At 47.0% G+C, this 142,338-nt stretch overlaps 4 protein-coding genes across 6 annotated transcripts in view; 1 reads left to right on the top strand and 3 right to left on the bottom strand.

The window, feature by feature from the left end:
- DNAJC6 (DnaJ heat shock protein family (Hsp40) member C6) overlaps positions 1-22,723 on the bottom strand; it is a 39,433-nt gene extending 16,710 nt beyond the window's left edge. Inside the window, exons 1-4 of one of the 2 annotated variants that reach the window (XM_042819977.1) lie at positions 22,660-22,723; positions 3,558-3,708; positions 2,670-2,719; positions 2,414-2,562 (exon numbers count right to left, since the gene is read on the bottom strand). In XM_042819977.1, coding sequence (XP_042675911.1) covers positions 2,414-2,562; positions 2,670-2,719; positions 3,558-3,708; positions 22,660-22,684 — 375 coding nt within the window. In that variant the 5' untranslated portion in view covers positions 22,685-22,723. Of the gene's footprint in view, positions 1-2,413; positions 2,563-2,669; positions 2,720-3,557; positions 3,709-14,741; positions 14,926-22,659 lie in introns of those variants that run through there. The other variant, XM_042819976.1, reaches the window with a different exon arrangement.
- Positions 22,724-24,021: 1,298 nt separating this feature from the next.
- On the bottom strand, positions 24,022-34,744 carry AK4 (adenylate kinase 4). Its single transcript, XM_042820030.1, has 5 exons — positions 34,585-34,744; positions 29,370-29,489; positions 27,647-27,819; positions 26,704-26,822; positions 24,022-26,091 (listed from the first exon to the last, which is right to left on the bottom strand). Exons 1-5 carry the CDS (start codon positions 34,727-34,729, stop codon positions 25,977-25,979), a joined length of 672 nt encoding a protein of 223 aa, XP_042675964.1. The 5' UTR covers positions 34,730-34,744; the 3' UTR covers positions 24,022-25,976.
- Positions 34,745-47,110: 12,366 nt separating this feature from the next.
- Positions 47,111-102,835, top strand: JAK1 (Janus kinase 1). 2 transcript variants are annotated; one of them, XM_042819575.1, is made up of 25 exons: positions 47,111-47,206; positions 75,473-75,548; positions 76,599-76,797; positions 79,001-79,124; positions 83,784-83,937; positions 85,441-85,604; positions 85,842-86,184; positions 86,300-86,473; positions 87,464-87,621; positions 88,338-88,461; positions 89,277-89,463; positions 91,332-91,438; positions 92,469-92,615; positions 93,286-93,373; positions 93,914-94,041; positions 94,527-94,662; positions 95,110-95,261; positions 96,339-96,489; positions 97,338-97,432; positions 98,134-98,326; positions 98,935-99,059; positions 99,735-99,907; positions 100,353-100,470; positions 100,713-100,823; positions 101,069-102,835. In XM_042819575.1, exons 2-25 carry the CDS (start codon positions 75,543-75,545, stop codon positions 101,168-101,170), a joined length of 3,459 nt encoding a protein of 1,152 aa, XP_042675509.1. In that variant the 5' UTR covers positions 47,111-47,206; positions 75,473-75,542; the 3' UTR covers positions 101,171-102,835. The 2 variants fall into 2 exon arrangements, with proteins under 2 accessions (XP_042675509.1, XP_042675510.1); XM_042819576.1 differs by having other exon boundaries at positions 47,125-47,206; positions 75,469-75,548.
- Positions 102,836-103,109: 274 nt separating this feature from the next.
- On the bottom strand, positions 103,110-133,228 carry RAVER2 (ribonucleoprotein, PTB binding 2). The gene is given in 15 exon segments (XM_042819577.1): positions 103,110-105,060; positions 109,224-109,369; positions 109,733-109,844; positions 111,972-112,210; positions 113,335-113,446; positions 113,635-113,739; positions 117,205-117,290; positions 118,160-118,286; positions 119,661-119,852; positions 123,016-123,485; positions 126,397-126,463; positions 132,763-132,995; positions 132,998-133,107; positions 133,109-133,153; positions 133,155-133,228. Coding segments are annotated over 15 exon segments (2,265 nt in total). The 3' UTR covers positions 103,110-104,913.
- Positions 133,229-142,338: the final 9,110 nt, after the last annotated feature.

The following is a 142,338-nucleotide window of genomic DNA, read 5'->3' as shown; positions in this document are numbered from 1 at the left end:
CACTGACAGTTCTCTGAACAGGCCTCACTGTCAGGCATCTGGAAAAGCCATTATGGCTTATCAAGTAAATAATACACATTTCCCAACAGTCCACAATTATTTATTTACTCTGCCTATAATTACACATCTGTCTGCTGGTTGGCAATTAGGAAATTAAAGGCACGTTATGCAGCATTTCATTTATTTCAAATATAACCTCAGCAATTCTTGTGAAAGGCAACCGTGCAGGAAGTACCAGGAGCTCAACTGGAGCTCCGGAAGTATGCAGCTAGTGCTTGTTTTATTCCAGCAGCGGGGCTGGAACAGCCAGGAACGTGACCCTGCAGGGACTCCGAAGCGTGGCTTTGTTTAATGCTAGATTTGAGTTACATGTTCTCAAACTGTTCACGTTTTCTCCAGCAGATGTGAGCTCTCCTGCTGGGCAGCGAGCAGAGCACAACCAGATTAGAGCTCTGACTGCTTGCATTCCCTCTCCTCTGCACTGCGCTGGGCACTCAGGGCTTTGTGCCCCCACCTCGAGGCAGACAAAGGCCCCACAGGGCCTTCACTGTCATCTCCCTCCTGCACCATGGCACATCGTGACCCTCTTTGGTCTTAGAGCACAGGAGTTCTGAAGGAGATAGAAATTAAGAAGCCATTCCCTTCAAAGAACAAGTGTCTCTCTCAAAACTTGAGCTCATCCAAAACAGAAGATACTCTCCAGGTGATTTCACTTTCTTGGTGGCCTGTTAGTATCTTATTCCCCACTAGAGATGAGGTTCAAATTCATATTTACAATTCTTTTGTGTTTCATCTCGTCTCACACATTTTGTTGTGCACATTTCATCTTCCTGAGAGATACTTGGAGGCTGTATTTCCTAGCTTGTCACCTGAAAGTAGAATGTTTTATTGAAAGATCCATCATTTCCTTTGTGTGTGTGAAAGCAATACGAAGCTCTTGGTCAGATTCAGGAGTGACATACGAAGTAGCTGGCAAGTCTCATAGGAAAGTAGGAGATGAAGTACAGGGGATGGAGGAGTAATGGCCAGGTCAACTAATATACCAAGGGGTGTTTGTTTAAAGCTGGGCTGTCAAAAGTAGATTTGTCTCCTCTCACTGACACTGATGCACCAAACCCAAGCAAGACAGAAGATTTACAGCCCTTTTTAATTAGCTTTTCTTGTTCATTTACTTCACGACCTCGTATTTGAAGCCATGACTGCTTACTGATTGCTGGGAAATCTGCTTCCAGTGAGTGGCTATCTGTGATCAGAGCAATTGCTGAGGATAGACTCGGCTACACCTCAAGCTAACAGGAGGCATGGGGCTCACCCCAACAGGGGTGTCAGTCCAGCAGCTGATGCTGCCTTTTCAGTTGGAGTTAATGAAAGATAGAAAAAAGAAAATCATCACTCCCTTGTGGGAGAGGGAATAAACAGGAAGCTTTCTGAAAGATGAGATTTAATCTTGCATTTCAGCAGCATTATTTTGTAGAGATATCCTCTAAAAGCCATTGATGAACCAGCGCCCTGAACTGTTCCCATATGACATCCTGGTTTTAGAGAAGGAAAGTGGGACAGAGACTGGAGGTGTATTCTTTAATTGTAACATGCTATAGAAAAAGCCAAAAATCCACCTTAGATGCAGTTCCCAGCCCCATGCTTTGCATGCTAAGTCCTCCTGCTTGACTAAACACAACTGGAGGACTCTTCAACATGAAAACAAAGTACCTTCTTTTATTGATCACTTATTTCAAAGCACTTTTGTTAGAAACCTTGCAAGGCCATCTTCAAATTCCTATAATGCCCTCATCCCCCATCAGATGATCTCACATGGTAATCTGCTCCAGGAACTGCCAGCACTTGGCTATTTATTAGGAGTCTCAGTAGCAACCCACTGGGGCTCAGACACCCCACATCATACATTTGAGTCTGTGTATTAAATAAGGTGAGCTTCAGAAGGAGTAAGTGCATGAGAAACTAAAGGTTATTTCTTTGCTGCAGCTTCTGACAGCAATCATAGAATCGTTTTGTGTGGGAAGGTTCCTTTGAAGACCATCTGGTCCGAGATCCTTGCAATGAACTGGGACATCCACAACTCCAGGTGCTCAGAGCCCCATCTCCTGATCTTCGATGTCTGCAGGGATGGGGATCTACCAGTGTAGGAGCCAAGAGCACACAGGCTCACCTCAGTGCAATGCCGCTCTCACAGACTCCTAACACATCTCATTACTTCCTGAACTTTCCACCTCTTTAGTCCCTGTAGCCCTGGGTATCAGCTAAAATCCAAAAACGACCACAGCAGCTTTAAAACACCTATAATTCCTTTTCCACCTTATTACATTCTGCCACACACAGGAGAGACAGGAGCAGGTTCTTTTGCCACCTTTCAGTTTCCCTCCACTGCTCTCAATCCCTTGGAAGATATACTCACCCTGTTGTGAAACTTGGCACTGCGATAGTACTTGGGTGACAAATTGAAGACTGTGTAGTGGTCAGGGTGTCTGGAATCCAGAAATGTCCGGACATCTTCAATGTGGTTCCTGAATCCCAGCTCAACGCCTTCAGCCGGAAAAGACATCACTGGAAATGTTAAGAACAAGCTAAACTGAGCCTGTACCATTTCATGCTTATGAACCTCTGAACCCTGAGACACTGCAAGCTCTATATATCTGGTAAGCAGCACTTACCTATGATTCTCGAGGTAATGTATGAAATATCTAGCTCTCCCTTGGTGTAACTAAAAGGAGACAAAGAAGGAGACAGATGTTACACACGTATTTACAGAAGACAGTGCTTTACAGGAACCACTTTCAATGCAAGGAAGAAAATGATCTTAGAACTGATGACTTGTACTTCATCTTTGTGTTTTAAGCAGAAGCTATAGATAGCTTACTGTAGACGGTGACCCAGCCTTCCTTTTAAGCGGACCCCCAGTAAAGTCCCTTTTCCCTTTTGTCATTAATTTTCAGTGCCAGTTTTCAGAAGAAATCTCCAGCAATTAAGCACTTCGTCTATCAAGGTCTCTGAGGAGTTGCATACATTACATGTCTTTAATTTACTGTAGCCCCACATTCCTCAGAGGACGATGGAGCGCAAAGCGCAGGGACCACTGCCAGCAGAGCTGACCAAAGCAAAGTCACCTCAGCCCTTTCTTCAGCTCAAGAAGTGGCTTTAGCAAATGGAACAGTTACATCAGTGTGAGGAGTCCCATACAACACGAGCCAACTTTCAGTAACAAATGACTCAAGCAGAGGCTGAGCAGAAGGACCTGAGCAGAAGGACCCCACGGGTGTTAATGAAGGAATCAGAGATCAAATGCCCCACTGCCATTGGGAAGGCCTTTTCCAGATTTCTGGATGTTGATCCTCATTCATTATGAAGCTTAGATATTGACTTTGGTCTCCTGCTTCCTTGGGGCCAAATACCCAACTGAGGGACAGAATTACAGAAGTAATTTGTGATTTTCCCCTCCACCTTCATTAGGTCAGCTGTTGTGCCAGCTAAGATGGCAGCTCAGACTCGCACCCTGCAGCTAATGATATTACCTGCATTTGCCTGCCTCAACTGTACCATACCTGGCAACAGATTGCATGACCTTCGAAGACGTATCTTTCAGAGTATCCTTTAGGTTATCCTTCAGATTGCTGAACAGCCTCCCTGCTCCTCCTTTCACCATATCCAGCAAGCCTCCCCCATAGCTGGACTCCATGTCCGGTGATGAGGCACCTTCAAATACAACAGAACCAAATCCAACATCACTTGTTTGAAACAAACTCACAGAGCCAACAAACCCATTGCTCTACTCAGACCGAATGTATTCATGTGCCCTGTCACATATTGAGCAGGGCAAAAGAAGTTTTGCTTATTAAAGTCATGATTGTCCAGAGATTCGAATCACACAATATCCCAAACTGGAAGTAACCACCAGGGTTACTGAGTATAATTACAGAGGGCACGTTCTTGCTGGCTAGGCACAGAATCCATCAGCAACTCAGCACTGTGCGTAGGTTCACTGGTGCTGGTACAGGATGGACAACCACCAGTCGAGCTTCCTCACCTCTCAACACGACCCAAAGCTCTTCAGCACATAGCCAAGGCCAAACCAACAACTGCTTCCACAGGGACAAGAAAGGGACATTTGTATAGGCCACAGCTCTTTTGTGTAACTCACAGCTTCCAGGGGCTGGATGACTGAAGGTTGTCTTATGACCACATGCACAGAGGACACCCATGACTATGCACAGAGCAGAAACCATCAGAGCAATCTCAAGTCACTTAAGAGACCAGTCTGATTTGTTTGAGTGGAAGATGGCAGACAGAAAAGAAGAAAGCGCAGGAATTAAACTCTCTTGCTGACAAATAGAACATTTTTGGATATTCCTAATGCAGCATTAACACAGGAATCAGCAAACTGATGGGGAGAAAGCAGAGCAGAGCTCATCTCTTCTTTTCAAGCTTTTTCCTCACAGCTTGAAACATCATGAAGTTGCAAAGTCAGTAGGAGACTAACATAGAACAAGAGCCATTTAAATCATGATTTTGATGGACTGTGACGTGGCATCCCTCCTCACAAGGCTGCATTTTGCAGTTATATCAGAATTACTGTTCCAATCTCTTAACCAAGACCCGACTCATTGCAGCTACTCCTACTATATCACTGCTGTGTTAACAGCATATATTGTTCTTAGAAAAGTAAAGTATAATAAGTTGAAGGTAGACTTGAGTAGACATGGCTTTGCTTTATTGTAGAACCGAGTTATTGGAAACAAACCAATAAAATTATATTTTTAACTGCTTATTATCTATAAACAAAGCTCTTGGCTACCTAAATTACAAGGACTCAACTGTCTGATCTTAGCTAGCTTTGACTACATTACTTTAATTATACATTTGTTACCTCATTATTATGTCAGATCAGTCAGAAAGTTAACTGCTGCAACAAGCAACCTATGGAAATGTGTGCCACAGTCTCAAGTAGTTTTAATGAGCATCCACTAAGAGCTGCCTTTCACAGAGCACCCGGGAAGTCTGAAAACATTTGTCCTGCTTCAGAGCCATGGGACAAAATGTAACAGAGCATCCTATCCATTATTAATTACTCCAGCACTCAGAAAAGCAGGAGATTTGTCAAGGTTAGGGCAGGTTGGTGGCACCGACTGTGCTTATCATATGTTTTGCTGAGAGACCTTACAGCTCTAACTCCTTTGGTTCTGTGGAATGCCTGCTATTGAAGTACCACACTACAAGAAGAAATATTCTAGGGGCATTAAGACTATGAAGGAACATGAAAAATACTATCTCTATAATCAGTTTACTGGGTAGAGTACCAAACCCATTTAAATGCCATCCACTCTTTCAAATATGGAGGGAGATATCAATAAATATGGAATCTATTGGTAAACAGGAGACTCCATGGGTAAAGCGATGTTACTTATTTTGCTGTGCACAAAGGGTGCTTAATGCACGGCGATGTGGTTGTGATCCACATGATGCACGTGCAAACTGGGAATGTTGAAGGCAATATCTTTTCCTCTTTATTGCACACATGAAAAGATTGAGAGCACCATGCCCAGTTCGGAGCAGAGGATGCCCTCTCACGGCACAGGAACATTTCTTTTCCAAACCAATCCTAAATATCAATTTTGAGTGCGATTAAAGAATTAAAATAAAAAAACAATTAGCTCCTTGGCTTCCAAGTGGGGAATCGGTGTTTGATCTCTCTTCAAACACTCTGCTTTCACATTACTGTGTTAGGAGACTCGAGGGAGGAGGGAAGAAGTGACGTTCAGAAGGTGCTCTCAGTTCTGCAGGTCCATTTTTAAAAGAAAGGAAGGGAGAAAGATGGGAACTTGGAATGAGGAAAGCAGGGGCAAAGAGATCTGAGGACCAGTGAGTGCTGGGCAAACTGCATTCTTGGCAACTCTCTAACAGAGTAGCAGAAAGGCTTTGAGAATATGGAAAACGTAGAATCTTCAGGAAAGGAGAATTGCAGCACAGCAGCACTCGGCATGGCACCCCATGCAGTGATTTGCTTGGGCATCTTTCTGTCACTGTGTCAGAGCAGAACCTCAGTGCTGCCTGTCTGTTAGCACTATGACACGCAGAGGAGCAAAACAAATGGGTCCAAGGTCCCTCCCCATGGGCAGCATTTCCTGCAAAGCACAAAGATGTGCATGACGGGTCCCAGCAGCAGAGCAGAAAGCGTTAATGCATTAGCACACAGATCTGACAGCGTATGCAGAAACCCACAAGAACAGCCAAAAAATCTGATTAAAAAGAAAAAAAAGAAAACAAAACGGCCTGCTCCCGCAGATTTTGCTGAATAGAACATTTCTGTGCTAAGTCCCTCTTGAGAATGGGGACCTTCAGAGCTCCTGTAGGCCCTTCTGAAGGACACCAGGAGTTTAACAGGCAGGAGCTGTGGGACAGGGGCACCTGGACAGGCAGAGCCCTGGATTTCAGTGCTGCAAATGAGGCAGCAGTCATCCTTGTCTGCCCCCAACCCCAAGCCAGGCCACAAGGACACTTGTTGGGCCCAAAGGGAAGAGCTGGCCATCCCTGGTAGCCCAGACAGACCCAGAGATCAGCACCATTTGGGCAAGCCTTGACTTAGTGGCAGCTTTTTCTACCTTTCAGCTTGTTAGCACACAGCAGCTCCGTTAACTCCAGCAGTGTGCTAGTAGCTGTCTAGAAGTCTTGTTATGGAGAATTACTTTTGATGCATGAGATGCATCTTGCTCCTTATGCAGCAAGAACTCTCTATTAACCCAGTTAGAGGACATTCCCCAGCAGGCTCCAGAGACACGCCTCTGAACTGTATTCATGGCACAGGTTTCACAGGGATCACTTGCTAACTGCAGCCTTTTCATTTCCCTATGAAGGAATGGTTCACATTGGGCTTTCACTGCAGCACAACACACCTGAGCTGCGGTGCGCAGGTCAGCTCTCACTGGTTGATGGTAGGGATCATCTCTGCATGATGTGCTTTGGGTCAGTGGAGCATTATGGAAGCAAGACAACTTCCACAGAACCACAGAACCACAAAATGAGTTGGGCTGGAAGGGTCCTCTCAGTCCCAACCCCAGCCATGGGTAGGGACACCATCCACAGTCCCAAAGCCCCATCCATGGCCTCGGGCACCTCCAGGGATGGGGCACCCACACTGCTCCAGGCAGCAGTGCCAGGGCCTTACCACCCTCGTGGGGAAGAATTTCCTCCTAATATCTGACCCGAATCTCCCCTTTTTAATTTTAAACCATTCCCTCCTTGTCCACCTGGCTTCTCCCATTTGGCTGATAAGCTGGAGTTTGGCTTTGTTGAAAAGGAGCTGAAGCTCCTTGCTCTGAGCTAATGCCTCCCCCAGGAAGGGACTGTTTGGAGTTCAGGATAAACCTCCAGCAGCCACCACCAAAGCACCATCCTGCTGCACCTCCCTGCAGAGCTCAAGCACGTTGTACAGGAGTGTTCTGCAACAGTCCCCTCTCATCAGCAGCCACTGGGTGGAATTCCACACATCTGGACAGACTGCAGGTGAAGGAGCCTCTGCACAGCACCAGCCTCATGCAGTATGGATGGGAGTTGGAGAGCACTGATATTTTATTAAAGCACTTCAGATCTCTCCTTGTTCTCCAGCTAATTTCAGAGCATCAGGAAAAGGATGTGCAGCGCAGGAGAACTCCAAGCACAAACAGCCAAAACACCACAGCAACTGCTGCATCAGGAGAGACTGAATCCCACCAAGAGACCCTCTGCAGTCTGCTCGCCTTCAGCACAGCAAAACCAGCAACAGGAGCCTATTAACCACGCTACAGAACTAACCTGCATGCAGACAGAAGCTGACGGATGGCACTGCTTTGCTCACTTGCCTGTTATGGAAGATTTTCCTGCATATCAGAAATGTTTGGTGGGTTTCCAAGCACCAGACCCCCCCAGCAACCCACATTGCTAAGAGCCACAGGCTGTGACTTCCAGCCCTGCTGGGAATCAAGCCGACATTTAAGAGGCATTTAAGACTGTCAGTCAGTGCTGATGAAGCAATACTTGGCTTGGGAGCGGGAGGTGAAAGCAAGACGTCTGCAAATGGAGGATCAGGCAGCTAAGTGCTGTATGTCATAGGTTACTTAGCAAGAGTAAACAAACTCTTTTTTCATGCCAAGGGCAGACAAAATGCAGACATGAAACCACAGGAGAGAAAGCAAGTTCACCTCAGCCTGTCCATGCTATGCAACACGATCTCCAAGGTCACACTTCTTTTGCTCAGGGAGCTACTGTCTGTGCTTCCTTCAGAACCACAGAACCATTCAGGTTGGAAAAACCCTCCAGGATCCACAAGACTGCCCCAGCCCAGCCCCCCACGTCCACTGCCCATGTCCCTCAGTGCCACATCCCCACAGCTCTAAGACAGTGAGTCCCCAGCCCTGGACAGCCTGTGCCAGTGCTGACCACGCTTTGAGAGAAGATATGTCTCCCAGCATCCAACCTGACCCTCCCTTGGCACAATCCAAACCAGGGACCAAGGTACTCCCTACCATTCCATAATTCCATTATTTCATCTCTCCTTTAATCCAAAGCAATGGGGGCAGCTTTGGGAACATCAGATGCTCTTCCGCGTTCTGCTTCCACAGCGCCACAAGAGCCTGACCCTGCACTGAGATGAAGCTTGTAGTTGCCTCACACACAGCACCCTCCCAGTGTTCTGGAAGCACTGCGCCCTCCCCCAGGGTTGGGGCTGCCTGTCGCCCTCCACAGATGGAGTGGGGCACAGTGGGGAGCCAGAGACACAGCACAGGCACCCTGAGCTGGGCAGAAAGGGCCCTTGTAAAGACTCCCATCTGAGAGAGGCTGAGATGCTGTTGTTGTGGCTTCACAACAATGCTTCAGTTGTTATGGCTTTTTTTTTTTTAAGGAGCACCCAGCAAAACACGATGCTGTTTTGCTCACGTTCTTCCCTCAGCAAAACCTGCCTAGGGCAGGGCGTTTTACACCAGCATTAGGAGACACCATCCCAGGCTCTATACCAGGTTTAGGAGCTCCACCACAGCATGACTCTGCCCCCTCCCCACACTCATGGGGACTGCAATCAATGCACAGACATTACTGGAAGAGTTCACGCTTCCATTTCAAGGCGGAAGCATCAAGTCTCTACCTGAGGATGATAGCCAGGCAGGTGGCTCCTCTGCATCCAGTGACAATCAATAGCATTCAGGACTGAGTGCTTCACTTGCCAGCTGTGTTTTTGAAGAGCACAGCCCCAGAGCCCTGAGCCACCTCCCCCACTCCTCCCAGCACGTAAGCACTGAAGAACAGACTCCAAAGCATCCCTGCTCTCACACACACCCCAATCACAGAGAGCCAGGGCTGCCCCACATTTACCAAAGGAACTGCATGGGTTGCCAGGGGGCTAGAAAGGGCTGGGAGAGAGCAGCAGGGCACAGGCACCCAACAGCACCAGGAAAGAGGGCACTGCTGCCTGCACAACCCTCTGGAAAGCTCCTCGGAATCTCAGAGGCCGCACCGACTGATGCTTCTGCTAATATTTGGCTACCTGCCTCTTCCACCCCCTCCTCGCAGCTGCCCCAGATTCCTGCTTGTGTTAGATTCCCTCCCACGGTGAGCACAGGTATCTCAAAACTCAAGTGGTTGTCTGCAAAACTAACAGCAACACCCCCACCACGAGTGCACGAGCACAGCTGCCAAAGCTGGGAGAGGATGGGCTGTGGGACTGAGGCATCTTGATAATTGATTCGAGTGAGGGAACAGTTGTTTGTGGTGGCTGTTTTCGTTCCTTGTTTCTTCACTTACTGCAGCCTTCCTGAAGTCCTCTGGCACTGAACCCATGTGGATCTTCAGGGAGGGGATGATGGGAGGTGTCCCCACAGCAGGGATGGGTCTGGATGGGCTCCAAGGGCCTTTCCAACCCAACCATGCTGTCAGCCTACGAACCACGAGGCTCCTAAAGGAGATGCTTTGTACAGTCCCAGGTTTGGGCTTCGTTACAAGGGATTGCTGGCATGGGAACATTGCAGTGCATTTCTGCTGACATTGGGCAAAACATCCACTGGTGCCTCCCTCTCAGGGTTGCAAAGAAAAGCTGCATTCCTCCTCCCACAAGCACTTCATCCCTCTCTGTGCTCAGTTTGCTGTGCGTGGGCCAGGACAGGGCCATGAGCCATAGTGGTAAAGCTCTCAGAGCCCTGGGCTGCTTGGAGCAGGGAGGGAGCCCAGGAGCCCCTTCTGGCTACAGTTCTGGAGGTAATGGAACAGGAGCACAAAGCTTGCTGATTTAAGGTTCGTTGGAGACTGCCTAAATGTAAACTTCACAGAGATTTTAAGAATTAAGTTATTTCTGCTGTTGCTTGAGAAATTAACTAACAAATACTGCTCGTACTGTTAACAAATCAATACATAAGATGAAGAGAGGACGCTTTGTTTTGTCAGTTAAAAGAGAAATAACATTGGGAGGGGAAAGAATATCTCCTTCTCAGGATTTTTTTTCCCCATTTGTTATATGGTTTCCTTTATTTATGAAAGTTACACTAAAGTGACCAAATGCATTTGAGGCTGGAACGCGGAAATTTCAGCACAATTGTGAAATTGCTCCTCAAAGCCAATTGACATTCACCCTGTGCCAAAAACAAAAAGAAAAAAAAGAGAGAGAGAGAGAAAAGAAAGAATAAAGAAAAAAGGATTAAAAAAAAAAAAGCTACTGCCAACACCAAACCATTCAAGTGTCCCAAACACACAACCAAACAAAGGAGCCATTAAGCTGAGCCTCCTTGTTGGAAAACGCGGGGAGAAAAGAGCACAAGACAACATTGTCAGCCCCGGCCTTTGTCCCCATGCCAGTGACATGGAGATGTCTCTCTCCTGACTCAGTGAAAAGCAATCACCAATGTGCAAGAGGTCAGGTCTGCAGGTGTGAAGCAGCGGAAGAAACCTCGACTGGTACACTTGCAATTGATGTAAACCATTTTCTTTTGCAGTTACACTGCCCGAGGCAGTTTGAGCGTGAGTTGGGCTATCCTGTGAGTGTCCCAAAGCCATTTCATAGATCAGGGAGTTTGTAAACATCCCAAAGGGACGCAGAAAGGCTTGGCTCCTTTTGTAACACCTTTCATCTCCCTGTGTTTCCTAAAGCTCCCTCCTCCTCTTCCAGCATGCAGCATGCTGCTAAGCAAGCATGATTGAATGCCACAGCAAAAGCCAAAATCGATTGAATCTTCACTGCTGGATTCTTCTGAGCACTTTCAGAAATTAACAGGTTAAAATGACAAAGGGAGAACCACACAGATGCTCTTCTTGGGATTCTGGTTTTGGACTTGCAATGTTCTGTGTCCTGCCAGCTCCAGCACAACTCTCCCTTCTCCCTTCACCTCTTCTCCATCCCTGAACCCTGCAGCTTTTGGAAAGAGCGAGCTGCAGTGCATGGGCCCATCAGAGTGTGGACCTAGGCACCATGACCCTGCTACTACAAGGCATCCAGCACACGTGGCAGGGCTGTGAGAAGGACTGCATCAGGTGTTGAGAGCTCAGCAGCTACAGGAACACATTGAAGTTGCACACAGTGTTCGTGCCTCACAGAACTTAAATGTGAGATGCCTGGAGCATCTCCCACACGAGGAAAGGCTGAGTAACCTGGGTCTGTTCAGCCTGGGGAGGAGAAGGCTGAGAAGGGATCTGATAAATGTTTATAAATTTCTAAAGGAAAATGGGAAGCAAATGGACGAGGCCAGGCTCTTCTCAGTGGTGCACAGCGATAGGACAAGGAGTAATGGCCTAAAACCTGAACATAGGATTTTCTATACTAACATGTGGAAGATCTTTACAGTAAGGGTGACTGCACTGGAACAGGTTGCCTAGAGAGGTGGTGGAGTCTTCTACTGTGGAGATATTCAAGACCTTTCTGTACACCCACCTGTGCAATCTGCTGTAGGGAACTGCTCTAGCACAGGGTTGGACTCAATGATCTCGAGGTCCCTACCAGTCCCTTCTTTGATTGTGGTTGGGGCCCTGGCCAGCTTGTCCTGGTGGGGGGCAGCTCCTGATTCCATTGAGCTGAACCCAACCCAACAGTGAGGGACAGATATGGGCAGGAATTTCCACTTACACTGCCCAAGCACACCAGTACCCCCACCAAAAACAACAACAACAACGACACAAACCAACATTGGGCCGTTTTTTCAGCTCACATGAGTTTGTGTCATTGCAGCACCAACAGGAGTAGCCGCACAAATTAAAGCAACCCATAATTTGCCCGACAGCCATCAGCACTTTGCCTTCAGCACCATTCCTCACCAGTCAGACTTTCATAGCACCCAAGGCATCTCCCAGTCATTGTGATAACAGAGGCAGCAGCTGCTCTGCCACACGCAAAACCATCATCTACAACCAGAGGAAAAAATAACGCAACAGAACTCCTGGAAAGTACAGAAAGCAGGGTGGGAGGGATGCACAGAAAGAGCTCTGACTGGGCCAGGATGCCCCAAAGACATCACTGTTGGGTGCAGAGGCTCCAATGCCCTGCCACCCCCATCACACATCACTGCCACTGCCATCACACCTCAAGCTCTCCTCCCCCCAGGGTCCCAGATCTCTGCTCCTGGCTGGAAAACTCTCTGCTGCTTCCTATCAGGTGAAGTTAGACCTTGTCACCGCCAGTGGAAGACTCTCAAATATTTCCTTTGAATATATTCTCTAATTTTTTAAGGGAAAATGTTGTGGGTTTTTTTTTCCCCTTGCTCTAGTAAGCCAAAACCGCAGCCACCTTATTGCCCTGTCTTTCCCTTATTGTACTACCTAACCTCTCCCCAGAATGACACATCTCCACACAGCATTAGAGATAAATTGCCCCACAGTTCAATTACCAAATGGCCAGAAGCCAAAAGCACACCTGAGGGGTGGATACAGCTCTTGAAGCTTTTACAATTTCATCCCCAGCAAAGAAAAACATCTTTTCTGTGGGCTGATAATTTGTCACTTCTCAGCAGCCAGTGTTTAAATGAACCAGGCAGATACAAGCTGGGAATTCACATGTAAAACAGAGCTTCACATTAGGTTCTTGAACTTCACCTGAAGATTTAGACACCCTCCAAAAAATGTATTTGTATGCACAACATACAAATTTACTACAATTACCAAAAAACGCTCTCTAAACTCAACTCAAAGGCCACACAATCAGGCCTGAGGCTCCCTGCTGCCCAGAGCGTGGCTGTAAGATTTGGGCAGACTGAGAGCCACTGCCATGGATGTCAAGAACACCAAGTGCACAGAGCAGAGCCCTTAACCACGGCCTTCCCAGCCCCACGTATTTGAGGGCAGAGCATCCCAGAAGCAGACTGAGGGAGTCAGTACAATTAGCACTCTGCGATGTCTTTGTATTTGCAGCTAAACTGTTGGAATGGGTGAATATTGCACGGAAGCCCTAAATAAAGGTATTGTCTGGCTATCCACAAACACCTCTTTTTGGCTCAGCAGGGAGCGGCATGGCTTGAAGAAACAGAACAGAGCGACTGCAGCAGCAACACTGAAATAACACTGCGAGCTGACACCAGACAAAAGCTGTGACTTGACGTGAGCCCACGCCTGGCTGGGGGTAAGTGGTTCTGAAAGTTCTAGGAAACTCATTCAGATAATTGCCTTAATGATAGAGGTTAAACAGACAGCAGTATCTAACCAATGCAGCGGATATGCCAGTGTATGGATCCAAACAACTGTAACCAGGCAGCCTGCTGTGAGTAAGAATCTACTGACATACACTAGTATTGCGAGCTACTATAGCAAAGATATCATAGCAGCAAATTAAAATCAGTTCTAAAGTCCAGCAGTGAGAAGAAAAAAAAAAAAGCAAAACAAACAAAAGAAACAAAAAAATAAAGCCTCAAGAAGAACTCTGGAAAGCAGATTTACGTGGCAATGAGGAAGAGGAAAACATTATTCCCATTATACCAGAGAAAACGTGAAATGAATACAAGGTATGGCTCCTCACCCACATCCAGACATGGGTCAAGAAGATTTATTTCCCTCTGGAGAAGGTTACCACGTTAAAACAAAGGCAGTGAATGGAATGCTTCTGAGTGCCCCAGGCCCACGCCTTTCTTTCATGGAGCAGTGCAGGTATCACTGCGACATCGCTCCCTCATGATGGATAGACACAGGGTTGGCCCCCCATGACTGGACAAGGCATATCCTGCCCAGGTTTGGCCTCGGAAGCCCCCTGCACGAGCTGCAGGTGTTGGTGGGGATGGGCACCACTAAGCAACCAGACACAGAGCAGCTCCTTCCAGCGGCTCACTGAGAAGCTATTGGATGAGTATTCCCGAAGGCTGGTGACCCAGGCAAATTTGGACCTGTGATACAGAGCTGAAGAGCTCTCTATCCCATTACCAATCCCGAAGACCATCTGGTCCCCCACTCCCTGATTAAATAAAAACGCTGCATGCACCACATTCTCCAGCACAATCAACGCACCTTGGTTGGATGATGCTTTTTGGGCGAGGGAAGGAAAACCAATAATTCTGGGAAACAGGTCGGTCGGTCGCACTCGGGGAAAAGACCCCAGCACCCTCGATCCGTTTTACCTTCCAAATAACCATTTCCTCCAAAGAAGGTGAAACCAAGAGGACACCACGAGCCGATTTCACAGAGCACCCCGAGCTGGAAGGGCTTCGCGGCGCCCGCCTCGCCTTCCTCCCGCCGCGAGCAGCCCGGCACAAAGCGCTGCCATTGTCCGCGCTGCCATTGTCCCCACGCGCGGCCCTTACCGGAGCTGTCCATGGTGCTGCCGTCGGCGCGGTGCTGCTGCTGCTGCTGCCGCGCGGGGCTCCGGCCGCCCGCCCCCACCGCGCCGGGCCCACCGCCGCCTCCCTCAGCGCCGCTCTCCACCAGCTGCAAAGATTCATAGCCGTCACCTCCGGGTTTCTTGCGGTAGCCGCCGAGCAGGCTCATAGGGGCGAGGCGGGCGGGCAGCCTGCCGTGCCGCCGCGGGCAGGACGGAAGATGAGCGCTCCGGCCGCCCCGAGGGGAGGAACGGGGCGGGACGGGGCGGCCGCTGAGCTCTGCCCGCCTCCGCGGGCCCGGAAGCAATCGGAGGGCCGCGACCGCGATCCGTGATCCCGTGGAAAGAGAGATCTTTAAGGAAAATGGTGCATTCGTACATCCTGCGCCCGCAGCACCGCCCGCTCCCAGCGCGACCTCTAAGCTCAGAGGAGGAGGGTGTACAGCGGGCGGCAGGTTCTTGAGGTAGGATGGGTTAGAAGGGACCTCAAAGCCATCCAGTTCCAGCTCCTGCCACGGACAGCTCTCTTAGCCCCATCCGTGGTGTCGGGCACCTCCAGTGACGGGAACCTACAGCTCTCTGGGCAGCGGTAGGTCCCAGGTCTTTCAGGGCCTCACCACCCTCCTGGCAAAACATTTCTTCCTAACAGGCAGCCTAAATCTCCCCTCATCCAGTTCAAAGCCATTCAGAGAAACGCAAGGGTTGGAAGGCACTTCTGGAGATTTCCCAGTCCAATTCTCCCTGGGCAGCTGTACCAGGCTCTGCCACCTTGGAGTAGAAAGTTTTTCCCAGTGCTCAGATGGAAACTCCTACGTTTTAGTTTGTGCCCCTCATCCTGTTGCTGGGCACCACTGAACAGAGCCTGGCCCAACCCACTCGACTCCCACCATTAGATATTGATCAGCACTGATCAGATCCCCCTCAGCTTCTCCTCCCCATGCGCACAGCCCCAAGGCTCTCAGCCTGTCCCCGTCAGGAGATGCTCCATGCCCCCACCATCTCTGCACTCTCCACTGAGCTCTCCCAGCAGTTCCATGGCTGCCCTGAACTGGGCAGCCCTGCTCTGAGCTCAGTTCTCCATCTGTGTCCTTCCTGGACAGAGAAGAGGGAGAAAATCACCTCCCTTGATCCTGGCCACACTGTGGGCAGTACACTCTGGATCCCATCGGCCTTCTTGGCCACCAGGGCACACCGTTGCCTCACAGCCAACCACTGGTATGGGAAGTCAACCAGATCCTTCTCCACGTAATTCCTTCCCAGCAGACTGGCCCCTAATCTGTAACATTCCTCTTCATCCTACCACTCTCAGACACCCCAAAACCCTGCCAGTGCAGCTGGGTGCTGTACCAGTTATCTTGTTAGCATTCCAGTTTCCTTGTAGCTGTTCACATGGGCGCAGACTTCAGACCAACACAAAGCACATCCCCCAGCATGTGATGAGCCACACCTAGCTCTGTGCACCTGGTAGCATCCTTCCCTTCCACATGAGACAGAGGAACTAAGAGATGCTCCATAGAAGCAACCATTATCAGCTCTTCCAAATTGATTTTTTAATTAAAAGAAAATGAAGAGGGAAAAGAAGTTGATGCATTCAGACACAACAGCTGTGCCTCCAATCTCTTACAAAGAAGGCACAAAGTGCTCTGCTTAAAAATAAATAAATAAACACAGGCTTGCTTTGAAAGCAATAACCAGAACTTGAAATATTGCTGACACTTGGCTTAAACTCTCCTCTCTCCCACTGCAGGGCAGTGGGTACCTGGCACAGCTGTACCTCATCGCATGTTTTTGTTTATGTAACTCCAGCAATTTTACATTGCACTGCAAACAAGGTACATCTGTGACCCAGAATTTTCCTCAGGAAAAAAAACAAAAAACAAAAAACAAGCAGATTTACAAGCAAACAAATTAAAATGAGTAACCTGACATAAATGGCTCGCAGTAGCAGATTGCGTTTCAGTTTGCTGCGCTCTCCTTACTGGGCTGTTAATGCATTGCTGTCTATGAGTAGGTAGCCATGCTTGCCCATAGGAATGTGCTCCCTTCCCTCACACTGCCCATTTGCAGCACCTTAGCCAAGAAAAAATAAAGTGACTTCCAAAAGCGTGAGCAAAGAAAGAAAAACAAAACCAAAAAGACACGGGGAAACAATTGCTTAGAATAATTCATCAACATCCCCCAAGGTTTATTGATGCCACCAGCTAATCCAGGTGTTTTTATCGTGTGCGCCGTGAGGCTGGCAGGTGCTGTAGGAACGTGCAGCGCAAGGGAGGGCTGCACCCGGCTAAAGGCTGGGGAGGGAAGAGCTCCCTCCCCACTGCTGACCTCCCAAGGTCACTTGGTGGCCCAGCCTCCAACCCTGTGCTACCAGCTGGGCTGCAGCTCTCCTGGACAAAAGTCAGTGTTGGCAGCTGTAATGCAGCACCAAATATCTGGAGGTTGCGACTTCGTTTTCTTCCAGCTCTCCTCTAACGAGATGAGCAGTTAAGGTGAAATATTAAACTCTTAATTCCCCGTGAACACATCGCAGTGTTGTAAGAACTACAACTAGAGCTTGAAAATTAATTTACCGTCCAGGGCGATACCTCTAGAACTCAATGAGCTGAACATTTGTTCAAAGGCATTCATTCCACTGTGAACCATGAACCCTCTCAGCACAGAGTGTTTCTGCAGGAGGCCCAGAGCCATCTGTTTCTGCACAGATGAGGGCACGCAGTACCAGCAGGGCTCTGCTGGGGTTGCTCTTGTGGGCTGAAAAATGCACTTGTTGTTAAGGAAAGCAAGGCTTGCTCAAGCAGCTTAGCTCCTCATTCCTCACGTGGTCGGACCTGGGAGCAACAGTCACTCTACTCCAGGAAGAAAAATTGAGCAGAACTTCATTGCTTGATTCTTAAATTCAAGTCTGGAAGTTTCCTTTAATCTCACCCGCAAGAAAGACCACACTATCACTGACTGTAAATAAACATACAGAGCTCAGATTTTGTACTTCTACTTCCAAAAAGCCCCTCAGCCCCAGGGACAGGACTTCCCTCTTCCCATTCATTCTCACCCCACTCCTTGCAGTGGGACCCTGGCCCATCACTACGTGCTCCAGACAATTAACATTTTGTCTTTCCGCATCTTCAAAGCACTCAAATCCCAATCAAACCACCTCAATTCACAGAGCCCCTGATTTGGGTTCCCTTCAACAGCTCTTTAATGAGTATTCCACAGAACGGGCTTTCTGGAGTGTAGTTAACTGAATGGGCTGCGGCAATCACCAGGGTCGACAGGGGCCCCTTGGCCCCTGGGAAACCATGGCAACAAATGACTTGAAGATAAGAGAGAAGAACAGGATAGACCAAATAAGGAAGAAACAAGACATGCCACATGTCCATTGGTCAGGTAGTAGCCCTAAGGTATGGGGAAAGTTTTAAGAAGGATGTGCTCCTTGCAATAAACGCCATTTTACCATACACCACATTGGTGTGCACCGAGGTAGATGGACAGACCGTTGAGTCCCTAACGATTGCGAACACCTGGATGAAGCCGGAGGCTGGTCCTCAAAGGCTTCACTGGAGAATGAGAGAGGAGAACAAAAGAAAAAAAAAGGAAAGAAAACACAACAGCACTCCTTTAATTTTCTTTACCTTCCCTTCACCTTCTTAAGAAGCACTTGCAGCCATGCTCTGGAGAGCCCTTCAGCACCAAATCCTGAGCCCTATGGAGAGCTGGAGCAAAAACAATTGGTTTGCTACAGATCTGCCAGAACTACCTATGGCAGCATCACATTGACCCACAGAAGCCCCACATCCTGAACCAAGCCCCAAAACAACCCCAAAACAACTCTCACACAGCCTCTGTGCTGCCTGCTCACACCAGCTCAGCCCCAGCAGGCAGCTAAGAACCTGATCCACGGGCATTAGCTTCGACCTGAGCTCCTACAGCACTCCTTCAGCAGAAGAGCATCACTGCTTCTTTCTGTCCAACCTTTCCTTCTAGACACAGCCCATAAGAAATTTACTCTAAGTCATTGTCCTTAGAGGAAGAGCTGCCTCTCCAGCTGCCAGCATCTTAAATAAGAGCATCTCGTTGAACTCTAGTTAAGCACATCTGATTGAACTGATTAAAAACAGCAAGCCCCTGTCTGGGTTAGCTCTGCCTCCTTTCACATCAGCAAGCAGCACTGATGAACTAGGAGAAATAATTACACCTCAGAGAAGAGTTGTAGGTCATTATGAGGCTGTATGATTGAGGCTTTTTTGCTTCTTGGCCTAAGACCCACAATGCCTCATCCTACCTCTCCACTGCTGTGGCAATTACCAGATCATTTTTAACTTCTGTAAGAGGCAGCAAGTGAATGTTCTTGCATACAGCCGAAGGGTTTTCCTTGCTGCTTATCTTCCCCGAGGCCAACAGAAGCAACAGTTCTTCTAAGCACCCATTTTCCCTGAAAGCATCCTGTCTCCAGCAGGGCTGACCTGCATGTGTCAGCTGGGCCCTCCCGTGACCACATGCCTCATCTGCAGCACCAGGCTCAGTCTTTGGTTTCCAGCCCAAATGACATCAGGGAGTAAATGACCAGTGCACAGAGAAGGACACCCCTTGCCCTCAGCTCTGGGCCTTCCTTCATCACTGGGGCAGTGCCATGGGGTGGCCAGGAGCACTATTTCCCCTGCACTGCTCCAGGAATAGGTGTGTGACAGTAAAATGGGAAAAGGCGTTTGATCCAGAGCTGGAAAGAGGACTTCAGAGCAGTGTCAGGATTGTGCTGAGGATAAATAAGCAACGTTTGGACTGGAGTCAAGGACAGCCATGTGGTTTCATCTCCTGTCCATGCCTAGATGTGCTGGAGAAATACAGACTGCTCAGTAGTGCAGCAGGTCACCGCTGTGCTATGTGCCTTGCCACAGGACTGGGATCTTTAGGGAGCTGGATAGAGAGGGTGATGAGAGGATTCAACCCTTTGTGAGCCCCGTCTGCTATTTTGGAACTTCTGACCTGGTGATTCCTGCCTTGTTTGTCTCTGATGAAAAGCACACGTGGCCCTGAGAAAGCCTCAGACTTGTTTGTGTTAGACATGGCTTTATCACCGGGACCTTTGCTTTCCCGCAGCCGAGGGCACTGTGAGCCCCTGCAGCAGTCAGGCTTGGCCAGAATGCTCAGATTCCATATGGAATACAAAAGCATTTGTCAATCAGTGGCCATAAGCTCATTTCAGAGGTGTTTGTGGTCCCTGTTGGAGCACCTAGAGAGGAAACACCGGTTGCCCTGAACACTGATGGCAATAGAAGTGCTCACACAAAGACATGAGCAGAAGTAAAGTACAATCATCCCAAGTATGTGGGGAGTTTGGGTTGGATGGCCTCACTGGGAGCATCTCCAGAACCTCAGTGAGCAGCTTCCATGGCAGCTGGTCCAACCAAAGCAATTGGAGCACAGGGAGGAAGAAAAAAGAGCAACTTGGGAGTTGTTACTGAGGAAAAGATGAACCTCACCAGGAGGTTCAAAAATGTACAAGATGGGAAGACAGCAGCCTGTGGTTTTTGCATTCTCCTGCTGGTCGTTGCTCTGGGGCAGACACTTGGGCATGGGCTACATTCAGTGCACACATATCAGCCCTTCCTGTTCCCTCCCTGCCTTCCTCCCCTTCATCTACACAGCTTATCTTTACTTTGTGTTCTGGTGCCTTGCAGTGGGTCTGTTGTTATCGCCCCATCCACTTCTGCCCTCTGTGATGGTGCTCAGCAGGGATTGCTGTCTGTGGGGCTTTCTGTTGTGCCCCTCCGTCCTGACACAGTGCACAGCCCACTCATCCCACGCTCAGGGACTCTGCATGGAGGCATCAAGCAGGGATTTGGATAAAAATCAGGTATTTTCATGCCTAACTGCTGTCCATTCATTGCTCCCCTTTCACTGCTTATTCCCATCCTCATGCATGTTGCAAATAGCTCAATGCCACAAAAACCTGGGCCTCAGGAGCTTGTCTGCAAGCCTTCAGAATGTGTTATGTGTGATCTCAAGGTGAAGGAGAGGGATGAGTTCAGAAGCACGCTGACACCTCCATGGCAGGGGTATTGCATCCATCGCACAGCAGCCCTAGAAAAATCCTGCTCTGTGCAAGGCCCAGTGCTTGCAATGGCATCATTCTGCATTTCTGTTCAGGAGGGAATTGTCTGCATTTGAAAAAGGCCAGTGGTAAATCAAGGGGAGAAACTGGTAGAAGCGCAAAATCGTTAAGGTTGGAAAAGATCTCCAAATGGGAAATGAGGGCTCCTCAGAGACAGCTGTGCTGCGGGAGCTGCTGCATCCACCCTCACCACGGCTCAGGCCGGGTTTTGCTTTCATCAGGAAATAAAAACGCTGCAGAAATAGAGATTAAGATGAAAAGCTTCAGCCCTGCTGGAAGAGAGCGGGCTGGCAGCGCCCGGCTGCTTCTCCCAAAGCTGCTGGGGTGGGCAGGGGATGCACATCCCCACCGCAGGCCCTGCCCCCCCGTGTCCCTCTGAGGATCTTTTAGCACATCCTATTGCCTTGTCAGATCAGTTTCCCAGCTGGGATGCAGACCCAAGCGGGCACTGCTTCCCGTCCTTCCTATTTTAGTTTCCTGAAAAGAACTTATTTAGGCAGAAATCTGTACATTGCCTACCTACCAACACAGGGTTCCAGCTGCTATCAGAAGGTGAACTGCCGTAAGGGTTCCTAACTCAGTATTCATGTTTTATTATAAGAAATCCACAGAGATATTTATAGCTCTCCCCAGGGCCGCTCCACCCGCCGTTGGGAAGCGCCCATAATCCCATTTGCGGCGTTCGGGAGCCGCAGCGTCACGGTGCCAGCTGGGATCGCAGCCCCGGGGCTTTATTCTCCCAATCTGCTGCGCGGGGCGGCAGCGCGGGGCCGGATTGCAGCAAATCCCCCCCCGCAGCCCCAAACCGAGCCTGCTGGCCACCCCACCGCGTGCCGCGCTCCGGGTACAGCATGGACTCAGGTTAAGCCCGGCGGGGCAGATTAGTGGGGTCAGCAGCAAAACGCCCGGGCTGGAGCTGTGAGCGACGCAGCGCTTCAAGGGCGACGCGTGGGTCTGCGTAATGCCCCGAAATGCTGCATCCATGGGCTGCCAGCGCTCCCGGGGCAGTCAGCTGTGTCACTGCTGTCTAAATATAGAGCAGCCGGGTTGTCTCCGCGCTGCCTGTGCCATGGGATCGCCGGGCGCAGGGATCCGGGGTTGGTTCGCTCTCGCTCCGGGAAGGCTATGACTAAGGAATCTGCTGGGGAAGGGTTGGCGGAAGATGGAGGGCCTCGGCAGAGAGCAGGAGCTGATAGGAGCCTGGAGCTCGCAGACCCGGAGACCTGACCAAAACAACCCTCCTCCTCCTCCTCCTCCTGCTGTTCTCCCCTCACCAATACCCAAACGAAGGCTGCAGCAATGCCGGCCACCAGAGCACCAGGAAAGCGGGGTTCTGTTCCCACAGCAGGCTGCCTGCCCCCGGAGCGCTGAAGCAAGTGGAACCCTACTCAAATCACCCTTTCATTTTCTCCCCGGGCTTTTTTGCTAAAGGGAATGCAGTGCAGCGAGGCTCCGTGCTGAAGGTCAGCCCGGCGGCGGAGCCGGGCCCCATGCACCCCGCGCACCTCGCTGCGGGGAACGGGCAGCGGAACCGCGCTCCCAGCTCTGATCTGTAACCCTAAAAATCGATCCCTTTCCTATGGGGGGAAGGCACCGCGCTCCGATGGCTCCCGCAGCGCCGAGCTGGGGTCGGGGTGCCCGAGGAGATGCCAACGCGGGATGCGGGATGTGGGATGCGAGACGCTGCCGACCCCGCGGCTCCCCACAGCCCCGAGTCCCGCTCAGCCCCGCTCCGGGTGGGGGGGATTCCCGCAGACCCCCCAGGCGCCGCCCCCGCCCCCCACGCTCTGCTCACCTGGGCCCCCGGCCGGCTCCATCATCCCCCCGCCCGGTGGGGCCCCGCACGGACGGACGGACAGACGGGGCGGCGGCAGCGATCTGGGAGGGTGCAGACAGAGGGTGCGGGCGGGCGGAACTCGGCTCCCAAAATGCGGCACGGAGCGGGATCCGGAGTCAGTGGCGGGCGGGAGCGAGTGGGAACTTCGTGCGTTTTCCTTTTTTTTTTTTTTTGCTTGGTTGTTTTTTTCCCCCTGACTTTGTTATGTTCCTGGCTCGGCACCGAGCCGCGCGCCAAACCCTGCGGAGCGGCTGCGGAGCGGCTGCGTCGGTCACCGGTGCGATCCCAGTGAGGTTGTAGGAGCAATGCGCAGGGATTGGGGCCGCCGGGGAGGTGGGCAGCAGGTGATGCCGCACATACAGCTGCTGCCTGCCCCCAGCCTGGGCTGCCGACACACGCCACAGTACAGAAAGGTGGGAATTTTAATGACTTTAGTGTTTTGAAGCTCAAAGAAACACCTAGCAGCAATCTGCTTGCAGATCTTCGGGGATGCCCAGGCTGCTTTGCCCTCCATGGACCCACGAGAAAACAGAGCAATACATTATGGGGCAGTGTCACATCATGGGGTAGTGTCGCTTTATGGGGTAGTGTCACCAACTGAACCCTGGAGTCTGGGAGAGACCAGGGCTGCTGGCTGGTAATTAAAAAGAACCAACCATCAGATCTACAGCGATTTCTCTGGGCACCTTCAGCTTTTAATTCCCTCTGCCCAAACCCACGTGATGGATTACTGGGGGCACTGGAGCAAGCTGTGTGTGTTGCAGTGCCTCATGATCTGCCTTGTTTCTGCTGGGGGAAGTTAAACAGGAAAGCCAGAACCTCTCCATGCACAATGAGGACAGAAGAGGAACATCCGGCTTCGCCCACAGCATCTCACAGCTGCCTGGATTAGCTCTGTCAATTTTGGATTTTATCAAATGAAGGTTGGATATTAGGGGGTATCTCCTCTCCAAAGAGCCGCTCAGCACTGCACAGCTGCCCACGGGTGTTCAGAGCCATGGGGATGTGGCACTGAGGGACGTGGGCAGTGGGCATGGGGGAGCACAGAAGGCTTTTCCAGCCTGAATGGTTCTGTGAAGGGAGCTGGCTGCAGGATGGGACTCAAACAGCAGCATCATGTACAAACCAGAAGCCACATGGGGGAGATTTCCTCCAGTTTAAGTGTGGGTACTGTAGATCCTCTCCTTCCCTCCCATCCTCCTTGAGCCCACTGGTGCCAATCTCCCACAGACAAACCCTGGGTCACACAGGACCCATTACTGCCGCGGTGTGGGGAAAGGTTAGGTGGCCACAGGGCAAAACTCACAGACACCACCAAGCTGGAGATAAGCAGGAGAAAAAATTTATTTACATCTTCCAAGCGGCAGAACAGCAATGGAGATTCCCCGGGAGAAAACTCAAGGAGCAAAACTCAGTGTCACATCCTGGGACGTGGGCACCAGCCGCCCTTTGGTCCCTACAGTGCGGCTGTGGGAAGCGCGAGATTCACAGCACAGGGGCAGAGGAGAGCGAGGGCTGCGCTGCCTGGTGGGACAACCCGGGGTTTGGTCCACCAAAGTGCAAAGTACAACTCTTACAGAAAAACCTGTCCTGAGGGCTGCAGGGATGCGTGGCCACGAGGTTCTGCATCTATGGGAGAGCTCAGAGCCTCTGAAACAAGCGCTCTCGTGCCAGAGATGCTACTGCAGGGGATCGTGATGGATTCTGGCTGTTATCAGGAGAAAGCGAGGGCAAAGCTGTCCCCAACCGAGCCAGAGACAAGCAGAGCTGCTGGTGGCATTGAGGTGGAGGTGGCTCAGAGAAGCGCCCCCAGGGCCAAAGAAAGAAAAACATCCTAAAAGAATATTTCCCTAAAAAGTTGGTCCGCCCTGCCCTGCTGCAGAGCTGCTCCCCAAGCAAAAACACAGTGACATTTCAGCAACAGGAACTTGCCCAGGCTGCTCTAATTGATTGCATGGGTGAAGGGCAGTGACAGCTTCCCTGCATCCCTGCCTGTGGGCTGGCAGACTGCAGCAAGCAGCTCGGCAAAGCGTTCTCCAAAGCAGATGCTAAAATTTCAGCTTTATTTTTTAAACTTTAAAAAATACACACCTTGCTTTCTTTTTTTTTTTTTCTTAAATATAGAGTCTATAAAATAAGGCAACTGGAGGAGACCAGGGGATCGTCCCCATAGACCCAGTGGCTGTGCCCAGAGCTCCTGCATGCAGGGGTGGGAACAGCACCAGCACGGCCCTTATCTTGTTTGCAAACCAATTGCTGGGCAGCAGGAGCATGCTAATGCTGCTTCAGACAGATGCACGCTCACACACAACACTGCTGAAAGGAGTGTGGTCACTTTGACAGCCCTCATGGACATAAGGGACAGACAGCAGGACTGTGGCACTGCCAGAGCCTGCAACCACTGCAGGTGAACCCCTCACAGGAGGCACATCCTTGGGACAGCCCCTTTCCAGTGGGACAAAGGCAGCAGAGAACAAGGAATGACTCTGTTTCTCACCAAAACACATCTAAAATCTTTGGGAGAAGCTACTGAAATGGGGCTGTATCTCGTGGCATGGAAAGCTACAGACAAGGTAAACACAAACCAGAGCCTGCTCACCTTCCTGCTCCACATCACACCAGCTCGTAGCAGCTTTTTCTACTGTTTTCTTCATCTCTCCTGATGGGAAAAGCACAAGTAGGTAATTCTACCTCCTGTGTTTCCCCTCTTCTATGTCTACTGTTACCAGAAATGTGATCTTGATGTTTCTGAGCTCTAGTGTGAATGTTTTCTGTGTTCTTCGCCAATTCCCACCGGGCTGAAGTCTTGCACTTTAGAGCTTTACTTCCCTAAGAAATAAATTTAATAGAAAATATATATATTTTTTTTTAAAGACAACAAGAGAGAGACCTGTGTTAAACAGTACTACAGGGCAATGGAACGGCACATTATAGGCTTAGAGGCTGGTGTTTCATACAGGGGTGGCAGGGAGATCACGGCAAGTTGTGTAAACCTGAAAGAATCATGACCTAGGTTTGCACCATTGATCTGTGTGGTTGGATCACAGGCAGGAATATTTTCTAGCCTCGGAAGAAATAACACTTATTCTAGCAGACTTGACCTTGTAAGCATAGATCTTTTCACCTGGATACTGGTTATAACTGTGTTTCCACAGCTGTTATCCAGCACACCTGGTGATGGTACTGCATGATTGCCTAATTTGAGCACAGCTCGAGCACCATGCAGAGAAACCAAGCAGTCATCACACCAGCTCCTGGTCCCCAGCCCAAGCTGCTTAGTGCTCCTCTTCTGAGCGCAGGGGTGGGATCTTGTTGGACAGCAGAGCGTACACGTATGGCCAGATCTTGTTGGTCTCTGTCCCCGAAAATGAGTGCAGGATACCCCTGCTCCTGAAGAGAGTCAAGCAGTTAGTGCCAAGAGGGTGAGGACAAAACATTTCTCAGCTCCAAAATAACGGTGTGGACTGCAGGATCAGATCCTGCAGTGTGATCATCTACTTACAGCACACCCACCCCAGCCTGCCCTGGAGCATCGGCACAGCAACGCACAGCTCAAAATGGCAACAGCTCTGAGCTTTAGAGACATGCAGCTACTGAGATGCTTACATCAAAGCATCCATGTGTCTGCATGCAGGGGGCTAGAAGACACCTCTCATCTCCCCTCAGGTGTATGCACTCATGATCTATGTGCTCTCTACCACCCTTTGCCCTTGTTTCCTCTGCCTTGTTGCCAATTGCCCAGTACTTCATTAAAAAGCCAAGCCCAGGAGCCTTGGACTGTTTTTTTTGCAAGGCAAACATACCACTCCAGACCTGCACAGCACAGTGGATTATTTAACAAACGCATTCACTGATGCCATTTGAAGCAGCAAAAAAATCTGCTACTGGTTTGGTGAGTGAACCACCCTGAAGGGCACCACCTCCATGGTCCTGGGTGTGCTGCACGGCCATCTGCCCACAGAATGCAGCAGGGCTGTGCCTTATTCACACGGTTGAACTCACTTGTATAACTCTATCACTGGCTTTGCAGCATCTTTGTACTTTCTGAGCCGGGAAGTGACGGCCTCAGGTTTATCATCCTCACGCTGGACCAGTGGCTCGCCAGTCACGTCATCAATGCCCTGCAGAAAGGCAAATGCTGTCAAGAGCATTTTCATTGAGCACTTAGCACAAACCTCATTTATCAAAAGGCACTGCGCAGAACTCTGCAGGACAGCTTTCAAGGCCAAAGCCATCCGGTGCCCCAATATCCCTGGGTCTTCATAGCATCGTAGAATTGTTTGAGTTGGAAGAGACCTTTGGAGGCCACCTGGTCCCACTCCCCTGCAATGAATGGGGACACCCACAGCTCCACCAGGTGCTCAGAGCCCTGTCCTCTGACCTTGGGTGTCTGCAGGGATGGGACACCACTGTCTATAGGCATCCTGTGCCAGTGCTCTACTGCTCTTATCATAAAAAAAACAGAAAAAGCAAAATAACACAACCTATTCCCTTCTATCCAATCTATACTTCCTCTCTTTAGTATGAAACCATTTCCCCTTGTCCTATCACCACAGATCCCACTCAAGAGTCTGTCCCCTTCCTTCTTACATCCCTTGTTTAGATAGTGAAAGGCAGCTCTCAGCTCTCCCCCACAGCCTTCTCTTCCCCAGCTGCACAGCCCCAGCAGTCAGCCTGTCCTCATAAGAAGGTGTTCCATCCCTGGATGTACTTTTGTGGCCCTTCTCTGGAGGCATTCCAGGGGTCAGTGTCTGTAGTGAGAACTTCACATCTGGACACGGTGCTCCAGGTGAGGTCTCACCAGCACAGAGAAACAGGATCAGCTACCCCGATCTGCAGGCTACGCTGCTTTTGATGTGGTCTTACTACGTAGGATTTTTCCCCAGTGGTATTTGAAGCTTGTGCCAGCCCACTCAAGCAGCAGAAGGCTGCTCCAAGCTCTTACATGCACGTGAGGAGGGTTGAACTCCATGTTGTAGACCCGTCCGCTCGCTGGGTGGATCCATCGGGCGCTCAGGCGGTCCTTCAGCGTCTCGAAGGGGATGTGCAGGCTGATCACCAGGTCCAGTTCACAGATCTTGTCCAGTGCCTCAGCTTGTCCCAGCGTCCGTGGGAAACCTGCGGGCACGTACCACAGCACAGCAGGGTGATTGGAAGAAAAGCACACGGCCGCCTGCTGCAAAGGTGCTGCAAAGATAGCACAGCTCCTCGCTGCAGTGCACATGGTGCGAAAGAGCCATCCACCAGATGGCTGCTGCAGAAAATAGCTCCTCCAGCACCAGCTCCCAAAATACAACACACAGATCTCTGCAGGCTCGTGTTCTCCTGCGAAGCGGTGCCCAGCGTGAGGACTTTCCCCACCCCTCCAGGCCACCACTAAGCTCAGCAAACACCTGCAGAGCCTCAGAAGACATCCTAGACCTTTCCCCAGTTGAGCATTATTAGCACTGAGCTTGCCAGCACGTCATCAGAGCTAATGAATTAGTCAGCATGAGAAAGAATACATGCGATCTGCTTTCCCAAGTCAAGCTGGACTGTTCTTCGTGTTACTGAATGGACCGCTTGAAATAAGCATGCTCCTTGTCAGAGGTCACTGTGCAAAGCAGGAGGCTCCCAGATCCATGCCCACCACCCATGGCCATGCTTTGCCCTGGAGGCAAACCTGGGTCTGAGTGAATATTGGGATGCAAACGCTCATGAATGCAGAAACAATAGACTTGTAATACAGAATACTTGCTTGTGCAGTGCTGCTTGCTGTAATATTTGCCAATCACTGTATTTCCAGTGAACTGAGTAGTGTTACTTAAGAGTAATGAAATGTTATAGTGGAGATTGAGTTTGGGGTGTTTTGCCCACCCACTTTCCTCATTTTGCAACTTACTAACTAGGAAGCAACCAAAGGAACATCTCAAAGTAAGGAAAGGAGAGTATTAGTAACAAGCTTTTTGGAAGTGTTTCACCAGATTGGCTGCCCCTCCCTGTGTCACACAGGCCTCTGCCCAAAAACCCAGGTAGCTGCACCCCACCAAGTCCCACCATCCTTTCCCCTGCCCAAACCCCAGAGCTCTTCTCAGCACTGCCATCAGAGCTGCCTGCTGCACACCTCCCACACACTTTGCTTGGAGCACTTCTCTATCCCAGGTGGCTGTATGGCTTGGGATCACAGCTCGTTCAGTTGCAGATGGAGCTGGGAAGAAGTTTTTCTTGGCCAGCCCCGCTCTGCACGCTGGCCCCAGGGGCTGCTTTATGAAACACCTCTCTCCTTTCCCTTCCCCACACAATGATCTCAACTGCACACACATGTGCTGCTTCTTAGGGCTCAGAGAAGCAACAGCCACAAACCAATTTCTCTCCTTGCTCTGCTGCCAGAACCGGTGAGGACCATTGACCCCAACTGACAGCACCCACACATAGCGAGGGCCAGCTCTTATTTTTAGCTCTGCAGCTTCAAACTGATGGAGTCCCTCCTTAAGCTCTTGATTTACTACAAAAAATAGGCGAACCTCATGCTATCCCTGAGAGCATTGCTTCTGCAGGCAGTTTGGTGCCATCTGCCCCCCCATCTACTGCCAGCAGCACCAGGACAGACACCTTTGGTCTTCTCAAACCCATCAGGAGCAAAGCGAAGCTTTAAGGTGGCCGGCTTTTGCCCACACAGATGCACTCACCATCAAGCAGCCAATGCTCTGCTCGCCGCTTCTCCAGCTCCGTCATCATCACACGCGTGATGACGTGGTCAGGCACCAGAAGGCCTCTCTCAAGGTACTGCTTTGCCAAGCTGCCAACTTCTGTTCAAGTTTAAAAAAAAGAAAGAAATTAGAGCTGCATGACATTTCTGCATGAAACTATATTGCTCCCCCTCAAATTCTGCTTGCCCTCAGAGATCGATCACCCTTTCGGCAGCACAGTGGGGAACACAGAGCTCCTCTGGAGGTGGGGAATGCGTGGTGAGGGGTAACATGAGCAGGGCTACCTGCACCAGATGTCACCGAGACACTGCATGGCTGCAGCTCTGCTCAGCAGCCAGCTGCCAGGCCCACCTCCTGCTCTGCACATTGCATATAATAACACCTTGCTACATGCCCAATGTTACAGCTGCAATCACTGTGCCTCAGAGGAGCTTCCCATAAAGTTATGGGGACAAATGATGCTTTTGGGTAATGCTTGTAACGTGACTGAGACAAACCAAGTTTGCCTCCTCCTGCTTTCATGTACGTCGTGAGACACTGCACCATCTTTTATAAACTATCTGAAGGGATGCACATTCCCAGTGTCACATATAAAATGTGACAGTAAACAGGCAGCGTCAGAAAGCTCGTCTGACAACCCACGCCTCTGAGCATCTGTTATCACTGCTGAAAGGAGAACATAGCTTTCCATCCACAGGCTTTTAAGACTTCCGAGCCTCAACTCAGGATACATTCAGGTAAGAAAATCTGAGCGTATCCTCTTCCCAAAGCACCTAACAGCATTTGTCACCAAAATGGGATTTGCAGCCCATTTTTTGCAAGTTTTCTGCTTGGACAGCACATTTTAGCCCTCTCAGAGCACAGTCCTCTATCTGAAGTACTAATTGCCATGCTGCACCATCAGAGAAGGCTTCTGGGGCTTTGCACAGGTGGCTGAGCATGGAGGGAGGTGCGGCAGGACAAAGTTCCCTGCAGAATCCTTCTGTCACTGGGACTGTCCTTAGCTGATCTCCCCCTCCAGGAAGGGCCCACCACCCCCTTCTGTCTCAGTCTGGCAACATACAGTCTCAATAGTGGCTCACTGGTGGCTTTTAGAATGAAGCAGCTGAAAGATGCAAGCTGGCTGAAGGAGAAAGGACTCTCTAGGCTCTGGTTTGCCAGACTACAGCAAGATGTAGAAGCTGGTCGGGCACCAGAGCACAGGCTGAATTTCTGGCACGCAGAAGGGTTTGATGCAAGAAGCACAGCTCCCACAGAGAGCCCATCTCATCTGGAGGACGGAGCCTGGAGCAGCCCTTGCAGCACAGCTCCGGATGTGTGAGGCTGCAGGGAACCTCCCCAAAACAACACGTGTGGATGAAGCAGGGCACGCAGAGGCTGCCCTTTTGGCAACCTGCCCACAAAACGCTGAGTCACCCAACTGCAGGAATGAGTCAGCATGGGCACGATGGTGGTCCCCTCCCTCCGCTCCACAAACGTTCTGCAACCAATGCTGCTGAGCAGCTCGTAGCCTCAGTGCATCCCCAGGGCTGCAGAAAATACCTTGTTCAACGACAAGCTCTTTGTCGCTGCCCATATGTCACCCTCCTGCTCGGGAAAGCACATGAGGATGAAAAGAATACATTATGTCTTACGCAAGCAGCACAGAGACCTGCTAGGGCATAAATATTATTGCATCCACCTACATTTTTTAATATTTATTCATGTGGCCTGCACATTGCCAGAGGACTTGCAGAGCTGTGGCTGGTTTAGGGAGCAGAGCTCAGGCTGTAGCTGCAGGTCCTACTCCTGTCCCACGGACCCACAGGACCAGCTGCTGACGACACACGAGCTGGGAAGTCTGGAAATGCATCTCACACGTCCACCCAAGGCCATAGCTCTGCACCAAAATGCTGTAGTTCTTCCATGACTGCAAAACAACCAGACAGCTCTCTGCTGTTCCTGGTGCAGGCAATGCTCCAGTATGCTCAGGGGACACATCAGCAAGGGGGCAATGCACCACCATGAGAGTGCATGCACTGACACAGGGTCAACACACCAGCATAGGGTGGCAATGCTTTCAGACTGCTACTGGAGCCCCTCCATCCCTGCTCAGCCTCCTCCCAAGCTCTCAAGGCATTGCTCATACTGCAGAGTGGGCAGATAGTTCCTGCAAAGGATGCATGGAGCTACTCAGTGTTTGGCCCCCAGCACCTGGGATGTGCTGCATCACATCACCCCTGCAGCGCAACCCTCCTGGGTTGCTTTCATCTCCAATTTTCTCAATCTATCCTATGCATTTCTGTGGTGCAACTGCCCCAGCCCTGAGCCAAGAGGCAGCAGGGTTTGGGCATGCCCACGCATGGATATCCCTGCAGATCCCGATCCCGCTGCGTGATGATCTGGGGTTCATCCTTCCCAAACAAGGGCCAAAATCCACACTGCTATCACTTAATCCTGTTAAGCTGATGACCACAGGTTTAATGCAGGACTTCAGCCCCTGCTGTAACCCTAGTCCATCCATGCCTTCCAACTCTTATCAGAGCGACATGGCAGGTCCCAGCCTTGTGACACCTCCTGCAAAGGCAGCAGCACCAGCTGAGGGTTGGAGAGGCTGCAAGGGCTCAAGAAGAGGCTGTTCCCAAGCACAAGGTGCAGGAATTTGGCATGGAGCACAAAAGCTTTGCTGGCCAGCAGCCCCTGGCCAGACACTACAAAATAACCTTGGACTTTTGGTCCCTCGGAGCCACCTTTTGCATGATTTCTTACAGAGGCTCCAGCAGAGCAATCTGGAGTTAACAGAAGGAGAAGCTCCAAGTGGTTAATGCAGCACTGACCGCAGTTATCTGTGCACTAAGCTATAACAACCATGGCTGGCCAAGGCCAGATATTTCCTCTAATTTTCAGAGCCCCAGTGCTTCTCCCCAGCCCAGGGCTCTCACCCCATCCCTGAAGGCAGGACCCAGCTTTGGGGAACTGGAGCCTGGCACAGCCACACATCTGGGGACATCCAAAAGCAGATGGCCCCTGAAACGATGGCTGCACCAGAGCAGCACAGTGAGCAGGCGAGGGGACAGAGCCAGGCATTGCCTGGAGCACACAGTTTTAGGGCAAATTAACTGGGTCCTGCTGGGACTCCAGGATGCTGCACAGACCAGAAATAAAGCCCTGGGCACTGAGGCTTGAACCGGATGAATAAAACAGTCACCATCCCCCGTCACACCTTGCCTAGCACCAAAAGCACTGTTTCTTCACCAACAACCACAAAAAGCACTTCTGTACAACAGGGCAGCCACTGAGCAAGACACTGATTAACTGGCTTCCTGTGAACCATGTCCTGCAGCAGCAAGCACAAAAACCACCTATGATCCTTGCTCTGGACCCCCCCAACAGTCCTTTAGGTGCTGTAATGTGGCTCCTCTGCCCTGAAGTGCAATGTCAGTGACACAGATGATAAACCCAAGGAGAGAATTTACTTCTATTTAGCTTCCTCCGGAGCTGGCACATGGCAGCATGCTCATGTAACAGCTTGTCCAAAGCAAACAGCGGAAAAAAAGCAAATAGCTGCACCTTGCTGAGAGCTGTGACCAGAGGTTATGTCAGAGGTGGCACCTGAAAGGACAATCAGCTGTGCCAAGTCGAGGCTGGTTTACTTCTGAGCAGTTTTATCCACGTTTCTCAGTGCTGTCTCCTTTGGGAACCCAAGTTTACTTTGGAAGACTTTGGCTAACTCAGCTCACAGCTCCCTCCTCCTGCAGCATCCCCAGAGCTCTCCTACACAAAGAGCTGCACACAAAACCCAGGGAAGCCTGTGGGTGCACACAGCTCAGCACTGCACACCTGATGCCCACAGGAGCATTCCCCACCCACGGCCGTACTCCCACACCTTGCAAATCCGCCTGGTTTGCCCTCAGGTGTTTTGCAGCCCAGCCAAAAGTTAGCTGGACTTTCTGAATTCTCAGTCTCTTTTCCAAAGGAAATATTTTTGTGCTTTTTATTTATAGAAGGAAATCTGGGTCCTTTTAACTGCGTGACCAGAGGCAGGGTGGTGAGCAACACCCCGCGGCGCACACAGCTCTCAGCATTCATTCACCCTCCCTTTCCCTCCCTTCTTGTCACACCTCTAAAAAGGGAAAGTGCGCTTATTTCCCCCCCTCCTGTTTTGCATGGATGCCACTCCGCGGCTCTTCTGAGTCAGCTTCCTCCTGGGCAGGTCCCACGCACAGCAGCAGGGCACAGGAGCTGCTGCAAGCTGTTATTGCCCAACTACAGCCACCCCACTGGCTGCTGGCCCCTGAAGTTCATGGGATCTGATAGCGCAGGCACAGCAAATGCTATCAGCTCTCCAAAAGGCTTAAGATGCAAAACACAGGATGGGCTGAGGCTTGCTGTCCCCCCCCCACTCTCTGACTGTGGAAGTAGTTTAATGAGAGGAGCATACATGGGCACCTTGCAGCATTTCCCCAGCCCTCCTGCAGTGGATGGCACAGCTGCAGCACCCCGCTTCTCAACAGGATCCTCATGAACACATGCATCCCTTGCACAACTTCAAGCGTCTGCCTTCAGTCATATTGCAATGCTCCCATACCATGGCTTGGTTGGAAGGCACCTTAAAGATCACACAGGCTGTGTTTTCAGCCAGAGGGTGGTGAGGCACTGGCACAGGTTGCCCAAGGAGGCTGTGGATGCCCCATCCCTGCAGGCATTCAAGGCCAGGCTGGATGTGGCTCTGGGCAGCCTGGGCTGCTGGTTGGTGACCTGCACACAGCAGGGGGTTGGAACTGATGAGCACTGTGCTCCTTTGCAACCCAGGCCATTGTAGGATTCTATGATCATAGTTCCAATACCAAATTTTGCTCTTGCCAAATCCAACAAACTCAATACTTTTGCGTGGGTTATTCCAGGGGTTGGACTCGATGATCCTCATGGGTCCCTTCCAACTCGGGATACCTTAGGATTCTATTTGCTCCGCTGCCTCTCCAGCTGCGCCCAGAGCTGGGACAGTCACCCCATCGTATCAGTTACCCCGTCAACTCAAGATGCAGAGGGGAGACGATAAACGAAACCCAGCGACGCCACCACCCGCAATCCAAAGGCGGCCCCGGCTCGGCGGCGGAGCGCGGAGAAGCCGCAGCTCAGCGGGACGGACAAAACCCGGACGGTTCCCCCGGCCCCCTCCCGCCCCGTCGGTGCGCACCGACCCCCGGTAACTCACCGCCGCCGCCGCGGAGGCTCTCCCGCAGGAATTGGCCGCTGGAGAGGTGCTGGAGCCCGAAGCTGCGGGCGATCCTCTCGCATACGGTCCCCTTCCCCGAGCCGGGGGGACCCAACACCACCGCCCGCAGCACTTTGGAGGCCATGGCCGCCTACCGGAGCCGGGCGGGGGGTCCCCGCGGGGCGGCACGGCGCGTTACGCGGCGGCAGCGCGGAGCCCCGGAGCGGGGGGAGCCCGCAGCTGCGGGAGGAGGAGGAGGAGAAGCCGCCGCAACGGGGGGCAGGGCCCCGACGGCACCCGCATCCCCCTCACAGCGGAGCGCGGAGGGGCTGCCGGCCGCACCGCGCCGCTCCCCCCTCCCCGCACACGGTACACATCAGCCCGGGGGGGGGGCGGGTGGGATGAAAGGAGCGGGAGGGGGGAGGAGGCTGTCCGCCCGCCTGCCCGCCCCCTCGGGCCGCGGCACCCTGGGACTCGTAGTCCCGCCGCCCGACGGGTCCCACACCGATGGGCGGCGCGGGGGGGCGGAGCGAGGCTCGGAACGAGCGGGACCCCGCGCTGACGGTACGGCCCCCCCCACCCGCACATACGCAGCAGCACGGGGCACCCGCGCGCGCGTGCGTCTGTGTACGTGCGCGTCCGTGTGTCCGTACGCCCGTGTGTCTGTGCGTCCCCGCGCGTCCCCGCCCCGCCGCCCGCCCCCGCGCCGCTCCGGAAGCGGCCGTCACATGGCCGCGCGGCGCTGCCATCAACACGCCAAGATGGCGGCCCTCACGCCGCCCGCCCGCCCGTGCTGCGTCACGCCGCCCCCGGCCCCGCCGCGCGCCCGCAGGTGGGTCCGGCTCGGCCCCGCCGCCCGGCCCCGAGGGGACAACGCGGGGGAGGGAGAGCCGCCCGTGCGGCGGGGCCGGGCGCGGCGCTCCCGCGTTGCGCACTGTTGTTTTCCGAGCGGCGGTGTTTACGCGGGCGGGGCCTGCCGCGGGGTGCGGCCCGGCGAGGGGCCGGGGGCTCCGGGGGGATTCGGGCGACCCGCCGCCCGCCCCGGGGCTCGGGAAACGCGCTGGGGAGAGCGGCTTCGAGGGAAAGTTGTGAGTTGCCGCGGCTCCTCACAGGGTCGGGGCTGTGTGCTGGCTGCCTTCTAACTGCCGTTTTCCGCCCTCAGGTTTCCTCGCGGTTTGGCTGAAGTCGGGATGCGGGACGCTTTGGTTCCGTCCCAGCGCACCGCAGCTCAGGTAGAGACCCGCGTGTGGGGAGGGTGGTGTGAGCACACCGAGCTTCGGTGGGGCGCCGCAGGACCCCTAGAGCTGCGAGTGGGGCCCGGGCTGCGGGGCTGTCAGCAGGGAAAGGTGAAACGGCGCTGGGAACGAGCGCCTTTAAAAGCGTATGGAAACGTGAAGCGCTTGAAGAAAATCCGTGGATGAAGACGTGTGCTGGGCACTGAGCTGGTCAGGTTGTTATTTCGAAAGAAGGGAGGGCCCTCTAGATAATGACAGGGAGCTTAGCAGTGTGTTTGTGCACACCTGTTTGCTTCCAGCCTGTGTACGTGCAGCCTGACGGAGGCAATGTGGAGATTGGTGCGTGCTGCCGGCCGGGTTTCTGTTGGAATAAGGGTGAGCTCCTCTCTGGAGCAAATGGCATCGGCAGTGAGCGTTGGTGCAATTGGAGTGGGATGGTCTTTGTGCCGGGGTGATGGGGAGGGGCAGCTCACCTTTGCTGCCGTGCTTCTCCTCCCTTCACACAGCATAACAGCAGCTGCTGGAGCATGGGATGAAATCTTGGAGCTGATCAGTTGTACAACAGCAGTTCTTCTCCGATCGCTTTGGCTTCTGAAATGTAGGATTCTTCTTTCTACTTTCTTTCTGTTCAGCTGAAATCGGTAGACTTTTACTGCTGGAATAATAATGGTAACGTGAGAACTTTTCAGAGTGAGAACAAATTGTTCGTTTCTTGCTTCCCTTTCAGAAGCTGTGGCTGTACGTACAGGATTTCATAAGGTTGGTTTTTGAACAAAGTTTTGTTTGTTTTTCCTGCAGCAGCTGATGATGTAATGAATTACAGTGGATGGTAAAGCTGCACGTTTTAGACTATATGTTTAAGTCGTCCATCTCATCATCTGACATCAGCATTGCATAATCTGTTGACTGTCCCCTTTTTATGTAATGTATGTTTGTAGTTTGTTTTAAAATGTACAAATATTTTTTTCCACTGCGTGCTTCTGCTCAGCTATTTCATATTTGTCTCTCCGTTGCCCTCTTCAGTTAGAAACTTGTAAGGCACCATTTTGATAGCTGGGCCCATCCGAGCGCTCCGTCTTTCTCTTTTAGAAACAATCTCCGTGACATCTCTGGATGAGCCCTTTCCAGGTAAGTGGGCTGGTCACAGTGCTGACCCACATCTGGAGTGTCTGCCCCCTCCTGTTTGAAACAGAGGGGCATCTTGTACTGATTAAGTCCATCAGCATCATAAAGGTAGCTTTTGTAATATACTAGAAGTAAATTAATTATTAATACAGGTAGACAAAAGTTTAACTTGCCTGCAGTATACCTGTTTATTTCACCATTTTGTTTGGATCTTACCACCTAAAAACGCCAGCTGCATAGTGAAGCCTCTAGAGACTGTGGGCACCTCTTCTGCCTATTCCAGCTGCAGTCTCAGCACAGCTGGCTGCTTGCCGTTCGGTGCTGCTCCATCAGACCCATCAGCAGGCATAGGAGCAGATATCTGCCATCCCAGCTCTCTGAGCACATGTGACCAGCTCTGATTAAGCCCAGCTGAATGTGTTCGCAGTGCTGTAAAATTCCACCGCCCGCCAGCCTGCTCTGCTGCCTGGGTGAGAGCCCGGCCCGCTCGGTGCAGTATGCAGCGTGGTCACAGTGTGGTGCTGCCCTCGTACTCGTGAGCAGTCCCAGCCCTTAGCTGTTGCACGCTGTGTGGCACCATTAACTCACCTGGCCCTTGGCCAGGTGTACATGCTGTCTAGTTCATGGCATTCAGCACTTGAGTAACAGAAAACAAATGCTGCCTTCAAGCTGCAATGAATTTAAGGAGGAGAGGGGAATGCCTTCACTCTCTCCAGCTTTATTTATAAAGAGCTAAGTTAACATTTCTCCCTTCAGTCTAGCATTGGCAAGTTGGATTTTAAGAGTGATTCAGCCAGAAGTTACCAGGGCTGTTATGGTAGCACTATGATCACGATAATTTCCTGCGCTGAAGCCCCAGATGCAAAGCACTTCTCTTAGATGTTCCTGAGCCTCTCATCTGGAAGCTAGGAAACCCATCAGGGTGATCCAAGGTTCTGAGACTTGCAAGGGATGGGGAATGGAGGAAGCACCTGCTGAGCCTGGCAGCATTGTGGAGGGGCCACGATGACTGACAGGCTGCCCTGGCTCAGTTATCACAGTGCTGATGCTGTCTCTTGTAAAGGTACAGTACTGTGATAACTGAAGGATGGCAGCCATCTGAGCTTCAGAGGCCCTTGTCTGCAGCTGATGGATGGACAGTCAGCACAGCATTCCGCTGAGGTGGGTGTCTTCGTTCTAAACATACCCCTGTTGTAAAAGTCAAGGTTTACTTGAATAAAGATTACACTTTATTGACAGCTTGCTTCTTAATCAACTGTTTTGGTGTGAGATCTTCTAGAAATGCTACGCTTGAGAAGCTTCAGAAATGGTTCTGAAAGGGTGAGAAATGATTCTGGAAGGGTCCTGTGCAGAGTGGGGAGTACTGGAGTGGGGAGGTGAGAAAATGTGGGTTGTATACTTGGTAGTGGAGGACAGGGGAACTACTCTGTAGATGTGCACAAACTCCTTTTTAGATGCATTTTAATGCTGCTTGTTATAGATAGCATGGTTTTGGCTGACTAGTGCCCTAACTTGCTGTCTGTGCCCTTTGTTATGTGGTTGTATGCTCTGGAACAGGGCTCACATCACAGTCTCTCGTCAGTCCAGGACCGCATGGCTGCAAGCAGCTAGCAGTTGGGTTGTTACAGGCTGGGGTTTCCCTGCCTCGGTGACTGGGACTACAAATCAGGTAACTTCTGTCATAGTTCCACCTCTAGGAAAGGCTCTGGGGTCCTTGGCAGTGCTGCAGCCCCCCCTCCTCACCCTCGGGGCAGCAGCAAGCCTGGAGGAGCTGCAGCACTCTGCAGAGCTTGCTGTTTAGTCTTGAACTGGAGTTAGAACCAAGTTCTTTAACCCAGGATTTAGAGAGCTCTTCCTTCAGGGCTGGGTGATTCATAACTGCCCGGGCCTTGCCCTGTACTTCCCTGCCAGGGAGGATGAGGATTGCCTCAGCCCACGGCCACTCAAGCAGCAATTATGTAGTTCATGTTTTCTCTGATCTCTACTGGAAGGTAGCTCTGCCAGGCCGTGCTGCTGGCTGTCTGTGAGCCAGCAGAATCAATGCTGTGCCACTGCCATGGAGCATCGTGCCAGCCTGCATCGTCTGAGCAGGGAAAAATATTGGTGCCGATAGCTGCTGGAATCTGCTTGTGGAGGAGGGCTCTGTTGTACCAGTGCTGTGCAAGCGATAAAAAGACATCCTGCTACCAAGAGTTAAAAGTTCTAGATAGATTAACATCTAAGCAGAGCCACCCCTCGACTTCCTTTCTGCCTCCTCCCAGAGCCCGAGAGGAGGAACCCCTGGCCCCAAAATGCAGAGCTGGTCACCTCCCCAGCGGCACGATGTCCTTGTTGCTCTTTTATGTCATGCTGTGCTCACTGCAGCGTGCAGCAGCTGGCTGGGGCTGGTCCTCTTCCCTGTGAGAAGCAAGAGGAGTGCCTAGAGGCAGACACAAGTTTTGCTGCCTACCTGGTCTGAGGAATCAGGTTCCCTACCTGCCTTGGGATAGGATTCTGGGGTGATAAGTTACCTGGGCCGTTTAGTGAGGCGTTGTAACTGCAGCATGCACCCAGTGTTGGTGAAAGAGAGCAAAGCTGCCAGTTGAAATGACATGCCTCTGGGCTTCAGATTGTGATTCTCATTTCCTGTCAAAATAACTACGGCTTTGAGTTCTGACATGGGACAGGAACTGAAAATGCTGTCTGTGCCTCAAAACAACACCTCTGTGATCAGATTTAATGGGAGCCTTTATCTCTTTCTAGCTTAGCAGACACAGTCCTTCTTTCCTGTAGCTTCCTACTGATATCATAATCGGACAGACATAAATACCCGTGGGTTTGCCATGTCTAAATATTGCTACATGCAAACAGTGCAGCTCTCAAGTCCTTTTTGGCACTGAAACGCTTCCTCCCACTAACTGTTAAAGCAAGATGTAAACAACGTGCATATAGTGACGTGTCACACCACTTTCTGCTCAAAATAAGCCCTCTGAAGACAGTCCATTTTCTGATAAAATGTTTTGTGATGTACGATTCTGATCCCAAGGAAAGCCCATTTTCTTGTGACATGTCAGCTGTCGCTCTGAATGGATTTGTTCCACCCCAGTGGTTCTCAGGCTTTTTTAGCAGGAAAGTCCCTGTTCCCATCTGGAGGCTGTCGCTCTCCCACCCACGTTCTGCCTGAGAAGAGCAGCAGTTCTGCTCCTGTGATATCTCCTCCAGGCTGTGATTCTGCAGACCAGAACAGCGCCGCTGCCCCTGGCTCTCGTCCATCGGCCATCCTTTTAAGGGGAGAAGCAAGCTGCTACCTGCTTCTCACGGCAGTGGGATGAAAGGCATCCATTGTCTGCTAGCACTGAACCTTGGAACCAGGTGGAGCTTTGCTTTTCCCATTTTTTTTACAGATCTTCATTTATTACTGTGACTTCTCTTACCATCCAGTGGGAAGCATCAGTACCAAAAGATTTCATTTTGTTTATACTAAGAAAAGAATCCTTCCCAACAAAGTTTCAAGCGCGCTGTTGTTGTTCCAAAGTCCAGCAGTGTCACCTACAGATCAGACACTGTTCTAGTTACTGTTCATTCAGACTGCCTCTGAGTAGTGCAGACCAACTCCACTTGAACTTTAGCCCAGGCCTTCTTGATGAAACATTTTCTAAATCAAGTAGCCTAATGATAATGTCTTGGTAACTGCAAGTCTCAGATGTACTGGAGTGTAACGATGACAAACTTGGTTTTAGGTCAGGTCAAGCAGTTTCTGAATGTGAGCTTAGAAATGTTGGGCAAAGCAGAATAAATAAAACAAGCTGGTGAAGATTCTGGTGAAGTCTGCTGGCTTGATGGGGAAATGTGACTAGCTCAGCCCTGCTGCGTTGTTTTTCTTCAGATCTACAGTATCATCTCAGCATAGCACCTCCATCGCATTCTCTGCCCAGCTCAACAATGACAATATTTTCACTTTCTAGCACAAAATGGGATCGATGTGTTCGAGCTGTATTCCACTGCAGCTGTTGCCAACAGAGCGCTGTCATTACCTTCTTGTGTCTGTTGCCAGGTGAGGGGGGGCCTTTTCCACTTGGAGCAAACGCACACAGTAACAGTGACGGCAGTGACGTGTGCCTCTGAGTGGGAAAACAAGTCCCAAGTGCGCTGTGTGACCATTTTTGGGGGTTGGACCCAATGATCTCTGGATGTCCCTTCCTACCTCTGTGATTCTGTGATTTTTTCCCTTCTACATACAATATTTCTGCTTCTGGATGTTACCTTCCTCATGCTAAAACCGTGTGTGTGTGGTGGGGAGGAATTCAGGTGCAGCTGAACGTTTTTGAGCTGAAACAAACCCAGGGTTTTTGGCAGTATCGTGATTCACAAAGGGAAACAGTGACTTTGATAGATGTCAGATTGGGGACAGAACTCCGCAACAGGAACTGAGTGTTTCAGTGTGATGTAGTGTCAAAGTTACTGCTATCGGTTGTGTGCAGGCAGATGATAAAGTCCACACTGGGTGACTTGGTATCTAACTTGCTCTTCGTTACGTTTCTCAAGAATAGGAGAGGGCCATGGAGGAATGTGAATGAATATACTCTGATGCAAGGTCATACAACTGTATTGTGCTAATGTTACATTTTCTGGGACCAAACCCTGCTGGAGCCACAGGTGAGACCTTCCTTGACTCCAGCTTTGGCTCAGACACGCTTTTCTTCAGATAATGAGTAAAATTCTGGTTCTGATCTCCATTTCCCCATTGACTTCAAGAGGATGAGGGCAGCACTTAGTTTTTTTTAAGCTACGCGGGGATGTTCATCTGATAGTGGGAAAAGCCTCATTCAACTGCAGCAGAAATTAGGTAAACGAGAGCTGTGACTTCTGGGTGTGACCTGAAGGTGGGCATGGTAGGGGGCCTCTTTCTGCCTAAATCCCTCGAGCAACCTCCAAACGTAGCAATGTATGTGTTGGCACTGTAAGTAAGTTTCAACTTCTGAGCTAAAACAGCCCCTCCGTGGTACCTCTGGCAGTGGCTGGTGGGTATGTTGCTCCTGACTCCAGGCAAAAACACCTGGCTGTTGAGTGCTTGTGTGTGCCTTGGGAGGGATGGAGAAGGCAGGTGGTTATCAGTGGCCCCACAGCTGCTGTTAGATTTCTCCCCATGGTGAGGCAGAGAGCTTGCTATTGACCAACCTCCATTTTCATTAACTCCAGAAGCTGGCAGAGTACACTGAATAATTCAAGAGAGACATGTTTAAACATTTGCACAAGCCTCAGATTCCTCCTGGCTAAAAATAAGCCTGTGAGAAAGAAAACGATTCTCATTCGAGGTGCCAGCAGATGGGCAGCAGAGGCACAGACCCCATCCCAACACCATCATGTCACTGCTCCCAGCGGAACATTGGCCATAGGGCTTATCCACACTGCTGGGGCCAGGCTGAAGGTGGTGCAAAGCAAAGATACGAACTCACAGATGCCCTTTGAGATCAGCATTTTGGAGCACCCGAGCAGAAGTGATTCTTCCACAGGGAGAGATCTGTGCCTTTCCCACCGTAGCTGAGCACCAATGGGCACAGCCAGCGTGCCAGGCTCCGTTCTGATGTTCTACTGAGTGCCTGAGATTGCTTGCCAGTTTGGTGCACTTCATGTATAAAATATATTGGCTTCGTGTCCCCAGGGTGACGAAAAATGTACTGAGTTCTTTTTGGAAAAACTTCCATGGTGTGCAGAATGACAGCTTCTCAGGGCAGCCTGTGATGCTGCCCCACCAGCAGCCAAAGCCTTGCTGCATTCTGGGGTTAAATGCAGTGCTCCAGGGGACTCTAGAAATTAAAGCCCCCAGAGGTTATTGTTAATAAAACCTAATTAAATTTGAATGTAAATGTAGCATGCTGTTGCATTTGCATCTGGCTTTTGGTGGTTTACGTGTATATGTATGTGAATTATATAAGCAAGCATACTTGTAAGCATGCAAACAAGCATGGTTTGTGGTGTGGCCGCAGTGTGCCAGCACCTAACTCATGGAATCACAGCATGGCCTGGGTTGCAAAGGAGCACAACGCTCATCAGTTCCAACCCCCTGCTGTGTGCAGGTCGCCAACCAGCAGCCCAGGCTGCCCAGAGCCACATCCAGCCTGGCCTTGAATGCCTGCAGGGATGGGGATCCACAGCCTCCTTGGGCAACCTGTGCCAGTGCCTCACCACCCTTAGCATGAAAATCATCCCTTTGGAGATGGCCGTGCTGGGACATTGAGATGGGAAGGAATCTCTTCTCCCCAAACTGAGACACTTAGAAACCCTAGTTAGCTTGATAAATAACAAAAAAGAAGGAGGCTGAGGACAACACTTAGAAGTTGTTAATGACGAAGAAACAATTCACACGTTCCATTTGTCTCAAAAGAAATTCTCTCTTGTTTTCCAAGCAGAGACAAGTGCTCTGTAAGCAGCGTCGTCGCAGTCACTTTTTTGCTCGTGTTATGTGAGCGCAGGAAGTTTCAGATAAATTCAGCAGCAGATCAGATGAAAGGACTCGTGCACTCACGTATCTATTTACACAGCCCCCATGGCAAGTCGCAGCCCATTGCTGCAGTGCTGGGGGGCCTCATGGTCTTCAAGGTATTGCACAGCCGTGCTGGGTGGCACTTTATGGGAAGCTTTGCAGGCAGGATGTATTTCTTTTGGGAAAAAAAAGAAAAAAAAATATTTTTAAAGTAAATTTTCATTTGAGCAGCACTGAACATAGCCTGATGCTCTGCAGGAGCATGCAGGAGCACGGGTGATAAGTGCTGGAATACTTTGCAGTACAGATGCAATGTAAGCAGCCCGTTTTCCACCTTGCGCAGCTCCTGTGACTTCACGGCCTCCTCCTGATGTTCGCCAGCACACAGGAGAAGAAACAGCCCTGGATATACTGCTGAGAAACAGGCTGCTGACAGACTGAGACCACTGAGATGGTGTTAAATCACGTTTATGTAAAGGTCCAGGCCATTCCAAGCTGACGGCGTCCGTGATTTAAAGCACTTTACCGTACGCAGGGCCACTTGCTGTAGTCTGAAATGTCGTGAAAGCAAAAGGAAGAAAAGCTTTTAAAACGTTTATGCTGTTTGAGATCATGTGAAAACATCACCTTTTCTAAAGAAAAATGATGGCAAGGTGAAGTTTGACTTCTGAAAACTTGAAAATTGAACTGCATAACAAGCAAGCGAAGGAAAATTTGTATGTAGCTGCCTGCCCTCTTCTGTTAGAAATAATTTGTTTGAATTTCATTTCATTTTTAATTCACAAATACCAAGAAAGAGCAGCCCTGTTGTCTGTATATTACTGTAATTTTTTTTTTTTTCTTGGAGGACGTCAGTGCTTCCTGGAAACTGCAAAATAAAGCAATAAGGGAGGTAATTAGTGATTCTTCTGACCTGTCACTCCAACCCAGCGCAGTCCTTACGGGGTGAGGGAAAATTGCTTTGCTTCAAAGGCCTTTTCTGCAGCTCTCTGCAAGCTTGTTCTCCTTATAGACGCGAAAGCTACAAATGTATCTGATTGCTTCCACAAAGAAAACGACTTGAAAAGTTTTAATACAAAATTACATCATTCTCATAGGATGGGGTGCTGTGGTGAACGCAGGCTGGAGGGTTGGAGCCTGCTTTCCCAAGGAAATAGGTTTCTGAAACTGCTGTTGGTCGGTCAGTCTGTCTGTCCTCACTGATGACTTTTGAACATGACAGTCACTTCCAGTCAGCTTAGCAGTGAGACAGAGGTGTTGAAATACTAAATTCCTGAAGATTTTTGTGAAGTTGATAGCTGGAAAGAGCAGAGAGATGGAAATCGGTGCTGCTCCATGTGGAAGATGGGCAACACTGTTGTTGCATTTGGAGGTGGCTGGAAATCCTGCTGTTATTAACATAATTTTGGATTAATTTCTAGAAGCACGTTGATTTCACCCCAATTAGGACATCACAGAACAGTCAGTAGAAATCAGAAGTCAACACTGTCTTGAAACTAAGGAGAAAAAGCGAAAAGCTCACGTTGCAGGCAGAGATTAAAGACATGATTTCTCCGAGGCTCCAAGTGCCAAAGGACCCCAGCTCCGTGTGTTAAATGCAGCTGTGTGAGCACACAAGAATTAAATTCTCACTGAAGGAATCATCCCTGGGCTCGGGCTCAGGCTTTGGGTGCTCATTCAGACAGTGGCAGAGGTAAAGCTGCCGCCTGAGCTGTGGCCACTAAAAGCAGCCCCAGACTAAGCCCCTTATGCAATCCTTCCGTCACAGCCACCTCCTCAGCTTGGGTTTGGTTTGTAGCTCTGAGCTGGATTTAAGGACATTTGCAGCATCAACAACTGTGCTAGAAAACGAGTCCTGAATGTGGAGCATAACTAATACTGATCTGGTATGGAAACCCACCATGAGAAACTGGTCATGCAAGGCAAAGCAGTGGGAGTGCAGCCCCAGGGAGCAGGACAGGAGAGCAAGGGAAGGTGGGGCTTTCTGAGAGCCGCGGCACAGCTGCAGAAGCTGCCAATCGCGGTCACAGATTTGCTCTCTCTCCCTCCAACCTCAGCAAAATGGGTGAGGCTGACACTTTGTGCAGAGCGCTGCTAATGGAGAACCAGTGATGCGCCATGGCAGGGGAAGGTGAACGCCCTGCGATGTAATCCAAACTGCTTCCCTGGCAGCTCTGAAAGCAGGGCTGCGGAATGACCAGCTTGATTCCTCTGTGAAAGGGGAAAACAATGAACGATTATCTATCTGTAGTTTGTAAACTACAACCACACGGATGCACGGTTGTGTCGTCATGTGCAATCAGCCCCCCCACCTGGCTCCGGGGTGGGAGATTAGCAAGGAGATAAGGCTGGAGGATCAGGACAGCCCAAGTGTGAGGCAGGCAGGCGGGGAGCAATGTGTGTCTGTCTGAACAGCCCGCAGCAGCCGGGCATTGCACACCCACGTGCTGCGGGTGCATGAGAAGACTGACAAAAAGATGCTATCAGCTTGCTCTGATTAAACTGACGTGAATTACATGGAACTGCCGTTGTGTCAGAAGATGTCACATTTACCAGGGCTAGCTTCTTTTATTTTTTTAATGAATGATTTGTCTATTAGGACCATCCTCCCAAAGTGCAGCAGTGGATTGGTTCTTTTCCCAGAAGGTAATGCCAATGCGTGCACATGGCAAGGGGGAATGGTTCTCTTACTGACACGACTTCCATGCGTACCATTTGCTGTGAGTTTGAGGGTCTGAAACCACAACGAAGAAACCCATTTATTTTCTGTGCACGGGGGAGAAGGACAAGGGGAAACGGCCAGAAACTGCAGCATAGGAAGTTCCACACCAATGTGCACAAGAACTTCTTTACAGTGAGGTGACGGAGCACTGGAACAGGCTGCCCAGGGAGGTGGTGGAGTCTCCTTCTCTGGAGATGTTCAAGACCTGCCTGGATGCCGACCTGTGCGACCTGCTGTAGGAACTGCTGGGGCAGGGGGTTGGACTCGATGATCTCTGGAGGTCCCTTCCAACCCCTACAATTCTGTGATTCTGTGCGCAAACACTGAAGCACCGTGTCTGCATGTCTGTGCAGAGATAGGATGGGTTTTAGAGCTCACACACACGCGGATCCTGTGCCATAACTGGGAGATACGGAGCTCCAAGAGTGCAGGCAGGCTCCGCTTTGGGCTTTTCAGTTGGGATTAGGGAAGAAACACGCAAAGCTGAGATGGAAGCCAGCACACCCTAAGGCCGAGCAGTGACAACGGGTTGCCTATTAGGAGAAATGTCTTCTCCAGAGCACGGTGAGGCACCGGCACAGCACGACCAGAGCGTTGGAGGGGTTGGATCACCATCCCTGGGGGTGTTCCAGAGCTGTGCGGATGTGGCGCTGAGAGGCGCGGGCAGTGGGCGCTGGGATGTTTGCTGGGGTTGGGCTCGGGCCGCTCGGAGGGCTTCTCCAATCTCAATGATTCCAAGGTTCTGTAAGTAAACTCAAGCCAACACGCAGCCCCACCGGCTGCCCCGTGCCTCACGACAGCCCCATCCCGGCCCCCGCGGGCAGCAAATGGCGGCGCGCGACCGCATCCCCCCCCTCCGGCCCTGCTGTGGGAGGCGGGCGCAGCCACGCGCCGCCTCCGGGCGGGCTCAGCCCGGCGCATGCTCCGCGGGCGGTCCTCCGCCGCCGTGCCGGACCGCCGCCCTGCCGCTGCCGAGCTCTGCGGGCTCCGCTCTCGCTGACCCCGGGCCGCGCCGTCCCTCGGCCCTTTGGGGCGAGCGGCTGAGGGGTACGGCCGCCCGAGGTGTGACGGCAAGCGGTGAGTAGAGCCGGAGGGGGATCCGCGGGCCTCGCGTGGAGGAGGGGGTGGTGGTGGTGCTGGTGGTGGAGGGGCGGCGCGACGGCGGCTTTTCCCCCGTGGGGGTGCCGGGAGATGGCGGCCGGCGGCGGGGCTGCGCGGGGATCCCCTGGAACACCTTCAGGGCCGCCGGGCAGAAGGGGGCGGCCGGGGAGGGGGAGGGGGGCGGCGGTGGGCCCCGCAGGGTTCGGCCCCGCTGCGCGAGCTGCGTTGGAGCGGTGGAGGAAGTGAGGCGGTGTTGGGAGAGGAGCGGATGGGGTGAACTCGGCGCCGGGGCTGAGCGCTGAGTCAAGCTGAAAAAGCCGGGCGCTCCTCCTGTTCGGATCCCCCCGAGCTCACGGCGGGACTCGGAGCGGAGTTCCCCGCAGATATCCCTGCGTTATCTTCTGTGCGAGCTCAGGGCTTGGGCCGGCAGATCGGGCCCGGCTCTCGGTCTGGCTCCCGTGCCGGAGATAGAGGCGCTTGTTGGACATCTGTCAAACCCCTCCCCGCGGTGCTGCTTCCCCGCCGTCCCGCTGTGTGTCTGTGCGGTTCGGGCCGTCCCGTCGAGTTGGGGATCGTAAAAAGACGTGTGGGGAGCTCTTATACAGGGAGAACCGGGAAACAAGGATCCGAATGCCAACCCCACCGCTGGGCCGTTCCTGTTGGAAGCAGGACCGCACGGTGGTGGCAGGAGAGGCCGGGCCCAGCTTTGCTGAAATAAACCTCGTGTCCCTGCTGCAAATAAGGCTCTGGGTGATGTGGGGAGCAGGGCTTTGCCTGGGGGCTGGAGCCCGTTGTGTGCGGGAGGCTGGGAGTCCTCCCGACTTGCATCAGTGCTTATATTTAACTCCAGTCGGCCCGTTTAACTCTTGCTGGGAGGCGATGCTCAGAGGTGTCCTGGAGCAAAATGTGTGCGTGCTGGTGCTGCTTTGGTCAGCAGAGCAGGAGAGAGCTGCTGGGCTCTGTTTTGCCCTTATATGAGGAGCGATAGGCGTTTCCTTCTGCCACTTGTTTTTAAAATGTGCAGGAAGTTGCACCTTGATCTGAGTCTGTGCTAGATGACACTGTGGGTGTCAAAGCACAGGTGCTTTAAAACAGTGGACTAAGGGCAAGTTCTTTACAGAGAGAGCAGTGAGGTGCTGGAACAGCTGCCCAGAGAGGCTGTGATGCCCCGTCCATCCCTGGAGGTGTTCAAGGCCAGGTTGGAAGGAGCCTTGGGCAGCCTGGGCTGCTGTGAAATGGGGAGGTTGGTGGCCCTGCATGTGGTGTGGCGTTGGGGATCCATGATCCTTGAGGCCTCTTCCAACCCTGGCCATTTTGTGTGATTCTGTGAGGGCATAATGCTCTGAGCAACCAGCAGGTTGGAGCAGGCCCATGCTGGAGTGTCTGGTGCTAAAAGCGAGCAAACACAGGCAGATTTTATGCTTTTCTAAATATATTTGCAGCGATTTGGTTCTGTTTGAATATCTCGCTTGTCTACGTGTCTGCAGGCTGTTTGCCTCATAGCCCAGTGGAACAGAGCACATACTGTGCTTGTGCAGAGCAAAGCTGCAAGAGTTTGACCTTTGGGAATAGTTAGGTGAAAAGCTTGTAAAAAATCAGAGTGATTGGGTCTGGATTTGCTCTAGAATATAAACATGGAGCTGGAATTAATCTGAGCTTGTTAACTTCTGGGAGTCTCTGCTCTGTGAAAATCATTTGAACTGGCATTTTTGGGAAGCAGATTGTGTAAATCTAGAACTGTTTGGGAACGTGCTCTTTCTGCATGTCCACACTGACTGATCTGCTATGTGAATTTAGGAAAAATGAGAAGCAAAACCTAGAGAGAACAGCTGATACAAATCTTTGGAAAGCAACCTGCACCAGTTGCAGAGCAAAAGGTGAGCTGTACCTGAGTGCTCAGTGGTAAAACCAGCATTCCTTTTCACCTCATTTTATTTTTTTTCTTGGAGTCCACAGTTTAAAATTAATTTAACTCTACCTCATGTCTGGAGGGACTGGAGGTAATCCAGGCCTCTTGGCTAGAGGAATAAGCGCTATGAGTAGGGTAAGTTTAGACTAACTCTTCTGTAGTGGTTCAGTCTTGCAGATAAACACCCAAATCCACAGAAGCCAGCTTCCCTTTTCGTGCAGAGGGGCAAATCCTTTGAGTGTTCTCTGGCAGCATCCTGCCGAGCGCTGCTGCAGACAGGAGGGTTTCACAAACTCTTCCTACCCTGTTCTTCCCCCTCCTCCCTTGGCTCGCACTGCAGCTCGGTTTTCCCCTGCAGACCCAGCCTTGGGTTTCCTGGCACCTGGCTGCTGCTCGTTGCGGTAGGAGGAAGAGCTTCAAAATACAGCACGAAGCCAAATGGAGAGCCCTCAGCTGGGTGATGTGTTGGGTGTCCTTGCACAAGGAAGAGCTGTGTGTTTACGTGAAGAGGAAGGTGTTCAAGTTGTTTGGAGAAGCTAAAACTTCTATGGATGTAAACGAACCCTTGAGACTGGATTGTATTTGGATGTGGAAAGGGTTATTAAAGAAACCTATAAACCAGAGAAAGTGATAAGAAATGAGGGTGTGGACAGAAGGCTGTTTGGTCTTGGTTCCTGACTCATCTCGTGTACAGCAGGAGCTAAAAATGATCCAGAATTAAACATTTTTGTTGTAAACTGGCAATATGCATTTTGCTCTTTTGTAGTCTGACAGTTTGTAGTTTCTTACCGATCAGCATTGTTCCTGTAAATGCACTCACAGTCTCTGAAGCACTTAAGATGCAATTGGATTTCAGGTATTGATAATGGCCGACACTTGCCAAACTGACAGAAAATGGCTTTTACTGTTCAGCACGCCATTCTGTCAGCCTGCCTTCTGCAAGGAAAGCTTTTTCAAAGGCTGGTAATGCTCACTTTGCAGGTTGGGGGAAACAAAAAATGCTGGCACCTCATCAAGGTGGAAAGTGTATCATTTTGGAGTGTCTGGCAGCTAAATTGTTGCATTAAGCTATTGCTATGGTGTCAGCAAAGAGCTCCGTGTACTGTGTGCAGCATTTTGTTTTTCTCATTGACCTGATCCTTCGGAAGTACCGAGACAGCATTGAGAAGTGCTCGTTACTCAGGGTGGCCTGGGGAGGTAATATTGTTTTTCCTGGGCAAGCTGGTTGCATTTTCATACAGTTATAGAATGGCCTGGGTTGAAAAGGACCACAGTGATCATCTGGTTCCAACCCCCTGCTGCGTGCAGGTCGCCAACCAGCAGCCCAGGCTGCCCAGAGCCACATCCAGCCTGGCCTTGGATGCCTGCAGGGATGGGGATCCACAGCCTCCTTGGGCAGTCTGTAACGTGCATCCTTAGGCACAGTTGAAATTAAGACAAGGCACTGGGAACCCACCCAAGGCTCTAAAACCTCACCAGTGCTGCACTATACGCTTATCCACCCCATTCTCATCTCCCTGAGCCTTCCCATCTCCTCCTTGTGTGTATACATACAGTGCAAGTCTTGACACATGGTAAATCTTGCATGCTGCAAAACCCAGAGATAATAGTACTAAACACCGAGTTGATTCAGTTTAACAGCAGATGCTCCTTCTTCTAGGCAACAGAGCAGCCTAGAGGACCTCACAGAACACAGCCACTGGAGATGCACCCATGCTGGATGGGTTTCCTGCAGCCAGCCACTGCAAACAGCTTGTTCTCTGCCAGTGAGCCTCCTCTGCTCTTCCAGGAGCTCAGCAAATCGATGTTTCCCTCTCCTTAGTTCAATGCACATCCCAAACTTTTCTATTAACTCTATTTTCAGCCCTTCCTTTATTTCTTATTTTTCTCTCTCGCCTCACACAAGGGAGGAAAAAAAAAAAAAGCTAACCAAAAAACACGTGCAATGGTTATTTCAGAACAGTGAGTATTAATAACCATCATCACGTAACACTCGCAGAGACCTTTGTTTTGCTATTGATATCAGAAGGATGGCAAATGGTAATTAAGGAATTATACCCATGTGAGAGAGGCAGACTATGCTTTTCATGTGCAAAGCTGCTCTTTCTATTACTTACATGATTCAGGGGGAAAAAGGAAAACCTGTTTGAAGGTTTACAAGGCCTTCAGCTTCCCTCCTCATGAGCAATTAAAATCTCAGGACCTGCTCCTTAAAAGTTCACCTGTTCTAAGCCAGCCAAGCTGATACAACCATTACACTCCATTTTCCACTTCCCCCCTCCAATGTGAACCAGGAGAAAATCACCCAGAGGGTGGTGAGGCACTGTTCACAGGCTGCCCAAGGAGGCTGTGGATGCCCCATCCCTGCAGGCATTCAGGGCCAGGCTGGATGTGGCTCTGGGCAGCCTGGGCTGCTGGTTGGTGACCCTGCACACAGCAGGGGGTTGGGACTGATGAGCGTTGTGCTCCTCTGCAACCCATAGAATTATCTGTGATAATTCTAACTTTGGCTAAGCAGCCTGTTTGTTCCCACAGTACATTTCTGCCCCAGACCAGCATGGATATGCTGAATTCCTTCTTCATATATTGAGGTAATATTGACTCTTGTTGTCAAAATTCCTGTCCAAGTAATTGCTGCCACTGAATTATCTCCCAGGTGGTATGGCAAGCACAGCTCCTTGCAGATCAAAGTACTGAATGTCTTCCAGCTGTAAATAAAGGAGGACTGGTACAGAGGTTTGTCATTTCCTCCTGTGAAACGACCTGCTGGTTTCTTATAAACAGTGATTCTGGAGGCTGCTGCTCCAGCAGAGGCCTCTGCTCAGCACTGCTCTTCTGCTGCACCTGAGATGGAAAGGGCAGCTCTGCCCAGCTCCAGGTCTGCTGTGCATGCACAGGTGCTTGCAGGCTGTGACAAAGAACTTGAAACCTGTTGGCCTTTGGAGTTCCAGACCTCCTGCATCATGATTTCTGTACAGGGTTGGATCACTGTTAGTGCAACGCTTGGTCTGGGATACAGCAACTCTCTTTGAAATATCAAAAAATGCTTCTGTCCCCCTATGTGAGCCTTTTACTGCCTTAATGAAGGAGGATGGAGCAGACCAAGATATTGGATCTGCAGCTTGGGCAGGGGAGAGAGGGGAGGGGGAGCACTGTGAGAAATGTGTTTGTGTGTTGGTTCAGTTCTTCAGGAAATGAATTTGGCAGGCCCAACTTTTATACCCGTTTTGAGACAGTAGGAGCACAAAGCAATATATTAAACAAAACAAACCTTACAGGCCTTGGCACTCGTGCAGTCTAAACAGCTTCCTGTTGCTTGCCATCCACACATATCCGTCCGTTCATTTTACCGCTGTTTAATACTTTCAAACCAAGTTTTTGGCTTTTGATAGTGCTGTATTGCTTTGTGGGGCATTAATTATTTAAGAGAAAGGAGAAAAAAATAATGCAGAAGGTACCAACTGAGCATGAGACTCACGCTGTTATATTGAAACCTGCTGGTTTGCATGGTGGGCCTTTTGCTGTTGGGTTTAATTTTGTTGTTATTGACCCACGAATGTCAGCGTCTGTCACATCAGAAGTCGCTGGTCTCCTGTGTGGAAAGGAAGTCTCAGTTCTGAGACTTGATCAAGAACACTTAAAAGTTGGCATTTGCAGTTTACAGCTCACACCATGGTTTTCTTGTACACTCTTTCATGTTTACTGAAGATGCACAAGGCATAACCTTTCACTTCCTGAGTGTTTCTGCATTTTACTTTTCCTTGGAGCACGGCAAAAACAGCTAATAATAATTTTGAAATTGTCTGAGCCCATGAATTTAGAGAGTTTAAAAGTTCAAAAGAAACCAGATGGGTAAGTTGGCAAGTCTGACCTGTGTGCACCTGCTTCTCCTGTCCCCCCATCCATGTCCTTGACGTGTGCTGGAGCTCTCTGCTCCATGAGGAATCTGTTCCTCCAAAAAACCATGGCCCATTCACCTTTTTTTTTTTTGTTTTTTTTCCCCCCACTGAATTGTTTCTTTTTTAAAAACTATTATTTTTTTTTCCTTATTTGAATCTCCTGTCCTTACTTCTTATTCTCATTTTTGCACTTGAGAGCCATTTGGGATCGATGGCTTTCTCCCCACTGATAGTGCTTGCAGTAGGGCAGTCCTAAGTTACCAAGCAGATTTCCTGGTGACTGCATCTTGCTGTGGGAAATCTTGTTTTCTGCTCGCTTGGATGCCTTTTCAGTACGTGCACAAAGAGCATCAAGTGCCATGGCCATCTCACTGGGAATTCCAACTCTGCTAGTGTGCTGCTTTGCTCCTGCTGTGTTTTATGCTGGATTTAGAGATCTACATTAGGCTGTGTTGGCTGATGGTGCTGTCTTTTGGTTTGGATTGCCCCAGCTGGTGTTTTGGTGGCTCTAGCTAAGCAATGGGTGCTAATAGCAGCCTGAAAGTGAACACCCCTCAACACCTCATCTCCCCCCTTACTCTCCTAGTGGAAACTTCAAGTAGTTGTTCTTTCCCCTTTCATCCAGTCTTTTCTCCTCAGAGTCTATGGCATTTTGTGCATCAGGGGCTTAAGCTGAAGGAAGAGAAAGGTGCAGCTGACAGTTTCGTTGCAGTAATGGCTGCAGTTCCAGAACTCAACACTTGCTGCCTTCCACCATGTCCAAAGCTAGAGTAGTTGAAGTTGCTTTGCTCTTAGGGCTGACTACAGGTGCTAGCAGCCACCACCTCAAGTAGTCAAATGCCCTCATGACTTGTAACTGGTTTTCCATTAGAAACATCTGTGCTTTGTTTGACTAGATAGTGGCTTAAATGTGTTTCAGCTGACTGTTGCTGACTGCGTTTTACAAAGTCTCTTAGCTCTATCTTTTAAGAGGCAGGCAATAATGAAGAGTTGATCCAGCTGTGAAGTGATGGTGGGTCAGAGCAAACGAGCCTTTCTGATCCCTGTTGGTTTGTGGGGTTGTGACTGCTCTTTGCTGAGAAAGCTTCTGTTGGTGCTGCATATCGTTGCCCTCGTGGAAGATACAGGTTGGTTTGTTGATGGTTCAGAGCATCCCTATGTGGCCTTATGGTTGTGTTGTATGTAAATGCATGTTACTGCCACAGGCACTGCCTGTCTGAATTCTTGCCTGGAAGCCTCAGTTTTACCACCAGCATTATCTGGAAAAAATCAGTTTGCGTGGTTTTCAGTAGTAATTCATGGCCAGCAGTGCCTTTTTGTAAGTGTATTTCAGTTAATACAGGACAGAATAGGTTTGACTTCACTGTCAAAAGCACACTTAGTAAGTGAAAGGGCACTTAGGGATAGCTGACTTAAAAAAAAAACCAAAAAAAAACAACAAAAAAACACAACTCATTTTAACAAAATAAGAACAGCGATCTTCTGCCAAGTTACAAGAAAAAAATCTTGGTGGTTTTTCAGTTCCTTCAACTTCCTGTATGTGTGACTGCAAAACAGACAAGTTAAATCTGTATAAGTAAGACGCTGGCAGGCAGGGGGCTTGCTTCACTTTAATAATAATAATTAAAAAAAAAAAAAAAACCAGCAACTTTTAAATCCCTGAATATTGAGTATATGTGAGCACAGTCTGAGACCCACGATCCGTTCTGTTGCTTTGCTGTACATATTCACTGTTCTGCCTTTGTTGGTACTGACTGAAAGCTTTCCCTGCAGTAAAGGCCTCTGCAGGTCTCATTGCGCTGCGTTCTTGGAAGTTTGCTGTTGAATTAAGAGAAAAATGAGGCAACGTTTTTCTTGGCTTGCTTTGTGTGTGTGGAAGGAGGAGGGAAGCAGTGCTGTAGGGCTGTTAGTAAGACCTTGGTTTCACACTGCAGGTCACAGGGTGCTATCCTAATGCTCTCCTGTTGTGACTCGTCACCCCTCCAGCTGAGCAAGGTGCTCTGCAAGGATGCTTGCTGCAGTGCAGATGGCTTCCCATCAGCTCCCTCCCCTGCTTTCTGCAGGGATGTTTGAACTTGAAAGCTTTGTGTCATGGAAATCCCGCTTTTGGGACACCAGCATGCCTCGAAGTGGAAGCAGCTCAACTTCATGTAGCCCTGTGTGCATGAAGTAGGTAGGTTTCTTCTGGAGCTAGCTTGCACCCCTGCATATATGCAGCGTGTCATTTAGCATGCAGGGAAGCACACAGAACCACCCTCTTGCTTTGTGTACTAAATTAATTTTATGAGGGGAGGTCAGGACCTTCCAACCTGTAAATCTGTGATAGGACTGCCTTTATAGGGAAAGAACTCTGGGGCATGCATTAGCTTCCCCTCTGGAGGCCGTGCCAGCATCGTTGCATGCCTGGAGATTGTTTCCTGCTTTCTTTGAACAAATGCCTTAGGACTTTTTCAACCCATTGTGTGTTACTAAGCTGCATGGTAAAGTTTAATTAGCAATGAATGGCTGTGCTTGCTTGTACGTACACCCCTCTAACTCCAGGGTTAACTCTTAACTCCAACAAACTTCAACTTTTGTCTTGGAATTCCAAGCAAATGCAGCACAGACAGACCAGTGTATATCTCTAGAACAGAGTAATTACATGCCACAGAGCTTGGGGTGAATTCTTGAAGCGGACTCAGCCTTTAAAACATAGCTGGGATGCAAACTGCAGCTCTTCCTGAGAATTCTGCTGAAGCTGGCAAAGCCTTTTTCTAGGGCTGCAGCATCTTTTTCCATTGCTCACAGTTTTAAAGCACTTTCAGCAGTGCTGGTTCTGCACTGAAAGTCAAGGGAGCTCCAGCATGGGCAGCTGCACTGCTGTAGCAGTTGAGGCTCATGCCGTGATCAAAGTAGGAAAATGGAGCTCCAGGAGACCAGAGCATTGCCAGAGGTAGGAGAAATTTCTCCTTAAGATAAAGGTTTTGATACAAGTTTGTGTGACTTTTTTTTTTTTTTGCTGCCTTAACTGCATTATGCTTTAAAAGAAAATCCTTTTTCAGACTGACTTACAGCTGAAGATTAGCTTAATAAGCACTGTTGGGCCTTCTGATTCTAATCTTGTTAAGGAATACACACCTGTGGCCCTGCAGGTTCTAGGGGGCAGTGCATGGAGCAGGTGCTCGCAGACAGGCACAGCTGGCAGGCACTGACAGGTCTGCTGAACTTTAACCTGAGTCTTACGAAAAAAGCCACGATAGCAGAGATGGTCAGTAGGTGGCAAAGGGACTGCGTTGGGAATTTGGCCTGAGAAGGCATGTTGTGTAAAGAAGCTTGGTGTGGTGGGGTCCCTTCTGTAAGGAATGAGTCCAGAGGAGGGCCATTAAGATGAGCAGAGGGCTGGAGCACCTCTCCTGTAAAGAAAGCTTGAGGGAACTGGGCTTGTTTAGCTTGGAGAAGAAAAGGCTCCAGGGAGACATCATTGTGGCCTTCCAGTGCTTGAAGGGAGCTATAAACAGCAGGGGGAATGGCTGTTTATGAGGGTGGTTAGTGATAGGACAAGGGGAATGGCTTTAAACTGAGACAGGGGAGGTTTGGGTTGGATATGAGGAGGAAGTTTTTCATCAGAGGGTGGTGATGCACTGGAACAGGTTGCCCAAGGAGGCTGTGGATGCCCCATCCCTGCAGGCATTGTGGTCCTTGTCAACCCAGGCCATGATTCTATGACAGCATTTTGCAACCCATTTCTGACTTTGAAATGCTCGTTTAGGGCTGTATCTTGATATTTTTTTCATCCCGAGTCCCATATCAAGTTTTCTTGTTTTACCTCTTGTTTGAGGTACATCTTTGTGGTTCAATTTGAATTGGTTCCTGTTCATTTCCAGAAGCTGTGACCTGAGAAAACTCGTGTATTTTTTTCATGTGTGAGCATGAGTAATGTGTGGTAGGAAAGAGCTCACTCCAATCAATTTTGCAATAGTTCTGTGCTCTTTACCTTTTCAAATAATGATTTTGTAGCTATGGTTTAGTTATAAGGCAGAGGCACTAGATGTGGGCGAAGAAAACCATAATTTGATTCTGGTACATTTTTGATAATGCCAAATGCCACTTCTATGCTTCAGAAAATGGGTACTGCTTCCTTTGTGCACCAAACAGTTCTATTTTTATTTTGATGTATGAACAAAACTGAATTTCTTCCAGAACAAAGCCTGATGTTTCTGCAGTTGGTTTTGTTGCTTGAGTCATTTCTTTTGTTGCAGTCCTCAAAGGAACAAGTACTAATAATGAGTAAGGGATGATTTTGTACTGAATACCTATAAAAAAGCAATTATAGAATTGTTTGGAAGGGACCTTTAGAGGCCATCTGGTCCCACTTCCCTGCAATGATCAAGAATGCCCACAGCTCCATCAGGTGCTCACGGCCTGGTCTGTGATGTGCTTGTTCACTTCCCCATGCTACACCTGTGTACTCTCTTATTATAACAAATAGAAAAGAATCAATGGGAGCTAAAATATTGTTGTGGCTTCTATAGTTCTCGAAGTTCTTTCTCAGCTGAAATGGCAGGGGGGCTGTTCCATAGGCTTTCTTGGAGCATTTTTCTTGTGTCCGGTTAAGAATGTGATAACAGCTAGCAGAGAAAGCAGCCTAAATGAAGTCCTGTGCCCTGATTTCAGTGACTTCTGATCACAGCCCATTAGCTTTCAAAATTTCTTGGGGGAAAAAAAAAATAGGAATTGATCTGGTATTTGATATACACTTAACAAATCAGGTTTTCTGTTCTCATTGAAGGAAACAAAGAAGTGTGGAGCTGTTCCTTCTGGGTGTGCTTTGGCCTCCCTTGTTATGGTTGGCAGTGAAATAGGAGCGGGCAGATTTCTCTCTTTGCAGATGTTGGGAACTGAGTTCTTCTCATGGTACTTTTGTGGACAGAGCTTTTGGTCTTTCTTTTTGGTCTTTGGGCAGCCTGGTCTAGTGTTGGCAACCCTGCACATACCAGGGGGTTGAAACTCAGTGATCATTGTTGATCCTTTTCAACTCAGCCTATTTTATGATTCCCTTACATTCAGGTGAACTTGTTCTTGAATGTCTTCTGCCCAAGGATGAAGCACTGTTCACAGGCTGCCCAAGGAGGCTTTGGATGCCCCATCCCTGCAGGCATTGAAGGCCAGGCTGGATGTGGCTCTGGGCAGCCTGGGCTGCTGGTTGGCGACCTGCACACAGCAGAGGTTGGAACTGATGAGCGTTGTGCTCCTTTGCAACCCAAGTTGTTCTATGATTCCATGATATGATTATGATTTTGTTCCACCAGACTATCATGTTTTCAGAAGAGATTAATGCTGAGAGACTAATTGTGCACTAAGTGCTGAGAAGGACAGAAGGACTGGTTGGAAGTGAACGGATGCTGAGGGGCAGCTCTCTGTTGGCTCGGTGACAAAATGGAAAATCTGATGATCTCACGGCTATGGGTATCATATGCTTTAAAAAAGAAGCAACATTATTAATGAGCTCTTTTGACCAGCATTATTGAAACCCTCCTTTCTGCTGAGGGCTTTGCTTTGTAAGAAGCAGAGCAATGTGAAAGTGAGCTGGGCACTGCATGGGCGCCCTCATCCCGCATGGGTGATGGTCCTGCCGGAGCCAAACCCCTCAGGTCCATCCCCAGAAACAACTTCCCATGACTCCCCCCAGCATGTGAGATGCTCCCCCCTTGCTGTAAGATGGCTTTTGGAGTGGAAAGGAGAAACTGGGAGTACTGAAATCCCCTCTTCCCTCGATACTTTCTGCTTTGGAGTCCTGCAAGGATGTGTAAGTATTCTGTAGGTTTATAAGGCTGGGTTTCAATGTGACTCCTGCAGCCTCCAGGACACTCAACCAGTGCTGTCAGGAGCATCCTGACAACATCCAGTTTTCAAAGGCAGGTGGTGTTTGTGTGCTGGCACGGGGGTGACAGATTCTGCACAAGTAACTCATCAAGTATCTACAGACCTACAGCAAGCTGGGGTTTGGATTTATTTCCCCTTAATAATGAAGAAATCTTTTATTTTCTATTTGCAAAGAAAGATTGCGTCTTGAATGGTATGGAGAAATGCAGCATGTTGTTTTTAACTGCGAGTAATCTTGCAGATTGAAGATAACCACTGCGTATCCACAGGAGTTGCATGCCTGAAAAATGTGATTAGCATGGAACACATTTAATTTAGCACTGTAGAAGTGAATGCTGGGGTAGGGCTGTAGCTTGGTTCTGGCCAAGTTTCTAGTTTGTGAGACACAGGAAGGATTTTGGTGGGTTGTTTGAGGAATAGTGTATTTCTCCTCTATGAAGTTTGAAAGATGGTATTCAGATTGTGTAAGAAAGCTGCTGATGGAGTGATACCCCCCAGTTACTGCAGGAATTGCAGCTAGCTGTATCTACTTGCTGTGAGTTTGCTCCATCTGAAGCCTCTTCCATACGACCTGCTTAATGTAAGCTGTCTGCTTAGTGTTTGCTGAAATGTTTTCCCTTTCAGAGAAGACCTTCCAAAGCATAGAACACTCGATGAGCTTACAGATGGACAGCCCTTCTTGCTGGTCGACTCTTAACTACATTCTGAATTTAGCCCAGCATTGTGGTTCTTTCAAAGGTTTTATGCATTTTGAGCTGTTTTTTCAGGAGGTGGCGGCCCAGTGGCACGGTGGTTTGGACTGAAGCTTCTGCCTAACATTCCAGTTGCTGCTGTGAACGATGCAGAACACCTGAGATGGGATGGCAGGTTCTTGTAGGGTCTGAGCAGAGTAAGGCTGGGGATATTTACACATTAGAATAAACCAACAGCATAATAGAATGCGACAGTTCTGTTAAAATTCCTGCATGTTAATTACAATTGAATTTCTAAGCTCCTTTCGTGTGTGCTCCATCCTTGGAGGTGCCCAAGGCACCTGAGCTGGTGCCTGGCCAAGTGGTTGGCAACCAGCCCAAAGTAGGAGGGTTGCTATGAGATGAGCTTCAAAATCCCTTCCCTCTACAGTTCTAAAGCCAGAAAAAAAGGAAGTACTTTTATGGTTAGAGCTGCATCTCAGGTGGCCATCTTAGAGTGCTGAGTTTGGGTTTGGTGTACTGTGCACCTCCTGCTTTGGTTATTGGCTTCTACAGAAGTGCACTTGAACAGCCAGTTTTGCACCCCTAAGCTTTTTCCCTGAGCATTACTTTGTAGAAAGCATTAAGTGAAATGTTTCCCCAGAATAGCAGCCTGGCAGAGTTTGCATGCTGTCTGCCTGCAGGCCCGGAGGGAAGCAGGCAGTGCCCAGCTGGCTGCTAACAGCCCTTTTTCTCAATAGTCCTCAGTTCTGAAATTCAGGCTTTGTAATTGTAAAGCATAGAATTGCACCATAGCATACAAAAACAGGGGGGAGGTGTGCTGGAAATCTCCTCAAACTTCTCCTTCTCTTCTCTCAGCTCCCTTTCCCAGCCTTCTGATGGGAAGACTCCCCGTGATCCCTCCTGCTTTGGGTCTGTGTTCACTCTTCTGTGTGTTGCCACTCATAGAACTACAAAAAGGAGTAAGCACTGTACGAATCCACTCTCTCTATTGAAAGTTAGAGCCCTGGCTTCACGACAGAGAGCTGATTTCAAGTGCGCCTCTTCCTCTCCTCCCTAAATTCAGAACACTTTTTGTCTCGTGGTGTCTTAGATGCCAAATATATTGTTAGTTCTGGTATCAAGTAGAAAAGGGGAAATACGAAACCCCAGCTCTTGAGCACAGTTCCTGTTTTTCTGACTTGACAGCTTGAGCTTGGAGTTTATCGCTGTGAGCCTCGGTTGGGTTTGGAAGCAGACAAATGCCATTTGATAGCCAAGCTAATGGGTCAGTGTCGGCATAACGCTCGTCTGCCTTCACTTTCTTCTGAATTAAAATGCTCCCAAATCAAGTTGTTTAGGCTTGTCCTTGTGGAGAAGAGCAGGAAGGAGTCATTTTTAAGATGGGCATGGTATGATAGAGGAGTTAATGCATGCAGTAGCTAGCAAAGTAGTGCAGATACAGCACTCTGCAGCCTGTGTCTTCCCTAAAATAGCTAGAGCTTCTCCTGCATGCTTTAGGGCTGTGATTCTCCTCGTGCATTTGCTTCTCCCCTGGTGTTGTGCCCCCACAGAATGCTTATGGTTGTTTTGTCAGTGAGAAGAAAGGATGTCATAAAAAATCCAACATCATTTCTGGAGGCTGTGTACCAATGAACTTACTCTGCATTGGTTGCTGCCATTGACCTCTCTTTCTTCTTCCCCTGGTTGTCTTATTAATGGTCTCTTAATACATGGGAATAAAAAATATATATATAATGCATCAGTGTGTTACTGTAAGTCAGACAAAGACTTTGGTATATATGTTTTTTTAACATATCAGTAGTTCTGGAGGAGTGCTGATGTATGTAAGTGTCCAAATCACATATTGCCACCTACAGCGTACATGCAGTGGATTATAGTTGTGAGCAGCTTGATTAGTCTTGATTGCACAGGTGCTGCTAAGCTCTTGTGTTGGCTTTTCCATTCTCTTCTGATGTTTTGATCGTAAATGTACAGTCAAAGTATAGAAGTTACAAACTTAACTAGATGGAAATTCCCCATCTCTGATCGGTACTTCCTGTAAACTCCTGTAAGTAAGACTACAGTGTGTTTCAAAAGGGTTTTATCTGCTTGAGTTTGGTGTTTTTTTTTTGTGATTTGAACAAAGAACAGCTCGTGCTGCATTCACACAGCCTTCATAGCCAATGTGTGGACTTCTCTGAAGGTTGTGTTAGAGCAGCTCACTAGCTCAGCATGGCTGCAGCGGGAAAGAACAGAGGGATTAAAAGGTATTCGCTAAAATGAGGTGCTTGGTAATTGCCTGTAGAACTTTTTGGGAGTGATTTAATGATGAGAACTTCATGATTTTTCATTTTTGTTAGTGTTGGCTTTCAGTCCCCCGTAGCGTAATCCCACGAGTCATTTATTTATCGATAATCGTTAAAGGTGGAATGAATTTGCACAAAACTCTGATGAAACTGAAATGGGGGGAGTGTTGGGTGTGGGAGCACATCTCAGAGGTCCCAGGGCTGGCAGTGACCATGTCCAGTCTGTACATGGAGAGCAGCTCCAGCCAGCTCTGGGAAAGTAGGTATGAAGGAGGTGCTCAGGGTGAGTCATTGTGTTTGAGTCACTGCTAACAGCGATTAACAAGGCTGCCCCTGCTTAGCTATTTTTAATATTTGCTTGCTCATATTTACTGTACGAAGCTCTTTACAGGAAAGTAGTTAAAAGCTGTTAGATCTTCAAGCTGCTTTTCATGGAGCGGCTTACTTTATTGATTTGGAGTGACGTCTTCAGTCCTGCCCCTTCTGAGATGTTTAGATCTTGGCATCATCTTTGTGCTCATTGTGCTTCGTGTTTTCAGAAGTCCTGCAGCCCAGCACTCGCAGCATCAGTCTGGCCCTACAGGTGTAAATTGGTGCTGAGACCTGCCCTTACAGCCAGTGTGCAGAGGCACAGCTGCAGCACAAGGCAGGTGGTGGTGAGTTGTGTGGTGGTACCTAGGGATGCTTCTCCACCTTACCAGGCAGAGCTCTGTTGTAAGGGACGTGACCTATTTTAAAAGCATTTCTAGCTTTTAGCTGCAGTGAATGTCCAATTCAGAGCTCTTCTGTAGGAGAACTCTGATTGCAGTTGACGTTGTCCTTTGAGTGCTGCCTTTCCTGGGAAAGCAGCAAGTTCACCTCAGCAGCTTCTATTTCCAGTAAGGTGCAGCCCTGACTCACTTCTTGTCAGACAGAAATATTCTCTGTACAGATGTTGACAGCTGCATTTGCAGGAGGAAGAAGTAAGGGAGGTTGTTCAGGGTGCACGTATATGTCGTGGAGTTCAGTGCTGGCTTCCTGTTTACTGCTGCTGAGTGAAGACTGGGGCTTCAGCCAACGAAGGGGCACGAGCATGGCCCGTGGATTTGCTGCTGTACAGCTCTGCAGCTGCCGTTCCCTGCCATCCTCAGCTCCTGGCATGGCTGCAGAAATGGCTGCAGCGTGAGTGCTGTTTGCAGCAGTGCAACCCCTGTTCTGGCTGGCAATCACTTTCTTTTCATGCTGCTGACAATAGTTTCCAACGCACAGCCAGGATAGCTGAGCTGCGTGTTGGCACTGGAGCTAAGGAGTGAGGTTTGGTCGCATTTCTTGAGGCTGGAGGCTTTTTGGCAGAACTGGATTAAGCTGGGCCTGTTTAGGCTGTGAAAATTGAGATAACTTTTGGTTGTTGGCCTGTAGGGAAGCAAGGCTGACCTGCTGTGTGTGCTCTGCCTTGGGACTCCCCAGCAGGAAGAGGCAAAGCAGTGCCTGCTGGTTTGTTGGCGTCAAACCATTGCGGCAATGTAATGCTCCTGAATCCAAAGCATACCAAGGGGGAAGGAGGGCTGCAGGGCTGCAGCTGAGCAACGTCTGCTCCAGTGGGTTTCTAAAGGACTGAAACAAAGCTGTGGTTGGAAAGTGAATGGTGAAGACTGGACATAAACTGTTATGAAATTGCTCTTGCTGATAGTAAGCTGCTGTAAACTTCCATATTATACAGGTGCTCTTAGGAATGCTAGTAGACTCCTGAAAATGTGATAGAACGTATGAATAATATAAGATTATTCCACAGACCTTCTTATCTCATTAGATTTTGAAGAGTTCCACTTGTTATTCTGAAGTATGAAGTATATGTGACTCAATTTTTTTTACAGCTTTTGTAAGTTTTATGATACTCACAGGGGGATGATTTCATTGTTAAAGGGGAGACCACCAAGTTACCATGCAACAGCGATGCAAATAGGACAAGCAAATCCTCCCTAAAGAGATAAATCAGTGAATCATAAATAAGCGTGAGATGATTCAGCCTTACCAAAATTCAGGAGAAGTGTTAGATTGGATTTGTAAACCAGAAGATGTGTAAGACTTTCTAGGCAGAAAAAGAGTTAGACTGCCAGATTCAAATTGTATGGGATGGGATCCTGCCCTAACTCTGTATCTGTTGCTAGCCACAGTAGAGTCCATCTGAGTACAGAGAAGCATAATGGCAAACCTCAGTCATTCTGTGACCAAACCATCAGTGGGATGGTTCTGAAATCTGCAGCGTAAACTCTAACATCCATAACACAGACAGGACTCCTGAAAAGAAAAACAACTCCACTGCTCAGTGCTGTACTCCAGAGCCAGTGACGTGTTTTACTACCTTTGAACTGCTGTTGACACAACTCTGAGGTCAACAAGTAAAACTTAGTTTATCTGGTTAGTTAAAAATACTCTGTGTATTTGTTCAAGAGATTGAATGATTGGAATGCAAATACTTCACTTGCTTGACATGACAATACTAGGATATGGCTGGTAGTTGACAAGATGAGAGGCTGAGGGAGCTGGGCTTGTTCAGCCTGGAGAAAAGAAGGCTGTGGGATGACTTAACTGCAGCCTTTCAGTACCTGAAGGGAGCCTGTAAACAGGAGGGGAATCAACTCTTTGAAAGGGTAGATAACAGCAGGACAAGGGGAAATGGTTTGAAGTTGAGGGATGGAAGATTGAGGTTGGATGTCAGGGGGAAGTTCTTTGCTATGAGAGCGGTGAGGTGCTGGAACAGCTGCCCAGAGAGGCTGTGATGCCCCATCCATCCCTGGAGGTGTTCAAGGCCAGGTTGGATGGGGCCCTGGGCAGCCTGGGCTGCTATGAAATGTGGAGGTCGGTGGCCCTGCCTGTGGAGGGGGGTGTGGGGAGGGGTTTGAAGATTCATCATCCTTGAGGCCCCTTCTGACCCAGGCCATTCTGTGGAAAGATGAGCTCCATCAGTTCTCTTGACTGTGACTAGCACACCCTGCCGAGCCATAGCGCTCACGATTAAGTTGGATGATGGATATTCATCAAGTACTCTGCTGAAAAAACTTGTTACTGTAATGAGTCCATAGCCTCTGATTGTATCTTGAGGCACTGTGCTGGTTTGTCAACTGATCAGCCCAGGTGTGTGCAGGCGGGCTGGCTGCTGATGTCAGCTGCTTTGGTGATGATGGAGGAGTAGACTTGATTTACAGGTTCCTTCCCAGCCCATGTTCCTGTCTAACAAGCTGCTTGTGGCAAGGTCTGCCTCTGCTTAAACACTAATTTGTTGGTTACTTTTGTTATCTTGAGAGATTCAAACAACCCTAGGTGAGCAGCAGGGTGTTCGACTATTTCAAACTGATACCAACTGTTAGATGAGCCTTTAGTTGCAGCAGTTGGCAGCCTGGCTTTCATAACACCACGGCTATTCCATATTGGGGATTTGGAGATATGGAGATATCAATATTGGAGAGCCATTTCGGGTCAAGTTCATTTTTTGATTTGATTTGTTGATTTGATTTTGTTCACCTTGTTATTTGGCAGAGCTCGAGTTGTCTACCCAAGCCTCCTAAGTAGCTTCATCTGGCTTTTACTGATTGTCTTCCTCTATTTTAACTGACTTCTGCTCATTTACTTGTATTTGATTTTTAGGACGAAACAATCCTGCAGCTGTGTAAAATGTGTTTGTTTTTTTTTCCTTCCACTTTTAACTCTTATTACAGATCTGAGAATAAGGACTGAAAATGAGATCTGTAGCTGTTTATCACTCTTACAGGTGATGCATGGGGCTTATCTCCCCATCTTAAAGGGAGAAGGGCTATGCAAGGTTTCATTAAAGCCTGAGAATATAAAAATAATTACAAGTAAACTGAAGTAAGTTCTGGGGAAGAATCTGCTTATCCAGCTTTTGAATCTCCAGTCCAAAGAAGTGAGTGTGGCTACAGATGTGAGGTCCCTCTTCAGTCTAAAGAAAGGCTCAGCAGCCTCGCTTGGCCTGCTTCAGGTTTCTGATTCGGGGTAAGGCAAGAAGTGTCTTGGGCTTAATTGTCTAGATTGGCAATAAAAGGAGCAAATGGCATCCAGCTCAAAGGCAGGTGCCTTTAGTCTGTGCGTGGGGAAAATGGGCAACGTGCAATGACTCTCAGCTCCTGCTGGGAAGTGCATTCTGACCTGAGCTGCCTTTAACAAACGGTTCACCTGAGACTCCCCTAGATGAGCAAAGGGCAGAGCAGGCTCCTTAAGCAGCTGTTAGCTGTGCTGCTCATCTGTGGGAGAGGAGCGGCGTAGCCATCTCAGCTCTTTCAGGGGACTTTTCAGGCAGAGACTGAAAATAAAGCAGTTTCAAGATCTGTCACTGATTGTTTCTTTGTAATGGCCATTTTCTGCCCTATTTTCTGTTTCTCTCGTGCTTGCAGCCCTTGGTATGCCTTATCCAAAGGAGAGGTCCGTAGTGCAGGGTTGCAAGGTGTAGCACCGCAGCCCTGGCAGGGATCTGAGGCTGAGCTGCTCCCTGCACTCCCCAACAAGGCCTCTGAGAGCAGAAACAAAGCAGTGGACGGAGAAGAAGGGAGACCTCAGAGTCGTCCTTCACTTTGCTCTGACAAGCCCATCAGCTAGCTGGGGCTCCTTCCTCTGACTAACAATAATAAAAGTGTTTACTGCTATTTCACAGATGCGCTCTGCTGATCAGGCAATAATAAAACAGTAATTGCTATGTGTCTTTATCGCAACAGAGGAGCAATAACAAACTGCATTTTCCACTCATTAAAACGGTATCTTAACAGCCTTCGGTCTGTCATTTCCAGTCACGCGTGTCTTCTGAAAAATACATGCAGGTATGAGTGTGCCACTGCGTCCCCTTGGCAAGTGGGTGCTCTGTGACAGCACAGCACTTTCTTGTCCCTGCATCTGGGCCCTGTTCCCAGCTTTGGTGTTTTATAACACCAAGTGCTAAGCCAGCCCCTCTCCTCCAGCTTGTCTAAACTTAGAACATCTCTTCTATTTGCCGTCCAAGTAGTGATGACGGTTAACATAGTTTGAACCAGGCTAGTCCAGTAACTTTCTGTGGGAATGTCTCTGCATTGGAAAGCTCCTTATTGTTCATTTTCTTTTTACCATCTCTCTTGTGTGCACATGTGGAAAACCAAGCTTTTTTTTTTTTGCTTATTTTTTATTGCAATGTTAGCCTGAAGACTTTCAGCAATTAAGTCGTAGTTCCTCCTTGCTGTGTCTACCTCTGTTAAAACATTTGCCCTCTATTTCTGGCTGCTTCAGAACTGTGACATTTGCCTTTCTGTAAATCAGCCTCATGTCCATGGCTTCCCATAGCACCTCTTGGGATCTCCTTTGCAAGCAAACATCTGTGTATAAATTATCTCATCAGCAGCAGAAATAATCTATTGTGGAGCAGATGTGTTTTCAAATGTAGGTGGTAGTTTGCATGAGATAAAAGAACTTATAATGCAGCTTATATTGGGCGGAGGGAGTTGTAGTGCTGTCTTTGGGAGCAGCACCTCTGACTTTCTAGACCCAGAAGCACCTTTTTTTTCTGGTAGTTGGACTTCACACTGTGCAGAAAGACCAGCTGTAGTCTTCAGTGAAGGAGAGCCATGTCAGTGTTAGTAAGTAGCATTGCCACCTCATGTGTGTGCTGGGAGGAAGGAGGTGGAGAGGAAACCTGAAGGTAAATATTTCTTCCCACTGGTGACTTTTGCTGTGCTGGGGGTGGTTCTCCTGGAGTCAAGTTCTGCCTGAGGGGCTCAGCAATGCCATCTGGGTGTTCTTCCTTGTTGGTGTTTCCTTCTGGGTTTCTGTAGTTTGCTGATTGCAGCCAGGTGTTCCCTGGCCCAGCTGGGCTGAGCAGTGGGCAGAAAGACGCCCTATTGCTGGGGGCATGGGGAGGGCAGCAGGGGAGGAGGTTGGGGACACGTTTGGTGGTCACAGAGTAGAAAGGTTCCTTAAAGGTTTTGCCAAAGTGATTAATCTGGAGCCTCATTGGTAAGACCAGACGTGGTCTGTGCTCAGAGCTGAAGCCTACTGATTCCTTTCTCATCGCTCCATTCCTGTTCTGCTTTACCACGTGTGGTGAATGGTAGGGATGTTTTTGTACTGTGACATGTGGGACCATGCAGCTGCAATTGGCAATATCTCTGCTCCAGGAGCACCTGCCCCTCCACGGAGATGGCTGTGCTTTAAATCATTTTAAGCTTTTTAAGGTGTTGTGCTGGAGCTTTGTGTTCACAAGGGCTTCAGCTGAGGCACCATCCTTAACCCTGGGGTTGTTTCTGTACCACCCAACCATAAGGGGAGGAAAAGCTAGCTTCGTCCCTGGCATCCCAGAGCTGCCTTGTTAGCTGTTATTGTGCATTATATCAAAGAAAGGCTGGGTGTTAGGAGCAATCTCTTCTCCAAAGAGCAGTCAGCTCTGGCATAGGCTGCCCTGGGGGTTAGGGTCACCCTCCCTGGGGGTGTTCCAGAGCTGTTGGGATGTGGCACTGAAGGACGTGGGCATGTGGGGTGGATTGGGGATCTCACAGGACTTTTCCAGCCTGAATGAGTCTATGGTTCTGTCTTCTCCATCCAGAATGGTGGCACGTTGTGTTCTATCTTTGGGGTTACCATTACAGCAAGATTATTATAGCTTAAAAACAGGAGATCAAAGAATGCTGAGAGACTTTTAAGGCCAAGTTGCTCTTGCTGCTGGTAGCAAATGCAAGATTCGCTGTGAAATTGGATGGTTTTGCAAGTGTATTATAGAAAGAATGTTTATTGGTTTGTAGATGTCTTTGTTGGTGGTTTTGCTCTGTGCAGAAGGACAAAGATAACTGGTCATGTTTTGTTTGCTTTTGTTTATAGCCTGTTTTGAATTGTGGGCCCTTAAGAGTGAGCTTTAAAATGATCTTCTCACCACATTAAAACAAAAGAGAAAAGAAAAAAAGGCAAACCATCAAAAAACACTTACTAAAGTGCAAAGCCACCGCAGGAAGCCCGTGAGTACCAGAAATCTTTGCAGCTAAAACTATCTGAGGAGTTCTTGCCGTGTGCGGAGTAGATGTTGACCAGATATTTAAAACTGTTGAAGCTTTTGTTAGTGATTTAATTGCAGTAGGTTAGTGGTACTTCTTTTTGGCCCAGTGACAATGCAAAGGGATGCTGATGGGTTAGATCGTTCTGGGGGCTGCCGTGGTTGGCTTGAGGATGCTCCTTACTGCCAGGAATTCCTGCTGCCCATTCCTGCTGCTCTTGAGGTGCTTTTGGGCACCTCAGCCCTATTGAAGGATGGCACTGGGCAAATCCCTCCTCTGAGTAAGGAACTTTTGCTGTGTTAATTCCCCTTTATCTAAGATGCCCTCATGCACGTGGTGCTCAGACACAGGGTGCGTAGGGGGGCTGGTGCTCCTTGGTGCCCCCATGTGCAGTCCAAGCTCAGGGCAGAAGGAAGGAAGGGGCAGAGAGAACTGGGACGAGGGGTTCCATTTTGTGACTTGAAAATGAGAAAGGTTAAGAACGTCTGTAGCTGCCGCAAGGAAGTGGCTACGGGGCTGACCACAAGAGAAGTGACCCAGCATGGTTCCTGCGCTGGGAGCTTTGCTCGAGCGGGCTGCGAGCAGGCAGTCAGCCAAGGGCAGTTCTGCAGTAGCTCTGTGGTCACCATAACGTCCCAGCCTCTTTGCATGCTTTACATATTCACGAACCAGAAAGCTGCAGCGTGTGTGAAGCCTGCTTACTCATCCCCTTGGTGTTTGGAGAAACTGCTGCTAATTCTGCCTTGTGTTAGAGGCAGCCAAGTTGCAGACCCACACTGGTTGCTAACGTAGGTGCTGATTGCCTTGGTAAGTCATTTAATTTCTCCTCTTTTGGCTTGCAGGATGATGATAGTTTTCAGGTGATGTTCAACTAGCATTACCTTTGCTAGGCATCAGCTGTTCGCTTGTTCTGGTTTGCTTCTTACTAGAGATCTAAGGCAGGATCGGAAGTCCAGCTTCCGCCATTGTAAACCTCAGGTTTCTTTCTTAAAAGCAAATAAAATGTCATATGCCCTTGTTGAGGATCACCAGTGGATCATAGAGATGGCCATGAAGGGATGTATCATCTCTTTATTATGCAAATGGAGGTATAGTAGTTTTGCAGAGGTGGGACGCAAGCAGTCGCTTCTCAGGTACATGCAAAGTCTAAATAATCAACCAGTGGAAAAGTGCCAGTGTGGAATGGCGCAGTGCCAGTGTGGTAGGTCCAGGTTCTGTGGTTCATCCCCTCTCTGCCTGCATACTGCTGAACAACTGAAATTTGCAAATAAGTAAATAGGCTGGAGATGGGTAGACTGTGGCATGTAGGCGCCTGGTGAGTCCTCCCGTGCCAGCTTTCCTCCTGGCACATTTCAGCATGGTGCAATCTGTTGGACTTTAACTCTCAGGAGCAGCACGAAGTGATGATGACCTCCTGATCCTGTCTGGATAAAGAGAGGAGCTGTTTCATTTACAGAGCTTCCTCCGGAAGGCGATAGATAACCCAAGTGCTTCACTCCATCCTGGTGGCTCTGTGGGAATGCTGCTGGTTGCTCCCACATCAACATTCCGGAGCAAAAGGGCCCTGGATTGCCAGGGTGCTTTCTGCAGGAAGCAGGGAGGTGCTGAAGGTCTTTAAAAGTCCCAGCACATTGTTGGACACTGAGTCCCCCCTTTGCCCCCCCGTTACATTTGAGATGCCCTGACACCCACAGCAGAGAGCTGCACGGTGACCTTGGCCCCTGTAGTCTTTCCGCTGGCACGGAGGGAATGCTGTAATGGGCTTTTGTGGCTTTTCTTCCATTCTTTCTCTCTTCATTTCCACTCCTGTCTTTCTGGCAGATCTGTGCAACACCTACAGTTTGTTCTCCTCTGCAGCACACCCTTACCACTTGCTCACCCCAGAAAACATAGATTTGGAGATATTTACCACGCCAACTGATTTTCATGCAAGCTTTTCCACGCATCAGAACTGAACTTCAGGAAACCCCTTCAATCAGTGCTGTGCCACCAGGAAGAGGCTGAGTTTCCTGAAGATGTGCTTCATTGCTAGGAAGATGGTGTGGCTCCTTGCCAGAGTGCTTCCATCACCTCTGAGAGGTGCAGACAGAGGGACAGCAGCGAGCAGCAGGGAAGAAGCACAGAGTAGGAAAGGGATTGTTAATGTCATTCCCCAGGCAGAAATAATAACAAGCTGTCCATCCTCTTTCAGCCTGGAATCCCCCTCCAGTTCCATTTGCATCAATCTTAGTAATAAAGCTCTTTTTTTTTTTTTTAAAAGTGATTGGTTTATGGGAAGAAAATAGAGAATTTTATCTAGTTTGTGTGTATAAAGTTTGGAAGTATTGGCTACACAGTAGTGACATAAAACTTATGTAGTTGTGTAGTACCTTTCCAAGGTGGGTCAAAATTTGATATGAATTCCTTCCAGTACTTGAAAGGAGCTCATCAGCAGGAGGGAGACTGATTTTTTTATTTTTATTTTTTTTATGGTCTAATAATGATAGGGCAAGGGGCATAGCTTTAAAATTTAGGGGATTTAGGTTAGATGTTAGGAGGAAATTCTTTACCCAGAGCATAGTGACGTTGGCCTGAGAAGCTGTGGATGCTCCATCCTTGGAGCTGCCTGAAGCCGGGTGGGATGGGATCCTGGGCAGCCTGATCTGCTGCTAGGCAGTGCTGTCTGCAGCAGGGGGCTGGAACTGGATGATCTGTAAGGTTCCTTCCACCCTGAGGCGTTCTGTGATTCCATGGAAGCGATACTGGTTTAGGTGAGAGGTGTTTAATAAAACACAATAAAAGGATATAATAACAAATTGTCTAATTTAAAGTTGTTACTTCACCAGAAACAGTGGATGAGAAAGGATTTAATACACGTCTACGTTTTAGAAGAAGCAAGCTATAAACACTATATTCACTATTCCTTCCATACCAGCCCAGCTAGGAGAAGCCCACTGGCTGTCCAAAGGATTGTTAGGCTGGAAGGGGAGAAAATGTGACTTGGTTTGTGTGCATGCACACACATCTACAGCAGCACTTACAGACAGGACGATAGCAGTGGTAAACTTGCACAAAGCTTTATGGGTGAGCTGAAAAAGTTCTTCCCACGTACGTGAGGTCACAGAATTCAGAGAAGTTGTTGAAATTGAGTTGGAAGAGCACAGGAAATGAGCACGGCTGGTTCTCAGTGTGACGGTGAACTGAGTGGGTTCTTAAAGCGCTCGGTCTGGTCTGAAGGAGTTATGATGTGAACACGATAGGAGTCAGCAGCCTCTGCTGTTCAGATGGCCGAAAATGGAAATACAGAACATCTGGTAATGTCAGCGTGTGCATAGCAAAGGCTGGCCGATGCACCCGATGGTGGGCACCTTGTTTTTTAGTTCTAAGAACTTTGCTGCACGTTAACGTTAACTTTTTGCTGAAAATTTCCTCCCTGTGCTCCGTCAACCCGATGTTTAAAGCAAAATGTCCAACATACATCAGTCATATCACAGAATGAATGGTACAGAAAAACCCGAGGGGAGTTGGGAGTGTTTGCAGGACAAAGGCTGCTCAGGGAGCATGGCGTGACACCCAGATTTGGGATTTTAATGTGCTGCATGATCATTGCTTTTTGTCCTGTGTCCTTTATCCTTGTGGTTAAGCAGAGCGCCCGGGATTGTTTTAGATGTGTCATGTAGAGCAATCTAATAGCTTGTGCTGTATGAGGAGGATGCTCTGTGCTGTACAGCCTGTGCTCTGGTTCTTTATTGCTGCATTGAAAAGAAGAATTTGAGAACTTTCCAGCTGACATAAACTATTATTACTACAAAATGGCACACTCTGTTCACTTGAGGAAAGCCTACGTGTTGGTTTCCGAGCATAAGCAACCATAAACATCCCCTGCAGTGTCCTTTTCATGAAACAAGAAACTAAACGGGCTGCGAGAGAGAAAAAGAGGAAGAACGTAAAAATGGTGCACAAAACTGGTTCTGGTTTAGGCAGATGCTATCTGGGATTTTCCATTCCTAGCATTTTAGAGACTTTTGCCTTGAAACAGGCACTCCATGTCCTGTTTGCACCCCGAAATGTGTAGGAAGCAAACCTGAGTTTCTGAGCCCAGCGCGTCTCAGACACAGATTCGCCTCCGCTTGGGTGTGGATGTGAGCTGGGTGGGTAACTTCTCAAAGCCTGTGGGGGTTTCATTTGCTTCCTTTGCCCGGGCCAGTCTTAGATTTACAAGTCTATTGCTAACGTAGGAAGCCGGAGCTATGGGAATCTACAGTTTTCTTTGAACTCCTGTGGGATGAGATTTATTAATGCCCGTTGGAGCTTAGAGCTGGTTGTGGTGTCTGACATCTTGAAGCGCTTCCCAGCTGACAATTTAATCTTCATTTTCCTTATTCAAGGGAAAGGTTTCTTGTGCATCTTGGTATTTTCATAGGGTGTGGGCTCTCGCCGGGTACAGAACATGTCAGCTTGGCAGGAGATGTTGTGGCTTTTCCCCATCCATGCCAGCATGTGGACATCTTCTGCTCAGGGTCAAACTCAAAGTATTTATTTCCCTTTTCTTTCCTTGACCTTTGAGGCGTACAGAGGTTGGAAGTAGTTATTCAAGTGTTGTGTGTTTGTCTTTTTTTCCTTAGAAATGCCAGGAATATTGGGCTAGAACCGTTCTGGTGCACTGAGGAGAATTGGCTGCAGCAAGCTGTAGAGAGGAACCAGAATTTCTCAACGGATAGCTGTCAGTTTTTCTTTGTCTTAACGTTTAAGACCAGAAGCAAACCAATTGTGAGCAACGTGATAGCAAAATTTTATGAGGGTCTCATTTGTATATGAGGAAAAAAAGATTTGTGTGGGGTCCAGGCTGCTTGATGACCCAGTCCAAAGAAATGAGATGTCAGTGCTGGCATTGGGCGGCTGTGGTGTTTTCTGTAGGTTTGTGCACACACATATGGCTGATCACCCCATGAGAAGGACAAACTGTTGTCTCCCTGTGCTGGTGGGTGCACCGAGCTGGGAATTGGCTCTCCTTGCTGTGCTGCCCCCAAAATAGGGCATTTCACACAGGTGGTGAGTGTGTACGTATGCACCGATCAGCATTTCCAATGGCCAGAGAAGCCTTTTGCTGTGGGGATTGCTGGGAGATGGAGCTGCAGTGCAGGATGAGACCCACAGGGCATGGTGTGAACCAAAATGAGGGCTGGGAGGGCTGCTGTCCTAAGCTCACCAGCAGAGCACGAGGGGGAGAGTTTGGTGGGGGTTAATGCCTGGGGCTGGGGATGTGCTGCTGCTCAGAGAAGGAACACAGCATCCCAATGGAGACTTGTGGGACACTCTAGGATACATTTGTTATAAGATGCATTCCTGGCATTGAATGCAAGACTATCTAGAAGACTTGTTGGTAAACAGCAAGCTGGAAATTGGACATTGGTTTGTTCTCTTTGTCCTCTGAAGAGTATTGGGATGAAGCAGTGCTTATGGTTCTTTTGTGTTCTGGGAATCGCTGTCGTGATTGGGAAGCAGCACCAGCTATTAAGCAAACCCAAAGAACGCTGTGTTGAAAAGCAGTTTAGATTTATGGATCTGCAAGAAGGCAGCGGTTTTACATTTCCCTTCACATTTTAAAGCCTCTAGGCAATCTTTGTAATGTTGTGCCCACACAGACATTAAAATACAGTGAGTTTCAATTGTCAGATACGTTGTTTAAAAGGGAGTATTTTCAGTTAGATTGCAGCTCCGTTCTCGAGCTTTTGCATTGAAATTTTCTGGTGCTGTGCAGAAATAATTACCAGCTTGTTTGCATGTTCCAGTGATCACACTCTCAATTACTTCTTCTCTGTATCATTGCTGAGAAAATGTGCATGGAACCTTAAATTTAGCATTAAAATGGCACGGATGGGTTGATATTTCCCTGGTTTGCTTCAGGTGGTAGCAGTGAGCTGTAACTTTGGGTGGGAGTAGTTTTGCAAGCCAGCTCCGGAGTACTGAGGTTGTTTGTAGTCTCAGAAAAGGCTTAAAAACTATAGGAAGGTGTTTCTGCTGCCAGAGGCACGGGAGTTACTGCAGTGTCCCATGTGAGCAAGGAGAGATGCCAGCCTTGCTCTGATACTTCCTCATCCTCCATCACTTGGCCAGAGCTCTGCATCTTCCACAGGCCAAAGGAGAGTAAAACAATAAAGGACAAAACCCAATACTTTGGAAGGAGGGGCTGGGAGTGAATTAGAGTTACCAGTTACAATGAATTAGAGTTCAGTTACAAATAGGAAGAAGGAAGTGACTTGTCAAGCCATGAAGCTAAGGGAAAAATGCTCCTTTGAGTCACGGCTGAGGGCTGCCATGGGTATGGCACCAAACAGATTGCTGATGCTCTGAAAATATGAAAAGATATTAAAGTGGTTGAGGCTTTCACCCTGGGTTTGTTTGCCTCTCAATCTGTGCATCCAAAGAGGCAAAAGAAGTGAGCAGATTTACATGGGCTGCAGAGTGCACCCCTAGGTGCTCAACCAGACTTGAGTCTATTAATGGAAAGATCCCATTGAATTGATTGCAAGTGGCTTTTTGTCAGCCTGATGGTGTATTTGGTGCCTCAAATACTGTGCAAACTAATTCCTGACTTTGTTTTTTCCCAGCCAGACACGAGTTACTCTTGGAGAGCGTGAAGATAATCTGTTTCAGCCACATTGAGGATCAGACAGACACATAAATGCAGGTGTGTTGGCTTCTGAGGTTTGGCTTTGCTTGGTTTTCGGTGGGAGGATTATGTTTGTAAATTGCAGAATTGGTGGTTTGGGCTTTTGTTACGGATTGAGCTAAAGTTGAGTAAAAAGGGGAGCACGGACCCCATAATAGCTGAAGTCTGTGGTCACCCAGCTCCGTTCTGCTCTTTCTATTTAAGTACCAGACACAAAATGCCACGCGCCTTTCCTTTCGAGTCACAGCTCCCTTGGATCCTTCTTGGCAGCGTGTGAGGGATGGCATTAAACCTCCTTGGTGCTACTTTTACCCACTTGGGGGGGAGAAGTAACTATAAAAACAGCTCTCCAGCAAAAGCCCGTTTCACTGTGGTATCTCAAGTGTATTAAAATAAAAAACAAAAGGTGAGAGGGGAGAAAGCTTTCAGAAATATTTGCATGTTAGAGCAGATTGTAAAAACAGAAGGTAACTTTTTTTAAGGGAAATGTTCATGGTACTGTTTGTATCAGCCAGCCTGGAGTAGTCAGTGATTGTTTTCCAGTCATTTAGGTGCTTAAGGATGTGAAAGTTATTCCTGCTTTATGGTAAGAAAATAAACCTTGCAGAATAGCTGTGGAACCACCAGAACTTAAGCTGTTACCAGAAACAGAATAACTACTGAGATTTCTTGCTTCACTTTTCCCCTCATTTCTGAAAAGTGCTGGTTTTGAATAATTGGGTTACTGATATGAGAAGCTCGAGAAATGCTTTGCCTTCCCTGTCACAGTGTTCACTAGCACCAGATTTGTGTACTGACAAGGATTTTCACAAGAAATAAGGATGAACCAAAACTTAGAGCCAAACTTAGCTCTGAATTTTTTGCCTTTCAGCGATCTCTTATCTATGAATTGCATTTTATTCATTCTGTGACCTAAATAGTCTATTTTCAGTCACATTTTTTCTTTTTTTTTTTTTTTTGTTTAATATGGAGTACTTGCATACTGAGCTAACAACTAGAAGCATGGAGCCAAATCAATCACACTCTCCTTCATAGTGTTTTCTTTAACTGGTTTTCCTCTACTTTCAGTATCTAAATGTAAAAGAAGACTGCAAAGCCATGGCTTTCTGTGCAAAAATGAGGAGCACAAAGAAGAGCGAAGTAAACCTGGAAGCTCAGCATCAGGGCTTAGAAATACTTTTCTACCTGCAAGATAAAAGCCCCATTTGTTACACCAGTGGCGAGTTTACCTCGGAGGAGCTGTGCATTGAAGCTGCCCAGAAGTGCTGTGAGTATATGGGTTTTGTATGAGTTTTCAATGACAAGGCTGACAGTATTACAAGTGATGCATCCTTCTCTGAGCATAAGTCAGTGATCATAGGACAAACATGCGTGGTGTATTGTTCAGGATGGAAATCTTTGCCAAGGGCTGCTCTGGCAGTTCTTAAACTGTGCAGAGTAGAAGAGATGGCAGAGACTTTCCTGAGATTCATGTAATATGATTATCTCCCAGCCTGGCTTCTGGCAGATACTGGCATTTTTTTCTTTTAGTGGGATGGAATCAGGCTTCCTTTAGGAGGACACAGTATGCAAATAAGTTACATAAAGATGTTTTTACTTATGACACTAGCTAGTAAGTGTTCCATGTTATTTTGGAGAGGGCTAATGAGAGAAAAGACATCAATTTGCTGCTTTCCCAGTTTTAATTTTCTCTTTTATTGCCTAACACTCCTTTGTAGAGTTACAATATCCATAGAATTAATAATTCACCAGTGAAGTTTTCTGAACTCTGTACAATTGTGGTCATACAGAAATGTATAATGAAAACGTCTTGCTTTGTCACTGTGTTCCTTGACCCAGCAAAATAGTGTTTCATTATTCAATTGGAATCAGCAGATTTAATCTATGTTTAAACCTTATGAATCTAGGTTCTAGTGTGCTTTTATATTTGCAATCCTGAGGTCCTTTCTGTCATTCCTCCTTCCCCCAAGTCCAAATGTTGTATTCCCCAGGCTTCCTGGAACACCAATTACTATTCAGTGATCTGGGAGTGGTAAAGCTGGCCATACAAACAGGCTACCTGCCTGCTTCTGGGCGTATGCAGCTTCCAATGTTTTCCTTTCCCATGTCACCTTGGTTCTTCTGACACTGAGTATCCTCCAGTTTATTTCCCTAGTTACTTCTCTTCCGTTCCAACGAGAGGAATGATGGGAGTCTGAAGGACAGATCTCATCAAATAAGTCCTCATGTTGCTTTTGAATAGTTTTAATGAAAAAGAGGACAGCTTAAGGCACACCTGTTTGTGTCAGCACGTGGGAGCTATGAGCTGCTGCTGTTTATAGAGCTGTGAACCCATAGGCTGTGCAATTGCTGCCAGTAATTTCTGTCAGAAATTTAAAACCTTTAAAGAAGTGACGTTAGGTGAGCTTTCCTTAAGGGAACTTCAGTCTGCCTCTTCTTGGCCTTTGCTAAATCCACAGCAGATGCTGTAAGATACAAAAGTTTTACCCATTGCAGCAAGCTGGAGATGTTGGTCTCTGCTGTAAGTTGCAGCTTGGGTAGTTACACCTCTGCTGGCATCTGCATGCTGCTGGTTGGCCTGCAGAAAGCTGTGGCTGCCCAGCCCCACCTGCTGTCAGCTTCACCATTAGGTTATTCAGATTTGATTTCCTCATCTTCTTCGCTTTTGATCTCTCTCTCCTCGATTTGAAACAGAAATGGTTTCACTGAGCTCTGTAGGACTCTGCCATTGGCACCAATTCAGAAAGGCACGTAGGCACATGCGTGGAGCAGAGCTGCTTGCCCAGACAGGGCTTTTGCACAAAGGCACTGCCTCTTACTGAACAGGAAACAGGAGCAAGGAATGGAAACAGCTGTACCTCTGTAAGGAAACCATAACCTGCTCCTCTCTGTGGTGGTGTAAATGCAAAGGTTAACGCAGGTCAGCCTAGACCTACCAGTTAGAGTCTGTTCCTTGTTGGAAATCCCTCTGCTGAATTAGCAGTGAATGGAAAAATGACACGTTACGCTTTGTGCCTCTTTGCTGGTGAGAAGCAATTTTGAATATTTCCCTAGAATCTTCTCTATCAGTGATGGGAGCAGAATTTATTAATCAAGTGAAACTGAGAACAAAGCTGTAGTTTTCTACCCATTTCACACCCATTTCTGTGATCTGGAAAAGATGAATTTTTTTAAGACTTCTCTTCATTCTCTTCTCATTGGGCCTCAGCAAAATCACAACTTCAGCATAAGTCTCATGCTAGGAATAGCTGAAATGTCAGACTGTTTCATACCTGAGAACCAGTGGAGTCAGCCAGTATGCGGTTTGCATCTTCCCTTTAGTCATGTCTTTCTCATGCTTGCTTTAAGCTCATCCCAGTGTCAGTTTCTTTGTGTCGTATAGGTTGCACAATCAGATGCATTTTTTTTTGGAGTGTGCATGTAGTTTGTAGCCTTGTGAACTGACATGCTTCCTTACTGTCCTCTGACAGCCATATCTCCTCTGTGCCATAATCTCTTTGCACTGTTTGATGAGAACAGAAAGCTCTGGTATGCACCAAACCAGGTCTTTAAGATAGACGAAAAGACATCGCATCGGCTCTATTATCGAATGAGGTAAGTGCAGAATGTCTGAAAAATGACCATGGGTTTTCTTAACAATACGTAGTTGCTCTTACTCATACTACTGAGCTCACTGAAGAAGCTGAAAAGCAAAACCAAAAGCGACAGCTTGTCCTTCACACCACAGATAAAAAATTAACAAGAAAAGCTTAAAACGTCTCCTGATTATTTTTTTTTCATCTTTGTGATATAACCTCGAAAACACAGCAGAAGTTGCAAACCACAAGAACTCATATTCATGAACCTGTAGGTGACTGAAGAGGAAAAAAAAAATAAAAGGGTCAGAAATGTTGTTTTACCATGTTAGTATTTTGTATGTTTCTGTTTCCATTTGAAGGACTCATAACGAACCGTACTCCTGCTGAAGTCAATGGGAATTTTGCTATTAACTTGAAAGGAGAGAGCAACGTGCTGTCACTTTTGATGTTCTCCTGTAGGGCTGTAGGGGAATCCATGTGTCCTGACTGGGGGTGGCAGTTATTAGACTGCAGAAAGCACCAGAAAATCCAAACCCTTTTTGGTGGGATCTTTGTCCTTTATGTGTACCATCAGGTTGAACTTCAGGAGTTGATCTTGAAGTATAGCACATACTTTGCTGAGATGTGTGGGGCAGAATGTGTATTCTAGTCCTCATCACTGGAAAGTGGAAGCAGCACTATGACAGCTGTTGCATGAAGCCATTGAAGGCTTCTAAACTGTTCTCTAGGCTTGTTGGAGGATAACAGCTCTTCCCTTATGCAGAGAGCTTTGTCATCATGGTCTTTTAACTGTGAGGTATTCCACTGCTGATTGCAATCTGTGCTAGGCCAGAATTGTTGTTATTGTTGGATGAATTGTTACAGGGAGAAATTACCCACAGTTAACAAAAAGATCTTTGCTTTTCAAATAACGATGGTACTGATACCTATGTTAAAACAGGAAAAGGACACTCTTGTCTTTTCCTTTTCTGTACCACTGTCTATTAGCAGCATTAATGACTTAATCTCAGTTTATCTTGGATTTAAACAGCTGTGATTAAGTTTGGCAGATAAACAGCACACAATAATGGGGTTGAGTGACTCTAAAGAAAGCTGGGAGGACTCTGATGCCCTCATACAGAGCATTAAGTGCACTTTCTTGCTTTAGGAGCAGTCAGATTAACAGTATACTGATGATAAAAACGATTCTTGGTACAATCTGGACCTGGGATGCTTTCCCTGATATGGAAATTTTTGATGCGGTCTGCTTTGCTCTGCAAAAGAAAAAAAAATATATTTTAATCCTGTGATTAGGAACTCGATGCTTTGATTACCTTAATTCTTAAATGGTTTCTGCTGTGTCTGGTGTTGGCATGCTTCTGCTTCGGGTGGGCAAGCAGTACTCGCTCCAGGTCCTTGCATTGGCACTGCAGATGTTACAGCCTTATCAGATGTTAATGACCTGGGCAGAATTACTTGACACTGAACTTCATTTTCTGGATCTTTTTAGTTTTTAATTCTAAATTAACACAGAACGAAGCCATGGAAAATGCATTTGTAGTTATGGTGGTTTGGTTTTTTTAAGCTCTGGAGTTGGGATTTGAAGTTTGGCAGGGGATTCTCATCTGTCTGATGTACTTCATGCATGAAAATAGGCAAACTTTGGGCCAATAATTTGTATTAAAAGTAATTTCATATGCTTTTAGAAAGAGCTTATGTAAATGAAGGTGCTAAAATCTCAATATTCCAGTCTGCCCAGCAGTGCTGCAGTGCATTGGTGAAATGGGGTTTTCCTTTCTTTCGTTTATGATCATTGTGTGCTTTGGCACCTGAGCAGGGTAGGGCTGAGCACTGAGACCTGAGGAACAGCACAGGATTGTGAACCCTCTCTGTGTGAATATTGTTTATTCAGAGCTCTGCGAGAGGCAAAATTCCTTTTGAGAAAGGGATGCAGCTTGGGATTTTTTAATAACGTATCAGATTGTGTAGAGTCATTCAGAGACAAATCAGTTTTATGGGGACAGCCTCGTTTCCGAACTGCCATCACACTGATAGATCTGATTTAGCCAAGTTCTATTAATATTATATATCTCTAAAATGAAGGTATGTGACTCAGCGTTTTGAAATGCTTTTAGGTGTTAGATTTCTCTTCCACTGCTGAAAGCGTGATGTTTGGTTTCTGCTTGCGTGGACTTCCCACCCTCCTCTCCCCATTAAATCCATGCCCACTGATACACTTTTCATTTTGTTTTAAAGGACTTTGCTTTTTCACTGCAGTCTTTGCTACAAGCCCTATATTTCTTTCACTTGCATCAAGTGAAAAAGGAATCTACAACAAAAGAAACCACAGTATTTTGTAACATCCTGCCTCATTAGCACACAGGCTGATGGAGGAGTTTAACTATCTCATAGCTGGACACTGTTTAAGCCAGTGGTAGCAGCGTTGCTTGGCATGCCAAAGGGACCTCTGGCATTTGTTGTTGGAAATGTGGGAAAAAAGAGTCCTCAGAGTCACTAGAGAAGAAAGAGAAGAGCATTCCTTGGTCAGACTGAATGGATCTTAGATCTCCTTTCCAGGTCTTCTGCAGAACTGAATTTGGAAGCTTGTGCTCCCATTTCTAGTTGTGAAAGTGGAATAAAGTCCTCTTTATCACAAGACCATCAGTTTGTTCAAGGCAGAGACTCTCCTGCTTTGTTTATATGGTTCCACAAACAATGGGGAAATTTTTATTGCAACTTATAAGTGTTGTCTTAATCGATTAAGACATTTAATAGTAAAGAAATAAGTTCTCCACTCAGTTATAAACAGTACACGTAACTTTGCCCTTAATTATTTTCAGGAAATACCAAAAGAATTTGAATTATTAATGATCTTTCATCTCATAAAGGAGCATGTGAAAACAAACTTCCTGGAGGCAGAGATTTTCTTTCCTTTGCTTTTTGTGCTTGAACCAAAGGATTTCTGCAGTGCCTTGCTGTCCTTGTTGGGAGTTTTTGGCATAGTTGTGTATTGGTGTTCTTGCCAGTGCTATATATGTATGCTTTTTTTAATGGGGCTTAAAAAGACTTATAAAAAAGAAAGAAAGGACAAAAACGCAATACAGTGCCTTTACTCCATAACGCTTCCTTGGATTGGTCACTCAAGTTCCCTATGATTTTGTTAATCACACATTTAGGCAGACTTTGAAAGCTTTAGAAACTGTTGTCAGGAGGTGGTGGTGAAATTATATGAAGCTGGCTGTGGTCACTGCATCAGGAATCAGAGGAGGGTCACTAAGATGATCAGAGGGCTGGAGCACCTCTGCTATGAAGAAAGGTTGAGGGAACTGGGTTTGTTTAGCTTGGAGAAGTAAAGGCTCCAGGGGGACCTCATTGTGGCCTTCCAGGATTGAAAGGGAGCGTATAAACAGGAGGGGAACGGCTGTTTACAAGGGTGGATGGTGATAGGACAAAGAAAAATGGTTTTAAACTGAGACAGGGGAGGTTTAGGTTGGATGTTGGGAGGAAGTTTTTCACACAGGGTGGTGAGGCAGTGGCACAGGCTGCCCAAGGAGGCTGTGGATGCCCCATCCCTGCAGGCATTCAAGGCCAGGCTGGATGTGGCTCTGGGCAGCCTGGGCTGCTGGTTGGCGACCTGCACACAGCAGGGGTTGGAAGTGATGAGTGTTGTGCTCCTTTGCAACCCAGGCCATGCTGTGATTCCATGAGTTAGGTGCTGGCACACTGCAGCCACACCACCAGAGTTCAGAAGCACCTGTTCATGAGCAGATGCTTGTTTGCATGCTTACAAGTATGCTTGCTTATATAATTCACATACATATACACGTAAACCACCAAAAGCCAGATGCAAATGCAACAGCTCCTTTGCAACCCAGGCCATTCCAGGATTCTATGAATGTCTCCTTTTCACCTCCCACTGTATTAGTAAGTCCTTCTGCACTGCTTGTTCTGATTACTGCTGAGTACTTCTCTGGAGTGAGAGTGGCATATTCTTACTGAAATCCTTCCTACTTAGAGCTGAGTAATCTGCTCTGCTCTGCCCTTCTAATTGTAAGTACGTCACCATCGTGCGCAGGGCATGAACTCTCCTGAAAGCACATTGATTCAAACCAGATTTAACTAAAGTTCACTTGATTTAAGATCTCAGTAGAACCCAGAGAAAAACAGATTTCTGGGGTAATTCAGGCAAAGATGTTTCAACAGCCTCTAACAGAGGCTTGATCTCAACAATTTCATTCATTTGCAGCAGATGCCAACTCTTTTAGCAGGTTTTTAATTAAATAGCTTTGTGTGTGGATATGAGTAAAAAGCTTATTTGCAATACATGTACAAGATTGACTGTGTAACCTAAAAGCTGGATGATTGGAGTTAGTTTCTTTTTCACCATCTCCATTCCAGCCAAAGGGAAGCAGAAATCCCAGTGCATGGCTGCTTCCAGCTGCAGCCCAAAGGGAAGTAAGTGCTCAGTGTCCATAGAGGAGGAGGTTTGGAACCCTGCTGATCCTTCAGCTGAGCCATTTATCTTGGAATGCAAACACCAAACCGTGCTCAATAGAGGCATATTGACTTACACTGAGGCAGAAGGGTTTTGATGTGTACCTGATTTTCTTCTGAAGGTTTAAAATCGGTATCCAATGTAAATAGAGGATTTTCCCCCATTTTTTTTTTTAAAGTTCATCCTTCTTTTTCTTGCAAGATACTACTTCACAAACTGGCATGGGACTAGTGAAAACGAACCCTCAGTGTGGAGGCATACCCCAAAGAAGTCAAAGAACTCTTACGACAAGAAGCTGGCGCCGGAAGGAACCCCAATCCTGGATGCAAACTCATTGGAATACATCTTTGCACAGGTAGAGAGTTGCATGCAGGGGGTTGTGCAGTTCCACCCACCTGAAAACTATTTGATCCAGTAGGAATTCTCTGCTTAAAAAAAAAACAACTATTTTCCAACTGTAATATATGTTTAAGCTTATCTGTTGGTGATGGTTTACTTTCACATTGTGGAGAAATTTGCTATGTAAGAACAATCCAACCCTATGTGGAACATGTGAAGTAACTGCCTTACAGTCCAGGAAGAGCTAGGTTTTTACAGCACACTTCCTTTAATATTAACTGTTTTTTTAATAGTTATTCACTGTGGCATCTACAGTCCAGCAGATGAACAGTAGCATTACTAAATCTATGATATTGTGTCTGTTTAATGAGTCTATTTTACTGTGTGGTGTTAAAAAATTGACTCATAATGCCACTGCCACACAGCCTGCCTACGTGCAGTTCTTCTCTCCTGCTGTGCATCCCAGTTGCTGGCAGCATGCTGCTCATTCCAAACACATGGGGTTCCTATGTCAGAAAGCTGTGCTCCCCATCAAAAGAAAGGTTATGTACACACCAGTGGTTTTGCAAATCAGGCACTGTGGTTTCGGCAATGGGAAGGGAAGTGGAAGATTGAAGTTGATGAAGGCTTGTGAAATGAGCAAATTAAACGCACTGGAGAAAAACATGATTGCAGTTAGTTCTGAGTACAGCAGCTACGGAGTTTTCAGACTGAAATACGGTTGTGTCCTTCAGAAGTGAGATGGCATGGAGCTGCTCCAGCAAACACTCATTGTTCTGTTGTGAATCTACAACATGCGTGAAGTAATGAATATTTCCAGACAAGATTGTGTCAGGCTGAGTGTTACCATTGGTCACCACATTTTCTAAAAAGAGCAAATAGAAAAGTGCTCATGCTAGTCAAAGGCACAGAAATGTCTGCGTGCTTTGATGACCATGTATGTTTCTGACTGTCTGAAGGCTTTGAGCTGTGGCTTGAAGAATGAGTGCATGGAGTTCACAGGGAGAATTAGGTGATGAAGGAAAGGTAAAATAGAGAGGGAAAGTATTCATTGCATACAGAAAAAATATAATGATGGTGCTAGAAGGGTGTGCTTTAGTTAATTTAAAAAGGAAAAGTGAATTTCTGTGTAAAGGAAAGGGGGCTTGGAAGGGTCTCTGAGCAGTGCAGGTGTTCTGCATGGGAGTCTACACACTTTCTTGGTGGAAAGCCTAAGTGCTGGGGATGAGAGGAGATGACACACGTGGTGATTCCACCTGTTCCACAAACAATAATCGTAAAGCACTGCTGTAAGGCATAAAGGTTGATCTTTCTCAAAGTGGCAGGTTTGTGGAGTGACTATTCTTGCCTACATTGACTGGTCTGAGAGAAGATGGCATCTCTTGCACAACCCTCTTCCCCTGCCTCTTCTTGTCTCGACTTTCAGTTTTTGAGTGACTCTTTCGTTGTGCCATTGGCTGTTAGTATGACAAATGCCAGATGAAGTAACGTTTTTTTCTTCTTTTTGTTTCCTATTAAGGGTCAATATGATTTAGTGAAGGGACTGGCACCAATCCGTGACCCTAAAAATGATCAAGAAGTTCATGAAATTGAAAACGAGTGTCTGGGAATGGCTGTGCTTGCAATCTCTCACTATGCTATTAAGAAAAATGTGAAGCTGCCAGAGCTGCCCAAAGATATCAGGTAAGTTGGGATAACACTGTTGGATATATTGCACTTGGCTTCCAAAAGGGATCTTAAGCATTTTACTTTCCAGTGTCTGACTGTGCTGGGGTTGGAAGCTCCAACACACCAAGTGCACAGTGCTTTGCTGCATCCTGCACTCTGTGAATTACTTTCAAAATGTAAGCAATCAGCACATGTTAGAATTACAAACTTAGGGAACAACATATTAACGCCTAGCATTGTTTTTCCTTCTAGTTATAAACATTATATTCCTGAAACTTTGAACAAGACTATCAGGCAGAGGAATTTCTTAACCAGGATTCGGATAAATAACGTTTTCAAGCATTTCCTTAAAGAGTTCAACAATAAAACCATTTGTGACAGTAGCGTGTCTCCACGCGATCTGAAAGTTAAATACTTATCAACAATGGAGACTTTGACCAAATATTATGGAGCAGAAATTTTTGAGACTTCATCTCTGCTTATTTCATCTGAGAGTGAAATAAATAGATTTAATTGTGGAGACGGTGAGATCATTCCACTCTACGAAGTCATCGTGACAGGAAACAATGGAATTCAGTGGAGGCTCAAGCCAAATGTGAGTATCCCTGGAATTTGAGGGTTACTTTAGGGGGGGCATAACAGCTGTTTAAAAAATGATTTTCTGACACTGTCAGACTGCTTTTATTAATATACTTTTATCCCAAATGCAGTCTGTACAGACGGAGAAAGAGAAGAAGAAAAAATCTGATGGCAAACTCAAAAAGGATGAAGACAGATACAAAACCCGAGATTTGTGGAACAATTTTTCCTATTTTCCTGAAATCACTCACATTGTCATCAAGGAGTCTACGGTTAGCATTAACAAGCAGGATAACAAAAAAATGGTAAGAACCAAACCTGGATAGTTTTCCCTCCTGTGGGTGGCTGTAGTGACCTGGTACTGTTGGGCAAAGAGGTGACAACCTCTCTGGGGAACATTTTCTATTGAGACTCTTGAATAACAGTTAAATATCACAGAATCACAGAATCACCTGGGTTGGAAGGGACCTCAAGGATCATGTAGTTCCAACCCCCCTGCTTAGCAGGGCCACCAAACACACACATTCAGATCAGGTTGCCCAGGACCCCGTCCAACCTGGCCTTGAACACATCCAAGGACAGGGCATCCACAACCTCCCTGGGCAGCCCGTTCCAGGGCCTAACCACTCTCCTTGTAAAGAACTTCCCCCTAACATCCAACCTAAATCTTCCCTCCCTCAACTTGGATCCATATGCTGTCTTCATCACTGTACAAATGCAGAAGTGCTAATTAGAAGAGTAGCAACTTGATGAGGATGGTTATTTCTCTCCATTTGTTACTGCATGCCACCAGTATTTATCAGTTCCCCAAGCTTTTGGTGACTTCTTTAGCTACATTTCTCAACCTGTGGCCTTCCCACACACAGCTTGGATTACCAGAAGCAGATTGAAGATGAGCTCAGGAAGGATGGCAGAGGGACCCTGGGAGAGAGAGGAAGGAAAGTGAGTTCATAGGTACCCAACTGTAGTGTCCTGACTTCTTGGGCTGTCCCTAGGCTTCACATTCCATCCTACATGACTGCCCTACTCTTGAATTAGTGCGGCTTCACAAAGATTGGCACAGGAGCTTGCGTTACAGATCTCACATAGGACTCATGTTCTCATAGGAGAATGAAAGTTTCTAGCCAGTAATAAGTGAGGAGGGTAGAGAATGGTCACTGTTGGCCTTCTGAGTGATTTTCTGTCATGTTTCTGAGCAATTTTGTGCCCACTGTGAAAAAAACTTCTGGATGTTGAAACCTTCCTGCTTTAACAGAGCTGTAAGTATTCTTGACTAAAATATCTTTCTCTTTTAGGAATTAAAACTGTCCTCACATGATGAAGCTCTGTCGTTTGCATCGTTAATAGATGGATACTTCAGACTTACAGCAGATGCCCACCATTATCTCTGCACAGATGTGGCTCCTCCACTGATTGAACACAACATTAAAAATGGTTGCCATGGACCCATTTGGTTAGTGAACTTGTTTATTTTACCCACTTGGATAATTAGTCTTCTAATTCTGCTGCATGTTGAATACACCGAGGAAGTCTGACGTTTGGTAGGTTTCTGTAATGACCAGAATTAGTTACCAAAAGGCTGTCAGACAACTTTTGTTACTCCTGATCCATGAAAAAAATCACCAGTTCTTTCCTCATCAGTTTACTTATCTATAAAGCCAATGCTTCCTCACGCAGGAGTATTTTGAGACTTATTTCACTAATTGTCACTTGAGCAGACAGGAATATTTCAGGCAATGAAATACAATCTTTCTTTATACTGGCCCTAGGAGTAAGTGGATGGATATACAATGCTTATGTTTTTTTTTATTTACTGAAGGAATTATTCTCCTTTCTGTCCACCTTTTTGGCCTTTACATTTTTAGATGCAGCATATAGAAAACTAGAAGAGAATTTTGCATATGCACTGTGGTGAAAGCAGAATTTCCCCACTAAGCATGCGGTATATCTTTCCTTCTTTGCTCTCGTGTAAAAAAATAAAAATAAAAACATGGCAGTGTATAATGCACTCAAATTATGTTTTAATAATAGTGTAAATATTTTTGAGTTGTGAGTGTATGATTTAATTCCAAATACAGGATTACTCTCCTGTGTATTTACTAATAGGTTATGGATGCAACTGCTCTCCTCTTTTAACGGTTTTCCTCCATTTCACATTGACTCTTTCAGCACTGAATATGCCATCAACAAACTGCGACAGGAAGGGAATGAAGCAGGGATGTATGTGCTGAGGTGGAGCTGCACAAACTTTAACCACATCCTCATGACAGTGACTTGTCTTGAAGGCCCAGAGGTACGTCAGGAGCGGCGTTTCCAGTAGTGGTCTAGTAGTGAGCTGAAGACTGGTGGTTCCCCATCATCCATATTGCTGTGTTTGCATTCTGTAGGGAATCTCTCTTAGCTTTTCCTGACAGCAGATGCAGCAAGTGGAGGACATTTGTACTCATAACTTTGTTTTCCCTCTGACAGAAGTCAGAGAGACTTTCGTGCTCTCTCTGAAAGTATCATTTATTACATCCAGAACACTCCCTTTCGTAGCAGTAAGACTACGTGAACTTGCAAGCAAATTGTAAACTCATCTGCTGGGAAAACAGCAGACAGAATTTGCTGCTGCACCTCATCTAATGCTCCTTGAGCATGGATTTAGTTCTGTGAACGTACTTATAATGACACCAAATAACCAATACAAAAGTCATCCTTCCCCAGCACCGTTGCATGAGCTGGAGGATCTGAAGCACAGCCTGAAATCTTGTTTCTTTGTTAGACAGCCCAGGCTGCAAAAGGCATTCTTGCTGTTTTTAAGTCGAGATTTTGAAACCATGCTCCAAATTTGGCAGTTCTTAACTGAGTAAAATTTGGACTTGTTAGAGGTTTGCATCTTCATGTTGATCTTCTTCCACTCCTGTGAGCCTTCTTGGGATTGAAGGCTACAGGAATTGTGGAGCCTTCTCCTGCACTGTTGGAATTTTAGAGGAACCCAGCGTAGCAGCAAATGATTAACTGGTCCTGGATGTGAACTCAAAGGCTTTATAAATTTATTCACTCCTACAGGTGTTCTTCAATGATCAGTATTTCGCTTGTTTTCCCCCCTCCCTTCTCTAATCACAGATGATAAATAATTCAGTCCAGTACAAGAACTTCCAGATCGAGGTGAAGAAAGGCGGGTACTTCCTACATGGCTCAAACAGGTCTTTTGCATCCTTAAAAGAGTTGATGGATCACCTGAAAGGACAAATCCTTCGCACAGACAACATCAGCTTTACACTGAAGAGGTGCTGCCAACCAAAGCCAAGAGGTAGCCTCTGTCCTTTCAGAGAAATAAGAAGCTTCAGCAATAGGAAGCATTCTTAGTGTCTTCTCCTGCACGCATTCCTGTGTGAAGGTCTTTCATATTACTTATTGCTTCTCTGTAGAGAGGGGGCCTTGTCAAAAAGCAAAAAGTAAGCACCGTGAACAAGGCTTTAGGGGTTTCCCTTTAATGCTGCAAGGTCAGCACAGGATGTTCATGGGCTGGTGCTTCTCGAGAGCCTTGTTTGTATGAACTTTCTAATGACAGCGATTTCCCCTTTTGCCCCTCCACAACTGGCCCCTGCAGTATCGATGGCAGAGGCCGAGCTCTAGATTTGTTTAAAACCAAAATGTCACAGCTGACTCTGAGTCATGGGCTGCAGTGCTGTGTCAAAGTGAGGCCCATATAAGGTTCTTCCTTTTCTCCACTAAGTCACGTATGCCTGGCCATGCGGCCTGAGTTCTAGCAAAGGAGGTTTGTGGCCTGCTGTGTGCTGTGCGGCAGCGTTGGGTTTGGGCTTGCTTGTTGTAACAGTGATGTGCTATTTATTAACATTCACAAAGCAGTGAGGAAGACTTAGACTGGAGCTGTTATTGAGCAGAGCACCCCCACATCAGTGGATTTATTTGTGAGATCAGATTTTAGATGATGAATGTGTGTTCATTCAACTACTACTGCCAACACTTACTAGATCTGTTTGCTAGAAGGTACAATTGTCTTGCAGCTGTATGTTGTATGAAAGAGGAAACACAGTGGGCATGGTTGGGTTGATCAGATAATGGTTTCCTGTTAGAATGAGGGGAATAATTGAGTTGCATTAATTACCTGCTTGTTTAGGTCTTAGAGCAGAGAACTCTGTGGCTACACGTGTGTTTTCCGCACTTGTGAAGAACACTGGTAATTGTGTGAGGCATGGAGAGATTAAACATTTTGACCTGCTGATTAAACTGTGACAGCTGTACTTGGAATAATTAGAACAGTTCAGGGAGTTTTCTGCCCACCTCACTGTTTTGGTAGCACACTGTGTTTCCTTTAGTCAGGATAGTGGCACCTCTGAACTTCAGTGGGGCTTCAGGGTATTATCTTTGCTGTTCCATATTCTGTCTCTTCTCTGATTGTTCTTTCTTTTCTTTTGGAATCTCACAGATATGAAGATATATTTCTCACAAATATAAAAACAGTGCTTTGAAAATATGGTCTGTTACTGTTTGCTTTCTGAGTCCTGATGCACATGTTCTCCACTAACAGGAGAGCCAGATGCACACAGACATTTAAAGTCATTAGATTGTAATAAATAATGTCAGCTACCAAAACAGGAAGACAAAATTATTAATTAATGAATTGTCTAGATCTATCCATGCTTCTCCCTAAGCAGAAGCTGTGCAGGGAAGCAGCAGCAGGCTTTTGAGTCTTTTCCTTCTGTTCATTTCCCATTCCCTAAGTGTTATGCTTTGAACATAGATGTTCCCTAAGCACTTTAAAGAAACTTTCAAGGAGGTGAAGAAATGAGGCTCCAGCGATCTCATCCCATCTGCACACCGAAAAGGGCCATACTTGTAGGCAAAGTGGGGGATGAGTGTTATTTTACCCAAACTGTGGCAATAACAGGGCCTTATATGCAATATCCAGTGCTCTGGATAATGTATGTAAGATTGTATACGTATACTATAAAATATATAGCTCTACTTTGGTGAATTCTCTGTGGAACGATGAGCAGAAGTTACCTGTCCAGGAGTTAAGTCAGTTTCTTCCTTTCTCATTTGGGAATTTACTTTGCAGTATGCATATACAGAAATGTAACTGATTGAGAAAGGTGAACGTATGGAATTATCTTTGTGAAGTCTTCAAGAATATTTTCTGTCCTCACCTTCCAGAAATCTCCAACCTGCTGGTTGCAACCAAGAAGGCTCAGGAATGTCAGCCTGCTTATCATCTAGGGCAGCTGAGCTTCCATCGAATCCGCAAAGAAGAAATAATGCAGGTAGGTGTTTGTGTCTTGAAATCCACCCATCGTGGCAGCCCTCCATGCTCAGAGTAGATAAAATCACCTCATCCTGGCTGGTTGGATATTGCACAAATGGATATTGGAGCAATTTTCTAATGTATTTGGAATGAGCTGCTTGTAAAGTTATTCTTAAAGTATCATGGAAGTCTTAGGAGCTGTTCTTGCTATCTGGGTTGTACAATAGAATATACCTGTCTCTCTTGAAGCCTGACCTACTGGAGAAACAAGCAGCTTTTCCTATAGGGAAATAGAGTCAAAGTATTCAAAGGATCTGAAGATTCTTGGCATTCAAAATCTTGTTTTCCAAACTGATTGTGCACATTGCCAAATTTTCTGATGAGTCATTTGCAGTTAGTGGGACAGTTCACCTGAATAAGCTTTAAAAAACACACAGTGGTTTGAATGCTTAAATCACAGTGACTGTTTCTAAAAATGTCTGCCTCTTAAATCAGTCAGATTTCTTTAAGGCAGAAAGCATTACTGACTGAGGAAAACAGGTATGGATTATATTAATTGTTTTTAGTTTGGTATATTAACAATCAACACTCAGACTTCCTGCAAAAATATCCCAAGACAGAATCCTCTCTTATTTAGAAGGAAATTACATTCCAAAACAAAGTGTTCTATTGAAATATTACTTCCTTTAACTTTTGGAAACACATAAAAGATTGGCTCAGTAGCAGCTTATTGTAAATCAGAGGCCAGTTACTATTTATTCATTTGATGTTTAGTCTAATGATGTTAAATTACACTGAAGCTACTTGATGTTAGTCAAGATGCAATAGCCCTTTCATATCAAAAGAGTTTACAGTGGTAAACGTTCTCAGAGACTACTAGAATGAAGAATAACACGTTGTCTTTGGTTTTTCACTCTGTAATAATTTTAAGCCTGTATGTAGGGCTAATTCTGAGAGGCAGAATAGAGTGCAGGTTCAACTGTATGTGTAAATCTACATTTGTTTGTTTCATGTCCTGGTTTGAAAATACATGCTGTGTTATGCCTTAGGGTGAACACCTTGGAAGAGGGACAAGAACACAGATTTACTCAGGGATTCTCAACTACAAAGATGATGAGAATGAAGGATATCAGAACGAAAAAGAGATTAAAGTGCTCCTGAAAGTTTTGGACCCCAGTCACAGAGACATTTCTTTGGCAAGTGTTTCTTTTTTTCTCTTGAACTGTAAACACTGGGCCTTGCCACATTTAACTGTGGAGTGTCTAAGAAACATAGGGTTGGTGAATGTAATAGGAGAATGGGAAGATGCTGGGGTCTCTCTCAGCAATTTATGCAGTCCAATCTCATGGATCAGCCTAGAAAGCTGATTTTGTGCGCAGGCTGTAAGCACAAGCAAAATGGAGCCAGACCTTGCTGTGGTCTGAAATGCACAGGCATACCCATGCCTGAGGTCTGAACTGTGTCAGCTGAGTGATGGGTTTCAGTGAGGGTGCTGCCACCCACCTGAAGTTACCTCTGTGTTGTGCAGTGGGCTTGGGAGTCTTTCACCAATTCAGTCACTGACGTGGCCTCAAGCAAGTTATTTGATTTGCATTTTGCTTAATCATCTGGAAAGAGAGGCACACAGGGATGCAGACCTTGTGCTTGCAAAAGGGCAGGGAAGAGCTTATGGAACCCAGGGAACAGTGAGTACATCCACAACAGCTCACCACAGCCCTGGTACTGTGGTGGGATGGCAAACCCTGTTGTGGAAAACAGTTATCTTTTGCAAAAGTGTATGTTGTTGCTGTTCCATTTAGTTCACTGCATGGATGGCTGCTGCGGTGATCAGCAGTTTAATGGCTTATCTGCTTCCCTTTCTCACAGGCCTTCTTTGAAGCAGCAAGCATGATGAGGCAAGTTTCTCACAAGCACATCGTCTTCCTCCATGGAGTCTGCGTCCGTGACTTAGAAAGTGAGTTCAGTTAACATCTCTTTGGTGGGATTTTTAAGCAGCAGGCTTCAGTAAGGACAAGGCAGCCATTCAGATCAGAGCTGGCCTCCAGGGAGATGTGGTTGGCTGCTGCCATCTCTTGCTTGACTTTTCAGAGCAGACAGAAGCGGAATTGGAACAGCCAGGCAGCTGCAAAGTCCTTTCCATTAATCAGATTTCCTTTGCAGTGCTTTCTTTGAATACATGTCTTACAGGATGATCCTCCAGGTCAGAAAGCCAAAGGGATGGCAGTAGTGTCAGTACAAACCAGCCTTCCAACAGCAGTCATCTCCCTGGCAAGGCTCTGGAAATGCTTTGCTTCTGGTTGACTGTTATTTTACTACATAAAGTCTCTCTTTGCAGTTTGGACTCTTTGAACACTGAAATAAACTTCCAAGAAGGTGAAATAAATTCTGAGCAGCTTGCCTTGGGGTGGGGGGTGGAAGAAGGTGGCAACGAGCTGACTCAGTTTATCCAGACCCTGGTGATTGCAATACTGACTTTATGCACCTGGTTTTGTAGATATCATGGTTGAAGAATTTGTTGAATTTGGGCCTCTGGATTTGTTTATGCATCGGAAAAGTGAACTCCTGACAACTCCCTGGAAATTCAATGTAGCCAAGCAACTTGCAAGTGCGCTAAGCTACCTGGTAAGATAGAAGCATTGCCTGTAGCTTGCTGCAAGCTAATGTTACCTAGATTTCATGTGCATTATTACTAATGAAGTTCTTTCCTTGGGTAGTGGGATTGTGCATTGTGATATCAGGATATTTTTTTAACATTTACTGTGTTGCTTTAAATAAGGAGAGACTCTTAGAGAGGGTAATGAGCACCTTTTTTTATCAGCAAGCTGAATACTCTTTGTGCTTATGTTTGCCGTTGGTTCCTTGTAGGTACTTGGAAACTGCAGTGTTCCACTTCTGCAGTTTTGCTTGTCGTGAAAAAGGAATGTTTTCCAAAACTAATCAAATTTACAAATACAAAACCTTGCCCTGCTTTTCTCTAGGATAATTTCTTCCAAGCTGTATTTTTGGGTTTCAGTTTGGTGTCTTCTGCTCCCTGATGCTACAGGTACGTCAAGGGCACTTTGCAGAGCTCTGCTCACTCACTGCACTCTTTTCCTGCCCTACTACAGGAGGATAAGGATTTGGTACATGGAAACGTGTGTACTAAAAACATCCTCTTGGCAAGAGAGGGAATTGACACCGAATATGGACCTTTCATAAAGCTGAGCGACCCAGGAATACCAATAACTGTGCTGTCCAGGCAAGGTATGGTACAAGAATTGGATTTTTCTCTTCACTGTGATTGAGAAGGAGAAAGGGAAAAGTACCATCTATACCAACTAGAACTGGCTGTACAGTAAAAGCAGTCTGTTTTTATGAAGCTGAAAACCACAACACTGAAGCGAAGGAGTGTCACTGATGGTTGGAGCTTGTATTTTTTTTACTTAATTTCATCTCAAGACCCAGCAAGGGAGTATAGAAAGAATCTCAGCTTCTGAATGACCCAAACCATGAGCTTATAAAAGCCATGGAAATGTCTGTATGAGAACAGGGATTTCACAATCAAGATTTCCTGAAACTGGACAAATATTTCAGCTTCAGTTTATTGTAGTTAAGCAGCAGTTAGACAAGAATAAGTTGGAAAACTTTTTTTTTTTCTTAAAGTACTTTCATATTTATTCCAAACTGCTTTGATTCTGTGTTTTATCTAAGAATGTGTGGAGCGAATCCCCTGGATTGCACCCGAATGTGTTGAAGACTCAAAAAATTTAAGCATTGCAGCAGATAAGTGGAGTTTTGGTACAACACTGTGGGAAATCTGCTATAATGGAGAAACGCCACTGAAAGACAAGACGTTGGCAGAGGTAAAGCTCCATTGCTTAAACTTGACCTTGACAACTCAGATTTATCTTCTTCAGCACTTCAGTTTCCATAATTCAAGCTGCTTTTGTCTTATACCAAACCCAGGTCAGCTGTACTTGGTAAGGGGCAGATTCCATCTGAATTGCCACAGATTGCAGCAGGAATTCTTGTCCTCGCTACAAAGATGCTAATTATTACTTCACCTTGGTAGTGATTTTCAAAATGCAGCATAGAAACAATTACAATTCTGAGGCTGTCACACCTCTCTTTTCCTAATCCATATCTCCAATTATAAACTGTCTGAGGTTCAGCTTAAAAACTGAAGGTTTTTCAGTTCTTTTGGACGTTGGTTCCAAACTAGTCTCCAGTGGGACAACATATTGCTTGCTCTGAAAGCTTGAAAGAAAAAAAAAAAAAAGTTGTTCTGCTTTGCTCTGGCAGTTTTTGTTCAACACTGCCAGTGCCCTTCAGCCTATGTTCCATATGTGCTTTTTCTCTCTTGAAGTTTTGCTGTGTTGGGAAGGCGATGGAGCAAGGCAGCTGCTGCTTGTCTGAAGGAAATGACTGAGTACTTGAGTCACTGCCTGAGTTGTTTTAACAGGAGGTAACTGAAGGGAACTTGCTGCCCCAGCTGCAGGTTGCTTCATGCACAAGGCAGGCAACCGGGGTGGTTTTGCTGAACTTAGAAAATGTACAAAGCCACCCTCATCCCACCTATGCCCCATCGCTCTTAACTTCTCATTGTTTGCCTGTCTTATGGTGGTTTTCCTTGCTAAGCATTCCCATGTGGCCATGTGTCCCAGTGCATAAGTAAATGGTGAGCCTGGCACCTGGCAGAAAAATAACCTCTGAAAGATAAAATGTTCAGCAGCTGCTAGAAACTGTGTGTTGTGATTGCTCCAAACTGCACCAGGCTCATCATTAATAATAGTTCTCTACCGGCAGGTGACGATTTAGAGTTAATGCTGAAATTTACTTGATGAAGTTAAGAGAAAGTAGTCTTATCTTCTAACGTAGAACACAGGTCGATTAAATAACAAGCTACAATTCATGCTGGAGTTTTCATTCGTGCTTTACAGAAGGAAAGGTTCTACGAAGGGCATTTCATGTTGATGACACCATCGTGCAAGGAACTAGCTGACCTGATGAAACAGTGCATGAACTACGACCCCCACCAGAGACCCTTCTTCAGAGCCATCATGAGAGACATCAACAAACTGGAGGAGCAAAGTAAGGCTTGATTTTACTGATTGGCTGGAGAGTTGGATAGGGAAGTGTGGGTTGTTTGGCTAAAACTGGATGGCTTGCAGGAGCATTTAAACATGGTGACAGTGTCAAAAGAGTATCTTGAATTGGAAGGGACCTACAGGGACCGTTGAGCCCAAGCCCTGACTCCACACAGCACCACCCAACTTCAAATGCTCTGTGTGCTCTCTGAACTCCAGCAGCTCAGGGCTGTGCCCACTGCTCTTAGAAACATTTACTGTAATATGTAGTGTCAAGTACAAAATAGCCTCATTTCCACAGTGATCTTGCAGATATTTTTTCAGGTACTTGTTGCTCCTCTGTGGAATAAGATTCTTGCCCTTAATGTCTGCAAACAAAGAAGCTAGAAGGAATGTGCATTGCCTGTATGCTAAGAAACAAGGCTATCTAATAGCTCAAGTCAGCTTCAAGCCAGTCTTTGAGCTTCATGAAATTTCCATGGGATTCTTGACAGAATGAGGGCATTAACAGTGTTCCTGGTTCATCTGATGTTGTAGTTACAAAGAGAAGCTAACAGAAAATCAGCACATAATAAGGGCAAAACCATACCATCTAGCAATACGTAGCCACAAGAGCTGAATAACTACTGCAGGGGGGGAAGTGGGCTGAGATGAGACTGAATCAGTCTGGACTGGCACAGAGCAGTGGAAGAAATTCCCTATCAAGAAATGGGCGAGGTTTAAATAAAAGAAGCTGAGAGAGTAGGGACAGAGGCACTAATAGCAGCAGATGAACCAGGATGCCCTAAGTGTCCATCAAGACCAAGGCGTCCTTCCAGGGATCTGTCTAATTTGGTGCTTTTCCACTCTCAGACCCTGATATTGTCTCGGAGAAGAAGCCTGTTACAGAGGTCGATCCCACACTCTTTGAAAAACGATTCTTGAAGAGAATCCGTGACTTGGGAGAGGTAAGTAAGAGTAACATCAGATTTAGGTCCCTGCATTGGAAGTGGGAACTGTGACTTTTCCCAGATCAGACAGCCCTTAAGTGCTGTCAGGACTGAGTGTGAAGAGAACTGTGGTAACTTTTGAATGTTTAACACAGTAAAGGGAGGTGTGGAGGTGTCATGAGGAGGAGAAGGAGGAGGAGGTGTGTTTGCACTCAGGGATGGACAGAGGTGCCAGGGAATTCTTGGTTAATCCTGCTGAAAAAAAAAAGATGTATATAGAATTGTAGAATGGCTTGGAAGGGATCACAGGCAGGGCTACCAACCTCCATATCTAATACCAGCCCAGGCTGCCCAGGGCCCCATCCAACCTGGCCTTGAACACCTCCAGGGATGGAAGGGGCATCCACAGCCTCTCTGGGCAGCTGTTCCAGCACCTCACCACTCTCTAAAAAGCACACTGTGTGTGTTCTGTATGGAAGATAAGGAAAGCTTTTGTGGATATCTAGTAAACAGTGATCTGGTTTGTAAATTGTTAGCAGAATTTCAGGTCTCTTGGCATTTTTATAGAGGGGTGTGTATGTGTATGTGTGTGTGTGCATAGATCTGTGTGTGCTTTCCGAATCACAGCAGGAAGATGGGAGTTGTAAATGCCTCAAGTGGAGCATCAGGGACACTCTGGTTAGGAAGTGTTAAGTTATGCTCTTTTCTTTGACAATTAGGGCCACTTTGGGAAGGTTGAACTCTGCAGATACGATCCAGAAGGTGACAATACAGGAGAACAAGTGGCAGTTAAATCTCTGAAGCCAGAGACTGGAGGGAATCACATTGCCGACCTCAAGAAGGAAATAGAAATCTTGAGGAATCTGTATCATGAGAACATTGTCAAGTATAAGGGAATTTGCACAGAAGATGGTAAGTCTTCATGAAGAATACGAAAAATACGCACTAACAGCATAAAAAATGTTCCTTTAAAAATTAAGCATTTTAAAAAGCTTTTTAAGAGTTCTATTATGTGGGTTGAGGTGTCTTTCTTCATGGAATAAGCAGCAACTTCTGCCTGAAGTCCTCCTGCCCATTTTCACACCTAGCTAACTTTGATGTGACCGAAGTTGTTGGAGTTCACCAAATCCATGGAAAGGATTTTAATCACCTGGGCTGGGTGGTGGTCGGTGTGAGCCAGGAGTGAGCTGACAGTATGAGCCAGTTCACAGGCCGCAAAGCCTAGAGGTCATTGGTAGAAGCAGATGTCAGGAGTCACAGAATAGAGCTCCATTGCCTTACACTTAGCATTTAAGAACTGAAGAAAATGTAAAGACCTTTATGTTCAGTAACTGTGCTGCTTGGAACAGGTTCTCTACTAGATTGCTACAGTGACTGATAATGGGAGTTTGCCTGGCTGTGGTCATACAGTGTTGTTAAAGAACAAATGCTGCCACTGCTGTGGGTGTTGTACAAAAGGTTCTGATGTTAATGATGTGAGAAGGGTCACGTTTGTAAATTAACCATGCACTCATTTTTAGGAGGAAATGGGATTAAACTCATCATGGAATTTCTTCCTTCTGGGAGCTTAAAGGAATATCTGCCACGAAACAAGAACAAAATCAATCTCAAACAACTTCTCAGATACGCAGTTCAGATCTGCAAGGTGAGCCTGGCACCAGAGCTTTCTTGTAACTCTCCTGTTTGATTAGTTTAGTATTCACTTAACAGGGTAAGGGATGAGAAGAAAGGAGGCTTGCTTTATGGTCAAAACCATGGCTTTGTCCTCAAAAAACAGTCTCTCAGGTGCTGCAGATGCTATAAAAGGAGCAATTATTAGGTTCCTTCGCATAAACAATGACCATGAGAAGAAAGAATTACAGAATTGGAAGCGTTACAGAGGGAGGACAGCATGAGATGCAAGCGCACACTGCAGTAAGACCACATGAAGCTGTGTGCCTTTTGTCAGAGGCTGTGACTTTGTGATTGTGGTGGACAAGGCAGCTAAAAGCAGCACAGACATCAGTCATTCCTAGCAGCATGCAGAGAGGAACAGTTGCCATGGAGAGAAGGCTCTGAGAGACTGGTTGCTTAGCTGAAAGTTAAGAGGCATAGAGTAGGAACAACAACCTGCCTTAGCAGATGGGGAACCCAAAGGCAGAGTCTAGAAGAAGGATGTGGACCAGAAAAGGACCCTGGAAAGTACCAGCAGAACTTGCGATGGAAAATCTGGATGGAATGCTACTGCAGGAAAAAGAGAATGCTTGGAAGGGAGGTTGGGAGAAAAACAGTGATGTTAAGTATTAGAGAAACTAACCTACAAGGCTTTCTTCTCTTACAGGGGATGGACTACTTGGGCTCCTGTCAGTATGTGCACCGTGACTTAGCAGCAAGAAATGTCCTTGTTGAAAGTGAGAACAGAGTGAAAATTGGGGATTTTGGTCTCACCAAAGCCATCGAGACTGATAAGGAGTATTACACTGTCAAAGATGACCTCGACAGCCCTGTATTTTGGTAATAACAAGTTATATCCCATTTTCATTAACCAGACTGTGCAACAGAATAACTCACCTCAGAGCCTTAGAAGCCTCTTTTAGGTGTCCTGAGGATTTCTCCCATTTAACTGAGAGGCCTCAGTACAGCAGCAAGAAAGAGCACATAGCTGACTAATCTGCTTTTGCATTAGTGTCCTCCTGCACTCAATAATCCACTTCCTCATGATTTTGCTTTTGGTCTCCCTTAGTCTTGGGGTGTTTTGCTGTGTAAGATATTCCTTGTTTACTATTGCTGTGCCATCCCAAGCCTTATGGGCACATTTATGGGGCACAATTATGTGTAAGGAGGATGAATGCAGCACGCCTCCTCAGCTCACTTAGGTTCGATTCACACTGGTTGTGCACCTATGGGTAAATCTTTGCAGCTGTGAATGCAGCTTAACAGTGTCGTGTTGTGGCCACAGGTATGCTCCAGAATGCTTGATTCAGAGTAAGTTTTACATCGCCTCAGACGTGTGGTCGTTCGGGGTGACGCTGTACGAACTGCTCACCTACTGCGATTCGGAGTCCAGCCCGATGACAGTAAGTGGTCGTGGAGGAAAGCGCTGTTAAAGATGCTTGCATCAGATTTTGTTTGTGTGGAAACAAGAAGTGCACAGAATTTATCTTCTCAAAACAACCTTCGTGGTTGCCTTTCACTGCAGACCCTGCACAGAGGCAGGCTGTGCACTTTCACAGTGAGATTGCAGTGGCATCTTAGTGTCAAACTGCAGCAATGTGGCTCAGTGCTGAGGTAGCACAACTGACTCCTGCTCTTTCCCCAGGAGTTCCTGAAGATGATTGGCCCCACACAGGGCCAGATGACGGTAGCACGGCTCGTGCGTGTCCTACAAGAGGAGAAGCGTTTGCCACGTCCACCCAACTGCCCCGAGGAGGTAACACAGCTCCACTGCTATCAAGTCTTCTTTCTTTTACAGTGAATAAGCAGCAAAAGCACCAGGCACACTCAAGTGAATACACTCTCTGTAGAAAATCCTCCATGGCTGCTGGCAGAAAGGCATTTCCACCTTTTTTAAGCATTATATGTAAACGTTTTTCAGCACTGAATTTCCCTCTGCACTTAGCAGTGAAACAAGCTGTTTCATTCAACCTTTAGAAATTTCTCTTTTTCCTCTTCCAGATCGACCAGCTGATGAGGAAATGCTGGATATTCAAGCACGATAAGCGGACAACCTTTCACAACCTGATTCAAGGGTTTGAAACAATTATGAGCAAGATGTAATTCGGTTTTTATACTGTCAGTGCTTTAATGGTGTGTCAAAATATAAATACCCAAGGCCTTTCACTTTTTAACTACTGTAATTTGTATTCTGACTGTGCTAGTGTGTTCAAAGGATCGTTTTTCCAACAGTTCTCCTTTTTTCTTTTTTTAAATTCAGTCAACAGTTGGATCAAATTAATTATGAGGTATGGCAGAAACAATAGCTTCAACTCCTCTTGCACCAGTTACTGCAAGACAGTTTTCTCTTTGTTATGGTCTCGCTCCACTCTGAACTATCCTGATCAATGTGAGCTGAAAGCAGTGTCAAAAATTGCTACAGTTCTCAGCACGTCTCAGTGCAACCTGTAGCATTTAAAACATGTTTGCTGTTCACGCTTATTCTGTGAACCAGTGGATGTAACAGTAGTCATCCTCATTTCTTGTGAAGTTCTGAGGAAGTTTGGAGAAAATTCTGGCTGATGAATCCCCTCCCTGTGCACTTACATTTCAGAAACAAAGGAAAAACGAAAACACTTTGGCATAAAAAAAAATCTTGAGAAAAAGAAAATAATAAGAAGCCAGCTGCAGCTCCAAGCTCTTAAAGATACTTTTAAAGTGTTATTTGATTATCCTATTTCAAACAGTTGAAAAAAAAAAGGCATGAATGAGCATGTATATTTATGCATTTCATTGAGAAGCCCAGTTTCTGGATCAATGTATTTGCTTTTCCCAGCCAGCCTTCCATGCCCTCCTTACCCATCTCTTCCTCCCCCCAGAGCTCTCCCCCCGTGATGTAGCTATTAAGTGTGCAAACACATTGACCTCCAGCTTGTACTGCAACTAAGTGAGCTACAGTGCCATGAGATGTGCACGGGACAGTAATTAACCTAGGGGGAGAGAAAAGACAAACCATGCACAGATTTAGGGGGAATACTCCCCCAGCAAAGAGTAACTCGGTAGAGTTTTGAGCACCAGGAAAGCTTACCTAGGAGAAGGAAAGAACACTTTGACCCTACAAACGTCATCTTGTTATTAGTAGTGCCAGCAGAGGGGTGCACACAACACTTGTTTTTTGTCAGTGAACTTCCTTGGCCAGCATGCTCGTGCATTTTAGCAGTTTGTTCCTGTGAAGCTGCTCCCTTGGCGTAAGGTGACTGCTTTAAACAATAGCATTGGCCGTCGTCTAATTTGACTTACAGTCTCCAGCCTCGTGTTTGTGACATATTCCTCTGATCAGCAGGAGAGCACAGCCCTGTGAGGCTCCCTGGGACCACGCATGTTGTATTGTCAGGACCAGAGCTGGCATTGCAAATGCCACTGAGCCGCACTGCGGCCCCGTTCTGTAAGGCTGGGCTCTTCCAGGAGCACTGGTTTAACTGGAAACCTTTGGCTGACCCATATCCTACCCTTTGGGCAACATTGTTTTTCCACCACACCTGGATTCTGAAAGTGGAAATAGTTCTGGCAATAATAGAAAGACATCTTTAAATATCTATATCTATATATATATTAAAAAGAAGTTGTAAGTAAGAGCGGCAACCAGGTCAGATTTATTTTTACAGTATTACTTGTTGTTTTTTTTCCTGTACGTACGTCGTGTATGAACCCGATTTAAATCTGTAAGCACTTTGTTACTCTTTATACAAACAAATCTAATAAAGATTTTTTTTTCTCCATGTGAATACATTTTTGCACTCCACGTTAAATGAGGCTCTATAACGCGACCTGCATAGGAAGGGTGAGCAGAACAGAGGATCCTCGAAGCTGTGAAAGACCTCTGAGCCCCTCCAGTCCAACCCCAGCCCCTCACTGCTGTGCCCATCACCCTGTGCCCAAGTGCAACCTCTGCATGTCTCCCACATGCCCACGCTGCCTTCAGAACAACCTTCCCCTACATTAAATGGTCACTTACTTAAAGGTAGGGCAGAGGTGGTTCTCCTCCACAGAACTCCACTGTAAATGTGTACCAAACACTTTATTTTCACTGAAAAGGGTAACAAATTAAGAAAGTTGCGTATACAAACAGTTTGAACAAAATATTACAAGTGAACTTATCAATACATACAGAATCCCACCCCCCAAAACGTCGTGTCTCCCATTAACTGTGCTGCTATTTGGCTGTCTTAGGCATTGCTACCTGTATGCAGTGCATGCTGTCTATCCAAACAACACCAGTGAGGGAGGAGAGATTTTGATGTTTAAAAAAAAAAAAGAAAACCAGGAAAAATCTCTCTTCTGGTCACACACTAAAGCTTGAAATACAGTTTAAATTGTTCATAAAAAATAAACACAAATCAGTATTAAAAAATATGTCTTCAGTACTGTCTACCAAACTAGAGATTCAGGCCTGCTTTTACAGTCTTAATGGCAGAAGTGAGTGAATCGGGTCCAAATCAATCTGCAATGGGATTCCAAGGGTCCCCTGCCCACCACGTCTAGCCGTCACAAACATGGATTTCAAATAATGCTTGCTAACTCTTCAGCCAAGAGGAGAAACAGCAGAAAAGAAAGGCTAGCCGAAGGTGCTTCGTTTGTGAGCCCAAAATACCGAGTCCTTAAATACAAAAAGACAGTGAGAGCCACCTGGCTGCAAAGCAGTGCAGGGCTGAGCACCTACCGCTGCCTGAACATGAATGGCTTCTCTTTTGGGTAAGAACCTCACACGACAGGCGAGATGGAAGAAGCAAAGAGAACTGGAGCCAGGATGCTCCACTCCAACAGGGCTTGGATTGCAGCAAACGTCTAAAGATGGCTGGAAAAAATAAATAAATAGAGAGAAGAGCAGGCAGGCAGAACTGAAGAAGGCAGCTGAGGAGAGCTGTAGGGGCACTTCTGCTCTACGTGTGGCTCATCTGCATTCAGGCAAAGCCTAAGAGGTGGTGTATATTCCCCCTTCTGTCACCTCCACCCATCACCTACCACGTTTCTGCAGGAAGGAGGACACCAGGCTGCAGAACACCACCAAGTGCACTTCCAGAGCATTCAGGAACCCGCTGCTTTTTGCTCTTTTGAGCTGGTGCTTTGCTGTGTAACACAGCTCCATTCACAAACTGAACTACTCCAAGGAAAAGCTGTGGATTCTTTGCCCAACGCAGATAAAGGTTACTTCATTGGCCAAATGGCAGCTGTCCAAATAAAATCTCATACTGCAAGGCAGCACGCTGCGTAGGATCGCGCTTTGAACAAACATTTATTGAAAACATCACAGCGACTCTAGGAATACATTTGGTATATCTGCACTCCAGGATTAAGAGGGAATTTTAAAAATATAAGGGTTGTAAATGCAGAAATCTTAATCCTGGGATAAGCAAGATCGAAAAAAAAAAAAACCAACAACCCACATTCTTGAGTTAAAAAAATAAGAAAGAGAATTGCTATTAAGACTTTGTCTTTAACTTCCTCAGCCTGAGGACTAGAGAAAGAATCAGTGTTTTTATTGCTTTCGGCTGTACGCTGCCAGGAACTACAGAGTGAGCTGGTTACCTCTCTGGGTCGGCTCCAGCTCCCCGGTCGCTTTGGTGGCAGATGAAGGACACCCATCCACCCTTCCAGAAGGCAAGTCAGACTACTGAGAAATGGCTAACGGCGTATCGGCGCCTACAGCTCACTTGGCAAACCTGCCTGTTACACAGGGTTGCTCCTCTTGGGATACTCAGAACCCACGGAGAAAGAAAAGTTATTTGTCTGAAGTTAAGGCAGCAATAAATAGCAGAGGTACGCAAGGCTTGCCTTCGCCTATCAAGGCAGGGCTGACTCGTCGGGTCTCAGTAAACGCGCTTCTTCTTCAGCGAGGATTCTGCATAACGCACTGCGGAGCCCTGAGCGTGCTGGCCAAGGTACTCCACTGGGCCAGGTTCTGGGGAGGCAATGAGGTACGAGGAGCCTCGCTTCTCGCTTCTCACCGGAGCCACCTGAGGGCAAGAAGAAAACAAGCGACACATGATCCAGAGCAACAGCATCAATAAATAAAGCTCCGGTCTGGGAACGAGCAAAGACCAGGAGCCAGCAACCGGCTCCAAACGCCCGCTCCTGCTGCTTTAGGCTGGCTATACACAGCTCATGAGTCAGTGGTTGTGCCCTTTCCCTACAAACCGATCATAAATGCACAGGTGCCCGGCTGCACATGCATGTCTGGGAGGGCAAAGGGCTGGCAGGGCTGGAGCCCAGGCTGCGGGATGCATACTGAGAGGTAGCGGCTTCCTGGCCACGCTCTGGCCATCTTCACCCTTTAAAGCACAGTGACAGTGGGACAGCTGGAGCTCTCTTGCTTTTCTTGAAGAGCTGAACAGGTTAAAGTGCCCCAGTATTGCAAGCAAGGTGTTTAAGGACTTGTTATCCAGCCATGCCAAAGCGTGTTTGTGTTGCTGGCCACTTGCAGGCAGGAATTTACATACGGTATTCAAGCGAGGGAAAGAGCAGTAATACTGCTTTGAATCAACTTGGACCGAGGTGCCTCACACCGATGTCCCACAGCAGGGTTCTGGGGGGGGTCAGGGCCCAGTGCCCCACAAGGGCACCAGGTTACACCAGGCTCATACGCAGCTCTTTGGGATGCCTCACAGCGGGCAGTACAACATCCATGGCACTTAGAGCCACAGGAACTACACAAAGAGCTCACCACCCTCATCACCAAGTCTTCGTACATCTCTCTGCCCCCCGTGTGACACTGGTTTCACTACCAAGGGCTGCACCATTTGCCTCACTCTGACAGACTGATGTGTACTCTGCAACCATCACCTCAACCCAACGTGAGCACAGCAGGCAGTCTGGGTAACTGGATCAGGCCAAGTGGGGTTCTGCTTCATGCTGGAATGGGTGTCTTAGAAACCCTAACACATCTCACAACCCAGGAAACTAATTCCTTTATCAAAAGCACAGCTCTGCTGACCAAGCATCTCTGAGCTAAATGTTCCCTAGCAAACCTCTGGAGCTTCCCTTGCTAGTTCACATTCACAGCTCAAGTTACTCCTTGCAAGAGTCCAATGCCACTTTAGATGGCACCTGTCATTACCACAAACAAGAATTTGCTTTCAGAAGGATTCTGCTTTTCCCCAACACTTCCTGCAGCACTGAGGACATCACTGTGCGCTTTGCAGCTCCCAGAATATGAATTCTAGAGCCCTGGGCACACAGCTCAGAGAAGCAGGAGAAAGTGAGTGCACACACAAAAGCACACCGTCCTAACAGCACCGAGCCTCTCTGGGAGCAGCCTGCATGCCCTCCTCACTGAGAATTATGTTTTAGTTCTAGGAATGAGAGAAGCACTTGCTGTAAGTTATACTTCTGCTCCGCCTGTGCCAAGGGCTGCTCTTGCTCTGCCTTGTATGGCAGCCAGCACTGCACAACAAGCTGCTTAGCATCACCTCAGCGCAAGCCTTCCTCACTGGCTGGAAACAAATGCGAAGGCAGCAGCTTGCTCTCACCCCAGGCTTTCTCTGTGAAGCCGTTACAATTTCCCCAGTTTCCATCACATCAGAGCTGTTGGGAACCAGAAAGCACAACCTGCCTATGGGGAGTTTTACACACTCAAGCCCTGCCCCCCTCTATGCTGAGATATGCCCCAGGCAGCCCACCAGACCTTGCTGGCTGCCCACAAGCCACAGATTACCACAGCTGCTCTGTATCTCCTCCAAGCACAACAACAATCTCACACACCTCCCCATCCCCACTGCCCACGTCCCTCAGTACCACATCCCCACGGCTCTGAACAGCCCCAGGGATGCTGACCCCCACTCTTGTGCAGCTGTGCAGTGCTGAGCGCTCTTTGGGGGAGGAATCTGCCCTGGCAGAAAGTGGGGCCATCACTTCTCACCCTATTGCCCTTCCATGGCAGCACTTGGGCCTCCAGAGCCTCTCACATTCCCATGCAGCCGCTCGGTGGCAGCATAAGACAAACAGGGAGAGCTTCCAGCAGTGCAGGCTGGCTGTTTCTTGGCAGCAGCATTTCATGCCCCGCCAGCACAGGGTCCTGAAGCACCGCACAGCCGAGAGACGAACAGCCAACACAGACGCTGAGAGAAGAAAAGTAATTCTCACCTCAGAGGCTTCATTTTCAAATTCATCGACTCTTGCCTGGGTAGAGTTACAAGCCTGAGCATAATGCTGATACCACTGCTGAACAGCCTCCTATAAAGGAGGAGAAAACCTCTTCCCATTAGCTGTCTACTAAGATCACTTCAAATGAAAACAATTCCTGTGGCCTCATGGGACACGAGGATAAATCAGAGGCAAAGCTCTCCAAGAAGCATCAAAACATGTTTAACACCAGTGATAAACCTCAAGTCAAACATTTAAAGCTAAGTTAAGTGCTTTGGAGATACACAAGGCACTGCTGCCTAGACAGGGGTGTAAGTGCAACATCACTGCTGTAATAGGGAAGGGACAGGCAATATGCAGAGAGATGAACGATGACAAGTGGCATCTCTGGACCTAAGTCACATCACTGGAGCCCTTTGTACATCTGATACCAACAGTAATTGCACTAATACTACATTACTAATTTTTTTGACAGGAATTCAAGGATTTGTAGATAGAAACTACCTACACAAAGTACCAAAATAAAGCCAACGATTGGATTCAAACAAAACCATTCAAGATGATGTCAGAGCTCACACGATACAAAACTGCCCATGGACATCCCTCCTGCCCCTCTAACCATCACTGTCACCGGGTCAGTGTAACTGGGAGCCAGGCCCAGCCCCTGCAAACTCCCTGCTGCAGCAAACACTGAGCACTGACCCCATCCCCACCAACCTCCCTGCTCAGGGGACTCCCTACTACACAGAACACTCAAGCCCACTTGCTCGCTAGCCCCAAAATGTTTGGGGTGAGAGACTGTCTTGCTGCCAGCCTAGGAGCAGAGCTCATTTCTGTCTGTCTAATGAGGGGTCAGGAAACTCAAAGGGGGAGGTGCTGAGACAGGGCAGGAGGAGTGTGAAGCACAGCCAGGATGGGGGTCTCACAGCACACCCAGGACTTCTACACAGAGCATCTATACTTGTTCAGCATAAAAGCGTGTTTCTACACTGATTAGTGACAGCCAGTGAAAATGTGGAAGTGTTGTTTCACAGTGTATCAATGTCTGCAAAATCCTACTGGAGGATCTTGGGGATGCTCAGAGATCACACCCATGTCTGTAAGTACTTGAAGGGAGGGTGCAATGAGGATTGGAACCAGGCTTTTGCCAGCGGTGCCCAGTGCAAGCCCAGAGGCACCTGGCAAAATCTGGACCCCAGAGCAACCCCTGCTCACCAGGCAGCACTGCTGAGCTGGGCAGTGCTGGGACTAGAAGGGTGCTGGGGTCTCCTCCTTGGACATCTCCAAACCTGGATGTGGTGCTGACCAGTTGAACCCAGAGGTGCCCCCACTTCAACCATGCTGTGATTCTGCATTGTTCTCAGAAATAGGACAAACTGATCTCCAGAGCAGAGGCAGCCCTCCAGCACAACGGCTCTGATCACCAAATGGTAAAAACAGTGAAGAAACACCCAAGCTGTGAATCCAGCAGGCAAAGGCCACAGACATTCCCAAAGCTATGCAATGACTTCTGCCACACAGAACATACTCTTCTCTGGGACACGGAACATGCTCATCTCTGGGGTCTAACCAAAGTTCAAGAAAACTTTAAAACTGTCTCAGGAAGGGAAAAACTTCTGAAGAGAGACCAAAGACAAGCCAGGAGTTGTATGAGAACAGCTGTTTAGTTGACTGTACTGAATTCAGGTTCTCAAGAAGCAAACTTCCCACAGTAAAGACCCTGCAGCAGAACGCACTGAAGCTTTTTCTGACTGCACCACTGAAAGGGAGAAACTATCAGCAGTGAGGACTTACAGCATTCACCCAAAAGAAAAGGGTGGGCTGTGGCTGCAGGGGAGCCTAGGGACAGCTTGAGTAGGGCTCATGGTGTTGGGCAATCTGTTCAACCTGTTCAATCTGTTGCGTGCAGGGCCGTGAGACCAAGGAGTGCACTGAGAGCAGCTCAGGCAGGGATCTCTGAGCAGCCTGCCACAAATCCTGCTGCACAGCTCCAGGTGACAAACCACTCACCAGCAGAAAGCGCTGCAACACAACGTACCTGTGTGTACTCCCCGTGCTGCTGAGCGTAATTAAAGTAATTTTCCATTGCATGTTGTGATGTGGTTCCCTGAGACACAGCAGCATCCACGATGTTGTTGGGCAGTCCGCTCTGCTGTGGTGGACTCGAGGCTTTGCTGGCAATTGCTGTTTGTAACACAATGAACAGGCACAGCTCATGCAAACTGCACAAACAGGATTGCAGTCTTGTTCAGCAATGCTCTGGGATTACAACAGGAATCTGCTACTTCCTATCAGACTGTGCTTAAAACTAATCAGTGCTATGAATAATTGACAGGATTTCTAGAAGGTTATCTGCATCAGCTCACTTACCAACTCTGAAAATGTACCCTCCTCATGTAGGGTCAGGACAGATTACGTTGTAATTTTAAGACAGAATTCAAGGTTTTATTGTGTTGTGGCCACTGGAATGACCTGCTAAACACGACAGTGATTTGCCACATTCTGGTTGAGGAAACTTTCCAATACAACTGCTGAATGTCTGCTTACCTGGAAGACAGATACCAGGCAACACGCTTGCCAAATTCAAGTAGGGGTTGGTACTAAGGCGGATTTCTTTTGGCGGTTCTCCTAGCAGAGAAGTCTGTTTTTTCGAAGGAGGCTGTGAAATAATGGAATAGATCAGTACACACTGTAGTCACACATCTGTCAGAAACAGGATAAGCATCCCAGCATGATTTTGAACAAAGCTTAGCTTGTTCTGGACAAACTTTTAAAATAAATACCGGGGACAACAATCTGGATGCACTGCCCACATGTTTTTCTTGACAAATGATTGTGTAGGAATGCTTCCCTTCAGACTCTAAGTTACTAAAGGATATTAAACAGCCATCACCAGATTTTGCATTCAAGTAAATGAACACTAATCACTCCAGATAAGGGAGGCAACATTCTGTTTGTTGGCCAAGACAAAGTCAGCTCTGGTCACCCGGAGTCAAAAGCAAGTGAAGGACAAATGAACCCTGGACTGGAGAGATGACACCGTCCTCGATCTGCCATTATAACACGTCTTACCCATCACCTATTTATAAACCCTTACTTTCAAAGAGGGAAATGTTAATGAGTGGAAATGAAGCATCAGAACTGAGTCACTTCTCCATGCCGCCAGCAGTGCTTTCTTCCCTCCGAGGTGCCGCAAAGGGAACCCACCAGCACTGCATCCCCCTGCCAGGGAAGGGCTCTCTGAAGAGAGATCATCTGCAGCTACAGACAAACAGTGCGATACGGGAGAAAAGCAAAGCTCATTCCGAGGGAAAAACCACTGCCAGCAGCTGCTGTTTTCAATAACTGAGTGGCTGGGTGGGACAAAACATGACATTAGTTGCACAGCGTTCAGAAAAACAGAACTAAGGATGAGACAAGCAGTGATGGCAAGCTGCATAGTCTGCCTGGAATAACAGGGCTCCGAGATGTTTACACAGCATCCTAACCTACACTTAGCTTGCTCGTTTTTTTCAAAGCTCTTTAAAGAAAAAAAAAAATCCATCACTTCGCAGTAAATTGGTATTAAATCACCAAACTGCTCAAAAACCAAACACAAGAGAGGTGCTTGGGGTGGGATGGCAGCTCACTATCAAGGATCAGGACTTGGGTGACTTGCCACAGAAGAGATGCTCACTTATTGGGCTGTCTATGATGCAGAAAATGAACCACTACATCTACAGGGATTTTCCTGATAAACACTGTATTTACTCATTGAAACAAATGGAATATAGAGCCATAGAATCACAGAATGGTTTGGACTGGAAGGGACCTTTAAGATCATCTAGTTCCAAACCCCCTGCTGTAGGCAGGGATATCTAGACTGCTCATCATTTCATCACATTCCCTTTTCACTAAAGGAAGCACTGAACTAAAGTACTGATTTTATATGTGCTGCATATTCTATCTCTGTGTATCCACCCATAAGTAAAACTCCACTTTGTCACAGCAAAATGGGATTTTACAGGTTGCTTTCTGAAGCAGGATCAAAGTAGGCACCAATACTGCCTACAATCTGATCATGTCAAGTGCTTCAAAAACACCAAAGCAAAAGTGAGATGGGATGCAAATTAAGCAAGAAAACATCAAAATACATATGTACATTATTAAAAAAAAATGTAACTGCACAGACCAGATTCTGTTAATGACAGGATATGCTGAAAAAATGTCAGTAGACCATTTTAGCTCAGGTTAAATCTACGTCATCCCCCCCCTGCCTTCATGGGAATGAATATTAAAACTAATTTTAGATTAAGGAGATGTCAGCTGTGGCTAAGGGGATACAGAGCTCACATGGAAAATTAACACACACACATTCATTTGTATACATACACCGTCTGGAAATTGAAAGGCCCTACACCGTGCCAGCACAATTGCTCCTGATTAGTCATGAAATTCAACCACAAGTCCAATTTTCAGTGTTTAAAAGGGACGCTGCCCTTGAGATAATTTCATCATCAAATACTATGAAGCACACACATGGGGGAAAAAAAACCCTTCAGCGCTGTAAAAAGATTCCTTTGTTAATTCATTTGGACCACCAAAGAGCATTATTGTTCTCTCTCTATAATTCATAACTGAAATGACCTCAAAACGTCTCATGAACGATCCTGTGATCTGACAGATTCTACAGTGAGGAAATGCAAAGAGGAGCTGCAGTTCACACTGGAGCTTAAGGAGAACGCTTGAGGTTAAGCGATGAGAAGCAGCAGAAGAGCACCAGCACCGCCTGCGCAGCCCTCCTTACCCCCAAACTCGTGTCAGCGCTTTTCAGCTGGTTCAGTTGATTCTGCTGCTTGGCGTGGCCGGCCCGCAAGGCTCCTGCAGCGATGTTGGTTACACCCTGATGATACGGCTGCGATCCCGAGACGACTCCTTCAGCAGTCAGTGCTTTATCCGGAGCATTATTTTGCCCTGGTATGGCTTGCCCAACAATGTGCTGATTTGGAAAGAATGGCAACAAGCCCATCCCCGCTGCTGCTGCTGCTGCTGTTTGAATTGGAGGCAGATTAGATGCTGCAGTCAACCATAAATGGAGAAACTTTTCTGTTAGACAGGATTCATCAGTACTTTTTGCTGGTGGCTCTTATTAAGCGATCCAAAAAAATACACGTAGAGATCTACTTCACAGCTATCACAGAACACTGACTTCTGGTTATAGACTTTATTTTTCTGCCATATCGGAAGCAAACTCTATTGAAAGCTAACTTTATAAAAGAAAACCCTGCGTTCTCTCATTAACACCCATCAGAATTAGTTACTCTCCCTAAAACACTTAGCAACAACATCATAGAGGATCCTACGCAGGGAAAAGCCTCCAACTTCGACTTGCATTAGTAAAATCCTTCACAAGTGGAACAGCTAGAACACATTCTCCAAAATTAAAATCTAGGCATTCAGAATGGGTTTCTTTCTGTTTCCCAAAGAAGGCAGCTCTTCCCTGCTCCTGGCTACTGCCATCATTCAAGCTGCCTGTAAAACTGCAGAGTACATGGCCCTCAGTGAGGAAAAAGAAAGATGTTCTAATCACAACTCATCTTTCCTCATAGAAACTGAGGGCATCACTAGTGCAGGAATTGGCTTTCAGAGCTGCTATCTGCCACAGACTGGACATTAAAGCTGCCCTGCTTAATGAACTGAATGCAGAACAACTATCTGCAGTGCTCCTTCAGCTACTCAGGTTTATCTTCTTTGAAGCAACAAACTCCAGGATTTTGAATAAAAGCACATTCCAGCTGTGCTAAACCTCTAGTAACTGAATAAGCAGAATTTTCAACCGTCTGCAAATATTCAACAAATGCAACAGAGTACTCCTTCTTCCCTGAGTAAACAGATGAGAAAATCCAGGCAACAAAGCGAGGCAGTTCAAGTTCAAATGGCCACAACCTGCTGAATCAACAGGCTGAAGACAGCTATATAGCAATATACCTTGTTAACCTGTGTAATTCTTTGGCTAGATGACTTGCATTATTGTCCAGCTCTATGCCTACCTTCCTGTCAAGTAACAAGGTTCAAACATAGTTTGCTTTTGGCAGCGTGGGAGAAAGGAAGATGCTCCATTTCAAGCTGAGCATTTGTACTGACTTGGTATGAAATAAAAGGTCATTTACACTTGAGAGCTTCTCCACGGGTTCCCATGCCTGAGCTCACTGATGGCATTACCCCTATTCCCAGCACAGTCTGCAGCAGCATTGTTGGAGGCTCTCCCAGCAAACCTGGTTTCTATAAGGAAGAACAGAAAGCCATGTAAATGATCAAAACCTGTCTGCAGCTATTTCTTTCACATTCAGTTAATCTTTTCACATACTCTAGACAGTCAAATTACGCTAGATGAGAAAAATACCAAAATACAATGATTTATCATTTCTAAGAATGTCCAAAGACAGCTGGAATTAAAGTGATGACCTTACACTATTGGCCTGGATGTTCTCCATCTTCATCAGCTGCTGCTGCGGCAGCGGGAGGTGAGCAGGGCTCTGCAGCAGCAAGTTACTCGTGTTGCCCAGAATTGAATTCTGTGAAATCAGTACAGTTGTCAGTTAGCAGTCATGGAAAACAGCACAATTCCAAAACATTCTCAGATGATCCTGCTTACAGAAATTCAAATTAGTTCCTGAATTAATACGACAAAGGAGAGCAGCTATTTCCTCCAGAGAACTAAATTAGAATCACCAAGGATGGAAAAGGCCCCCAGCATCACCCAGTCCAACCGCCCAGCTATCACCAGTCTTTCCCACTGAACCTCAGTGCCACATCCACACCTTCCTTCAGCATCCCCAGGATGGTGATTCCCTGATCCCTGGGCAGCCCATCGCAGCATCCAACCACTCTTTCGGAGAAGAAATTTTTCCTGACACCCAACCTGCCCCTCCTGGTTCGTTCACACTTCAAGTTCTTTCAGCCTCTTCCTCCTAGCTCTTTTTTCACCTCATAACCACAAACGCATTTTCTGATGGCTTCTAATAAAGCAAAAGTATACTCCAAATAGAATCCAGACTCCAGTGGCACCCTTTGGTCTAAGCCAGCAAGGAAACCTACCCGTGGCCTGAAGCCTCTGCAGAGAGATGAAGCAGAGATGGAGAGCTACCTACAGCATGCCAACATGAAAGATGAGACACAAGGACTTCAGCAGATTACGAGCTGTGTGAATAAGGACTTCATTGTTTGTTAATGTTTGCATCGTGCCGTGCATTGCGTTTCTAATACATAATCTCCACCAAACATCTGCACAGCTTCCAGGACTCCATTACAATTGGCAGGGACTCTCAGTCCTCGCTTCGCTGCTGCCAAACAGTATCTTTACTTTCAAAGAGCAACAGCCACAAGTTTTTATTCCCCTTCTGTCGGGAGCTACCTACGTGAACCTTTCCTCCACCAAACATTGAAAAGAATGCTTTCCAACAAACATTCATTCAGAAGATGACAACTTGTTAGCAGTGCTTTACCCAGTTCACAAAATACTAGTATTTTCCAGTCAAAATCCCTGGAATGCTGGTTGCTACCACAGCTGAGGCACCTCACCAAGAGCCTTGGGGGCACCACTGTCAGACTGTGCCACTGCTACACCCCATGCTTTGTGTGTAGGCTCCAAGGAAAACTTACATTCATTCTGGATCCCAAAAGCACGTTGTGAACACAGCCTTGAAACTTCCTGACAGCCACTCCTGAGAGTGATCTGCCAGGCAAAACACGAGTTGCCACATAGACCTTTCCGTATCACAGTGCAACAATAGATACACACAACACTAACTGTCAAATCACAACCAGCACAGCCTTCCTTGTGCCCAAAATTTCCTAAACAGCATGCTCAGCAACACCAGGTAATGAAGCTTGAAAAGAAGCTCTCAGGTTGTGTGGCTTTGCATATCAACACTCCTTGCAGGTATTGTCAAGCTCTGGTTGTATCTCTGTGTAATGAGGTCAAACCACGAGGTAAAAATCTTTCCAATATGGTCTTCTCTTAAAGAAAAACAAAAATCCTTCAATTTTTCCAGCTCTTTAAAAACTGTAACAGTACACCAAATAGTGTATCTTATGAGTTACAGTGCTGGATACTGGAGTAAGAAACATGAAGTTTAAAACAAAGGCCCATGTATACATTAGTTCTGCATCTGCTATTTTAAGGGTGCCAGTGATTTCCAGCAGAAATCACCCATGGCAGATCACTGTTCCCAGTGCCAATGCATGTTCCTTCTTCCAATGAAGATGCATTAGTTCAACTGGCAAACATTCAGAAGTAAAGATCGGATCGGTTAGATCCCTCAGATTGCTCTCAGCTAACAAGGAATTAGTGAACAGCTGGATGAATTAGGAGAACACGTCACTGTGAAAGTTCAGAATGTGTTGTTTTGGCACACGATAACCATAACTAAGAGAATTTGCAACAAAAAAGTTAGAAGTCACGCTACCTCCAGGCTTGAAAGAGTTCTGCATGAATAACCCACTTGTTCACGTTTCTCTCTGTTCAATCTCTTTTTATCAGTTATTCCAAAATGCTGTCCTGGAGTTATGCTAAGAATATTTGTTCCTACCCATTAAATTACTTTACAGAACTCTGAAAATAAAACAACAAGAACAAGATACAGAGGAAACTCAATCAGCATGTGACTTGGGGGGTGGAGGGAGAGTCAAGTCAGGACAGCGTCTGCTCCTGCATGCTGCACACTCCATTTCAACACAGTAACAGCAGTGACCCGGTTCTTTGCCTTCTGAGAATACTCTGAAATAAGTCACTGAATAACAGAAAAATGTGTCTAATAGAAAGGACTGGGATAATCAAATCACTGCCAATAAAATCCCAATTACTAGATCAGGTTTGGAGATAATTAATTGACAGGAAGCCTCCTGGAAGAGAATTAGACATGGAAGTCTATCCAAAAAGAAAGCACTAAGTCGTTTGGCTGCAGAACTCTAAGCCAAAACCATTGGATTGTCATCAATCATTCTGTGAGCTGTGTAAAACATGCCTCTCTCCAGCTGTGATTAGAAAACATTCACACTGCCTTCCAAGGAAGCAGAGATTCTCCAAGAAGGGCTCTAGTAACTAAATATACCGATGGAAAACGCTGTTTACATACAAAAAGTACAAGCAAATCATGGTGTTTTTTTTGATTGCACAATGGGACAAAAGTCTTTCTTTAAGATCTGTGCTGTTTGCCAAAAGAACTAGTAAAGCACTGGGCTCTACTTCCCAACGGGAATTTCTGAAACATCAGAAACAGCAAGTGAAAGCAGTACTCAAAGGCACTTAAGAACAATCCCCTCTTGGTATGGAAGGTAAATGCTGGCTCTTGGCAGAGCTGGAGAAATGATAGAACCTGAAGCAAGCTGCTGGCCAGGAGAACTGCTGCAGGGCTGGGCTGTGCCTGTGGGCACTGCTCCAATCACAAGTTCATCCCCAATGTCCCTTAAAGGATCTACAGAGATTCTGAAGTCTGTATGGAAGTTGGATCCAATTTACATTATTTCCAGATAGTCTGAAAAAACCTGAAGCAGCCTACAGCCTTGTTTTCTTTTTTTTTAGACTGAGGAGTAACATCTGCAATTCCTATTTTTATGGCCTACATAGCACACTTCAGTTCTTTCAAGCTTTAAAATAAAAACACATCCAGCGATGCAAAGCTTCTTGGCTTGAAGACAAAACAGTCTCTGTATGAAGCACATACAGACAGCTGAGAGAAAAATGGATGTGAGACCCCAGACCTCTAAATAAAGAGGTTTTTTGTCATTGGTCTCCATGCCAGCAGGTGTTAGCAGATAAAAGCATCAGGTAAGATAAACCAAGTCACTTGTGAACAGCAAGCACAGCCTGCTCTTACATCACCCACCACACAGCAAGTGGTTGCTTCATTCCTTCTTATTTGTTTTGAAAGATTGCTTTAGTAACACCACTTGATTTTAGCTGGAAGTTTTTGAAATCAGATTCTCAAATATTCTTTTTCATGCTGAGATCTCTGGAGAAGTGGAGTTTTGACACCTACCTGGTGGACTTTATTCAGCTGCAGGAAAGGAGGGCTGACTGCTGTGTTCATAAGGTGAGGCAAACCTGCTGCTGCTCCCAGAACTCCTTCAGAAACAAGACAAGAGTTGCAGCATCTTTATAAGTCAGGCAAGTGATCACTTTCATAACAGTTATTCTGTAATTTTTACATTTGATTCCTACAAAACTTTCTGGCACAGTAAGGGGAGCCTTTCCATACAGTCATCTTTGATCTGCAATCAGAGATCAAACATATTTGGCATGAAGCTCCTCTGGAGCTGATGTTTTGCTCAGGGAGGCAGAAATGCTGCAGTTGGTTGCCAGACAGGGGCTTCCCACACTATACACATTTTATATCTTCTCATGTTATTGTTGAAACCAAAAAGCAAGAAGCAGTACAGCATTTTTGGAACAAATTCAGCCATCTGCCACCTGAGACTTCAAATTATCTGCTCCTGTTCCTAATGCTGTCCTACTACTTTCACTGTCTGGAATATGGTGACTGCTTTTACTACATTTGCTCACAGCCACCCTAATGGAAGGCAGGGAAATGATTCTGGCTGTTGCTGCTCTTACTGCTGGGTACAACTCTGGCAGCACACCAGTGAGAAATGACTTCTAGACCTGAATCAAGAGGAGACACTCAGGCTGCAACATTCAACTCCAATCAGATTTAAACTTACAACTGTAACAATGTCTGTGAAGGATGCTTGTTTTAACCTTCACTTTTACTGATGCTGGGAGACCTCAGAGTGACAGTGAGGACCTTTCTAGGTAACACTAGCTCTACCCATCAGCATAGTGTACCAAACCACTTCTGGCTTGTGAAAAAGGCATCTACACAGACATCTTGAAGCTGTCTGCACAGATCTTAAGAGCGTTGGTGTTTCGCTCCTCTGCTGGAATTCCTCATTAAGAACAGGGTTTTGTTTTAAACCAGTTGTAAAATGGCTCACCAGGTTTGACAGCGTGTCCACGCAGCTGGGGCTGCAGGAGGATTTGCAGCATTGCTGGATTGTTAAAACTCTTCATGATCTGCACTGGATTCGGCTCTGGAAGCAATCCTTTCCTATTGTTCCTCATCTCAAATGGAGAGATAGAAAGATGTTAAAAACAGGAGATAGCAATGCATCCATTGACATCTCTGGATAAATGCTGTTTCCTTGAACAAGTTATCCTAAAGAGGGAAGTTTGGACATGCACATCCCACACCTGAACAATTCACTTTTCCCTTTTGTCCCACACAGCTAACTGATGCTGCATCAGCACTGCCTTCACTCAGGCACTGAGTGCTGTTCCCCCAACCTGCCCTTCACTTCTCTGTGTTTCTACTCACACACTTCCTCCATCACTCTCTAACAGACCTAACAGCACCTGGATGATTTCACTCTGTCTCAAGACTTTTGGAGTAGCTGGAGGTCTAAACCACTGCTCTGCATGGCAGTTCAACCTCAGTAATGATTATTTCCCAGACCACAAAGAGCTGATGTTGATCTTTTCTTTAGAAGCGTTTGTTTTCTCCTTCAAACTAAAACAGTGTTATCAAAAAAGGAGAACACAAAAGGTGGTCTTGTCATAGCCTTTAGGTTTGATGTCAGTCTTAGGTTTATGTCATAGCCTTTAGGTTGGATGTCAGGGGGAAGTTCTTCACAGAGAGCGGTGAGGTGCTGGAACAGCTGCCCAGAGGCTGTGATGCCCCGTCCACCCCTGGAGGTGTTCAAGGCCAGGTTGGATGAGGCCCTGGGCAGCCTGGTCTAATATTAGATATGGAGGTTGGTGGCTCTGCACGCAGCAGGGGGTTGGAGCTTCATGATCCTGGAGGTCCCTTCCACCCCAAGCCATTCTATGATTCTGTGATAGCCCTGCTCATCTCTTTTATAAAGAGCTAGAGCTACCCAAGGTAATGCTTCTACTTTTGCTTCTACTCTTATGACAGCTCCTTGTAACACTTACCACATCCAGTTTTCTAGGAAATAATTTGATGTGATGGGTAGGTATAGAAAGCTTTCTCCTGTATCAAGCAGGAAATTAAACTATTTCTCCTACCTTGAAATTTACCTTAAAACTGACAAATTTCTGCTTTAAACCAAAATCAAAATTCCGTTTTAGCTCATGAAATGCCTCCACCTCCATTTACTTCTGTTCCAAATAGGAACAATTTCTCTGGCAGAGATTAAACTTGATGACATCCCAGAGCTCTACCAGCCTTACCTTATATATCTTCCAGCTCTCTGCTTTACCTCCTTGCAATAGATGGCCACGTTTTGCTTAGGAAGGAGACCGAACCGGGCCGACCGGTCAAAACAAAAAAAAAAGCCAACACACAACAAAACCCAAGCAGCTAACACATCCAAAAGCCTGGCTACCTTTCCTAAACAAAGCAGCTGAATGCCTTAGAGACTCAGCTCGCTCGGGGTGTAACAAACTCATTCTGAAAACAGATGTGCAAAACCTTACCATCCTCTGCGCTGCGATAAGCGCTGCCAGCGTGCTTCTGCCGGGCGCTCCTGGAGCACAGTAGGACACCTGCACTCTCCTCCCTTTGATCACCGTGCCGTCCATCGCCTCCTGCACTTTCTCAGCCTGCTCTGCAGTTTCATACTCGATCACTGCAAAGTCACCAATGCAACTATCTTCATCCTGAGCAAACTGCAACAACATTTCACAACACAATTCAACAAAACGGAGAATTTCAGGAGCTGTCTTGAAATGTTTTCACCTGTAAACTACTCTGCTAACAGCTGAGGGATGATAACATCTACCCAAATTAGCCTGTTTCTTTTTGAAGCATTCTAAGCATAAGATAAGCATCATAGCTTCTCATTAGACCTGGTATGTTTGTTGTGTCTCCTTGAACAACCACCACAACTTTCATTTCATGGTTTCATTTCATTTCACCTGAATTATGAAGCGGTTAATTTACATGACGAAAAAGAGGAGAAGGAGAATTTCAATACAGCCACGTGCTACAGCGTTTGTTTTTATTATTACCAATTTGCAGGAGAAGAATGAAGAGTCTTTACTACACTAACAGAAATGTCATTCATCAGACTACAAGACAGCTGCTGAACCACGTAACTCTGCGCACTCCACTGCTGTATTCTGCCTTGTAGAAGGGCTGAAGTCTGTGGTTGAACGCAGTGCCAACACAGAAGATGCCAGACTGAGCAATCAAGCAGACTGCAAAGAGGCTTACTTGTCAAACAATGCTTTGCTCTTTGTTTGCAGAGTTTTTATAGCAGAATGAGCAGATTTAAATCCAGCAGAACAAAACAAGAGTGTGAAAAGGGAGGCTATAAAGCTTTGGCAAAAATATCCAGTCCCAGCTTAGCTTCACTGGGGAAGACACAAAGTACCTACAAAAAACACTGGTTTGCCACTATGGAACTTATTGCAGTTGTAGAGAAAGGAATGAGTTTTCCTTGTGCACTCCCTAGAAGCACAGCAGTAGAAGATAACACACATTCCCCTAAGTCTAAGGAAATGTTGTCTGAGAACCACATATCAACACTTGGATTCAGCTGCTCCTCATAGAACATTCCTTTTTGCAACAGAGAAGTAATCAAATTGGTTTCAAAAATGATAGCTTACAAAAAATGAAATAAATCAGAAAAATTGCTGTCCTGGTTTCAGCTGGGGCAGAGCTCATTTTCTTCATAGCATATAGTAGGATGCTAAGCTTTGGTTTTAGGAGAAAAACAATGCTGATAACATGGTGACGTTTTAGCTGTTGCTGAGCAGGGCAGCACAGAGCCAAGGACATTTCCATTTTTCAGCTCCTCGTGCTGCCCTACCAGTGAGGATGCTGAGACACAAGGAGCTGGGAGATCCCAACCAGGGCAGCTGACCTACACTGGCCAAAGGGATATTCCACCCCATATGGCATAAGTGGCTGGGGGGAGTTGTCCAAGGGCAGCTGCTGCTTGGGGACTGGCTGGGCATCAGTCAGTGGGTAGTGAGCTTACATGCTGTAGGTCTCTTGTTTTGTAAATACATACTGTTATCATTACTATTATTATGTTCCTTTTCTGTCCTAGTGCATAGTTTTTCACCTCAATTCATCAGTTCTATTTGCTCTACCTTCACCCTCCTCTCTGCCCGCTCCACAGGGCTGTTTTCCCTGCCAGCCCTTGCCACTGCTCAGGGCAGAGCCTCCCTTACCTATCAGTACTGCCAGGAGATACGAGGGACAGCTCGGAACACACCACACATCTGTTCTGAGAGAGTTACTGGCAATAAATCTTAAGCCATCATAAGTAAATCTACTTTTCTGCTGCTAACATGCTTCTACTATTGACAGATCTATTACACAGTGAATTTATACAAGTTCTAGGTAGTATGACAACATATCTTCTTGGCTATATTTTTGTCTGGATGCCTGTTTTAAGAAATAGACACCTCTTAATTCCTATCATTTATGGAAACACATATTTAGTGCCATTTACTGACATAGTATAAACGTAAGCACATGCTCCTCATCTACATGAAGTGAAGCTCATGTATTGTTATAATTAAAGAGGGAAGGTAAAATTTTCAATTGCCTTTAACTGCAAGGTAGAATGGTGTTGCTGAAAACAATCTTTATCAAAGAAGCAATATTTGTCTTTGAATTTCCTAATTTAAAAAGAACACTGAGAAGCTGCTGGGGGACCTCATCACAGCCTCAGGATTATCTGAGGGCTAGAAAAATGCCCCAAGCTAAAAGACTTCACAGCATCAATATGTTCAGCTAATTAAAAGAAGACTGAGCAAGTGACTGGATTGCAGCACGTAATGCATTCTCTCAGGAAGAAAATAGCGGGGAGCAAAGGCTCCTCAACCTTGTAATCGCTGAAGTGAGCAGAGGAGAGAGATGTTTAACCATGGAAACATGCAGAAGTACAAAACAACAAGGGATGGGCAGTTACTTGCTATGTATTCATCTCCTGCTATATCTGGATCAAGCAAATATAAGGGTATGCTTTAAGCAATTGCATATGACTGGGGCTCTAGGGAAATGCAATGGCCAACAGGTGGTCAGGCTAGACAGCCTAATGGGCCTTCTGCTCTCAGACACTGAAAGCCTCTGGTTACTGATCCTCGAAGCTAATCCCTGAGCAACCTTCCAAGACACTCAAGGAAACAAAAAACAAGTGAAATCATACCCAACTGCATGACTACAAACAAAGCTTTCTTTCTCTGGCCTGTCTATGCTACTCTGGCCTGCAACACTTCTACAAGCAACATGTTGTGGTCTAGAATCTCGGAAGAAAACCTTTGCTTTGCAAAGGCTAGAAAGAATCTCTCTCTTCTGTGCCTGCAAGTAGCACTTCCATCACTGGCAAGTCCAGTGGTTCCAAGATCCCAAGCCTACAAGTTTCCCAGCTAGGGAAAAACACATTATGTATACATACACACACACACATACACACACACACACACACACACACGCATATCCTACATGAAATGTTGCACTTATGGTGTTCATACTCAGGCTTGCTTTACTGAGCAGTAAAACCATCAGCAATATTCACTTTAAAAGCCCTCTAAAAAATTTCTAGAACGAAATTCAATAAAAAATATGGGAAAGGGATGGGCTATAAACATTTTAGCGGTGCTTAACAGGAGTGGTCTCCTGCAGAACTCCCAGATGGCACATCCAGTCAATGCAAGCTCACGCCAGTAAGACATCTGTACCACACAACATACTGCAATGCACACTCATTCACAGCTTAAATGAAAAAAATGAAAGACAAGCAAGCAGTGCAGGATGCAAACACAGAGCTATTTAAATCACAACCTACATCTTCCAAAAAGTATAAATGCAACATACCTGGCAGAATACAGGTTTATACTGCAGCGAGAAAGCCTGCAACAGTTCTTTCGAATCAGCGAAGTCCTTTTGCAATTTATCTACACAAAGGCACTTGGAGTGAATTAGATTTGTAGTCAGCTGGTTCACATCCATCCACTGTGCAAAGAGAGTGCTCTCATCTAACTGCTTCCCCAGAAGTTCCAGTCTCGCCTTTGCAGCAGAGTCCTTCTTCATATATTCCACAAAGCCATAGCCCTTGGAATGACCAGTAACTTCATTATAGACCAAAAAACACCTCTCCACATTGCCATAAGCACGCACGAGTTCTTCAAACTCTTCCAAAGTAAATGAAATAGGCAAATTGGTAATGCACAGCAAAGCATCTGTTGGCTGGAGTTGCACGGATATTTCTTTTCCTCGAAGAGAGTACTGGTGAAACTTCTGAATTGCATTTTGAGCCTGTTCTCCATTTAACAGAGTAACAAATGCTGAAAGAGACCAAGGAACGTTACATTATTTCTTACTTTGAAAGTAACCACTGCAGCCCACCTCCTCTAAGGAAAGCCCACACAAAACACAAGTGCAAGCCATAATTCTGTCCTCTCCCTCATCACTCTACTGGAGAGGTGCCAGCACTCTACAGGACAGATCTGATGAGATGTCCCTGCCTGTCCCCTGTCCTGTGAGTCAGCACCCTTCTCTGCTGGGCAGCCATGGGATGAGCCACGTACAGGCCCTGGGCATAAGGCCTGGTGATGTTGTGGTCACATTGCAGTGGGCTGGGTGCTGGCCCAGGATGGCTGCCCCCTCACCATGGGGCTGAGGAGCACTGGGCAGAGAAGCAGGGCTACCTGTGGCAATGGAGGGTGGCTGCTCTGCCTGCTTTGACAACTGGCATGGATGTTCCAAGATGGATGATGACATGGTCCATGTTGGCCAACTACTGGCTGTGAAGGAAACAGAGGATGGGGAGCTGGGGCATGAGGCTGGGACAGCCCTTGGGAGGGTAGCAGGGGCTGCCCCCAAAATCAGGCTGCCGTTTCTCCTTCCTTTGATAGCCACAGCCTCAGATGTGGACTGGTCCACACAGCACAACGCTGCCATCCCCCCACTCCTCACCACTCAGCTGGAGACTGAGGACATTTTACACTTCCCATCCTTTGGATGCATAAAATGAAAAGCTGATTCTGCACATGTGTCTAGAATGAATTTCTTTGTGAAGAGCTCCACAGTTTTAAAACATTCTAGCCTGCAAACGAATTGAAATGGGAAAGTTAACCCACAGACAGCATTAATGGTTATCCATTCACGTTTTCCTCTCAGGTTTCATTCTCAACCCTTCAAATGCCACCCTTAAGTGTCTGTGCCACACCGAGGAAACACCACAGTCCTGGAAGTAGATTCACTGGGGGCAGAAACACCACGGGACAGCTCTTCTTGCTGCAGGCTGTTCTGTGGCCTGGGGAGCCCTGCAGCCTGCTTAGCACCCATGTTGCACTGGTGGGACATGGGCCACCTGAACGCATTCAGCAAACACAACCCTCCCTGCATCTCCTGGAGACAGAGCAGGAAGCTTTTTCCATTTGCAGTTTGCTGCGTGTACTCATGATGAGCATGGAAAAAACAAGGAGCCCAGTCAGAAAGGTCCAAAGGAAAGAGATGAAACTGCAGCAACAATGCTCAGTCCAAGAAACTTGTCTGGAACCACAGCCCAAAAACTGTGCTCACCATGTTTTCTTATTCTATATCCAAATTTGGAGTCTGTTGTCCAGAAACGAGTATAAACAACGTTTTCCTCCTCACTACACAATTATCACTTTTGTAAGAATAACACAAGCCAAAAAAACACAAAGCTATCCCAAACCTCAGGGCAGCACAGAATTCACTGCCATAAATCAGATCTCCCTGCACAGTTATTTAGACAATGCTTTTTAATTATTTTTTTTTTCCCTCCTCTTTAAGACGGCATTTGAAGTAAAATTTTCTGCCTCCTTTCCTATCCGTGACCACACTGTGACTACAGGCAGATTTCTGCCAGTCACAGCAAAACACACCGCACTGAAACACAACCGCTTCCTGAAATTCAACTCCAGGAAGCTCTGGTTGCAAGATTATTCTTTAAACAGAAAACATCTTTCATTCCAGATCACCTATTAATCAACTGTTTCGCCTACCATCATCGCCGCACTTGTGAATAAAAAAAAACCCCAAATGAATTGTGAGATGGCACTGTTCAGAGGCAGAAATGCTAATATTTGCTTCCCTGTCTAAATAATCAGGAGTTACAACGGTCTGAAGGAAGATTTCTAAGTAGAATGTAAACATTCATAGGGTGTTCTAAAGCAAGCTCTAATCTGGACTGTAGCTCCGGTCTACAAAGAAAAAGACACAAGTGAAGCGTTGGTGCCAAATGCAATACTTGAGATGTGTCAGTCAAAGGGAACGTGGTTACATCTCCTGAAGCTGTTAGCTTGAACAAACAGACAAACAATGCATTTGCAGTGGGTTTTATGATTTGCACTACTGGTAATCAGATAAAGAGGAGGTGGCGTAGAAATCAGCAGTTTGGCTCTCAAAGAGATTAAAACATTCCTGGGCAATCTACATTGCTCTGCAAGCCAGTGTTCTGACACAGCATCACATATTTCTGTAACAGCACAGTATCTGGTATTCTAGGAATAGTTACATAAAAGATATGGATAAAAGACAACAAATCTTAAAATTGCTCTTAGCCTTTTTGAGCTAAAAACGTTAGGTTTTTTTCCTCCAAATGTTCTGAGATCATTAAAGGCTGCTTCCCTGAGTTTACTGTTATTTTAAATGAGCTTTTGTAATCTTGTGAAAGTCTTGTTTTCACTGAGGGAGATCTCAGAAGATTTCATGGGGAAAGTCTACAGAGCTCCACAAGGTTCCAGTTGGGTCCACAGGACATAGCACGTATCTAACAAAAATAAACACATACATACAAATGGAGCTCCTCACACAAGCAGTTCACACTAAACAAGTACATCCATCACCACAGAGAGTGATGGGCATACAGGCAAACTGTGCCTAGCAGCTTTCTACAACAGGATTACAGTGCTGGTGGATAAGGGAAGAGCAACTGGTATCATCTATATGGACCAGTGCACAGCATCTGACACTGTCCCACACAGCATCTTTGTCTCCATACCAGAGAGAGATGGATTGGGTGGACGGATCACTCATGGCTAAGGCTGGACTGCCACTCTCTAAGGGCTGTGGTCAACAGATTGATGTCCAGATTGAGACAGGTGACAAGTGGTGTCCCTCAGGGGTCAGTACTGGGACTGGCACCATTTAATGTCTCTGCTGGTGACACCGACAGCAGAACTGAGTGCACCCTCAAATGTGTTATACTGGAAGATTTCAAGTTCTTACCTGTTCTTTTATTTCTGTCCACATAACAATACTTTATTTCATAATCTTTAAATAAGTCATGGATTTCCTGAAAGAGAAAAGCACAAGTAACATCAGTTCAATAATTCACCAGATTAAATGCATAACTGCACGAATTCAGCTTCTCTTTTTAAACAAAACTTTCCCAATAAACAGAAAATCTCACCATAGAAACACTATCAAATATTTGTTTTCTAAAGAGCTGGTCACGCTATGCAGCAGTGTTTTCATCTCCTGCAAAGAACTGTCTTACTGAATGTGATTTACTTTCTTTTCCTCGCACAGTCACATAAGCAGAAGATGACACGCTGCTGGCTGCCTTCTGATAAAGACAAATAAAATCACAGTTCATTAAATAGCAAAAAAAGAAAAAAACCAAACAACTTTCTCAAAAGTACAGCTATTACAGTTGAAATTCCAGGCAGACATGAGATATCAGCAACATCACATCGTGCAGTTTACCAAGGGCAGACAACACTGTCACAAAATGCAGCAGCTGCTTTAGTTTCCTCTGACTGCTCAAGTTCACTTCAGCAGTTTTTTTTGCTCACTTAATAATGAATATTCTTTCAAGCAGCAGTGAATCCTGACCAGAGCACTGTGTGTAAAGGATCCTCTGGCAATTACTGCACAGGCATCCAATGGGGAACCAATCCCCAGGGCACTGTTTGCCCCCATAAATTAACAGGGATAGAGCAGGGGAGAGGGAGAAGGGAGTAAGAGTGACCTAAGAGCTGCCTTAGGTTGATCTCACTGCTCCCCAGCATGAGCAAGAAGTTCACATGCCCCACAAACACCATGCTCAGCAGCAAGAATGCAGAGATGGACATGAATCATCCCAAACGAGCAGCATCTTGACATGTTTATTGTTTCAATTGGGTCTCCTACATTGCAGGGAGGCCAGCTGAGTACCAAAACAATCAAGAAACATTGTCTGAAAGCTTCACTGCAGCCCATTGGCAGGACAGCACCTTGCCTTCCAGCACACTAATTCAATACCCGCACCCTGGAGGTTAATTGGGTTCTCCTGACTGCTATCAGGTGCACACCTTTTAGTCCAGGGAACGCCAGTCTCTAGTTTCACCAGCTAACAGCTGTCAAGCTCTGCATTAATAAAACAGGAGAGCACTTCCCGAGCCACCAGCCATCCTGATCAGACGTGGTGAGGATATGGTTTCTGATCAGCAAAACGAGCTGGGCAGACTGCAGGCACTGATGATGGTGGGTGGGAGGCTTGGCTGTCCCACTGACAACTGGAGGGCAGCCCAACTCAGCCACGAGCAGAGATGGCATTACGTGCAAAGTTTTGTGCATGTGAGCTCCACCAGGGCACTGAAGGCAGCATGGCAAGTATTTCTGTTCTGCTCAGACAAAGGGTGATGTATTTCTCTCTTCTTAGTTCTATTACAGGAGTAACATGGAAAGTTTTATATGGAGGATGAACACCAGGAAATAGTATTTCAAACAGCTCTCAACACCGCTGTGAGTCTTTCATGAGCTAGATGATTTCCCAAAAACTGTCTGAAATTACAATTGCGAGGGAGAATAGCCTGCAGCTTCACGGGATAACTGTGAGCTCTCATGTTAAAAACAACAAGAACGTAATGCAATCTTAAACGAGAACCCAAAGTAAGCTGAAGAATGTTAAAAGAGCACTGCCAGCATTTTGGGGTGATGTGCACACGTGGTGGTACAGCAGCTCTCCCTCCCAGGACGGAGCTCTGTGCAGTACTCCAGCAAAGGCACTTTGCACATCAGGACCACGTGAGACAAGCCACAAACAAAACACACCACGCTGACCCTTATGCCAATACGTGCTCCTTCCAATTCAACAGATATTTAGATATCAGTACACAGCCTAAGATTCTTCATAATATTTTCAGAAGCACTAAGCCAGCTTTAGAGCTTGTGGCCAGCGTAACAGAGTCTCAGGCACTTCGCTAAATCTTATCCTGTCTTTCAACTAGAACGGAATGGAGGCTATTTCCACCTTAATTTCCCTTAATGATACACACCAAAGACCCCAGGGTTCCCAAAGGAAGCATTTTGCCCCAGTCCCACATCCCAGCAGTGAGCAGGGCAGGGGGCAGCCAGTCCCCAGGCACAGGAGCTCTGCACCACCAGCTGCGAGGCAGCCCCATGGCACCCAGCTGTCATTAAGCCTTCAATTTCCCTACAGGTGGACTTTCTAAAGCTAGTTAATCTAAGCATTGGGAAAAACTACAATCTTAATAAGAAAATAATCAGAATTGGCAGGAAAAGCAAAACCAAGTATATCCAAGGGGGTTTAAGAGAAAGTATTTGTAAATATGGGCCGGACACACTTTGAAGTATGTTATTTAAACTCATACAAACTATGTTGAAGTATGTTACGTTGGAAGGCCAGTGTTACCTTGAGGTGCACCAAAAAGAGTGTGGCCAGCAGGGTGAGGAAGGTGATCCTCCCATCTACTCTGCCCTGGAAAGGCCACCTTTAGAATACTGTGCCCAGTTCTGGGCTCCCTGTGTCAAATCATCAGGGATCTCTTGCAAGGGATCCAGTGCAGGGCCACAAAGGAGGAAAGGCTGAGTAACCTGGATCTGCTCACCTGGGGAAAAGACTGAGGGGGAATCTGATTAACGCTTATAAATATCTAAAGGAAGGTGGGATGCACGTGGATACGGCCAGGCTCTTCTCAGTGGGGTGTAGTGATAGGACAAGGAGTAACGGCCTTTTTGTTTGAGGACTGACTTCCACATCTGTAAGACCAGACCATGCAAAGGTCATTAACGCTCTAATATGCATAAATATTGTCATTCAGACAAGAGAAGAGCAACTTCTTCATAGACTTGAGATGGGCAGGGAATGAAAAAGATATTTTTCTGATCTTCTGGACTTGTGCTGGTGTGTTGATAAGAGGCATGCGATGGGACTGGAAATGAATGCCATCATCCTGGGCACAGCACCATGTATAGATGCTAAAGGAAAGACGAAAAACATCACACTCCAAAACACAAATCTCTGTCTGGGGTGGACAAGGTCAGTTTCCTATCGATATCTACATGTTTTATCTCTTCTTAGATTCTATCATACCATAGCAGAAGCACAGGACTGAAAGTATTTGAATGAAAGTAATTAACCAGCCCCACTTTACATCACATCCTGCACTAAAGCAGAACGTCTCTTTCATTTTGTGTCCTCAGATACTAAAGGAGAAAAGCAGAAACACCACTAAAACACAGCTGCATTCAAAGACAACCAGGTGCAGCTAAGAGCTGATCGAAAACAGGTGAAACCTCATTCCACACCAATTGTTCCTGAGCTGCAAAAAGGGAATCAAAGAGCAAAGGGTCCTTTCGGCCATCAATCCCCAGCAGAGAAGACAGAGAACCATTCTGCTACTTCTAGAAGCAGTTCCAAGGGATCCTAACAGGCTTCTATCTCATTTATCAGCTACTGCTTCTGTGGAAGTTAATCAGACATAGATGGCAAACCAGCAACTCTGAAAAATGAATGGCTTGGGGAAATCCAATACAGTTCTTCTAATCCACCAGAATAATCACAAACAACCAAATACACAAAAGCTGATTTACCTTATGATACTGCAACAGAACAAAACTACCCATATTTAGTGATGTCCCACCTTCACTTGCACGCCCTGAAGCTACCAGGATCTCTTCCCCAGTGAAGCACTGATCACTTCCCTCCCTCCTGCTGCCCCACAGGTCCCCCTCTGACCCAGGACACTCAGAGCAGCAGAGCACAGCTCCAAGGACCTTCCCTTTACAACTGCAGCTTTTGCTATTGAAGTGCATTAGCCCATTCATCACAGCTGATGGCTCAGGGAGAGGCACACACCGCAGTTCTGAGAAACACCCGACCCCGAGGTGCCAGCTGAGCACCGAACACTGAGCAGCAGGGAACAAGCACCTATAGCAAAGCCTACCTTGGAGTTTCTTCACAAAGATTCTTGATAGGAACATCTGTCCTACCACAACGCTGCATCTAATACTAACACCAATGCTCACCAGGGCAGACCCTCCATTGGCATTTCAAAAAGCCTGACCCAGTGGGATAACCTTGCCTGTCCTAACACAGAGCATCACACACCAGCACCCTGCCACGACTCCTTGGGTCCTCCCTACTGCCTGCCATCCTAAAAGGGAGGTGAAGGGACGAGAGCACTTCCCTACTACTGCAGGAAGAAATAGAAGCCAGTGGAGCATGCTCTAGAAGGCCGCGGAAGGAGGGAGAGCTGTGCTCTGGACTGGCAGCCTCTGCTGCCCCAACACCTTGAGATTTGAACTTGAGATCAGAACAATCCCTGGGGACCCCATGGCACGGCTTGTTACCAAACTGCACCTCTCCCAAGCAGGAAAACCAGACTGAGAGAAGACAGAATAGCTGGTAAGCACAACAAAAACTACACAGAGTTGTAGCGCAGCTTTTCTTGCCACAGCTTTGTTGTACAGCAGGCTGCAATGCCTTCATCAGGCTGCCCTCCTCCTGAGCGCAGGTCCTGCACATCCCAAGCTGCGCTGCTGGGGAAAATCCCACTGACTGGCACACAGCCTTTATCCCTCAGGACAGCCACCCTGAGCCTCCAGATCTATCTGTCTGATCTCCCAGCCATCACATCCGTGGAAATCTGCTTCCCAGTCAGAAACCTGACAGTGAAGGCACGTTGCTCAGCAGCTTGAAGAGTAATTTTATTACTTTTAACTGTTTCACTCCCACAAAACTCCAGAGGTAACATAAAATTGAAAGTACAATAATAAACGAATAAGGAAGTGAATATGTAGCTACAGTTGGCACAAGATCGCGCTCATCTAACTTCCCCTGAAAAAAAATCAGAGCACTGTTGTAGTTCTGAAGATAACGAGCCAGCTTCTCCACCAATCGTATCCACACCAGCAAAAGAGTTTTTTTCACACTTGGAATCTATTTTGGTAAATCTCAGCCTTACCTTTCACACGGTGACAGCAAACCCCACATCCTACTGACTGGAGATGAATAATTGCAGTTATGAAATCCCATTCTGGAACACCTGACTGCATTTTCATGACATTCACCCCATCCATGTTGCAGAACCAACCGGCCAGGGCAGCAGTATTTTATCTCATTCTACTTGGCTATGCAAGAAGCAAAAAGCACAGTAGAGCCCTCCACATGGCACCTAATGCCATGATTCAAGTTCGACTCAAGCAATATTAGGCTTTGGAAACACAAACAGCCAAGGACAGGGATGTACTTAAGATGCCCCAGGACAGAAGCTTCTTTTCTCAGCACTAATTTCAAGTAACCAAAACAAAACTCCAAGCTTCCCAAATGTTGCCTGGTTGCCAAACTGGACCTTCACACCATTGTTCCCTTGGGAGAGTGTGACCAGCAATGTGCACCATGATGGCTTCCATGCACACGAGCTGCATTTCTTCACCAGAGCACAGGTGAGCTGTTGGTGCCCCATCCCTGGAGATGTGTGATGCCCTGAGCAGCCTCACCTGGTGGGGCACACACCTGTGGCAGCAGTGGGGTTAGATGGACTCGGGGCTCCATCCCAACCCAACCTGGTGATGCTATGTGGGGATGTGCAACACAGCAGTGTGCCCAGCCCGGCTCACGGCGGTAAGCTCCCTGCCGGCTCCGACGGCTTCTCGAGGAGACGATAGGGATTAGCAGGGTTTCTCAAGCTGCGAGCTCCCGAGCCTTTTCTACAGGCGAGCCCCTCGGGCTGCTATAAATAGAGGCGAGGCTCTACGTGTAAATCATCACACAGCACCATGCGAAATCCTTATTTCCACACCTGCCATTGCCTCCAACCCAAAGGCACCAGAAGCGGAGCCCCGGGGAGCGCTCCGGGCTGCGGTGCGCCGATCTTCGGCAGACGGTCACCAAAACGAAGGGACCGAGAAACCCGCGAGCCGCTGCCGCCCTCAGCCGAAGGGAGGGCAGCCCGTGCCGGGAGGAGGACAGCCCGTGCCGCAGCGCGGTTCCGAGCGGTGCCGCCCGGCCGCTGCAGGTGCTGAGGCGCAGCCCCGCTCGCAGCAGCGGTTTAAGAGCTGGCCGTCGTTCCACAAAGCGCAAATAATCGGAGCGGAACTTTCCGGCTCCGGGAAGCCTCCCCCGCCGGCCGCCCCCCCGCACCGCCACACGCGCGATGCGCTCCGACGCTGCCTCCCGGCGCAGCCCCGCGCCCATCCCGCCCGCTCGCAGCGATGCGGCTCCCGGAGCCGCCCCGAGCCGCCGCCCCGGACGGCGACAAAGCGGCGGGAGAACCCGAGCGGAGCCTCGGGGCTGCTCTTTGTTACGGCGGCGGAGCGCGGCAGCAGCCCTTCGGCTTCCCGCCCGGCTGCTGGAGGCGGCCGTACCTGGCTGCTGCTCTCGGCCGGCAGGTTCCTTAGCAGGATCTTGCGCCGGTTGCTCAGCTCCCGCCGGGTGACCGCCAGCCGCCTCGCCGCCTCCTCGGGGCCCGGCGGCGGCGGCCGAACCCCGCGCAGCGGTGGAGGCGGCGGCTCGGCGGGCAGCCCCGCTCCGCGCTCGGCTGCCGCCGCCATCTTGCAGAGCCGCCCGGCCGAGCGGGGGGAGCGCGGCGGTGGGCGGAGGGGAACCGCGGGGCGCGACGAACGGCCGGGCCCGGCCCCGCCCCGCCGCCCTCGGCCTGCCCCAAGGCGGGGGGAGGGAAGAAGCCGAGCCGCCCCCCGAGCCCCGCTGCTGCAGAAATGGCGCTGATGCGGAGTGGAGCAGCGCGCCCCGCCAGCGGTTCGCTTCTGCGGACGGAAGGCGGAGGGTTCGCGTTCCTCGCAGCAGAAGCGCCCCGAGCAAACGGCGGAGCATCCCGAGGAGGAAAGCAACGCCCGGGAGCTGCCCTGGCGGCAGAAATCCCTCCCTCGGGGCACGTGGCAGCCAGGTGCCAGCAGCGGGCTGCGCTCCGCGAGCCGCTCGGTGAGCTCCGCTTCCACAAAGCGCGCATCTGTACGAACGAGGCACGGTATTGAGGCCACGCTTGGTAAAATACAGACGTAGTTCTCTTAAATTCGTCTCTTCTTAGACGAGTTACACTTGCGAGTAAATTTAGGCTTTTTTTTTTTTTAACGTTGTCATCAGTTTGATAAAGGAATGAAGAACAGATTGATGTGTCCGATTTTAGAAATGGGTCTGACCACAACGAGAGGGCGAAAGAAAAGCCAAGCCTGAAAAACAGTCTTCAAAAGGAAACTGGAAACACAGTTTGAGTCAGAACGGGTGTATGTGAGCATGTCCTTATCAAGAGGGCCTAATTGTGCCCATACTGTTTGTGGCAAAGCATTCACGTATTTAGAGCCAGGGTCAGCCCTCCGAGTGCTGTTAGCATCGCCTTCCTACTCGAAGCAGAAGCAGGGAAATCCATCCTGACAAATGATTTGGGTGAGAGCTGGTCTAAAGAGCCCGGTGAGGCTGGTGAGTGTTGGCTGAGGTACAGATAACTCGTGCCTAAGGATGTATAAACCATTAATAACACAACCTATGACATTACCCCTGGAAAATACATAGAAACTAATGACTGAAGAGGCAGTGAGTAGTTACAAAGTAATTCAAGCTACAGCACTGAGGAAGCCGTACTAAAAACTGCCTTCTCTAAACCTATCCAAATCATGTCACAGATTAGGAGATGTAAATTACTCAGAACAGAAGATGAACCACCTCCTCAGAAACACTCACCAGGTGAAGCAATTAAGAGTAGAAATTACAGATATGCCCAAACATCGTACGGTTCAGTGAAGCTAATGAAGCTGTGAAAGCAGAGTAATTAATTACCACATTCTTACAGTTTGAAGGTGGACATGCTGGTTCACCTGCATGTTGCTGGTAATTAATCACACCTGTAACAATTACCTTCTGAGAAGCTGCTGTTGTCTCCATTTGATGGGTGCCCTGCAGCCTAAGTGCAACTCATTCCCAGCTGTGGTGCACTGCTAGAATAAGCATTTCAGGAATCAACAGTTCAGTATTAATGGCAGAAATAAAACTGAACTAAAACTAAATAGCTCCAGGAACACACAACAATTTTTCTTGCTTAGTGATACATATTCAAAAGTTTGTATTTTACAGCTGTATTTCTTTTTATGTATTTCTTTTTTCTTCTCCTCGCAGCATTCTCATTTCTTTCTGTCTGCAAGTCATTGCTGTTGCACAGGTGGACTAATTATAGAATCAGAATGGCCTGGGTTGAAAAGGAGCATCCAGTTCCAACTCCTGCTGTGTGCAGATCACCAACCAGCAGCCCAGGCTGCCCAGAGCCACATCCAGCCTGGCCTTGGATGCCTGCAGGGATGGGGCATCCACAGCCTCCTTGGGCAGCCTGTGCCAGTGCCTCACCACCCTCTGGCTGAAAAACTTCCTCCTCGTATCCAACCTAAACCTCCCCTGTCTCAGTTTAAAACCATTCCCCTTGTCCTATCACCATCCACCCTCACAAACATCCGTTCCCCCTCCTGTTTATCCGCTCCCTTCAAGCACTGGAAGGCCACAGTGAGGTCTCCCTGGAGCCTTCTCTTTTCCAAGCTAAACAAGCCCAGTTCCCTCAACCTGTTCTCAAGTTCACAAATTTCATAAGTTAATTTTCTGCCCTCAGGAAATCTCCCATTTCACTACATGGTTCCTGCCAAAGAATCAAGCCCAGGCTGATGGCACAGCCTCCCTCTACCCATGCAGCTGGTTTTGGCCAGCGCTCCTTCAGACCAGCCGTTGTAGCTCCCAGCTTTGTCTTTGTGCCTGCTACTAGTTCTACCACTCCTACCCTCACCATGAGAACTGACATTGCTCGGGGAACCCTCTTCTAATGAGCTTCTGCTGCTGCATCTGCAGGAATGAGAAAGCTCATCAGGAGGGTGGTGCTGAGCAAGAACCACGCAATGCAAGTGGTAACAGCAGCACTGCACCCAGCACAGGAGGAGGACGGTGATCCAACATGTATTTTCCTTAGAGGATTTCCTCTTGATTACAGACCATCCTTCCACACGCAGGCACAGCACACATGTGTTTCTATCAGTATAGCTACTCACTTTCTGTTGCTTTCAAAACAAGAACTACACGATGATGATGAGATGCTCTGCACTCTGAGCAGTCTTTGGTTTTCCAATGCGCTTCCATGAAGTTTCAGAACTGCTGCATAAGCAAAAAAACCAAAACACTATTTAAACACTGTGGAAAACTAGAGCGACCTGTAAGTACAGCTTTGGTTTCATTGCTGGATTGATGCTATTACAGCTAAGCCACTTTGTAGTAATTCATTTGTAGCTCACTAAATTCTCTGTTAATTAAGAATAATGGCCTGTCCACAGGAGTGGCTTTTGCGGCTCTTCTAAGCTGGAGATTAACTTACCACATTTCTGTAGCTTTGAGCCTTCTTTTTGTCTCCCCTCTCCTCCCCCCCTCTTTTTTTTAACAGGAGGAGAGCACTGAAGAGAACTGTGGCACAAACACCCATGCAGAATTAAGGATGTGGTCGGATGTAAGTGTCCAGGTTCAAATGTACAAACAGGCTCTGATCTGTGCAGATAAAAGCCAAAGTTTTTAAAATCTGCTGGATATCTGAATATGGGGGATACTGGGAATGTATCTGTAAGCTCTTCAGAAAATGGATTTCTTACATGAAAGAGAAATCCAAACTGTTTTCTACAACCCAAAACTAAATCATTTTCCTACAGCAGGTGTCTGGAATCCATCACTAGCTGCAAAGTCCGTGTTCACATTAAAATCCTCACTGCTAGCATCACTTCAAGCAGTGCTTTGTTAATGCTCAAAAGCAATACCATTCTCTTCAGTCTGTGCTCTCCCCATAGCTGCCACCTCCTGCTGCTCCTTTTGTTTCATTTGGAACCTAAAATCTCAAAACCCAAAGATGTAGATTCACATGTCAACAATATTAGTTCTGTAATGATCACACAGATGCGCCATCAGCAATGGAGCTCCAATGTTTATCTCACATTTCCAAATTAATTACCTCTAGAATACAACAAACATGCCAAAAGAAGTTCCTTTTGCCTTATTTCTTACAAATCTGAATGCATCTGGCAGTCTCAGTGTAACATTCATGCAATAACTGCACGGATCATTAAGAAACAATGGAACTTCATATCAAATTCCCAACCTAGCACAGCACAACGAGCAACTGATACCAGCAGCACTCTGATGGAACAGAATCTTCATCATTGCCCTTGGCAGCTACAGCATCACCTCTACTGCATGTCCCTCCCACTTGGACAACACACTGCTTAGCCATCAGAATAACTCAGCTGACATTTTGTTGAGGCAAGTACTGTGGCATGGTAATTCTTCCCAATTAACAGCTAAGCTCATTTTAATACCAGAGAGATCTTGATTGGGCTTGAGTTCTCCAAGCACTGAGGAATGGCAGTAATATAGGATCAGACTTCAGGGCGATCAAATCACATCCCAGCAGTGCCCATCTTGTCTGAAAGATGCCAGATGGGCAACAGATTGCTCCACAGGTCACGGCAGACACGTGCTTCTCTCGGAGATACACTCAACAAACAGATATTCCCAGTTTAACTGTGCCTTATTTGCACGGTACGTACAGAATCACAGAATGGCCAGGGTTGGAAGGGACCTCAAGGATCATGAATTTCCAACCCCCCTCCCACATGCAGGACCACCAACCTCCATATGTAATACCAGCCCAGGCTGCCCAGGGCCCCATCCAACCTGGCCTTGAACACCTCCAGGGATGGACGGGGCATCACAGCCTCTCTGGGCAGCTGTTCCAGCACCTCACCGCTCTCTCTGTAAAGAATTTCCCCTGGCATCCAACCTAAATCTCCCTTCCCTCAACTTGAAACCATTTCCCCTTGTCCTGCAGCTATCAGCCTTTTCAAAGGGTTGATTCCCCTAAGTATTCCCCCGTAGCTCACATTCCCTGGAATTTGCCAGGTACTGCAGCGTATGACCAAAAATGGGCCTTTTCTTTACTCTGGAAACACTCTTCCATACAGACACAAAAACATTCCAAGTGACTTTGCCCACAGCTGAACGTTTTCTTTTTAAGAAGGACTTGATAGCTATTAAACTGTGTAACACTGCTCCTAACAGTCAGGGATGGTGGATTAACTCAGAGACTGGTCAGCAACATCTCGGTTTCCATTCTGTAGCACAGTGGTTTGTGAGTAAACAGTAAGAAGATAATAAAGGCTACAGAGTGAGCGACTGCTGTCAGGAAACCATTACACTGCAATATAATGTAAGGGGCTATTCTAGGAATCACAGTCTTTGCAGTAGAATTCATAACCTTTGTTGCTTTGTGTGTATCATTAGCAAAGCAGCGTGAAGGTTATATCTGAAGACAGCAAAAGTGTAGTAAAATACCCAGCCAGTGTAGTGAAAAACCCAAAAAGCAATCAAAGCCAGTTTCCTGACTAGTCATGGAGAATGGAAGACAGTGAGATCAAAGAGCTGTCAGTGCAGTCCTCTCCCATTTCTGGCCCTGAGGGCTGGAAGCTCTGCAACACCTTCCCTTCAAACAATGCTTCCACTGCTTTAAGTCACCGTTCTTCTTTTCGTAGGCCTCATTTTTCCCTCACCCAGATCCAATTTCAAATTCAGTAATAACCTATTGACAGAAAGTATGTTTTGGCAATGTTAGAATAGAAAGGCTTCTTAGGTTTCTAGTAAAAGCAGGTACAGCCCACCCAGCATTCCTACAGGGTATTTTTATTGGCTACCCTCTGTTGGGGTGCTGCAAATGCTCGTTTCAAATCGTTCTGTCTCAGCTTCTCCATAAGTGCCTGTTTTCTAGGAGCTGGAAATGAATGCTGAGAGCTCACAGGAAAACGTGAAATCGTTTTGTGTTAAAACACAGCAAAATCATAACGCCAAACCAAAGCATTTCCCTGTGGAAATCAGCACGCCTCCATCACTGTCTCATTTGCAGCCCATACAGATTACAGACTTGAAGAATATCCTGGAGGTGAGCGACTGAATAACTGGTACGTACTGGAACAGGCATCATATCAGCAGTTTGTTTTGACTCGATGAACCAGCCCGTGATTTATCCCTGTTAGCAGAGGTTGGAGGTTTGAAATACCACCACAATATTTTCTCCTTAAAAAACACAGTGAACTTGTTAAATATGGAAAACTGGCATGGAGGACACAATGCAAGCTCAACTTTCCCAATGCGTTCTTAAAAAAATTTATGAGTTTGAAGTGTTCTGCCATTCGGTTATAAAAAGGTTTCCATAGAAACAGTCATGCAACACAACTTTTTGCTATAAACACACTGAAGGGTCTAACTAACTTCTGCGTGTTTATTCTGCCCTGAGCAAAAATGCCTCCTCCACTTCCTGCCATCCAGGTTGCCTGGCTGTTAGAACAACAACACACCCTGGCTCAAGCTGCAAATGAAATGAAGATATTAAAGAGGTTAATATTATTTTGCAGGAATTAGATCATCTAATTACTCAGCATTTAATCTCACCCAGTTGCATGCGATTTGCATACATTATACCAGGAGAACGGATAGCTGAAGCAAATCAAATGTGGCAAACTGACAGAAAGTTGGTCTACTGAAAATAAGCACACTGGCACTATCTGACCAAGTTCTTGGTTTCCTGCTGGTCTCAGTGCCCACCTACCCCAGTGTGTCTGATTTTATATCTCTAGGTGAGGTGGAAGAGCTTCTAAGTTAGAAAACACCAACGCTGACCACACTGGAAATATTCAGCAGCCTCATCTAAGGTCAACCCAGCTGTGATGCTGCCTATACTTCAAGAGCAGCCTGCCAGCTTTATCAGAACTTCAGCGTAGTGTGGAAATACCTCTTCCTTCACATTATTTTCGTGCAGACATACTGCCTGTAAAAATTACCAGCTGGATGATCTCAGGCAGAAGTAAAGGTTATTCACTTTATGTGCAGAACAGACACTGTCACATGTTGACACCAGGTGCAGGGTGGAGTAGAAAGGTTCCTGGGCTGTGCTTTTTGGCCAACAGTTTCCCTTCTTTGCTATCACTGTTTTTGCTCCATTTGTGGTAATAACAGTGGAGAGCAATTGTTCAGGCAGCACTCAAAGGTGGTGCTTTTGCCAGTGTCAACTACAGAAACGTAAAACAAAACATAACAGCATCCGCTGGCTCCCAAATTGTTAAGGTAACACCACCACCACTGATGGAACCAGCCCAGGAATACAAATTACTTTGTTTTTTTTCCTACAGAATTTAGATGAGGTCACTGTGGTTCATCTTTGAGCTGAAAGTACAAATTCCACATCTCACGAACGTTCAGCCTGTCATCGAACTCACGCTCCTCACTCAGGTTCATTGGTATTGCTGCCTGGTATCACCACTTTCTGATGGCATAAGATCGCCTTGCGTTACAGTAAAAGCCTTGGTTAAGCAGAGTAGATCTGATTATTTGAAGGAAACTCTTCTTTATGTACTTTGGATATTCGTTTCCCTTTGTTGTATCACTAGATCATCTATTCACTGAAAATCTCCATGGAAGTTTGCAGCAGAGATGTAGAAAATGAAGCCTTTCCCTGGGACTGAGCAGGCAATAACTGCACATCACAGTGCAGGCTGCCATGACTCAGTAAGTCACTTTGGAAACTGCTCTCCATGTATGCCCTGAATTCCTGCCAGCTCAGGCTCCCTTTGGTTCCAAGGCAGGGGATGGGAGTACCCCAGTCTCAAAATGCAACCATCCAAAGCAGGTGATGTAAAAGGTGCCGGGGCAGGGAAGAATCAGCCTCATCTACTGAGATAAAACTGGCAGCAGTTCTGCACGAACACTGGCACACGCACCAGTTATGTCTGGCACTCTGCTAACAAGGCAGGGTTTGGAGGACTTCACTCTTGGACTTGAATGTCCAAATTCCACTGCAGCCTTGGCTCCAAATCGCAAGTCTTTCTGGGCCAAGGTCCTTCTGTGACTCAGTTCAAAGCACATAAAGTAGAGAAAATAATCACCTCTCCTAAAGGAGATGAGCTGCAAATAAGTAATATAAAATATTCTGATGTCTGTATTATTTTTTTCCTACTTAGGATCAATGGCAAAATGGACACTGTGTGGAAAACCACAGCCCAACAGCAACAGAATTAACCGCTGTAGGAACTGATATTCCAAACAGCACCGAATGACAAAAGAGGGGAAACTTCAGTGCAGGCTCCTTTGAAAATCTCAGCCATAGCTGGGATTCTTTTTCAGAAAACAAATGAAAGGGGTATCTAAGAGCTATGAATACTGCAAATTAATCTTTACATTTGCATACAGCCTTCTGGATCCAGGACTTCATCTTATTTCCTCCCCTTTTCCATGCTTGCTGCCAGCTTTGCAGTTATTTCTGCTGTGACAAATACAGCTTCTCTCCTCGTCTCCATTTCTGGGTTACTTTACAAAATAAAGCCTTTGAAAGCTAAAGATCTCCTTTTGACCAGTTATAGTCACAAGTTCTGCACACGGGAGCACCTGATGAATTCTCATCTGTCTCCTTGCCAGGGGCAAGGATAAAGATAATATTTCATGGAGTAAGCAGCCTTGTTCATGCTCATGGGCTGGTTGTAACACACTCTTCTTTTCAAATCACATTTCAAGTCAATAGTGTAAACAAACAGAAAAGCCTCCATTTTGAAGCAACATACTCTGAACACGTGAACAGCTTCCATCTCTAGCTTGGTGCCATTGATGGATGACCTGCTTGGTACAGACAGGAAAAGTCAATATGCTTCAGAGTGCTCAAAGACTGAAAGCATTATGCCTCTTTAACACCTAGCACATGCAAACCAAAGGCAAAACTCACTGTAATCTTTGGGGGGAAAAAAACAAAAACCTGAAAATAACTTTTTTTCTTTTTCATTCAGAAAAATGAAAGAAAACACACAGATGTTAAAACAACCAAGTAACTTATGGTAAAGTCTACCAGTTACAAACAAGGAGGATACAGGATACAAATCCAAGTCAGGCAAACAACTGCTCATTTGTGATCTTGCTCCACAGTCAACACAGTAAAATAATAATGAGGGAAGGCCGTGGAACAGCACCTGCAATGAAAACGGGAGGCCTATCACACAGCTTCTTATAAACCTTGACTGTGTCAATGCCCCCTTTGTCAATTATCAAGGTTTTGCTTTATATGGACCTAGGGTATCATTATCAGCATTATATTGATTCCTGCTGAAACAAGGTCAGCATCTGAATTTACATCTGACACACCTTTAGAAACGTGTTTTGTTTTTTTCCCTTGTTTACTCCTTAATTGCAACAGCTTTGGCACTTCTCATTACTTGGAGCACGAGCAAGGTTGTCCAGATCCATGAACCAGGAACACTTCGTATGTCCTAGAACAGAAATGGTGAGGCAGAAATGAGATGCAGCTCATAAAAAAATAAAAGCAAGATAAAGCAAGGGGATTGTGATTGCTTGGACTTTTTGATAGTGTTCAAAGAGCAATGTTATATAGCACTTAAGTATCTTTCTGGCAGAGCTGCAACAGAGAGCACTGCAAGCAGATTCAGCCCAGCAAGTAATTTTAACAACAGCATCTCTCCATTGAGACATTTAGTTAGAGCTGGAATTAATAATTTGTTTCTCACTACAGATGTGCTCCGTCCACAGTCTTACCTGGGTTCAATTAAAACTGGCACCGGAGCAGACAGGCAAGTGCAGATCAAGCCAAAGGTGTTCCTCATTCTTGCTAGTGCTACCTTACATGCAAGGGAACTATTCTAATGTTGCTTGCCCTCAAAAACTACAACTGGGGAGCAAATACACAATTTGGGGAGCTGCTAATGCACAGTGAGATTCCTCCATATGCAGATGGACAAGGTAACATTCGGGTTCTGTTCACAAGTTGGTAACTTCCAGGGACACTTTTGTCACACCAGGGCAGCTTTGGGCTGAACAGATTGGAACAAATAGAGTCCTGGATACAGCATCACATCTCACCTCTGAGC

Source organism: Centrocercus urophasianus, unplaced genomic scaffold (genome assembly GCF_019232065.1).
Source record: "Centrocercus urophasianus isolate 14NV4802_14NV808 unplaced genomic scaffold, USGS_Curo_1.0 seq_18, whole genome shotgun sequence".
Lineage (NCBI taxonomy): Eukaryota > Metazoa > Chordata > Aves > Galliformes > Phasianidae > Centrocercus > Centrocercus urophasianus.
Note: the sequence above shows the minus strand (reverse complement) of the source record. Positions and strands in the feature narration are given on the sequence as shown.

Excerpts from the sequence above, each read along its gene's own strand:
- AK4 (XM_042820030.1), bottom strand. The coding sequence starts at position 34,729 with ATGGCCTCCAAAGTGCTGCGGGCGGTGGTGTTGGGTCCCCCCGGCTCG. Across the intron at positions 29,490-34,584 it reads GAGCCTCCGCGGCGGCGGCG|AAGTTGGCAGCTTGGCAAAG; the intron begins GTGAGTTACCGG and ends AAACTTGAACAG. Across the intron at positions 26,823-27,646 it reads TCAACCCTCCTCACGTGCAT|GGCATTGATGACGTGACTGG; the intron begins GTAAGAGCTTGG and ends GCCTTTCTGCAG.
- JAK1 (XM_042819575.1), top strand. Across the intron at positions 83,938-85,440 it reads TGGAATACATCTTTGCACAG|GGTCAATATGATTTAGTGAA; the intron begins GTAGAGAGTTGC and ends TTTCCTATTAAG. Across the intron at positions 99,060-99,734 it reads ACGCAGTTCAGATCTGCAAG|GGGATGGACTACTTGGGCTC; the intron begins GTGAGCCTGGCA and ends CTTCTCTTACAG.